Source organism: Mesoplodon densirostris, chromosome 6 (assembly GCF_025265405.1).
Source record: "Mesoplodon densirostris isolate mMesDen1 chromosome 6, mMesDen1 primary haplotype, whole genome shotgun sequence".
Lineage (NCBI taxonomy): Eukaryota > Metazoa > Chordata > Mammalia > Artiodactyla > Ziphiidae > Mesoplodon > Mesoplodon densirostris.
Genome location: NC_082666.1, coordinates 37460692 through 37604870, shown reverse-complemented (window position 1 = coordinate 37604870; position 144179 = coordinate 37460692). Strand labels below are relative to the sequence as shown.

At 44.4% G+C, this 144179-nt stretch overlaps 2 protein-coding genes and 1 long non-coding RNA gene across 4 annotated transcripts; 1 reads left to right on the top strand and 2 right to left on the bottom strand.

Annotated features, from left to right (window-relative positions):
- The first annotated feature begins 4911 nt into the window (after positions 1–4911).
- Positions 4912–15347, top strand: SLC46A2 (solute carrier family 46 member 2). Its single transcript, XM_060101134.1, has 4 exons — positions 4912–6149; positions 7501–7584; positions 7985–8141; positions 14574–15347. The coding sequence occupies exons 1-4, from the start codon at positions 5030–5032 to the stop codon at positions 14638–14640; spliced, it is 1428 nt and encodes a 475-aa protein (XP_059957117.1). The 5' UTR covers positions 4912–5029; the 3' UTR covers positions 14641–15347.
- Positions 9042–17425, bottom strand: LOC132492013 (uncharacterized). Its single transcript, XR_009532779.1, has 3 exons — positions 17284–17425; positions 12540–12729; positions 9042–9817 (listed from the first exon to the last, which is right to left on the bottom strand). It is a non-coding gene; the product is annotated as an uncharacterized LOC132492013 (long non-coding RNA).
- Positions 17426–24701: 7276 nt separating this feature from the next.
- Positions 24702–135754, bottom strand: SNX30 (sorting nexin family member 30). 2 transcript variants are annotated; one of them, XM_060101360.1, is made up of 9 exons: positions 135286–135754; positions 88367–88558; positions 76741–76851; positions 63268–63426; positions 52590–52785; positions 50996–51195; positions 38946–39032; positions 29547–29699; positions 24702–25968 (listed from the first exon to the last, which is right to left on the bottom strand). In XM_060101360.1, exons 1-9 carry the CDS (start codon positions 135439–135441, stop codon positions 25909–25911), a joined length of 1314 nt encoding a protein of 437 aa, XP_059957343.1. In that variant the 5' UTR covers positions 135442–135754; the 3' UTR covers positions 24702–25908. The 2 variants fall into 2 exon arrangements, with proteins under 2 accessions (XP_059957343.1, XP_059957344.1); XM_060101361.1 differs by lacking the exon at positions 76741–76851.
- Between the last annotated feature and the right edge of the window lie 8425 nt (positions 135755–144179).

Below are 144179 nucleotides of genomic sequence, written 5' to 3'. Positions count from 1 at the left end.
GCTAACACACATATATGGAATCCAAAAAAAAAAAAAAGTTCTGAAGAACCTAGGGGCAGAACAGGAATAAAGATGTAGAGAATGAACTTGAGGACACGGGGAGGGGAAAGGGTAAGCTGGGACGAAGTGAGAGAATAGCATTGATCTATATACACTACCAAATGTGAAACAGATAGCTAGTGGGAAGCAGCTGCATTTCACAGGGAGATCAGCTCCATGCTTTGTGACCACCTAGAGGGGTGGGATAGGGAGGGTGGGAAGGAGACACAAGAGGGAGGGGATATGGGGATATATGTATATGTATAGCTGACTCACTTTGTTATACAGCTGAAACTAACACACCATTATAAAGCAATTATACTCCAATAAGGATGTTAAAAAGAAAAATGTGAAGAGGTAGTTTAGCTTCAGGCAGAGCTTGTAGGATGTGATCAGGATCTGACTCTCCATCTTTCAGCTCTGCTGTCCTCTATATGGGCTCCAATCTCAGGCAAGCTCTGCTCTAGGGGGAGCAAAACGGCTGCCAGTAACTCCAGGCTTTCATCCTCACCAGTCTATGATGAGCAGAGAAGAATAAGTGTCTCCTCCCTAACTATTTAAGTCAGAGTCCTGGGCCTCATTCTTACTGGTTCAAATTTGGGTCACATTTCCATCTCCAAACCAATCACTGTCATCACAGGCACTCAGTGCTGTGATTGGCCAGACCTGAGTCTCATTTCCACTTGGAAGATGGTTCATCAGAGCAAAAATGGGGTGTTCTTACCAGAAAAAGAATCAATGTATCCTGGCCAGTAAAAACAGATGTCTTACTTCTTCTGCAGTGTTGCGCAGGTTGTTTATGAGGCCATTCATATTGGGAGAGAGCTTGGGGTAGACAGGAATCCCATTAAGCCAGAATCTTTGAAAGAGGAGGCATGGCCTGGTGTCAGTGACTACAGGTGTAAAACAGAACTTGGAGTGTTTGTACAGTGCCTCTTGATAAGTCTTCAGACTTGAAAGATCCTTGAGGGCAAAGGATTTTGTGTCCCTGGTACCAAGTAGTGAGCCTGATACTCAAAAAATGCTTGTAAATGATGGATGGATGGTAGATGAATGGATGATGAACGAACAAATGAATCACTCAGTTTGAAAACACCTTAGGAATAGGCTCACAGTATTTGACAAAGTTTTGAACACACAAATGCATTTTGAAAATGTATCTCTTCAATTATGTCAGAAATGGAGCATTGTGAAAATAGCATGGACTCTGAAGTCACACAAACCAAGATTTGAATTCTGGCTCTGTGTGACCTCATGCAAATGATTTAGCCACCCTAAGTCTGTTTCCTCATCTATAAAATTGGGCAATGTTAGGGCGCCACCCTGAGGGGGAGTAGCCAATGAAACAATTTCCCAAGAAGATCCATGGGTGGCATTCATTATTTTGATAACTTATTATAAATGAGGCCTAGCTCTCAGCCTGACAGAATAAAAAACTTCATCAGCAATCGGAGAGGGAAGTCATTTCCCAGACAGAGGCCCACATTAACCAAATTAGAAAGGCAGAGAAATCAGAATGCCAATGTATTAACTTACCATGAGAAATTATTTGGAGTATTCACATAACTAGCACATTTTCTTCCTGTGCTCAGCTCTATTGGGAAGTAAAATCACAACTAGAAGATTGCTTGTGCTCAGGCAAGGGAACTTGGGGTGGCCCCTGCATGTAGCGATGGACCAGCCATTGGGAAACCCTAGAAAGAAAGTTCTTGGATGGTCACTGACAAGGTTTATCTCTGTCTCCTAGGATGAGTTTGTACATCTTTGCTTTGTTCATTATATATTTATGTCTTGGAGGGCATCTTCTTTCCTTCACTTGTAATGTCTTGGGAAAAGGCTCACCTCAGCCCCTAAAATATCAACAATAGAGAAGAACACCTTTCCCATCAGTGCAGCCTGCATCAGCAGCGAGGTTCTCCCTGGCCCTCAGGATATGGGTCAGATGGCTTAACCACCCAAGTCCACAGCCTGGGTCATTCCCAAGCCCGTCAGATTTCAGCAAGTCCCTGGGAGACTGGTGTTCTTGTGGTCTCCTCTCCTTCTGCTTGCTCATGATCTCGGCCCAGAGTTACATCAATCCAGACATGAATCACAGATTCTTCACCGGCTTCCACGAAAATAAAAAATCCCACTTACACAAAACATTCATGAGTAGAATGAGTAGAACTTTTCTAAAGAACCAAGGAGGTAGGGTGAGGTCTCAGGAAGGATTCATATGCACACATGAGACAGCAAGCTGTTTAGAGCCCTATTAGACCTTCCTGTTCTTCTAAAGTTCCTCCGACCACACTGACACGGGGGTTCATGTTCTCACCAGCAGACCCGAGTCTCACTTCCCCATGCCTCTTTTCTCTCTCCCCTGCTCCCCACCCCAATGGAAAGTCAAAACAAATGCTCCACCTCTCTCCCTGTCTGCTGGACCCTGACACAGGCACGGCAGCCCTGGCGAGCAGGAACCTAAAGTCATACAAGGGAGACTCAAGTCAGAAGAAGGTCCTCTCTGCAGGAGTGTGTACTTAAGGAGGAAGCAAGCCAGCCAGGGAAACCGGTCTCCACCTAGTCCAAGGCAGTGAGCCCGTGAGACAGAAGAATAACTGCCAAGAAATAGAAAGGGTCCTGGGGACTTTATTCAGCAGCAAATGATCCTGGTGACTGTTCTTGTGGGATCTACTCCCTGCAAGAGTCCAATTTTAGCATCTGCAGGGACACACAGGGCTGGCAGGACCTCCCCCTCTCTCCCTTGGCGCTTTGGTTTAAGGACAAAGCCTCCACGCTGGGACCCACGCTGGCTTGGGTCCTGTGCTGGCTCCTGGCCCTTTAATTTAGGTGCTCAAAGAAGGACTCTTCTCCAAGAGGCCTTTGTCTTGGATGAAGGGCTGAGCCTAGCTGCTCCTGAGGGTTTTGTTTGGGGTTTTTGTTTGTTTTTTGTTGCTGCTGTTGTTTAATTGTGGTAAGAACACTTTAACATGACAGCTTCCCTCTTAACAATTTTTTAAGTGTATATAGTGTTACTGACTGTAAATTCAATGTTGTACAGATCTCTGGAGCTTCTTCATTTAGCTTGACTGAAACTTTATGCTACTTGACTAGTAGTTCCCCATTTCTCCCTCCCTCCGCCCCCAATCCCTGGCAACCACCATTCCACTCTCTGAATCTGACAATTTTAGATACCTCACATGGGAAATCATGTAGCATTTGTCTTTCTACAACAGGTTTATTTCACTTAGCATAATGTCCTCAAGGTTGATCCATGTTGACACAAATCTCAGGATTTCCTTCTTTTTAAAGGCTGAATAACGTTCAGGTGTATTTATATACCACGTGTTCTTTTTCCATTCATCCATCAGTGGACATTTAGGTTGCTTCCACATCTTGACTACTGTGAACAGTGCTGCAACGAACACAGGAGTACTAATCTCTCTTCAAGAACCTAAAAATAGGACTTCCCTGGTGGTGCAGTGGTTAAGAATCCACCTGCCAATGCAGGGGACATGGGTTTGAGCCCTGGTCCGGGAAGATCCCACATGCCGTGGAGCATGTGCCACGTGCTAAGCCCCTGTGCCACAACTACTGAGCCTGTGCTCTAGAGCCTGTGCTTTAGAGCCCGCAAGCCACAACTACTGAGCCCGCGTGCCACAACTACTGAAGCCCGTGTGCCACAACTACTGAAGCCCGCATGCCTAGAGCCCATGCTCTGCAACAAGAGAAGCCACCGCAATGAGAAGGCTGTGCACTGCAATGAAGAGTAGCCCCCGCTCGCCACTAGAGAAAGCCCATGTGCAGCAACAAAGACCTAATGCAGCCAAAAATAAATTTATATATTAAAAAAAAGAACCTAAAAATAAGTGGGACTACATCAAACTAAAAAGCTTCTGCACTGCAAAAGAAAAAAAAATCAACAGAGTGAAAAGGCAACCTACAGAGTGGGAGAAAATATTGCACATCATATCTCTGAAAGGGAGTTAATCTCCAACATATATAAGAATTCCTACAATTCAGTTGTAAAACAAACATGCGCTAAGGACTTGGACAGACATTTCTCCAAAGAAGATATACAAATGGCCAAGAAGCATATGAAAAAATAAGGTAATCATCAGGGAAATGCAATTCAAAACCACAGTGAGGTATCACCCCACACCTGTCAAGATGGCTATTTATCAGAATAGATAAGTGTTGGTGAGGATGTGAGACACTGGAACCCTTGCACACTGGTGCTGTGAAAGGAAAATGGGGCAGCTTCTATGGAAAACAACGAAGTTTCCTCAAAAAAATAAAAGCAGCACTATGATCTAGCAATCCCACTGCGGGGGTCTTTATCCAAAAGAATTGAAATCAGCACCTCAAAGAGATACTAGGACTCCTGAGTTTTTAAAATTTCTCTCAAAGTCTCTGCTACCCAGCTCCTCACAGCACATAGGTCCCCGTCACTTTTAAACCCCAAAATAAAACCTCACAGCCCCACCCCCACCCCCGCCGCCAACCCGCTGATCCCAGGCACCTCACTGCTTGCCCCAAACTGCCTTCCAGGTACAGAATTTTGCCCCCTGCCTTGGCGGGGCGGGACTGTCTCAGGCCAGGCCAAGTCCCAGGGGAAGGTGCCCAGCGACTTGTGGGAGGTCCAGGCACGCCTGGCCGTGCGGAAATCGGCCCTTCAGGCGGCCGCGCTGCCCGGAGCAGCGTGACGCGGGGGCGCAGCCAGACTCCAGACTCGCCGCGCGCTCCCCCACGCCTCGCTTCCCTGGGCCGCCGCCAGTCCTGCTCCGCCGCCGGGGGCGGAGCGTGGCCCTTTTTGGTCCGGGCAGGCGTGGCCTCGGTCCCGGAGGTCACTCTGCCTCCCGGCTGGCTGCTGTCACTTGCGCTCTGCGCCTGGCTCAGCTCAGCTCGCAGGTTTCCCCGCGCGCACCCGGCCTGCGCCCCCGCCCTCCGGAGCAGCTGCGGCAGCGGCAGCAGTGGGCAAGCCCCTCCCTCCATCCCCCATCAGAGAGACCACATGGGCCCGGGGACTATCTGCCCGTGCAGGGGCGCCCTGTCTCACCCCCAGGTGTGGACCTGGATCGAGCCCGTGGTGGTCTCCACCCAAATGGCCGCCTCCCTCTATGACGCGGGGCTGCTCCTCGTGGTGAAGGCGTCCTTCGGAATCGGGTTTTTTTCCAACGACAGCGCCAGCCCGTCGCCCCGGGGGTCTCTAGAGAACCAACAGCAGAGAGCCATCTCCAACTTCTACATCATCTACAACCTTGTGATAGGCCTGACACCCCTGCTGTCGGCCTATGGGCTGGGCTGGCTCAGTGACCACTACCACCGCAAGATCTCCATCTGCATGCCTCTGCTGGGCTTCATGCTCTGCCGCCTCGCGCTGCTGCTCAAGGTGCTGCTGGACTGGCCCGTGGAGATGCTCTACGGGGCGGCGGCGCTGAACGGGTTGTGCGGTGGCTTCTCGGCGTTCTGGTCGGGGGTCATGGCCCTGGGATCCCTCGGCTCCTCGGAGGGCCGCCGCTCCCTGCGCCTCATCGTGATCGACTTGATCCTGGGCTTGGCGGGCTTCTGCGGGAGCATGATCTCTGGGCACCTCTTCAAGCAGATAGTCGGGCACTCCAGCCAGGGCCTGGTGCTGACCGCCTTCAGCGTGAGCTGTGCTATCTGTGCCCTTTTCTACAGCCTCTTGGTGCTGAAGGTCCCTGAGTCCAAGGCCAAGCCCAGCAAGGCTGTGGATATGGTGTCTGCCACAGTCAGCACCTATAACACCCTGGATCCTGATCCGACAGACAAGCAGCGTGTGGTGAGGCACCCTTCATCTCCTGCAAAAGCAAAGCCAAAGAAAACCATTATTGCCCTGCTCTTTGTGGGTGCCATCATATATGACCTGGCAGTGGTGGGCACAGTGGACATGCTGCCCCTTTTTGTGCTGAGGGAGCCTCTGAGTTGGAACCAAGTGCAGCTGGGCTACGGTATGGCTTCAGGGTACACCATCTTCATCACCAGCTTCCTGGGCGTCCTGGTCTTCTCCCGTTACTTCCAGGACACCACCATGATCATGATTGGAATGGTCTCCTTTGCGTCTGGAGCCCTCCTCTTGGCTTTTGTGAAAGAGACATACATGTTCTACCTTGGTGAGTCTGGCATTCTTGGGGAGGCAGGACAAGGACACTGCACATCCCCCAAGTCATGGGGCTGACCCCAGGGATGCTGTGGTCTAGGTGTCCCAGCTCAGCACTGGAGATTATACCTGCTATCTAGGAGACACAAGGGAGACAGGATTATGTGCACTTGAGTTTGTCGGTATTGTTACTTGTGTGGCCCCCTGAAATGTTACCAGAGTGGTGCCCATAGCTCTAGGAAGTCAAGGGAGGGCTGGTCAGTGGTGCCTGGAGTCAACAGGAGAGCCTTCGGGATGCCCTCGAGTGGAGGAGATGGGGTTGAGTTTCTTCTCCCCAGTTTTAAAGGGATAAAACATTAAGTAATCCAACTGAAAAAGTCCTTTAATTAAAATCATTTCAATCATTTTGGGTCAAGCACAAGCTTTTTATAAAGAGAGAAAAATTCTCCATAAATGCCTTCCACAACCAATGTAATACATTCATTCCCTCAAGGAAGCAGAATGAAGTTCCTATCTGAGGACAAAGGCAACTGCAAGCCGAGCGTTCTGGCCATGCTCCAACAGACCTCTCTACAATGATAGAAATGTTCTGTATCTGTTCTGCCTAATACACTAGCCATTAGCCACGTGTGGCTATGAAGCCCTTGAAATGTGGCCAGTGCAACTTAAAGAACAGAATTTTTCATACTATTTTCATTTAAATTAATTTAAATAGTCACGTGGCTGGTTAGTGGCTAACATATTCGAACAACTGAAGATGGTTCCCAGAGACCATCCTTTGGCAGAGGTCACACAACTCAACAAAACCCCTCACAAAATGGCAAGATGACCTTTAGCCAGCTCCCAGTTCAACAGGCCGTGTGCAAGAGCCAGAGTCCCCCCTCCCCTTCCCTCCCCCCACCCCACACACACCCGCCAAGGGATAATGAACAGGGCTTGAGGGAAGGAGGGGTGTGTGGCTGGTGTGTTAGTGGCACACACTCTGCCAAAGCTCCTGCGACCATCTCCCAGAGGTGACGATGAACGGCGAGCACAGACACCTCTCTCCCGGGAGGCAAGGAGTTCTGAGTGACATCAGCTCCACTTCCCTAGAAACAACTTAACTCTACCAATAAAGACACCCTTCATCCTCTGTCACCACTGTGCTTGGCACCTTGCAGATGGGTCTGCAGCAATGTGCAGAGAATCAGCCTGGCTGGGGGAGGAGGTGGGGGGGGTCCTAGTCTGCCAGGAGAGAAACCATTTCTTCAAGGCCACATAGGATTGTGGGAGAGCGGGTAGGGGAGGCCTTTGCTCTATTCTAATTTACTCTTTGGCCAAGGCTGGGCTACAGTGAGGAGTGTTCTCCTGTGATTCCTTTCCAGCTCGGGCCATCATGCTGTTCGCTCTCATCCCCATCACAACCATCCGATCGGCAATGTCCAAGCTCATCAAGGGCTCCTCTTATGGTGAGTGAAAGGAATTTCTCAGAGGTTCTCTCTGGACGGTTTCAGAGCCAGTTGGCTTGAGGCACAGGGTTTGGACTGGCAGAAGGCACAGGAGAGAGTTCCAGCAGCAGCCTTGAAGACACTAGAAATACACTGCTGTCCATCCAGAGTGAGATCAGGAGGGTGGGAAAGACTCGGAAAGTCAGCCGCTGAGAAGCCACAGTCAAAGGGAGATACTACCATCCACTGGCCATGGGAAGAGCCAGCTGGGTGGAGGCAAGAATCCTGTAAAATGAGCCAGGAAGACAGAGGGAGTCTGGGGAGGGTGAAGGGGTCTCCTGAGAACCCCCACCGAGACTCAGCTCTCAGGGAACATGGAGGGACAGCTTAGTAACCTTGGTAACCTCGGTCCCTTCCACAGGAAAGGTGTTTGTCATCCTGCAGCTGTCCCTGGCTCTGACCGGGGTGGTGACATCCACGGTGTACAACAAGATCTATCAGCTCACCATGGAGAAGTTCGTTGGCACCTGCTTTGCACTCTCCTCCTTTCTCTCCTTCCTGGCCATCATCCCGATTGGGTAAGACAGAACCAACGTCTGCTCTTTGGGCTGGGGCCTGGGGCTTAGGTCAAGGACTGTTGGAGCATTTCCAGCCCATTATCATGAAGTATTATTTATTTTCAACAATTACACAATGGGTTCTGAGTAGGCTCTCTCACAGAGAAAAAGTTCTCCTGTTTCCCCAAACTAATAATCTGGTGATTTGGAAATTCCCTAAAGTTTATAAGTAATAAACAGAGGGCCCTAACAAGCTAGCTAGCTCACTTCCTGGCGGTTTTGTAATACAATTTATTTATAGGCACCTCCTATACTTCCTTGTCATCAGGGGCTGGGATTAGAAACCTTCTTGTACCACTCAGACCTCTTTTGTTTAGTCTCCTTTAGGTGAGAGTCAGCCGGCCTCATTTCCAGGTGCTCTTTCTTGTCTGTACCTTCCAAGGGCTTGGCAACTTCTGTGCTCAGTGCCCTTTAAATCTCATGGCCACCAGACCGTGTGAGCTCCCCTGTAGGACGTGGGCAATTCCTTTGACCTCTCTGGGGGAATTGTCTTGTTTGCAAAACAAGAGCGCTAAAGTCTGGAAGATAACAGGCAGGAGGAAGGCTAGAGAAGCAAAGGAGTGGTACTCCAGGCCCATGGGGAGACTGCCAGCCTAGATCATCACCAAAATGGACCACATGGAACAGTCTAGTCTTTGACCAGCCCCATCCAAGGGAAATATGGTACGAGCCACAAGTACAAGCCATATTATGTGATTTAAAATTTTCTAGTAGCCACGTTTAAAAACAATAAAAGTAACAGGTGAAATGATTTTAATAACACTTGATTTGGCCCAATAGATCCAAAATATCTTTGTAATCAATTTATAAAATCAATGAGTCTTTTAAACTAAATCTTCAAAATCTGGTATTTTATCCTGACAGCACACCTCAATTTGGACTCCATTTGAACACCTTTCAAGTGTTCAGTAGCCAATGTAACTAGTAGCTACATATTAGCTCAGTTTTGGTTTAGGCCCTTTTATCCTTTCCTAAGGTGTGGTTATCTCACACTTGTATCATTCCCACCAGAGGATTATTGATATCCACAGTAAAACACAAGGGACTTGACATAGATTTGCATTTTAAAGGGACCAGTAGCACACCAGAGCCCTACATTATCAGTAATGGTGGTGTTATAGGCAGCAGAGTAGACCAGAATTGAAGGCAGGTTGGAAGTGGGAAGTGGATGGTGGAATTCTCACCATCTTCTTTGAATCCTCACATTGCATTGCATAGGTCCCTGCCTGCACAGAAGGCTGAGCCTCCTGAGACAGGAGCCATCAATCATGAAGGCTCTTTGCTTTATTTCATAGTTGAGAAAATAATAAGATATGAGGATCAAACAGCTGAGAGAATTTGTACAAAACAGCAGACTTGATTACTAGTGCCTTCTTGGGCCAGTTCTCATTTTCTCCAGGTGTAGGACTGAGCCAGACCTGTCCTCAAGCTGCCCAGCCCTTAGGCCTTTTCATGTACCTTTGTTTTCATGAGAGTCTCAGCTGAATAGGTTGGGTTTAGCTAGAGCTGACCCACAATGCAAATTTCTCAGGAGTCCCAGCTCTTTGTCCATGTGAGTAATGGGTTAGTAGCTGTGCTGCTTGGAAGTTATCCAGTCCTGTTTGATTGGCAGTTGGTTGAAATATAGTCTCTTTGACCTAAACAAATCAACAAAAAAGAAAACAAGTCTGACTAGTTAATGTGTCATAGCTAGAGATATAAACAAATGAAAGCATTGAGAATATGCAATAATTGGTTCCTTTCTGCAGTTTCATTGCTTCATATGTGTGCTAAAGAGATGCTTTCCCTTTTTTAAGAGACTTTGGGGTGCATGAAACAGGTGTGCTGCCCTTGACACCTACCCCCCAATGTACTATGTAATATGCACCTGGACCCAGCCCTACACTGTGTGCATGGAATCTTGATTAAGATATGCATGATCTTCATGATCTTATATCACAGAAGCAGGGACAGAATCTTGAACCAATCATAAGTAACTGAATTCTTATGTGAATTGAGGCACTTAAGTAGTTGCTAATTGTTTCCCTCTGTTGTAGACATTTAGCTGTAGAGGGACCCATGTGCGACCGAAGCCTCCTTTGCTTGCTGTACATTGGAATCACCTGGAGAGATTTAAAAACTACTGATGTCTGGCTCCTACCCCCAGAGATTCTGACTCAGTTGATCTGGGATGTAGCCTGGGCACAGGAATTTTTTAAAGCTCTCCAGTTTATTCGGATATACAACCAAGGTTGAGAACCTCTGGTATAAAGGGAGTTTTTCTATTACCGTTTCCTTCCACGAAGTCACAAGTAAATAAGATCCTGAAAAATTATTACAAGAGGCCAAGGCTGCACTGTCAATCATTAAGTGCTATTAGCAGGAAAGACCAGAACTCTCTAACCACAGAAAGGAAAGCTACATTCCAATGACATAAAAGCTCAGGAAGACAAGTCACAGCGGGGAGTGGAGGAGGGCAGAAGGCTGGGAGGAGAGGTTCCTGGGCTGAGCTGCCAACAGCCCATCTGCAGGAAGGGAGTGTGGCCCCAGCTTTTCCTGGTGCCACAGTGAGTCAATTTCATGTCACTGTGAGAACCTGCTCTCTCCTGCTTGTTCTTCTTTACATGCGACAGGGAGACGCTGAGGGAATAACTGTCTGGCTCTGCCCATCCGCAACCCACTGGCCACCCAACACACATGCACTCGGCTGCTGCCTCGTGCTTCATAGAGAAAACAGACGCCATGAGAGGAGAGTGGGCTCATTTTCTCCAAAGTAAATCTACAAGCCTACATTCTTTTGCACCCATTCTGTTCTTCTTCTCCCCCCAGCCTCTCTCTGAAAGATAATAATAGCAAACACTTAAACAGCCCTTATTATGTGCCAGGCACTACTTTAAATATTTCATATATTTTAACCTTCTCAAACAGTCCCCTGAGACAATTACTATTTTATCCCCATTTTGCAGATGAAGAAACAGACTCTAAGATGTCATGTAACTTGCCAAAGATTACAGAGCTAATAAGTGGCAGAGACAGAGCTAGTAAGTGGCAGAGACAGAATTTGAACCCAGGCAGCTGGTTCTCAGCCACTCCTTGACTTGCTTCTTAGAAGAGTCCCTGGGTGCCACCTCTCCCCTTCTCCTTAGAGAGCTTACTTGCACTACTTAGCTGCTCCTTCTCCCGAATTCTTCCTATCAGAAGTGACACGTGATCTACCACCCTCTCTCCTCCTCCTTTTTATGGCCATGTTCTCCAGTGCTGGTCTGCACCTGCCGTCTCGTCCTCACCTCCCGTTGACTTTTCGACCCACTCTACAGGCTGATTTCCCCCTTCAGTGCCACCAGGGCTACGCTAAGATCTGACTTCCTCACAGCTGAATGCAGTGGACTCCCTACCATCCTCGTATTGCATGGATTCTCAGAGGGCCCCAGCACTGTTGGTCACTCTTTCCTTGGAAGGCACTTGTCCCTGTCACTTGACTTTCTTAACACCTTCCCTCCCAGGTTTCTCCTACCTCTCTGACTTCTCTAAACCTCCACGTGGAAGAATTCTTTGGGGCTCTGCTCTGGGTTGTCATCTCACGTCATGTCCTCTCTAAACAATCTAAAGTATGTTCAAAACTTTAAATAGTTTCCAAAATTGGGTCCTTGATGCCCTCCTAAAGTCTGCTCCCCTCCAGTCTTTCCCATCTCATTAAATGGCATCAGCACTCACCCAGGGTAGAAACCGGAGAGTCACCAATGTCCTCTCTCTCCTTCATCTTCCCACACCTCCCATTCATTAAGCCTCATTGATTCTCCCTCCAACTCATCCTTTTCTCTTTATCCCTACTGCTGCCACCCAAGCACTTGGGGGACCAAATTCGCCTCGGAGCCATTCTCCCCACATCCACCCATGTTCCCCTCTCACTCTCTCTCCACCAGCTGGCCAGAGCAATTTCCTTAGAGTGTACACCAGTTCACATCATCTCCTGCCCAAAGCTCTGCGCTTGGCTTTCACTGCTCTTAAGACCCAAATTTCTAACCATGGACCACAGGTCCTTCCTAATCCAGCCTCCCATTCCTGCCACTAACCACCCTCCCCATTCTATGCTTCAGCCCCAGGAGCCTACCCTCATGCTCTTCCCCCTTCCTTACCCACACATCCTTCTTAACACAACTTAGTTGTGGTCTTAACTTGAACACCGTTTTCTCAAAGAGGATTTGAGAAAATCCCCTTCTCAATCTAACTTCGATCCTGCTATTGGATGCTCCCCAAGCTTCCCATACTTTTCCTTCATAGCATGATAGTTGATGATTATTTAGTGATTATCATGTTTTACAAGCTTGCTTACTAGACTGTAGGCTCCCTGAGGGCAGGAACCACTCCTGTTTGACTCACCTCGTATCCAGTGTCCAGCAGAGAGCTTAGCGTGTACTCGAAGTATTTAATAAATGAACAATCTGTCAGAAGGGTGTGACACCTACTAGCCAGCACTGCTGACCATCCATATCCCAGAGCTGCCTGTTGACTGGCCATGAAGTCAGGGGTTGGCCATCACCATATCAATGAAAATTGATCAATAGTCAGTCTAAAAAAGAAATAGAAAATTTTAGTCATGCTATCCCAAGGATTATAACCCAGGAGACAGTATTTCAGAAAACTCTGAGGACTGTTCCACCTGTTAGAGGTCAAGGCACAGTTACATAAGTTGTTTTTTGGGTTTTTAAAAAATTAATTTTATTTTATTTATTTTTGGCTGCATTGGGTCTTTGTTGCTGCGCGTGGGCTTTCTCTAGTTGTGGCTCGTGGAGGCTACACTAGGTTGCGGTGCACAGGCTTCTCATTGCAGTGGCTACTCTTGTTGTGGAGCACGGGCTCTAGGTGCATGGGCTTCAGTAGTTGTGGCACACAGTCTCAGTAGTTGTGGCTCACGGGCTTAGTTGCTCCGTGGCATGTGGGATCTTCCTGGACCAGGGCTTGAACCCGTGTCCCCTGCAATGGCAGGCGGATTCTTAACCACTGTGCCACCAGGGAAGCCCTACATAAGTTTTTCAGACAATGGGTTATACATCAAAGTAACATATTGTCGGGGGGGGGGCGAGGGATAAATTAAGAGGTTGGGATTAACATATACACACTACCATATATAAAGTAGGTAAACAAGGACGTACTTTATAGCACAGGGAACTATACTCAGTATCTTGTAATACACTATAATGGAAAAGAATATATACATGAATCACTTTGCTGTACACTTGAAAATAACATGATGTTGTAAATTAACTATGCTCAATTTAAAAACATTTCCCAATATGGACCAGAAAAGAAAACCATAGTAACATATTGACAGTTTACATAGTCCAACAAGGTGAGCAGTCGGTTGTGACCCCTTACAGGATCGAGAAAGGAATGTTAACTCCTCGGGAGTTACCTTGCTGGTGCCAGGAGGAAATTGCTTTTTTTTTTTTTTTTTTTGGTGAGTAGGAATTCCTGTGTCTTCTAAGGGGATCTAGTTAGCATATAATGCAGGCACACAATGCACACTAAAGCAGAGGAGGTAGTTGCTCAAATGGGCTAAGAATCTTATGTTTACAAGTTTTCTTGTCCCGCCTTAATTTATCAACCACGTGGCTGTGCTGTCGTGGTCCACAGTAGGGAGGGGTGAGCTGTGGAGTCGGGCCTGCAACCGGAGTTCATGTGGTCCTGGGCTAGCAGTCTCTAAGTCTTGGCTTGCCTCTTACCGGCTGTCATACCATGAGCTCTAAGTACAGTAAGTGCTCTCCCCTGGAGAGCCCTGGGGCTCATGGAAGGTGAGGAATCAGTGTTTGGAAGTTTCCACAAAGCTTTTCCTTAGAAGGGTTTGGATTTATGCTCACACCCCATCCAGCAGCTCCAGATGTGGTCCACCCATCAGGAAGAACTGTGGTGTGCCAGCTTAGAACCTGAGGTTCCTAGAGCTCAAACAGTTGAGAAAACAGAGGACACCAGAGGTTGAAGGACATGCCAAAGATCCAAGACTCCAACTAGAGCTCCTCATTCCTGTGCATTCACTTATCTCCAAATATTTCTAAACAATGTAATGATTTATGGAAGAGAGAAAAGGGCTATGGAAAAGGCAAAAGAGGATGCAGCTAATTCTGCTTGGGATGAGCAAAACTTGGTCCACGTGGGAATTCATCATCGGGCAGAAGTGAGATGGAAAGAGACTCCAAGAAAAGGAAAATGTAGATGCAAAGGGCTCTTGATGTGATGGGACAGGAAGGAGGCTGGAGTGAGAGAAGTTCCCTCGGGCCCTCTCCCTTCATGCAGTACAGCATTCTGCTGCCATAATGGATAGAACCTCCTAGTCTACCAGTGCTAAAGAGGTGGCCAGAGACCTCCCTGCCCCATTCCAGCTGTTCTCTCATAATTCTCTATTGTAAATTCTTACAGCATGGTGGCCTATAAGCAAGCCTCGTGGTTGCAGCACGGAGACATCGCAGAGAAAGGAAGGTGCTGAACTGCAGGAGCTGGAACCACCAGCAATGGCTGGGGCCCTCTGAAGACCAAGGAAGGGAACAGGAACTGGTAACCAAAGTAACCCATTGCTCAAGAAACCTGAGTTCCAGCCAGAGTCAGCCTCAGAGCGACTTGCTCTGGCTCAAGGGTCCCTGGTGGGTAGGGAAAAGCCTTTTCCTGGTGATGGAGAAACTTTCTCAGCTTTCAGACATCGCAATCAGTCAGAGGTTAGGTTCTGCAGACAGTAGAGTGTGAACTTTCAAGGGTGATATGAAGGCCATACCAGACACTGAAGCCCCTTTTCTTCCAGGAATGGAAGGGCTTCAGTGTCTGGTATGAGGGCTCCAACATATGGTAACTAGTCACCCAGGAGTCCTGTGTGAGAACTCAAAGGGGAACAGGGAAGGGATGTTTTGTAAGAACTGCCAACAGTGAACGTCAGTCAATATTTTTTAAATTAAAATAGAAACTTGAAAAAAAGTTAGCTTTCTTCCCGGAAGCCTTGTTATTTGTGAACAACTCCAGAGAAATCTGGAGCTCAGGCATTTGACTTCAGGCTAGTTTTGCTGTTACTGTTGTTTTTAAAAAGGCTTTCTTCAGAGGAATATAATGGGATACTGTCAGTCAACAGTATTTCCCAAAGGGAGAGGTGTAAAGGGAGAGGGGTGATAGACTAAGAGCCATTTTATTTTGATGTACTTATTTTTATAGCCTATTTTAATTATGTGTATAAAAGACTTACCTCCTAATAAAATCAACATTCACAGCATGAGCGTGTGAATCATTCTTTCTTTGGTCAGGTTTCCCACTAGAACTCAGACGTAGCATTCTTAGACTAGGGTTAAACTTAAAGCTTGCAAATGATTAAAAGCTAGCATTTAAATCTCAGAGCAGTTGAGCTCAGAGTTGTATCACTGATCCCTTGCAGGGACTGGTCAAAACTTTATGGCACGGGGCTTCCCTGGTGGCGCAGTGGTTGAGAGTCCGCCTGCCGTTGCTGAGCCTGCGCTCCGCAATGGGAGAGACCACAACAGTGAGAGGCCCGCGTACCACAAAAACAAACAAACAAACAAACAACACTTTATGGCACATCTACTAAGGTCCCGGCACCATGCTAGGTGCTGAGATACAGCAAGAACACAACAGCTCCTGCCCTACCAGTGTATTATCGAATGGGTGGAGCAGACAGAACAGGAGGCAACAGTGTTGTATCCTATAATAAACGCTAAACTAAGGGAGCATATAATGCAGATACAAGAGCGCAGGGAGGGCTTCTCAGAAGAAGTGGCATAAGACTGGAAAGATAAGGAGTTACCAAGGTGGGACGTTGAGGGACATTCCAGGCAGAAAGAACACGCTGGAAGGCCTGAAGGTGAAAATACCCCAAAATATACAAAATCAATGTGAGGGGAGAAAAGAGGGATGGAGGGAGAGGTATCCAGGGCAATGGAATCAAGAGGTGAGATTGGAACAGTGAGGAAGAACAACATCAAGACAGAGCCTTTAAAAAGTCTCTTTATACCTAGAATAGTCAAATTCATAGAGTCAGAAAGTACACTGATAGGCCAGCAGGTGGGGAGGCGGAATGGGGAGTCAGTGTAAGGGGACAGAGTTTCAGTTTAGGAAGGTGAAATTTTCGGGAGGTGGATGATGGTGAGAGTTGCACAACAATGTGAATGTACTTAGTGCCACTGACCTGTACAGTTAGATATGGGTAAAATAGTATGTTTTATATTATGTGACTTTTACCACAATAAAAAAATTTTTTTTTAAGTTTCTCTTTAGAAGTGCAAATCAAAACTACAATGAGGTACCACCTCATGCCAGTCAGAATGGCCATCATTTAAAAGTCTACAAATAACACATGCTGGAGAGGGTGGGGAAACCCTCTTACACTGTTGGTGGGAATGTAAATTGGTGTAGCCACTATGGAGAACAGTATGGAGGTTCCTCAAAAACTAAAAACAGAGTCACCATATGATCCTGCAATCCCACTCCTGGGCATTTATGTGGAGAAAACCGTAATTCGAAAAGATACATGCACCCTAATGTTCACTGCAGCACTCCCTACAATAGCCATACATGGAAACAACCTAAATGTCCACTGACAGATGAATGGATAAAGAAGATGTGATACATATATACAATGGAATACTACTCAGCCATTGAAAAGCATGAAATAATGCCATTTGCAGCAACATGGATGGACCTAGACATTGTAACTCAGACAGAGAAAGACAAATACCACATGATATCACTTATATGTGGAATCTAAAATGCAAAACAAATCAACATATCTATGAAACAAAAACAGGCTCACGGATATAGAGAACAGACTTGAGGTTGCCAAGGGAAAGGCAGGGGAGGTAAGGAATGGTAGTTTGGGATTAGCAGATGCAAACTATTATATAGGATGGATAAACAACAAGGTCCTACAGCATAGTACAGCGAACTATATTCAACATCCTGTGACAAACCATAATGGAAAAGAACATGAAAAAGAATATATATAACAGAAGAAATTAACAACATGGTAAATCAACTCTACTTCAATAAAAAGTTTTTTTAAAAGGAAAAAATAGTTTCTCTTTAGAGTAATGGCATAGGTGTTGAAAGGTTTTAAGCAGGAACATGGAATGCTTACCTCTTTATCTTGGTAAGAGGACTCCGGCAGCACTGAGAATGAACTGGTGGAGCAAGGAGTGAGCAAGGCTTGCAGAAGGAAGACAAGCAGAGAGACCTCTGCATGAATCCAGGTGAAGGATGGTGGTGGACTGACACTGGGTAAGAAGCTATGAGGATGGAGAAAGGTTAGATGGACTTGGAGAAATATTTGCAAGCTAGAGGTCAACAGAAGTTGGTGATGGATGAACTGCAAAGCGTGAGGTAGACGGAGGCAAGAATGACTCAGGTCTGGGGTTCAGGCAGCCCCAAATCTCCTTCCTAAGGAGGCAGAGATCCTCGCTGAGACAGGCAACATCAGCAGAGAAGGTGGGATGGGAAAGATGAGTTCAAGGCCATGCTCTACCTCTCTAAACAAACTCTCACCAATATGCTCATTCCTCTGGACTCCTGGCCTCCCCAACCCTAGCCCCTGAACTGGTTCCCCAACCTAAATGAATCTAATCATTGGCTTCTCCATTCCTATCCTAAAAAACTTGCTCTCAACATCCAGAAAAATTTCCTTATTTGTCCACATTGACCCTGCCATAAACATGTGGGTTTTCACCTAAGCTGGGCTCTCAACACCCTAGTATTGACTCTTTTTCAACCCCACCTGTCACCAGGGTAGTAGTGTCAAACCTTTTCAGCTTTCTCCAGGTCTTCTAGCAGATGTTCTAACCCATTAGTTCTCAAAGTGTGGTTCCTGGATCGGCATCATCAGCATCCCATGGGAACCTGTTAGAAATGCAAATTCTCAGGCCCTACCCAAATCAAACTCTAGGGGTGGGGCCCCCAGATTGGTGTTTTCACAAGCTCTCAGGCCTAGGAACCACTGTTCTAATCTATGGGACTTTTTCTCCTTACGAACTTTTGCTGAGTCCCCCTCCTCCTCTCCCTGCATCCTTAATTCTTGAGGCCCCCAAAGCCCTGCCTTGGTCCCCTTCCCAGGTAATCTAGTCTACCAGAACTCTCTTTCCAACAATCTAGTCAACACCTCCCCCTGGGTTTCCTCAAACGGAAGTCCAAACCAAATTCTTCTCCTACCCCACCATCTAAGCCTTCTGTTTTTCTCTTGATTGATTTCGTATTTCAGTAAATGGCATCACCTCCCAACTCCCAGGCTGGAAATCTCCAAGTAATCTCTGACTCCTTCCCCTCACCACAGAAATCCATCTCCCTTTCTATCACTTCTTTTTTATGATCTAGTCCCATCTATTCCCCCAGACCTTCAGTCTGACTACAATCCTCCAGCATACTATTTTCATAATCTTCTTAAAAGGAAAACAGTTTAAAAAATGATATATCTCCCTTTTAAATTTTCAACTGGCAAAGCACACGGGAAGGACTGTTACGGGAACATCCTTGATATTTAAGTTGGCCATATTTGAACAATAGGACAAGTCTTTCCATAAGGGTTATCACATAATGAGGGCCCAGCAGACGCTTAGGTGCTTTGTATACATTATTGCTAGTCCTATTGGCAACCCTTCAGGAAAGGCATGTCTTCATTTCAAAGATCATAATACTGAATTTCAGAGAGATGTGACTTGCCCAAAGCCACATACCTAGAAAGTAGAAAAGCTGACATTTGGTCCCAAATCTCTCATCCCACACCTTGCTGCCTCATTTTGTATAACTGAAGTCTTATATTAATGGTGTCTACTATCAGTAAGCCAAGTTTAGCACCAGTTTAAGTCCATTTCTAGTGCATTGCCATCGTTAGGTAAGCTTAACTGAGCGTTCTGATCTCTAATTTACAACACACTTGAACGCTCTAATGAGCTACAGGCATTTCTTCTTTCTTTACAGATTTTTTTAAAACATAGGAATCAAAAAAAAAATCAGGAAATGACTGGCTCTGACTCAGCATATGACATTGTGCTTTGTTACGGGATAGAATAGGAAGAAATCCTTCATGTAATTACCTGGGCTGGCTGCCAGCCTTCCTGCCAATCACGGTTACAGATGGACACTGGGCGGTTTCTTCATGTCTTCAGATTGGTGTCACCTTGTAAGATGTAGGAGAGGGCAAACTGAGGATAAGTCCAAAAAGAAATGAAGAATAAAAACAGTTAAATGGGGCTTCCCTGGTGGCGCAGTGGTTGGGAGTCCGCCTGCCGACGCAGGGGGCGCAGGTTCGTGCCCCAGTCCGGGAGGGTACCACGTGCCGCGGAGCGGCTGGGCCCATGAGCCATGGCCGCTGAGCCTGCGCGTCCGGAGCCTGTGCTCCGCAACGGGAGAGGCCACAACAGTGAGAGGCCCGTGTACTGCAAAACAAACAAACAAACAAACAAAAAACAGTTAAATTATAGGTTTTTCTCCTGTCGTTATGCATATCCTGATTCTTGCAGGCAAATGGATACCTCTTCAGAGAAAATAAGAAAACAGAACAAGAGGCACGCGTGTTTTCCTGTCCTATAAAGCCGTACAAACGGAACATGACTCAAGGTAAAGAAAGCGTCTTTTATAGGTTTATTGGTCCATTACTTTAAGTTAATTGAGGTAAAGAAACCTGTTTTAAATTTACAAGCTAATAGTTTATCAAGCAATACAAAGTCTTTTGTTTACCTTGAAATGTAATACTAATCCCATAGTACACAATGGACAGAATTTTTTATACGCAGATATATGAAAAAAAGTGGACAAAAACCTCATGCCAGCATCAAAAATGCAACAAGAACTTTTTTCTCTTTATAATCTCTGGGTTCCATAACAAAGGAAACAAAAAAGGTGACGTTCTTTTTAAAGTTTGGTAGCTTCATGAAACAAAGACTTTGATCTGTAAATAAGTTGCCTTCTCATCTACGACACACATTCTCAAGCACATTTTTTTTTTTCCCCCACAGCTTTTGATTTGGCTTAACAGCAACATGGAGAGAAGAGCACACATTTACACGGAGGACTTGATCAATACCTCAGGGTTTTTCTTTTAAAATTTTAAGTGTAAAGAATGATTTCTAAAATAATAAACAGTCCATAATTTGGACATGACCTAAGCAAAAGGTTTTTTTTGCTTGTCTGTTTGTTTTTTCAACAGTTAAAATACAAGTTAGAAAGTTTGCTGGCAGTTTATTTCATGGGAATATATCAGATGTACATCATGTCTGAAAGCATTCCCGACACACAGACATCAAGGGAACAGGTACAAGAGTACAACGGACAGGGTGCTATAGGACAGGACCAAAACCTCAGGAGTGCCCAGGAGAACGGTGCTGACTGCTAAGAACTGCTGGTTTGTTATTCGATGGGGGCCCAGCTGACACGGGCCTTGTTTTATCCCGCTGAGTCACATTTTTGTTTGCAATGTACTTTCCCGCCGCCACTTCCCCACTGGGGAAAAAGCAATCCCCCATCCCTCCTTCGAGTATCATTTGTGACTGGAGGGATGGTCTGAGACTGTGAGCCAGCCTGTCACACAGGGGAGCTGGCAGGTGTTACCTGCTCACACCTGGCCTATAGGCTGCCCAGAATCACCTGGTGAGAGGGCAGCGCCGCCCAGAGAGGCGCATGTGCTGTACCCAGTCACTGGTTTTAATAGTAAAAGCTCTATGACAAAGGACTAAATTACGTGAGTCAACAGCACGTTTCGTGTTTTTGGCATTTCAACCTGCGGAGAATTTCTATGTAAAATATGCTGCTCTGAGGCCCCCACGGTATCTTTTAAGAAGCTGTTCTACAGAATCAGGGTAAACGTTTAATATTGTCATAATCGATAGAGTTCTCTGTATCTAAGTGATTTGTCAATGCTGACACCGTAATATCAAAAATGTGCCAAAAGGCACTAAATTAATCTTTCACACTTTAAAACAACAACGACAACAACAACAAAAAGGTTTTGTGGTCCCTGTGTTTCCTTACATTATCAAAAATATCATTTGGCAATAGCAATACTTAGCTTTCTCCTCCCAAAAGGCAGCCCTAATTATGAACCTCACTTTCTTGCTTGTTTCTTTAAGAGGAACAAAGACTGGCTATGTTAGGCCTCAAGTATTTAAACTGAACAACTGATTACATCTCTAAAAACTCTCTCTATCCAGAATCTAAAAAACAGTAGTTGAAGAATAAGGCATATTAGCAGGTGTTGACAACTTCTCAAAAAGTAGAGCTAGGCTTTTAACAGTCTGTGGCATTTCTAAAAGTCTGGATTTGTTGACTTTCAAGTGCTAAATACACAAAATGTTTATGAATGAGACAAATATCTTACTGGTTTGTTAACGTTATTTTTTCAAAGCACTTATTTACAGACTATCTACAGTAGTAAAAACTACCTTGATAACATATTTCTTTTGCCACACAGAAGGGGTCAGACAGTCACACTCAGAGAGCATTTCAAAGACATCTGATTAAGAAAAAACAGTCACACTCCCTGTAACTGCCCCCGACCCCAAACCTTTTCTAACGTAGACAGCCCTACGCATGCTCTGATCTGTGCAACTATGGAGAGACCAGATATCCTTAATACAGAAAGCAAAACCACCTATTGGGTGGGTTGATGAAAAATCAGGTTCCTGGTTTATTCACTGAATTAACAAACCACAAAGAGGCGAACAACTCCCAACACACCCAGCTCAATCTATAGGTCTGGCCCGGGGGATGGCAGGTAAATTGGAGGGAAATGTCATCTGAATAGAGAAAACACAGTAAGTGAGGGGGCGTGTTCAATCTGGTGGCACATGGAGGATTTTTGGAAGTGAGAAGGTACACCCAAATTCCCAAAACAATTCTGCAGACAGGGATGGCCAAAGCAGCGCTACCCCAGCCTTAGGATGAGATTACCCAGTTTCCACAGACCTTGAAAGTAGGTGTCTGGGAAGGTGGGGACCAGGACTGGTGTGGCGTACCCTGACACCAGGCAGACCTGTGTTGGGTCTTGGGATGGGTTAAAACTGGGCTCTACTCTGGCTGCTCTAAAGGGCCGTTTCCACTCAGAAGACAGGCTGCTCTGGCCCTGGCTCTCCCTCCACTCTCACCAGCTCAGGACACAGGGCAGAGAATGACGCTTGTGTGGCCCAACGAATGGCATCAAAACAGAGCCAGGTGCCCGTGATTTCAATGCTATCAACAGCAGGGCCAAGTCACACAACCTCTGGGTGCCTCTTGGGCTGATACCGTCCCAAGAGAAAGTCCCTGTGCACACTGCCACACGGCATCGTGCCCTTCTCTAAACAGAACAGCCCATCGTCCCAACACAAATGGCAGCCTCACAGGAAACGAGCAGCAGGAGTACATTTAATTCCCTCGTGTGGACAGCCACTGAGAAAACACATTCCAAGTCAATAACGTGAAGGACACACTCTGGGTGTGGCTGAAATTTGGCATGAAGACAAACTTAGGTTACATTCACCACCATCCCCAGAGTCATGCTGGGTTTTGTTATTTCAGCTAAAGAAAGGTGTGTGGTGGGTTCAATGAGCAGCACGGTGAAATAGGAGCCCATCACGTCCATAATCGCACTTTTCTGAGGTCAACAGGAATCACCGTTAAGTCTTAAAAAATGATAAAATCCAACCCCAAACCTGGCTCGAGCAGGAGCAGTGGTTCCTTGCTTTGAGCAGAGCAGCCTAGAGCCTTCTTGGAGATCCAGCATGCGGTGAGGACGAGCAGTGTCTATATCTGCTGCAAATCGCAACTGCTCTCTTCAACCTCATCTGCGTCTTTAAGATCTGCTCAGTTTCTAGGAATTCTCTGTTCTGCCCTAGCCTGGATTTCTAACCCAGATGAACTGAACCTTTCACTTCCCCGGCCCAGGGACAGCTGACAGGGATGACTTTCCACTCCACTGCCACGTGCTCAAGTCTCAACCTGTCCACGTGTGTCTGCCTGAAGTAAGACACATCCTCAAGCCAAAACCTCTTGGAAAATAAATACAAGAGAGGAGTCAGTGATCTCAGCACCCCGACTTTTGTGAAGCCAAGAAGGATGGGGTGATGAAGCCTCTACGAGGCAGTCTTTGGCACAGAAGTCTCTGGGTTACACTTCTCACAGGGACTCACCTTCGTGCTGATGGAGGTGGAGAGGTGAATGCTGGGGGCTGCTGACCCTCGGGGGCCCGAGGGAGCCGTAGCGGTGGGAAGGGCTGGAGGGCCTCCGCAGCCGCCTACTGTCCCTTGCCTTCTGGGCCAGCCTCCTCACCTCATCAGATGCCGGCCAGAAGTAAGGGACAAAGGTCCCTTTTCTGGAAAGACCATTTCTCCAAGGAAGGCTGCAAGACACCCTGGTCCTCCAAGCTCTGCTATCAACGTGAGGCACGCTGGAGGTCGGTTTGCCGGTTCCAGCTCTCTCTGGAGTCTTAAAGCACAGGCACATCACAGGGGGACCAAACAAACAGAGAAAGATAAAAGCCCAAGATGCCTGCATCCCTTCAGAACCAGTCTTCTGCCTCCAATAACGTAAGGGGATGACTGTGTACCCCAATCACTTCCCCATATGTCCTAGCAAGGAACCTGATGGTTTTGTTTGTTTTTTTTTGGTAGGGCTGCCTTCTTGCCCATCTAACCCTTCCACAGGAATGTGCCTGGGCTTTGGCAACTAGCAGCAGACTAGAGTCTAGTCTTCCTGTAACTCCTTCCACAGTTCTTTCCAAGCATTTGTCACACTGGACAACATTTTTAAAGCATACGTTCCACCAGGCAAGACTTCACATGTTCCCAAAGATGAGCATTCGCCTCTGGGTCAGTCTAGTGTTTTCTGCCAAATATCCATAGAAGGCCATCAACCCACTAACACATACATGCCCCGATTCTACCAGCAAGCTTTCAGGCTGGACCTGGACATCGACACCCACACCAACAGGATGGTTTAGAGGTAGAACGAAACACTGACTCACCACTCGGGGTCTATGGACTGTTCTTACCCTTCTGCTTCAATGAATCATCTCTAATTGTACCAAACAGAAAATTCACATCAAAGGATTTTAGAATGGCACAAATGGGGTCTGATAGTGTGCACAAGTACCAACTGATATACAAATTATCACTTAAACCACGACTTTTCCAGACATGACGAAGCAGAACCAAACTGTCCTGGGCTGTCCAACGGCTGCCCCACCAGCATCACAGCCGTGGCCGCCCCAAGATCTGCAGCTAGAAGCGGAATGCAGTGACCTCGGCAGTCTGCACGTTGACCAGTATTTGCAGGTTCACTTGCAAATGCAGCAGTGTCTCAGCACAGCTGTTTCATTAAAAAAATACTACTACCGCTTATTTGAGGCTCAGATTAGTAATTTTATAGAGATGAGCCACAGACGAGAGAACACAAACATGACATAGGTAGTTCTACTTCATGAGGGGAAAAAAACGAGCTGGAAGAGAGAGCCCCTTTTTCTGTTTTGTGTTGACACACTTGAAAAGGAAACCTGCTAATAGTTTGAAATGAAGACTTTAGATGCAGCCGTCCCCAGGAATGTGGCTGCAAACTGAGGAGGTTTCAGCTTTACCAGTAGCAAAGAGTTCGCTGTCACACTTGGCATCTTCGAGGCCCACCTGGCTACAGACTCGTCTTCCTGACTAGGAAAGAGTAAGGTTAAAGCACTTCACACAGAGCATTCAGACTGAGTTTACAAATCTTGACGGCATCATAAGAATATGCCAGCCTCTCCCCAAAAGGTTGCCCAATCATTCAGCGGACACAGCAGGACACATTAAACTAGGAGTTTTTGGTGAGGTAAAGGCAAATTGCACAAAGCAGACATGGGAGGTGGGGCTTGGTATATGCCCGCTGACCTCAACACCTCGGAGCTACTCCGACTTCAAGACAACAGATGACCCCTAACAGGCCTAACTCTCTACCCTGATGACATTTAACAAGCAAAAGAACATCGAAGAACGTCATAGAGAAAATGCACCTTTTTTCATTTTACACAAAACAGTTTCCAATCTACTACATTTTAGTGTCAGAAACAAGTTCGGGGAGCACTGCCCCCTCAGCTTCCCAAGGCATCGCATAAAGGACAAGGATGCTAGCTTGCTTGCTCTAGCACGGATGCACCTAGACACTGATTAAACGGTCCTAAGCGAACCGGAAACCATAACACAGGTGTCACTCATGACAGGCAGGCAGCAGGCCACACTCAGAGCTACACTGTACATTAAGGGCTTTCCACAGAGGCGCCGACACCTCCTTCTAGGCCGAGTCAAGGCCCATGGAGGTCAATTCCAGAGCCACTGTGCATCCACGGAAAGCAGGAGCTGCCTTCTGTTCATGCCTTCCTCACGGCCTTGCAAGGCAGGACCCGGGTTCTCTTCCATGCCAGGCAACTCTGCTGTCCCCAAAGAGGGGACTGTAACGAGATGTCAGAATGTCAGCTCAGGGCTGTCTTGTCCCTCGGTTTCAAATCCTCGTAGCGTCCCACCGAACAGGTTCCTTCACACCGCGGAGGTATGCTTCTTCTGTTGAGAGATGATGACAGCCTTACAGACGCCACCAAGGAATAAATACTCATTGAAAACAACTGTCGGACAAAGGTGGGGGGAAGGGAAAGAAATACACAAAAGAGAGATGTTTCTGCGGTTCTGTTCTTGGTGCTACCTCTCTAGCACTGCAGGGACATTCCGGTGTGGGTGCCATGCCCGGCATAGGTAGGAGAGTCTCTGTCCCAAGAAGGAGCTTACTTGGCCTCTTGCTTCTCCTGCAGTAGTGGGATAATCGACTCCCAAGCCATGAGGCACTGGAACGACAACACACACACACACAGCATCAGCGTGGAGTTTCAGATTTCATTCTGCTTTGATCTATACCCTCACACTGTCAATCCTGCTGGGTCACCTTTGTCTAATGACACCTACATGTATTATCCAGAGCTAGCAGAGGGAAGGGAGGCAACAGGTGTTTGACTACATCTCCCCCTGCCCCCATCTCTACGAAAGACTGCAGCATTTCTATGAGGCCTAAATGCACTGTCCATAAAGCTCATATCAGTGAGCGGAAATGTATTCACTGAAAGAAATTCCCTCCATTCCAAAAGCAGAAGAGAGGGCCGGCTGCAAACCCTTGGTGAGGCCCTAGGTTCTCAGCCAGGATGGAGACACTGCTCCAGGTGTGGGTGGTGCCTGCAGGAGTATATAAATTATCTTGGAACGGGCCAGCCACCTGAGTCAGAGGGGGCGGAAAACCCGCTCTTCTTCAGCCACCTCAGATCTGCTTGTATGGGCCACTCCTGGATCTCCCATAAAGGAAAACAGGGAGAGGGAACTCTATTTATTGAGTTTTGTCATGTCCAGACACTGTTATGTAATTTACATTCATTGTCACTAGTCCTCGGAACAACTCTAGGAAGTAGAATTATTATTATTACACAAACACACATTTCACAGGTGGGGAAAATGAGACCCAGAGAGGTTAAAAAAACCTTTCCCAAGACACACAGCTCGTAAGTGGCAGAGCTCGTGATTCCAAAGTGGATGTTCTTTCCACTACACACATGCCTTTCATTCCAGACCCTTCAGAAGAGCCAAGAACTTGGAAGACGCTGGCCCTCTTCTCTGAGAGCATGCTGCTCAGCAGAAAGGACCCTCCCTTTGAGCAGTCTCTTGCAAAAAGAGGAGAGAAGAACTACATAAGGGCTTTCTTAGGAGCAGCCCAAGGGTGAAGCAAGGCTTTGTGTTAAGTCATTTGGGGAGGAGACCTGAGGACGGGGGAGGAGAGACGCATCCCTAGGTCAAGCCGGGTGAAGGGAGTGGTGAAATAGCTCCTTGCTTCCTTCCTTGGTGACTCTGAGGTTGGAGAAGAAGCTGGACTCAGACCCTGCCCTACAGAAGGAAGCCCAGGAAAAAAAAAAAAAAAAAAAAAAAGAAGGAAGCCCAGGGAGCCTCAAGGAGCTTGCTGTCAGCAAGAGACCCAGTGTGGGGTCCGTGGCATCCTGGGTCCTGTTCTCTCCCTCGGCCATCATCTCTGATCTGGAAGGTTCTCCTATGTCATTGATGGGAACCAAGACCACACCAGCTTGCTTTTTCTTTCTTTTCTTTTGAGTGTTTTTAAAATGTATTTTATTATACAACTATGACATGGAAACATTTTCATTGTAAAAAACTTCAAAAACTACAAAGGAAGCAAAAGGTCCCCTTGACCACAGACCCAACTAAATACTAGCTTTCTTCACAAAGTTAACTATTGGACAAACACTCAAGCTTTTTCCCACCCCAGGACCCTTAAATATGTTGCTCCCTTTGCCTGGAATACTTGTTCTTTGTCTCCGAGACTCAGGTTAAATGTTACTTCCTCAGATTGGCCTTTCCTGCCCACTCTACTTGCCCCCTTCCATCCTGATCTGAATGATGCCCCCTAGTCTTTCCTCCCAGCTTCCTGTTCTTTTCTTGTAGGGCACGTATTTCTCTGAAGAGGTGGGATTCTTGGATTAACGTCTATCCTCCACTAGACAGACGGCTCCTTAATGGCAGGAGTCCTGCCTCTCTGTTTACCCATGTGTACCTGGTCCCTTGTACACAGACAGTACACAAAAAGCATCTGTTAAATATAAGTAGGAGCCAAGACGAGGCCCCAAGACAGTGGCCCTGTTTGCAGTATAGTGGCAAGACGTGGATAAAGGCCCTGGGTTTGAGTCCTGGGACCCGGGCCTTGGGAACACTGGAATTAATCACCAAGAGGAGGAATGAACATCCAACTGAGTCGGCACTGGTGCAGTGGGAAGCGGGGCTAGAGTGAGGGCATGAGGGAAGGAAGCACCATTCACTGAGTATCCACCATTTGCCAGGCACATTAGAGGTTCTCAGGTATCATTTCATTACCTCTTCACCATCATTCAATGGATAAGGATCACTCCCATTTTGCAGATGAAGAAACAAAGGCACAGAGAGGCACCCTGTCTAAGAGCACAGTCAGTAGAGGAATGAGGCCTTGGCTGCACATGGAATGATGTTTCCACCTTTGGGCAGTCAGGACTGTCCCCAAAGATCCGTGGTCTCTGTCTCCCTCACTGACAGTGTGTGGGAATTCTCAGACCTGTGGACCCGGAGAGCCAAGTCCGATCCTAGTTCAGTCATTCACAAGGTGAGTGACCTTGGGCAGAGTTTTAAAACCTTGCTGAGCTTCCATTTCTTCAGCTTTCAATTGAAAGCCCCTAAAACCCACTTCACAGTGTCACGGTGAGGGTTAAATTTAAACTTAATGAGATCATATATGCAAAGCACTCAGCCCAGTGCCAATGCAGACACACAGTGGGGGTCCCATGAGAAAGGTACTGAGGAAAGGCGTATGCCCCCTTCCCCCTTCCCTATGAAACAGCCCTTACTAAGGCCTGGCAAGTAAGGGCCATATTCCATGACTTTCTTCCTTAACCCTCCTCCCAATCAAGATGCAGACACACTGCCTCTGCACAGCAGCCAGAACCAGCAAAGCTTTTGAAAAAGATGGATTCTTCTAGTTTGAGATGAGGACATGTTTCTAGAACTGTGATGGGAGTACCTGAGGTAATGCGTGTTCAGCCTGATTTTAAGTCTACAGGTTACTTGTTGAATTACCACTGGGCCATTCTTCTTCGATAACTTTAAGCTTTAAGGAATATTAGAATTCGTTAGCAGAAATGATCTAGGGTTAGATATGCTAGGAGCAAACTTTGATTGAGGATACTCAGCTGCAGCTTGATGACAGCTGTATGTGTGTGAGGGTGGCGGGCGGGACGCTTACCTTGAAGTCCACTGATTCAGGGGACTCAGCAAAAAAATTGTTTTTAATGGTTTTCTTTTGTAATCCTACATCCCTTTGTTTTAGGTACTTAAAAACAGTATTTCAAAGTCTATTTTAAAAGAACAAACAGGATTTTGATAAGGGGTCTCTAGGCTTCACCAGATGACCAAAGGGATCCACGGCACAATGGAGGTAAGAACCCCTGTGTGAAGATCCACAGAACAGCTTAAAGGAACCCCAAAGCCTCTATCAACTGGGGACATCCCTGCGCTGCAGGCCTGACTGACTGGGAGGCAGCCGCTGGGAGAACTAAAGGGCTTGGAGGATAAAACTGCTGCTTCCATCAGCAGGGTGTGCAAGTGAAACCCCTGTGGGCACCCAGGGCCCCCCCGCCCCACCCCCCCGGCTTCCAAACCCAGCACCACATCTAGCACAGCAGGGTGAGGACGCACAGGGGTTGCTAAGACTAAACACATAAATTAAGGGAAGGAGATGGGCCCAGCAGGACCCTTCTGGACTTCTGGCAGGCCCTGACCAGAGGCTCTGGCTATTAGAAACACTTCCTCAAGGAGAGGGCTGTCATCCTGTCAGCCTGCTCGTTACCTTCTCGTAATACTGGATGTTCTTGTCGGCCATTCCCATGAGCAGCTGCCGGAAGTCCTGCCTCTTGCTGTTCTGCCACCTCTCCATGTCGGCTTTCAGATCAGCATTGAAACACTCCATCCGATCCTGACATCTCTCCACCTCTGCTGGTACCTGGAAGGGGGATGCATACGCAGGAGCTTTGTATGTGTAACGGGTACCTCGTGCCCCTATGCTCACACATTTGTGAGAGGCCAGATTTCTGCCTTAAAATGCCATGAGCACACTCCCTCCTCTGGAGGCATTTATTTGTAGGCACAGCCTTGGGTTTCCAGATGTAAGAAAGAATTCTGACAAGCGCTATCCTGACCCCAATTTTTAAACCCATCCAAGCCAAACAGTGACTTGTGGGGGAAACACCTGCCTGTTTACAAACAGGAAGAAGAAACGCTGTGATTCAGAGTCATATGTCTTTGGCTCCTTTTAGGAGTTACCCATCCAAAAGTGAAAATGTGTGCAGATTTTGCAAGTGTACAGCAGTATTTGGTATTGCGCTGCTATTCTCCTTCGTCCCATATTGAAACTAGAAAAGAGGGTTTTCCATATCACATGAACGGTTCCATTAACCATGACATTTTGATGATGCCTATCTCCATTAACCAGAGAATTCACTGCAATAAGACTACTGGCCCACTTTATAAATCAACTGGAGACTTGTCCACGCAACCCCCAGATAGCAGATAACCAAAAATAAAGAATTATAATTGGGTAGTTCTGGGGAAATGGAAAGAAAGTTGTTTATGCATGTCAAAAACCGTGAAATACAAAGAAGAAATATACAGCAGGCCATTTCTAGTTTTTCTTAAGGAAGTTTAGAAGGCTTTCTCAAAATGGAACTAGGTCCCCTGAATTTCACAACTTTCACTTTGCTTTGGTGAGTTTCATCCGTCCTACACAGCTAGAAAGAAAATACCCAATATTATAAGAAGGTAATGGGAAATGATCACCCTGGTACCCAAAGCACAAAGCTGGCTTCTCTCCTAACACAGGAGCTCCACTGGGCTTTGATGGTGTCCGGGAGGAGGGGGGGCGGTCAACATGCCCAAAGCTGGGTCACACACCCACCTGCCAAATGCTTTCCCAAAACAAGTGAGGCCTTGGACATTTTGTGTGCTGGGGCCTCTGATCCCAAATGTAACCATCAAGGTCAATCTCTACCAACCAGGGAAGTTTTATACCCAGAACTTATGGGCAGGAGCTGACCCAGAAACACCTCAGGCAAGGCCAAGCCTGAGGGAGCCAACCCCTTCAGGGCTTCCAAAGAGCTGAGGGCGCTTAGCCGTCTGCCACCCAGACCATTTGGCCATGGCTGCAGTACACAGGAGCAGGGAAAGTGGAGCCACCTAGGTGAGGGGATTCAAATGTGCCTGGCATGGGCACTAAACTTGGGAGAGACAAGGATGAGTCAGAGAGGAAGATATACAGTCAGGCATCCTGGGCGACTTGAAAGCAAGGAACTTTGGGGAATTCCCTGGCGTCCAGTGGTTAGGACTCGGTGCTTTCACTGCCATGGGCCCAGATTCTATCCCTGGTTGGGGAACTAAGATCCCACAAGCTGCTCAGCATGGCCAGAAAAAAACAAAACAAAACCAAAAACCAATAACAAGGAACCTTTTTTGGTGGCGGGGGAGCGTTCTCCAAAGCACTTAAACTTCTGGAAGAAATTTTAAAAAGGACTCGATTTTCCCTCCTGATCTAGGACTGAAGTCACTTTGCCTTTCCCTGCTGATTGACCTGTTACTGTTGGCCACCTTGGGGGAAACCAAAGTGTAAACAAGAGTGCCCTGGCTTTGCCTCTCCAGAGCCATTCCCTGACAAACATCCCAGGAACCAGCCTCAACAGGCACCCAGTGAACCAGTCTCTGGGCTGACCTCCCTCCCCTCCCTGCAGGCACAGTCCAGTTCCCTTATTCCTCTTCCTGGCCACTGCTCATTTTAGCATCTGGGGAAAAGTGCCCCCGATCAACTTCCTGTTTAGTTAACTACTGCAGCAAGGAGGAAAGCAAATCTCTGAAAGGAAAACCTCCTGGGACACGGTGAGAAGAGAGGAGCTAGGCTCTCTGATTCCAAGGAGTGCTCACCTGGCAAAGATTCCTGGGTCTGGTCTGGGGATGGAAACTCTGGACTGCATGACTGCCTGAGCCTCGACGTGGGAAGTACTTTTTTAGCTTATCGTTTTCCCAACACACTCTACGCTGGGCACAGAGGGGAAGTGCTTAGGTCTCAGCAGGCAAATCTTATCTCAAGTCACCCAGGCTAGTTGGGAAGAAAATGAACATGGCTGGACACTGCGGGGAGATGTTTAGGGCGCTTTCTCTTCACTTGGAGCCTGTGATACGCACAAGGAGGAGGAGCTGGAGGCTGAGGACAACTTGGGCGGGGGAGCCGGCTTCCTTGAAGAAATACCAAAGGGGCGACTCTTCAAAGATGATGGAAGTGGGGCCTGTGACTCCAGAGGGACGGTACATACAAGTGACAGAGATGAGACAACACCTGGACCCACGTCAGGAACAGCTAGCTCACAGGCCACAGAGCCCTCAAAGGCAGAGAGAGAGAGAGAGAGAGAGAGAGAGAGAGAGAGAGAGAGAGAGAGCGAGCGAGCGAGCGAGCCCCAGCTGACAGGGAGCAGCGAGAGAAACCTGGGGCTCTTCCTGAAGGCCAGGGGTTCTGAGACCCATTTAACTCAGGCGTCCTTTTTGGAAAATAGAAAAGCCTTGTGCTTCCTCTTACTATAGAGACAGTTCTAGAGCCAGACTTCCAGGGTGTGAATACAGCATCTACCACTTCCTAGATGGGTGACGTTAGGCCTCTCCACGCCTCAGTTTCTTTTTCTGGATAATACCCTCCACCTTATAAGGTTGGAATGAGGTTAGATGAGGCAGTATATGCATAAAACTCCTGGTACCTGGCATGTGTTAAGCGCCGAACCAATTATTTGTTAGTTCTGATCAGTATCAATATTGTAAAGCGCTGTTCACAAAAGATAATCTATCATTTGCATAACCCCTCAAGTCAAGAATATTTTACTGAACTTTAGTCCATGTCACATCAAAAGGTTTCCTTTTCATTTTCCAAATATAAAATATTATAATACTATTAAACATGCTCTCTCAAACTTCATGCCACCCTTCACCCGTGCTACGTCACCCCAAGATTTCACCAGAGATGAGAGATGAGTCAACAGCAAACTATACTGGCCTGTGATCACCCTCAGTACCCTGGAGCCAGGGTGACGGCTGAACTACCAGAAGGGACAGATCAGACCAACCTGGTGGAGACGGAACTGACAGGTCTGGCAACCAACCGCACACAAGAAACGAAACACAGCAAGTCAGAGAGGAGCCTCCAGTTTGGGTGTCAGTAGTCCACCGTGCGGCTCACGGTGAAGGACGGGCCCACAGACCAGAGAACGGAGGGAGCTGCAGCCATGGGAGGGTGAGACCCCCCTCCACAAGGGGGGCTGAGACAACAGCAACAACAACACACACAACCCATTTCCAAGGTGAGTAAAGGCCTCAAACAGACATCCTTAGGGGAAGGCAAATCAAAACCACAATAGGCTACCACCTCACATCCATTAGGACGGCTACTGTTAAGAAACCAACAAACCAGAAAACACAAGTCATGGCAAGGATGTAGAAAACTGGAACGTGTGCACATGTGGAAGGAAGTATGGCAGTTCACCAAAAAGTAAAAGTAGAATTACCATATGATCCAGCAATTCCACATCCAGGTATGTACCCAAAAGACTGAAAGCAGGGCCTCAAAGAGACATCTGTACACCCATGTTCACTGCAGCATTACTCGCAAAAGACAAAAGATGGAAGCTACTAAAGTGTTCATCCACAGATGAATGGATAAATAAAATGTGATATACACCTACAACGTAATATCATTCAGCCTTAAAGAGGAAGAAACTTCTGACACATGCTACAACATGGATGAACCTTGAGGGCATTATGCTAAGTGAAATAATCCAGTCACAAAAAAACAAATACTACTTCATTATAACTACCTATAAGAGATACCTAGAGTAGTCAAATTCATAGAAGCAGAAGGTAGGAGAATGGTGGTTGCCAGGGACCAGAGGGAGGGGAGACAGGGCTTTGTTGTTTAATGAATATGGAGTTTCAGTTCCATAAAATGAAAGGAATTCTAGAGATTGGTTGCAACAATAATGTGAATTTACTATAACACTACTGAACTGCACAGTTAACAATGGTTAAGACGGTAAATTTTACGTTTTGTGTATTTTGCCATGATTAAACAAATGTTTTAATATATGGGGGAATAAAAGAGGGGGCTAAGGAGGGGAGAGCCAAAGGGTAGAACTCATGGAAAAGCCTACATGTATAGGCTTAATAAAGGAGTCAGCAAAAGTTACTAAGAAATATGGGCACAGAAGCAGGAAGTGAGTCAGAGACAGCAGAGCCACAGAAGCACAAGGGTGGAGGGGGTTAGAAGAGGGAGGAGATGGGAGGGCTTACAAAGAAGAGAATAAGAAGGAATGCGTGAGCTGCCTGAAGTGACCAGCTGCTGAAGTTGCCCAACTCTACGGAGAGGAGGGCTGCTGGCAGCAGACGCTTGGGCTTGCATTCCTCTCTCACTTTTGTTTCTTTCTGGATGGTGTCTTTGTGACAATCAATTCACTGACTAGTAACACCCTGCATTCCTTCCTAACTCAATGCTCTGATTTTTTGACTGAGGTACTGTTATCGAGTTATGCTACCTTGTATTTGGAGCGGGTAGAGATGGGAATATCCAATGCTAACGGTCAGGTGTTGCTGATCACAAGATACCAAGAAGGGAAAAGAATCTCCAGACAAGACCTCAAAAGACAACAATTTCTAAACAGAGGACAAGACTGCATTCTTCACATTGGTTCCCCTACCTCTCGTGAGAAGTTCCATTACAGAATATTGGTTGTGGAGCGATGGGAGAAGGGTAACACGGGATGAGATTAAGCGTGTGTGTGCTGGAGAGCAGGGTGGTAATGTGAATTCACTCAACATTCACCAAAAAATGTATTAATGAACCCTTTCCACGTGCCAGGCGTCTCTCAGCCCTACGATATGAATCTCTACCTAAGTATCCTTCTTGGAGCTAGGCTGAAGGCATCACATTATCTGCTCCCATGAGGACAGTAGGTTAATAAAGCCCCCAAAGATTAGATAAGGCAGACATGATCCCAGCATCGGGGGACAGGTGCAAGGACCAATGACAGAACCAATTCAAGACGGTTGTCTTCTCGGCTATACGCCACTAAGTGAAAAGCAGGGCCCAGCTTCCTAACTGGTGCTGTGTGAACGACAGCAATATTATCCCACCCGGCCCTCTGGGAAGCCAGAGTTCCAGGCTGCTCACCTCCAGTTTCAAGCAACCTGGCCTTTGACCCCAGTGTGCCATACAAATATTTTCATTTTCTGTGGGAGCTGTGATATGAAGAGAAGTTGAGGAAACACTGCAGCAGGGTAAAGATTGAGAAGAGGCTACTGAATTTGGCAAATAGGAAGTCATTGGTGCCCTGAAAGAATGCTTTAAAAAAAATACATAAAAAGAAACAAGCTTCAGAGAATGGCAGCTGAGGAGGGAAAAGTAAGTGCCCAAGTGGAGAGCAGGTGCACTGAGAACAGGAGCCACGAGCTCCCCTGCACCCGCTGAATGGACTAGCAGACACAGACTGAAGAGCCAGCGGCAGGCCCAGGTTCTCTGCCCGGTCCCTCTAGCATCAGCCACGCATCTTACAAAAGCTGGAAGCCTCACCCCTCAGTGAAGCAAAGATTGCTGGGAGCCCTTGTAAAGGGGATAAAGGGCTCCCACTTTGGAACCAGACACACCCGTGGCCCAATTCCAGCTCCACCGTGTGTGAGCATTGGCGTGTAAGTCATGTAATTCCCCTGAGCGCTGGTTCCTCATCTGTAAGATGGGAACCGCATTGACAGAAGGCTGTTGTAGGAATCTAGTAAGGGAGGTGACAGAGTCCTGCCCTTCTGTGGCTGATGAGTCTGGTTTTCTAAGCTAGGCTGAGATCACAGCCGCCATGGACAGGACTGGGGATTATCAGGTGTGTGTCTCCTCACTTGTCAAAAGTATCTGGAAACAACAGATACCCCTGCAAAACTCTCAGGTCTGTCGAAGCTCCATATTAACGAGTCTCCCTGCTCCTATCTGCTACGTCACAGCTGGAGTTCTTGCTCTCTGCCACATCCTCCCCATTCCAGAATGTGCACCATTCTGGTGATTCTAAGAGACTTTGAAGGTCCACAGCCTTCAAGAGGCCTGTCCCACTGACCACAGGTGCTCCTTCCCCTCCTCACCTACTCTCACCCCGAGGAGCGGCACGTCAGCACCTCTCACTTTCCGTTCCGCCCGGCGCCGCACCACACACCTCAGCTCCACAATGACACTGCCCACTCCCAGCAGCCTCTTCACCTGGCCCGTAGCCAGTACAAGCTACCAGTGGGTCAGGGCCTGAAATACTCCCTCTCTTTCTTTCTTTTTTAACCTTGTATAAAGCATTCTCTCCTGGCATCCCTTCTTCTTTTAGTTTTTGAACCAGCAACATGTGAATATATTAGCATTTGAAAAGAGTCAAATGCAGAATAAAATGTGCAGGTTCCCCCCATGGTTTACCCTCATATGAGTCCACAATCGACTGTGCATGCTTCCCGTCCAGTTTTAAAGGCCATTCCTCAGCCCCCCCTGTGTTTCTAGTAATAGCTTTGTTTCAAGCTTCTAAGGAGGGGCAAATTCTCAGATTTCCCCAAGTCCTGACAGATGCAGCAGAAGGCAGCCAGCCCTGCCCTGCTGAGTGCCTGTAATTTCTCCAACCTTAAAATTCAAGTGAGGAAAGCCAAGCTGCAAAATCAAAGCTACATCTTCCTGAGAATAAGCCACCTCGGGGTCTGCTGAGTTTCGTCAACCTAAAAACAAAGCAAAACTTCAAATTCTGCGATACATTTTCCCTCAGCTCTAGAGGCCTCACCGCTGCCTGCCCTCAGCACACGCTGAGAAGCTGCAGCCACGGGGCTCTCCGTCCGGCAGCTGGAGCCATGGGGCTCAGTCCTCTGTCCTCAGATGTCCACTCCAGTGTGAAATCCCAGTGAGGGACACGGAGACCCAAGAGGCCATTTCCTTCTTCTGGGTTATGGAGAAGTGACCTCTCCATGGCTTCATATAAAATCAACTTTCCCTCACTCCTCAGAGCAACCTTTCAAGATTTCACCTCAAAACAGAATCAGCCCCGAGATTCCCTCAGATCTTCTGTTAACATGCCCAGACCCAGGGCCTCCCTGTGAAAACTCTCCATCTTTCGGTGGGAATCCTCTCCTTCCTGCAGCCCTGAGATGGACCTGTGGGCAATCTTGCTCCCATGACAGTTACCAACAGTACAACTCATTGAGTCCTGGGGGGAGAACCAGCCCTGACCCGCTTCCTGATACCCTGGCTTTTCTCTCACCAACAGCAGCTCTGGAAAGTGAAGCTCAAAACATAAAACAATAAACAAAGCACAGAAAAATCTTAAGCTACTCATTTCCTACAACAGGTCTCTCCCTGCTGATGGGTGGTCAGGGAGGAAAGACGCTCAGGAGGCGTGGAGAAGCAGGGGACACTTTGGGACACAAGGAAACAATGCCCCCAACAGTGCAGTGAGAAAAAACATTTTTAATAATTAAAAAAAAAAAAAGTGGCAACAAACCCAGAAAACGAAGCTCTCATTCAGCAGTCCTACTAGAGGCAACAGGAGCTAGTTTGGAAAACAGAGGATCTACCAATGCAGCACCTGTTGCTACATCAGACACTCGGCTGATCCTTCCATCTTCACAGCAACCACATGTACGAATCCCACAAAGGCTGATGAGCAAAGCAGTCCAAGCTGGGGGACAGAGCTGGGATTCAAAGCCAGGGCCATGTGATTCTAAATCCTGTGCTCTGTCTACCAAACCATGGTTGACTTGGACAGGCTGCCAACTGAGCCCTCCTTTGCCCACCAAAGTAGTGGCTGCTCCAGACCCCAAACTGGAGACACAATTTCTGCTGCCCCCACTGTTGGATCCCACTCACTGGTACACGGTCGGGACAGCCCCTGTTTTGTTAAGTATCACCATTGCTAAATAAGTAGCCAAGTTCACTCTGGTGTGACTCAGCATCCCACGAGAGAGAAGGAAGACAAATTCCACCTCCCCACGGTGTGCTGAGGATATAGGCGTGTTTGGGACCTACTGGTTGGTCTCCTTGGCTGGAAAGAAACCTTTCCCCATCTCGTAAGGACTCCTGTGGCTAAGAGAATGAGTCGTATGGGTAAGTGATGCTCCAGGGGGGTGAGAACAGCAGCAGCAGGAAGATTTCAACACTCCCTGGGAGGAGAAGGGAAGTCACCCAGGCCAGCAAGAAGGGTAGAGCACGAGGTGGGAGCTCTCCCAGGTGAAACGCGTGAGCCAGAAACAGCTGTTTCCTCTGCTCGGTCTGCTCCAGAGTGGGTGTGACCTGCAGGCAGCCGGCAATCCAGGGCACAGTCAACACATAATTCGGCCTATTACTCATAACCTTTAGCTCCTGTCTTTGGAAAGGAACTGTCCCCAATAGGGCTGAACATATACTAAATGCCAAAACCAGCCTCTGAGAAAGTTTGCCTTCGGTGCTGAGCAGGTACGAATGCTGACAGAACTATTTAAGTGACAACTTTTAAATACAGGATCTTCAGCTTCCAAACTAGGGTAGTGTCAGAACTTGCTGTCTCTCCTTCCCTCCCTAGCCAGGAAGAGTGACTTCTATACTTATATTTAGAAGCTAAATTGTTAAGAGTGAACTTTTTAAATACAGTATTCCACGTCATCCCTTTAAATGAGACTGAGACGTGGGCTCAGCAGGCCGTGTTCCACAATATCAGAGGGACAGCTAGGAATTAGTCGGCGGGACGGGCTGCTGAAGACGGAGGGCAGCTGTGCACACAGTGCTGGAAAAGTGCTCACTCTCGGCTTCTGGGCTTTTCTCCTCCTGGGTTGGTTACAGTTTGTGGACCAGTCCGCAAATCACACTTCTGAGAACACTGATCTAGACTGTTCTTCCCCAGTCTCCTCAGCCCCATTTCATAGACAGGAACTGCCTATGAATGGCAGAGCTGGAAACCTTAAAAAAAAAAAAACCACCCAGGAAACAGCAGGAGAGTCAACCGCCAATGTACATTAGACATAAAAGGGAGCAAAAAGAGGAAAAGAACAGCATCAACCCCGCCCAGCTAGCACTGACCATCTTGGTCATATGGATCTAGGGACACGAATTCACTCGTCATCCGGGGGGCATCACTGCCCGAAGCCCGGAGCAGCCCGCCCGCCCCGGGGGCTGGGGGGTTCCCCTGACCTTGGGCCGCTCTTCCTTCCTCAGAGCCACAGCTTCCAGTTTGGCTTCGTACTCGGCTTGTACTTGGTCCCTTTTCTTCAGCACGCTCTGTGGGAGGGAGAAAGGGCAGCGTGAACACAGCTGTTGCTTCTGTACCCCGTTCCTCCTTGAATCATGGCCCCAGCCAGCCAAGTGCTCCTAGGATGGTCTGGCTGCAGCATGACACAGTCTCTGGAGGCAGCAGGGGTGGAGGAGGGAGACAGGGAGAACCGTGCTCAGAGACGGAGCTTTCTAGCACGGGAACTCAGCCTGACGCTAAAAGCGACAGAGGCCCGGGAAAGGGCGAGGTAGGGGCAGCGGTGCCCACCAGCAGGCATATGCACGAGAGGACTCTCGGCCTCCCTGTGCACAGGGAGAACTCAGCTGTGCCAAGACGTGGAGCCTGGCAGGTGACAAGGTGGGACGTTCTCAGAACCGTTAATGAGAAAGTCTAAGTCACGAGAGTTCTTGTCTCTTTAATTCACTGAGCTGACCCCTGGTGGACTGATTTGCTCATTGATCATTATTAGCTACTCTGGGCCGGGTATGCAAAGAGCAAAGAGATAACTGAGGGGTTCCAGCTAAGGGAGAGGTTCAGACACGGCAGGAGGCTGCTTGAGCGCAAAGAGCCCCGGACGAGGCCAGAAGCCCTGCAACCATGCGGCGAGTCTGCCAGAGTGAGCGGTGACGGGGCTCAGGAGCCAGCCTGGGTGGAACAAGGCAGAGGCAGGCCAGGCACCCAGGATGCAAAATTTAAGGAGACACTCAGTCTTGGGCTCTGTGCAAGTTCAAGGTTGGCATCTGAGTGTGTTTCCCTAAATCTGTGCCCTGGGCGCCTCGCTCGCCTCATCTGCTCCTGGCTCTGCCGCTAAGACCTCACCAGGTGGAACAGAAAAGCTTTCGGTCGACCTTCTAGAAAAGTATCAGTTTCATCCCAGGGTTTCTTTTTTCTTCTTTTAATAGAACCACAAGTGACAAACCAAGAGTAATAAGAACTTTCTTTGCCACTAACTCAGAAGACACAAACTGCTATGAGAGCTTCGAATCTCACGTTCTCTGGCAGAGCATGGAGTCCGGGCAGGAAGGAGCCATTCCTTGGCTAAAGAAGTGGACACCTCATGTCCCTAGCACATGCTAAAAGGTGATGAGTGACTGAATCACTGAGAACGCTCTGGGGGCAACCTTCTAATGGAAGGCGTCAGCATGGGGAACCTCAAGTCTCCCCTAAGTAAGTATTTACTTGGAGAAGTGTTTCACCGCAAGAACGTGAAGTAAAACTTGCAATAGCTTCACTTTTCATTGTTTGTCACTCAGCATTCTCTTCGGTGCTCTGAAGTTACCTCCCCACACTCATCAGCCTCTGAGCAGGAACACTGATGGTGCTGTTCGCAGAACTTTGTGTTGTGATGGAAACGTTCCATGATCTGCACTATCCAGTACAGTGGCTGCTAGTCCCACATGCCGACTGAGCTCTTGAAATGTGGCTGGTGTGACTGAGGAACTGGATTTAAATTTTTATTAATTTTACCTAATTTGATTAAACTGAAATAACAGGACTTCCCTGGTGGTCCAGTGGTTAAGAATCCGCCTTCCAATGCAGGGGACGTGGGTTCGATCCCTGGTCGGAGGACTAAGATCCCACAGGCCGTGGGGCAACTAAGCCCACACGCCACAACTACTGAGCCCATGAGCCACAATGAGTGAGGCTGCATGCTGCAACTACCGAGCCCGTGCGCTCTCAAACCTGTGCGCCACAACTATGGAGCCCGCACGCTCTGGAGCCTGCATGCCACAACTAGAGAGAAGCCCGCACACCACAACTAAGACCCGACGCAGCCAAAAATAAAATTAAATAAATAAATAAATAGTTAAACTGAAATAGCCACCTATGGCAAGGGGCTGCCATACTGGACAGAACAAATCAATAAAGTAAAAAAAATAGAACAAAAAAACAGGGGTCCTTCCTGGATTTCATAGAGCCGAAAGCATTCTAAATCTACTGGTCTGGTATCAGCACTAGCTGCTCTCCATGGAGACACAAATATGGTTCCCTCGGGGCCAGGGGCGGGGGCACCTAGAATCCGTGCCATGGACTCCCTTCACAGGACGCCTCACATCTTACTGGGAAAAGCGCACATCCAGGGCTTCCCTGGTAGCGCAGTGGTTGAGAGTCTGCCTGCCGATGCAGGGGACACGGGTTCGTGCCCCGGTACGGGAAGATCCCACATGCCACGGAGCGGCTGGGCCCGTGAGCCATGGCCGCTGGGCCTGCGCGTCCGGAGCCTGTGCTCCACAACGGGAGAGGCCACAACGGTGAGAGGCCCGCGTACTGCACACACACACACACACAAAAGCGCACATCCTGGCTAGGAACAGGGTTCCAGGAACAAGGATGAGTTGTTCCAGTGACACACCCCTGTCAGTGTGGCAAGAACCTCACAACCAAAGCTAGAAATGCTCTTAAAACAATACCTTGGAACACAGCACAGCTGTGTGTGTATTGCTCTCTGCTGTATCCCCGGCACTTGGGTAAGTGAATGAAGGAATGTTAAGGCAAGGCAGAAACAGGGTGAGGATGGCTGTGTAGGGCGGGGCAGAGGCATGCAGAGTGGAACTGCAAGTATTTCCATGCCCTTCACCTTGTTGATTTCTGGTATCCACTAGAATCAGAGATCCCTGTAGATCTCTGTGAGAAGCTCAGATGGTAAATGTCTGTAGGGACTGGCCTCCCACCCAAAACAGCACAGATTTTGCCGGTAAACCTGGCCACACTAGCCTGTGGTTGAGGGGGCCTGAGCGTACAATGGAGTGAAAGGGCAAGATACTTGTCAGCATCTGCAGAGAAGTTCCTGGGGCCTCCTGTCCCCAGTTCTGCTCCAAGTCTCTCTGTAGAGGTTGCCCAGGCCCCCAGGCAGGGAGGGATGGTGAGAGGAGCCCTGTCAGCTCCACTCAGTTAAATGCATCTCCTCTCTCTACCCCCAAAGCAGGCGAGGGAGCCCCAAGAGTCGGCCACACTCCCCCCCGCCCCCACTACTGGGACCGTGCCTTCCTTGGCCCAGAGGAGAGGTAAGGGCTCTGTCTCCTCAGCCACTGCAATCCCAGCCTCACCTGGAGTAACCAGACACTGCCTTCTCATGAAGCCTGACTGGAGGATTTGGGCTAACATTCCTGCCTCAGTGGACAGCGGAAAAAACTCACAACAACAACAAAAGCTCACAACGACCCTGCGGAAGTGAAAGGATGCCACCCCCATTCTACAGGCAAGAACACTAAGGCACCATGGAGGGACCTGGTTGTGGGCCACAATGCTGGCTAAGAGCACAGTGGTGACTCACGCAGGCTTCCCCTGCTGCGTTCCAGGGCAGAGCGTGGTTTCCCAGCCTGACTGCAATCCAACCAGGCTAAAGGCTGAGAAACCTGTTTTGAATCAAGATAAACTGTTGAAGACTACCATCCTTGCTGGGAGCACCTTTGAACACCATGGTGGATGGTCTGTAGGGACTGGCCTCCCAGCTGAAACAGCACAGATTCTGCAGATAAACCTGGCCACACTAGCCTCTGGTTGAGGGGGCCTGAGCCTACAATGGAGTGAGAGGGTCAAGATACTGTGTCAGCATCTGCAGAGAGGTTCCTCTATCACTGAGTGACAAGCAAAAGACATTTACCGTCTGAGCTTCTCACAGAGATCTACAGGGATCTCTGATGCTAGTGGATACCAGAAATCAACAAGGTGAAGGGCATGGAAATACTTGGTTCCACTCTGCATGCCTCCGCCCCTGCTCTACACGGCCATCCTCACCCTGTTTCTGCCTTGCCTTAGCAAAACACACAAAACCCCTGCCTACCTGGAGCTTACATTCTAGAGGGGAGGCAAATAACACACAAGTAAAACATAACAACATAGCGCGTGTAAGGTAGTGCTAGGTGTCCAGGAGGAAAAATGAACTAGGAAAGGAGGATGTAAAGCACTGAGGGTTTGGGAGACAGCGAATTAATTGTACACTGGGTGGCCAGGGGGGACCGCAATGAGAGGTGCCTTTTTTTAAAATAAATTTATTTTCTTTTATTTATTTTTGGCTGAGTCGGGTCTTCGTTACTGCACGCGGGCTTTCCCCAGCTGCAGCGAGCGGGGGCTACTCCTCGTTGTGGTGCGCCAGCTTCTCACTGCGGTGGCCTCTCTTGCTGCAGAGCATGGGCTCTATGCCCGAGGGCTTCATTAGTTGTGGCACACGGGCTCTAGAGCTCAGGCTCAGCAGTTGTGGCACACGGGCTTAGCCACTCTGCGGCATGTGGGATCTTCCTGGACCAGGGCTCGAACCCAGTCCCCTGCATTGGCAGGTGGATTCTCAACCACTGCGTCACCAGGGAAGCCCGAGAGGTGACTTTTAAGTAGAGATACGGAATACATTTCTCTCAAACGCTATATATATATTTTTAATGTAGAGCATTTCATCACAATTTCAAAATGATCCTAGTAATCTGGAACTTCACTACCCTTCTTTTCAAATGCAGAGGAAAAAAAATGACTTGTTTCTTTAATAAATAAATTGCAAGGAAAAACAGAGGGGGAGGGATTCTTAAAATATTTTAAAAACATATCAAGCAATGTCTGGATTTTATTTATATCCCAATTTGGGAAAAAAACTATAAAAACAGTGTCTGAGACAACTGGGGAAATTGAACACTAACTGGATATTTGAGAAAATATTAAGGGAAAAAATCTGTTTAGGTGTGATAATAATGTGGCCCTTTTTCTTTTTTAAACGAATGTTTGCATTTCAGAGATATGTATTTTTGTATGAAGTGATGTGATGCCTGGGATTTGCTTTAAAATAACCCAGGGGCCGGGGGCTGGGAGCAGGGGGAGGAGAGCTAGAACAAGATGGAGCGTGAGTGGGCAACTGTTGCAGCCGGCTGATGGGTATGTGGGGGACGGTTATACTTCCACTCTACTTTTGGATATGTTTGAATTTTTCCATAATAAAAAAGTTAAGCAATGGAAACATAACACCTCTCATCCAAAATGTTTACTTTACAAACTAATAACAGCCATTAAACAAAAGTGTTTGGAAGTTCAATCATAGATACATTCTGTGTTTTGGCTCTCAACATCTGCACTGGGTTTTCTCCAAGAACATGCCACAGTGGTCAGTATCAATAGGAAAGCCCAACATCCAGGAAACGGGAAAGTCTCCACCCCCAGAGCTCATGCTCATGTCTCCCCCTGAGGAGGATGTCAGCTCACAAACATGGAGGAGGAGGAGAGAGCAGCCAAAAACAGCCCCAATGCAAATGGTCAGCAGCTACCAAAAAGCCTCCACAGGTCCGGAAGGTTTTTAAGCTTCAAATCATTTTGTAAGAGGGACATTAGGATGCAGGGTTGACAGTACAGAATGGCTTATATTCTGGTGCGCCAAGGGCTGACAGCCCAAAAGACCTAGGAGGAATTTGTATAGAATAATGAGTGTTCCGTAATAAAGAAGCTCAAATGAGAATAAAAATCAAACACCCAAAACCAAACAAAACCCAGACTCACAGATACAGAGAAAAGATCGGTGGTTACCAGAGGGAAGAAGGGTTAGGAGGGTTACAAAATGGGTGAAGGGTATCAAGAGGTACAAACTTCCAGGTATGAAATAAGTAAAGGGACTTCCCTGGTGGCACAGCAGTTAAGAATCCACCTGCCAATGCGGGGGACACAGGTTCAATACCTACCTGTCTGGGAAGATCCCACATGCTGTGGAGCCACTAAGCCCGTGCGCCACAACTACTGAGCCTGTGCTCTAGAGACCGCAAGCCACAACTACTGAAGCCTACGTGCTCTAAGGCCTGTGTGCCACAACTACTGAGCCCGCATGCTGCAACTACTGAAGCCCACACAACTAGAGCCCATGCTCCGCAACAAGAGAAGCCACCACAATGAGAAGCCCGCGCACCGCAACAAAGAGTAGCCCCTGCTCACAACTAGAGAAAGCCCATGCACAGCAACAAAGACCCAATGCAGCCAAAAATAAATAAAATTTTAAAAATAAAAATAAATAAAATAAGTAAGTCATGGGGATGTACTGTACAGCATGGAGAATATAGTCAATAACACTGTACTAACTTTGTAAGGTGACAGGGTAAATAAAGTTATTTTGGTGATTGTTTTGCAATGTATACAAATGTGGAATCATTATGTTGTACACATGAAACTAATATTATATGTCAAATATACTTCAATTTTTTAAATTTATAATAATTTAAAAAGAAATCTGACACCCGACAGAGCCCTATGGCCTGTCTTTGGGTGCCCCTCTAGGAGAGCATTTTCCTATGGGGAGGAAAATTAGTCTGAACTTGGTCCTGATGACATAATTTCTAATTAAATGACTGAACTTAGGTTGCCCCATTCAACATGATCTTTTTACATTTTCATTCTTTGATGACAGACAACCTGTGAGTTAAATTTTCTAGGGCAATGTTGGTAATACTAAAACCGCACATTTTGCCTTAGTTTTAAAAAATACTTGTTACAGAAAATTTGGAAAATACAGAAAAAGGCAGAGGAGGGGGGAAAAAGCACCCACAATCTCATCTTTCAGGCACAACCAGTAACACGTTTTGTCTTTACTTTTAGTCTTTTCTCTTGAATGACTCCTTTGATGCTCCCCATTTCTGTATGTCTCTTCCTGGCACTTCTGTTTTTCAGATGTTGGATATCTGAAATATTTGGTCTGGCCCTCTCATTTTTATATTCTTTTTCTCTCCAATCCTCCATCTGTCTTTTTGTTTCACTTTAAAGTGATTTCCTTAACTTTTTCTGCTAACTCTTCTATTGATTTTTTTCCCATTTCTATCATGATCTTCATTTCCATGAGCTCTTTGTTTATTCTCTGGATTTTAAAAAATGCTTGTTTTATGGCTGTGACATCTCTTCTCTTTCTGAAGATATTGTTTTTTTTTCCTGGAAATTTTCTTCTCCCTCAATGATGCTTTATGTTTTTCCTTCTTTGTATTTACTTGATACTTATATTAGAATCTTCCCTTAAATATTTGGCGACCCTTATCTGCACACTCACCTAAGAGGGAAACACTAAAAAACTGGTTGAAAGCTCTGTGACTTCGAGCTCTGGCTGACAGTTCTCTACAGGGACTCTGCTGGGCCATTTCACTGAAGATTCCCCCATCCCTCTCAATATCAGTATATTCTAGTCTCTTCTCCCAAAACCTGTTTAGATTTTTCTAAAAGGCTCTTTTAATGCTTGCAGGGAAGGTATAAGGCTGAGAGCCAAGCAGAGGAAGACGACTAAGAATCTCAAATTTCAGTAACCTTTTGCCTCAGATTTTAGGATCTTAGCCCCCACCTTTAACTGTGCCTGGAGTCTCTCGGTCCAGAGACCCTCTATTTTTTTTACCACCCTCCAGCTCTGCCCGAGTGGCGAAGCGACAGTAGCCCCTGTGTGAGGAGGGAGGGCAGAATCGGAAGCTCTAACTGCTTCTGAAACAGACCCCTGACTAATCCTTCTCTTTTGCTCCATCTTTCCCTCAGTCCCGAGGCACTTGGTGCTGCCAATTCCTGACCATTTTGAAGGAGTCCCAGGTGTAAACCAGGTGGCTTCTTAGTCTTTCCCCACCGTCAGCTTAGGCGGCTTGGAGTCACCTGAGTCCCTGTCACCTCTCAATTTGCTTTTAGTTCCTAACTGTACTGCTGTTGTTTCCCTTCCTGCTGCTCTTTGTCTTTGCGGAAGCATACCTTTAAAAAAAATCACTCTAGTGTCATTTTGGTTTCATGAAAAAGAGGAGGTTTCAATAAGTATCCAGTCTGCCCTAACTCAGAATCTCAGAGTTTTAATTTTTATACTTTTCTAATTTTTAAAAACATTTGAGATCATCATGTACATTTCTACATCCTGATTCTTCACATTTTCAAGAAATGAGGCCCTCAGTCCATAATCACTTTTGTTTAGGAAGGAGGACTTTTCTCCCCGAAATGAATCTTCCAGAAAATCTTTTTGGTTTTTGAAAGGCACCAGAAGTGGGCAACCTAAACCACTGACTAGTCACTTGACTCATTAGCTCCGCCTTGTGGCCTCTGAGGAGAAAAGGTGGGCAGGCTGAAGAAACCATCCGGTAATTAAATAATCAGAATTTGAAAACAGCAATCCTGGAACATTGCTCTAAGTATTTATCTCCAACTCAAACTGTCCTCAAACCCAAACTTCTACATCCACATCTTACACCTCTAATCGCGATCAGCAATGACTTCCATATTATTAAATCCGATGGCCACTGTTTATCATGCTCTTTCTAAAAACATTTCTCTTGGTTTCCCTAAGGTCATCCTCTACTCTTTTTCTCCTACTACACTGACCATTCCTTCTCAGGCTACTTTCCTACTTGTTCCACCCCCTAATTAGGTGCTAGCCCACTAAATACTGCCAATGCCTCAGGAAGCAGGACTGGACTATTTACCTCGATCTTATCTCACCAGATAATCTCCCCGTCTCGTAGATTTAAACGCCATCTATATAGAAATGACTCCCAAATTTCTATTCCCACTCTAAATTCATAACCAGCTGCCATGACATCACTACTTTAATGACTAACAGGTATTTTCTTAGCTGAATATGGCCAAAACAACCTGATTCCCAACTGCCCAATCTGTTCCACCCCAAACTTCCCCATCTCACTAAACAGGACCACTATCAACACAGCTGCTGAAGCCAAAAACCCAGGAGTCATCCTCAATTCCTCCATTTCTCACTGCACATTAATACAGCAGCAAGTCTACTTGGCCCTTCATACAAAATATACCCCAAATCCACCCACTTCTCCAAGCTCCACCACCTCAGTTATCTGCCACCTGGCTCCCTGCTACAGTCTCCTAATGGTCTCCCGACCTCCTCTCCCTGTCCCCCACCCAATAAACCATTTCCATACTGCAGCACTAGCTGTCTTCTTAAAGTAAAAACTGTATCCTGTCATTTCCCTGCAGGAAACTAACTGGCTTCTCTTTTATTCCTAAGAACAAAATCCAGACTCTTACCAACCATGGCCTTTAAGATATTACCATATGTCCTGGCCTTTACTTATCTCTTTGACCTCCCCACCTGCCACCTGCTCCCTTGCTCAACTGGCCCCACTCACACTGGCCTTTACCTTATCACCCACTCTTCTGACTCTCAGCTCACTAGTCATCACCAAGCCCTCTGAGATAAGCACGCTCTTTGACTTGCAGATGAAACTCTCTTAAAAATAACAAGATACATAACAATGAGCAGAGTTCCCTATGCTTTGAAAAAGAATAGATACAGGTATATGTATAACTGAATCACTTTGCTGTACACCTGAAACTATCACAACACTGTTAATCAACTATACTCCAATATAAAATAAAAAGTTAAAAAAAAGATACATGACATACAATAGTTATATATCTGTAAATGTTCTAAATGCACCACACTGCCAACTTCAATATCTGCCAACTACCTTCTATGAATGAGGCAGTGTGGGATATGAAGTATAGGGCCCTGCCCTAACCTTCTCAAATAAAAATTCTCCAACTCTTGGCCTGGTCATAGTGATACCAGTACTCAAAAGGCACTGCCAGAACTTTGCTAGAGACCCTAACGTGCTCTCTCTCAGCCCATTACTATCATAATTACATTTTACACACACATTGTGTATAGGATGTGAGCCCATGGAAGGGCTCACCTGCAGATGTCTACAGTGTGCTTAACTTGAGTCCTGAGCCTGAGGGTAACTTTGGTACCCCCCTCTCTCAAGCACTGTTCACTCGGTAGCAACCTTGGAATACACATCTTCAACCATCTTTCCAGTACAAGCTGTCCTCATTGTTCACTGAACATTATTCATCTGTTCCACATGGCCTGATAATGACCCTCCTTTTTCTGTGCTTTCTCTCTGCCTCCAAAGGGAACAGAATGTACCAAGCCACAATTATACTTAGAGAGAGATAATTTGAGCCTCAGCTTTGAAAAGCAGGAACTGATCCAGTTTCTCTCACCAACAGTAAAGACACAAATATAAGGTAGATGCTCATTAGAACTGGGGCCATGGAACAGAGAAAAGATCTACCCATGGGGCTCTGCTTCTTCATCGATAAATGAGTAAGCTAGACAAGATGAACCTTGTCTACAGTCGTAGTAGTCCCCAGAAGCTATGCTCTCCAACCAGTCTAAGTGCAGGCTGGGGCAGTCCCTAATGCAGACATTAAAGCATTTGATCCTTACCACTTTTGTTCTAAAATTTTACAATGATATGCTTTGCATTGGTTCTCTGTCCATTCCTTTTGCTGGGTAATTAACCTGTCACAGCCTTCAGCTTAGGGAGATTTTCTTGTATTATTTCTTTCATAATTTCCTTCCCTCAGTTTTCTCTGTTCTCTCAATCAGGAACTCCTATATCAGTTGGATGCTGAACTTCTGAGATTAACCCTCCATGTCTCTTATCATTCTTTCACATTTTCAGTATTTTTGCATTTTTGTTCTACTTTCCAACTACTTTTATTTTTTATTTTTTATACAGTAGGTTCTTATTAGTTATCTATTTTATACATAGTAGTGTATATATGTCAATCCCGATCTCCCAGTTCATCACACCACCACCACCACCCACCCCCACTTTCCCCCCATGGTGTCCATACAATTTTTTTAATATAAATTTATTTAATTTATTTACTTTTGGCTGCTTTGGGTCTTCGTTGCTATGCATGTGCTTTCTCTAGTTGCAGCGAGCAGGGGCTACTCTTTGTTGCAGTGTGCGGGCTTCTCATTGTGGTGGCTTCTCTTGTTGTGGAGCACAGGCTCTAGGCGCGTGGGCTTCAGTAGCTGTGGCACACGGGCTCAGTAGTTGTGGCTCGCGGGCTCTAGAGCACAGGTTCAGTAGTTGTGGTGCACAGGCTTAGCTGCTCCACAGCATGTGGAATCTTCCCAGACCAGGGCTCGAACCCGTGTCCCCTGCATTGGCAGGCAGATTCTTAGCCAGTGCACCACCAGGGAAGCCTGGTTGTCCATATGTTTGTTCTCTACATCTGTGTCTCTATCTCTGCCTTGCAAACCGGTTCATCTGTACTATTTTTCTAGATTCCACATACATGCATGCATTAATATACAGTATTTGTTTTTCTCTTTCTGACTTACTTCACTCTGTATGACAGTCTCTAGGTCCATCCACATATCTACAAATGACCCAATGGCTGAGTAATGTTCCATTGTATATATGTACCACATCTTTTTTATCCATTTGTCTGTCGATGGGCATTAAGGTTGATTCCATGACCTGGCTATTGTAAACAGTGCTGCAGTGAACACTGGGACGCATGTGTCTTTTTGAATTATGGTTTTTCTCTGGGTATATGCCCAGTAGCGGGATTGCTGGGTCATATGGTAATTCTATTTTTAGTTGTTGTTGTTTGTTTTTTGGTTTTTGGTTTTTTGTGGTACGTGGGCCTCTCACTGTTGTGGCCTCTCCCGCTGTGGAGCACAGGCTCCGGACGCGCAGGCTCAGCGGCCATGGCTCACAGGCCCAGCCGCTCCACGGCATGTGGACTGGGGCACGAACCCGTTTCCCCTGCATCAGCAGGCGGACTTTCAACCACTGCGCCGCCAGGGAAGCCCTCTCCAACTACTTTTAAAATTTGTTTTACTTTCCAAGATTTCCTCAACCTCATCTTCCAACTTTACTTTTCAATTTTATGTCAGCAATCATATTTTAACCTCCAAGAGCTCTAATTATCCAACTGTTCTTTTTCCACAACATACTGTTCTTAATCAGCAGATGCTATTCTCAAACTCTCAGAGAACACTAATAAGAATCTCTTCCAAACTTTTTTTCTTTCATTTAATTCACACGCTTGGTTCACCATGTGTTCTTTTTACATGTCCATGAGGTCAGTCCACATGTCTGATCCTGCCCACCCAGGAAGAAGGACATCTGTACCACATGCAAATAGGCAATGATCAATTACTTTTTGATTAACGACTACAACAAAGAAAGTACCTAAGTGCACAAGAAGTGAGTCAGCTTACCTTCATGGAGTCAGAGTATAAAATATATTCCCTGAGCACAGGTAGAAAGTCTTCTGTCATGTCCTCTGTCAGCTCTTCCAAGGCTGTAGAGCAGTTGCCAATGCAGGCTGACACACCCTCCAGGGGCTCGGCCAGCTCCCCCTCTAACGCACTCCACGTGGAGTACACAGGCCCATATTCTCTCAGCTCTACAAGGTACTCTAAAGGGGGGAGAGAAACCAATTAAGATCGGCTGGGTAGCAATCACTGGTATTACTGACTCAATAACCAATGCAGCCAAGAGCTCTCTGAGTCTGCTTTCCTTTAAATACAACACTGTGTATAACCAACTTTTTTAATCTCCGAAAGCTGATATTACAGCTGACACTATAACATCACTCAACTCCACTCCATAATAGGAATGCCATGCCTCTGGATAATGGGGACCACAGTGCCTTCGGGGAAAAGTGGTGGGAGCTACATCCACCAAGTATTTTCCTAGAAACCTACTCACCTACCCCTACAGTGAAGCCATATTTTAATAGGCAATGGAGGCAGAGTTTCATATAGGTTTAGGGGGGTGTTTTTAAAAATTAAAAAAAAATCAGTCACAATGGAAAAATAATGGAATTTTAGGAAACAGTTGATACAAGAAATGTGGCCTTACCTAAGCAGACTCAACCTCTCACTCAGGGGTCACCCCAACACCTTGGTCCCATCAGAATTTACCCCACATGATCTTTAGGTGTAGATGGTACCTAAAGCCATTTCCAAAACCTGCAGGCCCCACAGGATACCAGCAGCAGGTAAAGGAGAATTAAAGCACAGGGAACAAGGAAAAATGTTGTTTGATTTCCCCCACAAAAACACCTGGCCTATCATTTGCCACTAGGATTCTTCCCATTACAACAAAATGTTGTTGCCATTTTTTAGTAACCAATGAATGGCAACTACCAGAGAATCCTCCTCTATGTGTTTCACATCACATGCCAGCATGATCATTAACACTGTTCAGGTCTATTTGGCCTACATACATGTAAGAAAACAAAGGGCCCCAACATTCTGGGACACAAAAAAGCAAGTGGCCATGAGAGGGGTGGGGAGGAAGTGGTGGAAACAACCAGGAAGGTTAAAGAAAGGCCTTATAACTCCCTGGGTCAGGAAGAGTGGGTTTGAAATGAAGCAAGGATAGGCAGGTGAGTCAATTTCAAGCCTGAAGGCTCATGAGGATCCTAACTTTGGCAAACACTGCTCTCATCTTGAACCATCTTTCTGCCAGAAAAGATACTTAAGTTTATTTTTTAAATGATCATTGCTGTGGATGAAGGGAAGTTGAGCGAGAGAAAAGTGGAAAAGCCTAGAGGCTCAAAGTGGTTGTTTGCTATGGGAAAGCAAACACAAGGATGAAATGCAGGGCAAGGGACGGGGTGCAAAATTATACTCTGGTCACAACTACCTCCCCCACGTCTTGTATTTATTTATTAGTTTTATAAGCAAAATGTGGCCTGGTTCTGCTGCTCCAGCATTTCTGCATTTTGATTCTGCTTGGCGCAATGAATGCCATTTCTGCAAACGTGGTCCCTGGGCCTGATCAAGAACTCAACAGAGAGCTCACCTATTTCTTCCTTGATGATCCGCTGGGCTATTCGATCAATGGTTCCCAGCTTGAGCGCAAATGTGTCTAAGTACTCGCCTATGGCTGCAAACTCGAGAGGCCGACTCCTCAGCTTGTAGCCGCCAGTGACATGCTTGACCGACTCACCCACTCGAGTCAGCAACGCCATCCCTTGCTTCTTATGGGCATTCAGGTCCTAAGGATGACATGTGAACAAACAAACTCAAAGGGCTCGACTGCTCACATGGTCAGGACTCAGTAAGCCAATTCCTTTAGGCAGTTTCCTTTTGGAAATGGAAGACTCAGAAAATAGGGAGGTGAGTTAGGTTAAGGCGCTCAAAACACACACACACACACACACACACACACACACACACACACACACACACACACACACACACACTCTCTCTCTCTCTCTCTCTCTCTCCTCTCCTTGCCATCACAGCCACCACGCTCATACTCCTGCACCCAGGTCTCTTTATACAGAGCTGCACTCCTACCTTTCCAATCAGGTTCACTCACCCAGCACACCTTCCTTTAAACACAACTGTTTAAATACAAGTTTTTTTAAAAGTGTCCCTTTCTCCTACACAAAATATCCTAAATTGTCTTTAGGAGCAAAATTCAAGAGCTGAGATTCATTCCATTCATTTATTTATATCCTAACCAAAGCCATATAAGGGACGTGGAGGGTGGAAAGCAGGAGACAGTGACAGGAAAGGCGGTGCTACAAAACCCAGGCCAAGGATAGATGCTGCAAATGACAAAACATTTTACCCTGGATTTCTTGGTTGAGGCATAAATGGGAAATACGTTCAGCTGCATAATCCACTGAACTGAAACCTAAAAAGCGTTATTAGTCTGCCAGGTAAAATAAATTTCTTCCTATCATTAAACTCTAAGGGGAATCTTCAGTATCTTCCCGTTGTTCTATGTCACTTACTTTAATGGTGCCTTCAAAAGTGGTTTTACAGAAGATGCAGGTGTCTGTTCTTTATGTCTACCCTCGATACTAACAGAATGATAATCCCAGTCCTAGAGGGACAGGTCTACAGGGAGAGAAGGGAACACGGCACAAGGCCACTGCTCTCTGGTGGCCTCGCCTCATGGAGGGATAGAGCAGAGGTTAACACAGCTGTCTGACAGCCCCCTCCCACGTGACATACCATCCGAGGCTCAGGTCTCCAAAAGTGCCTGAAATGTAGATCCCTCCTGATTTCACGTCCTCCTCCTCCATGCAGCCAAGGCCTTCACTTCTGCTCTTGATTCTGCCCTCTCCTGCCCACACTTCCCCCACCAGCCAAGGCCCTTGCCCTCTCAACCATCCCTTCTCTCCTGTCTATAATTTCAACTTCTAATCCTTCAGCATATGAAATATATGCGAAGCTCACCAATCTTAAAAAAGGCAGCAACCTCCTCTAAGCTCCCTCCTCCATCTCTGTCCTTCCTTTCTATGCCACCTGCCTGAGACAATGTTCTAAAGATCCCATCTCGGGGAATTCCCTGGCGGTCCAGTGGTTAGGACGCTGCAATTCCACTGCAGGGGGCGAGGGTTCGACCCCTGGTTGGGGAGGTAAGATCCTGCATGCCACAGCCAAAGAAAAAAATTTTTAATAAAATAATGATCTTATCTCCCCTTCTAACCTCATACACTCTAGAAAAAAGCATCCCTGTAGGCACCAGGCTTTCACAAGACAATAACTGAAGCCCTGGAGTTCTAGGAATTGCTCCATAGACAATGTTTTTTTGGCTCAGGGTTCAATCCAAATGGACTCACTGGACTGCATAAACTCTACTTCAGGTAGCACTTTACAAAGAATCCCCAGTTAACCAAGTTCATTAACGTGTTGAGTACAGTTATTTAGTCGTACCTATCTGACTGCTGCACCCATTGTGCCAACGATGAAAACACTGACTTGAGCACAGCTGATACTAAGCATCCTCCACCTCCTCCAGCATCAGTGGTTTCTTCTTTTTTTTTTTTTTATTTTACAAATTTAATCAGTTATATATATACATATGTTCCCATATCCCCTCCCTTTTGCGTCTCCCTCCCACCCTCCCTATCCCACGCCTCCAGGCGGTCACAAAGAACCGAGCTGATCTCCCTGTGCTATGCGGCTGCTTCCCACTGGCTATCTACCTTACGTTTGGTAGTGTATATATGTCCACGCCGCTCTTTCACTTTGTCACAGCTTACCCTTCCCCCTCCCCATATCCTCAAGTCCATGCTCTAGTAGGTCTGTGTCTTTATTCCTGTCTTACCCCTATGTTCTTCATGACATTTTTTTTTCTTAAATTCCATATATATGTGTCAGCATACAGTATTTGTCTTTCTCTTTCTGACTTACTTCACTCTGTATGACAGACTCTAGGTCCATCCACCTCATTACAAATAGCTCAATTTCATTTCTTTTTATGGCTGAGCAATATTCCATTGTATATATGTGCCACATCTTCTTTACCCATTCATCCGATGATGGACACTTAGGTTGTTTCCATCTCCGGGCTATTGTAAATAGGGCTGCTATGAACATTTTGGTACATGTCTCTTTTTGAATTATGGTTTTCTCAGGGTATATGCCCAGTAGTGGGATTGCTGGGTCATATGGTAGTTCTATTTGTAGTTTTTTAAGGAACCTCCATACCGTTCTCCATAGTGGCTGTACCAATTCACATTCCCACCAGCAGTGCAAGAGTGTTCCCTTTTTTCCACACCCTCTCCAGCATTTATTGTTTCTAGATTTTTTGATGATGGCCATTCTGACTGGTGTGAGATGATATCTCATTGTAGTTTTGATTTGCATTTCTCTAATGAGTAAAGATGTTGAGCATCCTTTCATGTGTTTGTTGGCAGTCTGTATATCTTCTGTGGAGAAATGTCTATTTAGGTCTTCTGCCCATTTTTGGATTGGGTTGTTTGTTTTTTTGCTATTGAGCTGCATGAGCTGCTTATAAATTTTGGAGATTAATCCTTTGTCAGTTGCTTCATTTGCAAATATTTTCTCCCATTCTGAGGGTTGTCTTTTGGTCTTGTTTATGGTTTCCTTTGCTGTGCAAAAGCTTTGAAGTTTCATTAGGTCCCATGTGTTTATTTTTGTCTTTATTTCCATTTCTCTAGGAGGTGGGTCAAAAAAGATCTTGCTGTGATTTATGTCATAGAGTGTTCTGCCTATGTTTTCCTCTAGGAGTTTGATAGTGTCTGGCCTTACATTTAGGTCTTTAATCCATTTTGAGCTTATTTTTGTGTATGGTGTTAGGGAGTGATCTAATCTCATACTTTTACATGTCCCTGTCCAGTTTTCCCAGCACCACTTATTGAAGAGACTGTCCTTTCTCCACTGTACATTCCTGCCTCCTTTATCAAAGATAAGGTGACCATATGTCCGTGGGTTTATCTCTGGGCTTTCTATCCTGTTCCATTGATCTATATTTCTGTTTTTGTGCCAGTACCATACTGTCTTGATTACTGTAGCTTTGTAGTATAGTCTAAAGTCAGGGAGCCTGATTCCTCCAGCTCCGTTTTTCGTTCTCAAGATTGCTTTGGCTATTCGGGGTCTTTTGTGTTTCCATACAAATTGTGAAATTTTTTGTTCTAGTTCTGTGAAAAATGCCATTGGTAGTTTGATAGGGATTGCATTGAATCTGTAGATTGCTTTGGGTAGTAGAGTCATTTTCACAATGTTGATTCTTCCAATCCAAGAACATGGTACATCTCTCCATCTATTTGTATCATCTTTAATTTCTTTCATCAGTGTCTTATAATTTTCTGCATACAGGTCTTTTGTCTCCTTAGGTAGGTTTATTCCTAGATATTTTATTCTTTTTGTTGCAATGGTAAATGGGAGTGTTTCCTTGATTTCACTTTCAGATTTTTCATCATTAGTATATAGGAATGCCAGAGATTTCTGTGCATTAATTTTGTATCCTGTAACTTTACCAAATTCATTGATTAGCTCTAGTAGTTTTCTGGTAGCATCTTTAGGATTCTCTATGTATAGTATCATGTCATCTGCAAACAGTGACAGCTTTACTTCTTCTTTTCCCATTTGGATTCCTTTTATTTCCTTTTCTTCTCTCATTGCTGTTGCTAAAACTTCCAAAACTATGTTGAATAAGAGTGGTGAGAGTGGGCAACCTTGTCTTGTTCCTGATCTTAGTGGAAATGGTTTCAGTTTTTCACCATCGAGGACGATGCTGGCTGTGGGTTTGTCATATATGGCCTTTATTATGTTGAGGAAAGTTCCCTCTATGCCTACTTTCTGCAGGGTTTTTATCATAAATGGGTGTTGAATTTTGTCAAAAGCTTTCTCTGCATCTATTGAGATGATCATATGGTTTTTCTCCTTCAGTTTGTTAATATGGTGTATCACGTTGATTGATTTGCATATATTGAAGAATCCTTGCATTCCTGGAATAAACCCCACTTGATCATGCTGTATGATCCTTTTAATGTGCTGTTGGATTCTGTTTGCTAGTATTTTGTTGAGGATTTTTGCATCTATGTTCATCAGTGATATTGGCCTGTAGTTTTCTTTCTTTGTGACATCCTTGTCTGGTTTTGGTATCAAGGTGATGGTGGCCTCATAGAATGAGTTTGGGAGTGTTCCTCCCTCTGCTATATTTTGGAAGAGTTTCAGAAGGATAGGTGTTAGCTCTTCTCTAAATGCTTGATAGAATTCCCCTGTGAAACCATCTGGTCCTGGGCTTTTGTTTGTCGGAAGATTTTTGATCACAGTTTCAATTTCAGTGCTTGTGATTGGTCTGTTCATATTTTCTATTTCTTCCTGATTCAGTCTTGGCAGGTTGTGCATTTCTAAGAATTTGTCCATTTCTTCCAGGTTGTCCATTTTATTGGCATAGAGTTGCTTATAGTAATCTCTCATGATCTTTTGTATTTCTGCAGTGTCAGTTGTTACTTCTCCTTTTTCATTTCTAATTCTATTGATTTGAGTCTTCTCCCTTTTTTTCTTGATGAGTCTGGCTAATGGTTTATCAATTTTGTTTATCTTCTCAAAGAACCAGCTTTTAGTTTTATTGATCTTTGCTATCGTTTCCTTCATTTCTTTTTCATTTATTTCTGATCTGATTTTTATGATTTCTTTCCTTCTGCTAACTTTGGGATGTTTTTGTTCTTCTTTCTCTAATTGCTTTAGGTGCAAGGTTAGGTTGTTTATTCGAGATGTTTCCTGTTTCTTAAGGTGGGATTGTATTGCCATAAACTTCCCTCTTAGAACTGCTTTTGCTGCATCCCATAGGTTTTGGGTCGTCGTGTCTCCATTGTCATTTGTTTCTAGGTATTTTTTGATTTCCTCTTTGATTTCTTCAGTGATCACTTCGTTATTAAGTAGTGTATTGTTTAGCCTCCATGTGTTTGTATGTTTTACAGCTCTTTTCCTGTAATTGATATCTAGTCTCATAGCATTGTGGTCGGAAAAGATACTTGATACAATTTCAATTTTCTTAAATTTACCAAGGCTTGATTTGTGACCCAAGATATGATCTATCCTGGAGAATGTTCCATGAGCACTTGAGAAAAATGTGTATTCTGTTGTTTTTGGATGGAATGTCCTATAAATATCAATTAAGTCCATCTTGTTTAATGTATCATTTAAAGCTTGTGTTTCCTTATTTATTTTCATTTTGGATGACCTGTCCATTGGTGAAAGTGGGGTGTTAAAGTCCCCTACTATGATTGTGTTACTGTCGATTTCTCCTTTTATGGCTGTTAATATTTCCCTTATGTATTGGGGTGCTCCTATGTTTGGTGCATAAATATTTACAATTGTTATATCTTCTTCTTGGATCGATCCCTTGATCATTATGTAGTGTCCTTCTTTGTCTCTTCTAGTAGTCTTTATTTTAAAGTCTATTTTGTCTGATATGAGAATTGCTACTCCAGCTTTCTTTTGGTTTCCATTTGCATGGAATATCTTTTTCCATCCCCTTACTTTCAGTCTGTATGTGTCTCTAGGTCTGAAGTGGGTCTCTTGTAGACAGCATATATATGGGTCTTGTTTTTGTATCCATTCAGCCAGTCTGTGTCTTTTGGTGGGAGCATTTAGTCCATTTACATTTAAGGTAATTATTGATATGTATGTTCCTATTCCCATTTTCTTAATTGTTTTGGGCTCGTTATTGTAGTTCTTTTCCTTCTGTTGTGTTTCTTGCCTAGAGAAGTTCCTTTAGCATTTGTTGTAAAGCTGGTTTGGTGGTGCTGAATTCTCTCAGCTTTTGCTTGTCTGTAAACGTTTTAATTTCTCCATCAAATCTGAATGAGATCCTTGCTGGGTAGAGTAATCTTGGTTGCAGGTTTTTCTCCTTCATCACTTTAATTATGTCCTGCCACTCCCTTCTGGCTTGTAGAGTTTCTGCTGAGAGATCAGCTGTTATCCTGATGGGGATTCCCTTGTGTGTTATTTGTTGTTTTTGCCTTGCTGCTTTTAATATGATTTCTTTGTGTTTAATTTTTGACAGTTTGATTAATATGTGTCTTGGTGTATTTCTCCTTGGATTTATTCTGTATGGGACTCTCTGTGCCTCCTGGACTTGATTAACTATTTCCTTTCCCATATTAGGGAAGTTTTCAACTATAATCTCTTCAAATATTTTCTCAGTCCCTTTCTTTTTCTCTTCTTCTTCTGGAACCCCTATAATTCGAATGTTGGTGCGTTTAATGTTGTCCCAGAGGTCTCTGAGACTGTCCTCTGTTCTTTTCATTCTTTTTTCTTTATTTTGCTCTGCAGCAGTTATTTCCACTATTTTATCTTCCACCTCACTTATCCGTTCTTCTGCCTCAGTTATTCTGCTATTGATCCCATCTAGAGTATTTTTGATTTCATTTATTGTGTTTTTAATCGATGCTTGATTCATCTTTAGTTCTTCTAGGTCCTTGTTAACTGTTTCTTGCATTTTGTCTATTCTATTTCCAAGATTTTGGATCATCTTTACCATCATTATTCTGAATTCTTTTTCAGGTAGACTGCCTATTACCTCTTCATTTGTTAGGTCTGGTGGGTTTTTATCTTGCTCCTTCTCCTGCTGTGTGTTTTTCTGTCTTCTCATTTTGCTTATGTTACTGTGTTTGGGGTCTCCTTTTTGCAGGCTGCAGGTTCGTAGTTCCCGTTGTTTTTGGTGTCTGTCCCCAGTGGCTAAGGTTGGTTTAGTGGGTTGTGTAGGCTTCTTGGTGGAGGGGACTACTGCCTGTGTTCTGGTGGATGAGGCTGGATCTTGTCTTTCTGGTGGGCAGGTCCACGTCTGGTGGTGTGTTTTGGGGTGTCTGCGGACTTTTTATGATTTTAGGCCACCTGTCTGCTAATGCGTGGCGTTGTGTTCCTGTCTTGCTAGTTGTTTGGCATAGGGTGTCCAGCACTGTAGCTTGCTGGTCGTTGAGTGAAGCTGGGTGCTGGTGTTGAGATGGAGATCTCTGGAAGATTTTCGCCGTTTGATATTATGTGGAGCTGGGAGGTCTCTTGTGGACCAGTGTCCTGAAGTTGGCTCTCCCACCTCAGAGGCACAGCACTGACTCCTGGCTCCTCAATTTGGGATGATTTGTTGTCTATTCATGTATTCCACAGATGCAGGGTACATCAAGTTGATTGTGGAGCTTTAATCCGCTGCTTCTGAGGCTGCTGGGAGAGGTTTCCCTTTCTCTTCTTTGTTCTCACAGCTCCTGGGTCTCAGCTTTGGATTTGGCCCCGCCTCTGCATTTAGGTCGCCGGAGGGCGTCTGTTCTTCGCTCAGACAGGACAGGGTTAAAGGAGCAGCCTCTTCGGGGACTCTGGCTCACTCAGGCCCGGCGGGAGGGAGGGGCACGGAGTGCGGGGCGAGCCTGCAGCGGCAGAGGTCGGCGTGACGTTGCACCAGCCCGAGGCGCGCCGTGCGTTCTCTCAGGGAAGCCGCCCCTGGATCCCGGGACCCCGGCAGTGGCAGGCTGCACAGGCTCCCGGAAGGGCGGTGTGGACAGTGACCTGCGCTCGCACACAGGCTTCTTGGCGGCGGCAGCAGCAGCCCCAGCGTCCCACGCCCGTCTCTGGGTTCCGCGCTTTCAGCCGCGACTCGCGCCCGTCTCTGGAGCTCCTTTACGCGGCGCTCTTAATCCCCTCTCCTCGCGCACCAGGAAACCAAGAGGGAAGAAAAAGTCTCCTGCCTCTTCGGCAGCTCCAGAGTTTTCCCGGACTCCCTCCCGGCTAGCTGTGGCACATTAGCCCCCTTCAGGCTGAGTTCTCGCCGCCAGCCCCAGTCCTCTAGCTGCGCTCTGACCGAAGCCCGAGCCTCAGCTCCAGCGCCGCCCGCCCCGGCGGGGGAGCAGACAAGCCTCTCGGGCTGGTGAGTGCCGCTCGGCACCGCTCCTCTGTGCGGGAATCTCTCCGCTTTGCCCTACCCAGGTATGTGGGGAGTTTCTTGCCTTTTGGGAGGTCTGGGGTCTTCTGCCAGCGTTCAGTAGGTGTTCTGTAGGAGTTGTTCCACGTGTAGCTGTATTTCTGGTGTATCTGTGGGGAGGAAGGTGATCTCCGTGTCTTACTCTTCCGCCATCTTACCCGGAAGTCAGTGGTTTCTTCTTAAGGACACTTCTAATTTTTGGTAAGATCATGTCATCATGAAAGCTTCTGCATTCACTATGGCAGAGCATGTCAGTGGCCTATCTAAGGACAGGACCAAGTTATTCAAAGCGTTTTAAGAGAAAAGATGGGGGTACGGGCTGGGTGAGATGGGGGGAGTTATTGTTTAGTGGGTACAAAGTTTCAGTTTTGCAGGATGAAAAAGTTCTGGAGATTAGATGTACGACAGGGTGAATATACTTAACATTTCCCAACTGTACACTGTAAAATGGTTAAGATGGTAAATTTTATGTCATGTGTATTTTCGCACAATTAAAAAGAAATAAAAGAAAAGATGAGGTTATTTAGTGCATTTGCTTCAGCAAATAAAACTGAACTAAGGCAGGAGGCTGTTCTTTCTAAACAAGCCAACTCTCCCGTACTCACTCACATCAAGTTAGATTTTGATTAAGACTTTGAAGGGCTTTAAAAAAAATCAGTTATCTCTGATGATAGAAATCAGGATACTGTTTACCCTGGGGAGGAGGGGAGTGGTAGTGATTGGGAGCAGAGATGAGAGAGGCTTCCAGTGTGCTGGGGATTTTCTTTCTTGATTGGGTAGTGATTATAAAGGTATGTTCATTTTGTGATCATTTATTGAGCTGTGATTTGTATATTTTTCTCTATGTATGTTATACTTCAGTAACAAAATTGAGCAAATTAAAAATAAAATCAGTTCATATTGCTTGGTCCACAGATGAACACCACATATACCCCCCCCCCAAAAAAAAACCCACCTTTCCTACTTATTCTTTACACAAATTCCTAATGACCGGGGGTCCAAGCTTTCTCCTCCTCTGTCTCTTTATTCAATAAAAATGACGAAACTTGAGGGCCTGCCTGGACAACAAAGCACTAATCTGGGTGAAACACTGAGCTGCACTTTTGGAGAACAGAGTGGATTTTACTTTGTGTAGTCACTGGAAGAACTACATCCGAGGAGCAGTTCACCACGAAATACTTATTTTTAAAAAGAACACAAGTTTGACCTGTGTGGGAAAGGTTTCCAGGAAAAAAAGAAGAGAAACAGGAATGTCATCAAGGAGGCTAAGTGCCAACTGAGGTCTAGGAAAAAGTAAAAAAGAAAACCCACAACACTGGAGGACTTTGCCAGGTGGCTCTTATGTCCGGAGAATGGCATCCCCTCCAACGCCTTTACGGCAACTGATGTTGTCTGTAAATATTTCTCCATTTTGCCAGTTTGAAAAAGAAAACTGCAAAGTACCTGGGCCTTGATACCCTTGCCAACATGGAATGAATTACCTATGGCCTGAATGTGAGAATAGGATACGTGAAAATAAACAGATGGGGCTGGAGGGAAGCTGGCACAAGAGTCTGAACACGAGCTCCCATATCTGCAGACAATCAGAGTCGAGCACCTCAGGCTGCCAGTCAGTTGCCAGTCAGTTCTGCCAACAGGGAAGTTCAGAGGAAAGTGGGGGGCGCCAGCGTGAGTTTGAATACATAGAATCTGGCAGCCGTGTAGGCCCCAACTATTTCCCTGGCAAGTGCTTGGAAAATGCCCACTGGCTAGGAACTTGGCTGTGGGCAAGTAATGCTGAACTACTCTTGGTCAGGCAGTCTGTGCAAACTGTGGCCTCAGGAGCCACAATGACCCTATTTCACATCCTAGTGACACCAGCTGAACTAGTACACATGCCCTGAACTTTAGTTTCCTTGCCTGTGAAATGAGGCTATGAGCATACTCACAGGGTGCCTGTGAAAATGTCCTTACCAAACACTCAATAAACATTCTTTCCCTTTCATGCCCACCATTGGTCAGAATGGCCTCACCCAGTAATTCCGCCGGTAAGTGTGTAGGTAAACACTTATCCCTGCTTTTGGTAAGTGAAACTATTCTAACTTCCTTGACTGCTGCAGGGGGATATTTCTCCTAAATTCTAACATGGAAACGGTACCAGGGCAGATGAGCACCAGAAACAAATACAGAAAAAACAAACCCAGAGCAATTCTATGACACCCACTACAGGGGTGGCTTGTGAGAGATCAAAACAGCTTTTAAGAAAGAGTCCAAAGAATGCTAATCTGGGAGAGGAACATGAAAAATTCTGCCTTACCTTAGCAGTAAGGAAAACATTAAAGTGTTCATTGAAAGAAAGCACAGGATGATCCGTAATTCTTTTCAGGAATTTATCCAAAGCTTTTCTTCTGGTCTCCACAAACTCTTCTGAAAAACGATCCACAACACCTTTCACCACAAACTTCTCAGGAAGTGGCTACGATGACATGAACAAAAATATTCAGAGTAACTGATAAGAAAGTGCAAAGAAAAACCAGGCTAGCAAATAAGTCCTAGGACCCATCTGTCAAGAACAGTCTTTCTTCATAGGTCAGATCTTTATGTAGTCATCAGTAAAAATATTTCTGAAAAAATACCAATGGAGTAAATCACAACTACCCAGTCAATTTTATAATACAAGAAATGAAACAGTAGAACATGGTCCCTGGAAAACAGAAAACAGTCAGTTAACATCTACCGGTAAATCCGATAATATAGTTATCTTTACGTTGCTTGATGCACAGGTGATATAATGGGAAAGTTAAGGCAAGATAAGAAAGAAAGGAAAGGAGTCAGACAACATCAGCCACACAAAAATTTGTTTAAATATCTTAAGATCCTACTCCCAGTTCAAGGGTAAAAGAATTTGGTGAATGAAAAAATAAGTACATTAGGGAAACCCACGTATCTAAAAAAATACCTTTTCTAAGGCAATTTTTTTGTTTAGGTTTATGCTTAAAGGTTCTTAATAATATAACTTCCTTTACTCCTCACTCAAATAAATCTCTCCATCGTATTTACTCTGAGCCAATATTGTCGGCAATTTAAAACGACCTGGCTTCCAAGGGATCTTTGAGCTTTAACCTATTTCCATAGCAGCTTGATTAAAAGGCCTTCCTCATTACTGCCACCACAGGAAAAGAGAGTATCTGCTAATGCACAATTTGAAAATGTTTTGGTTATGAAATATTAAAAGAACATTTATATTTAAAAATGACCCAGTAGACATTTCTCCAAAGAAGATGTACAAGTGGCCAAAACGCACACGAAAAGATGCTCAACGTCATTAGGGAAATACAAACCAAAACCACAGTGAGATAATCATTAGAGAAATGCAAATCAAAACTACAATGAGGTATCACCTCACACCAGTCAGAATGGCCATCATCAAAAAATCTACAAACAATAAATGCTGGAGAGGGTGTAGAGAAAAGGGAACCCTCTTGCACTGTTGGTGGGAATGTAAACTGATACAGCCACTATGGAGAACAGTATGGAGGTTTCTTAAAAAAGTAAAAATAGAACTACCATACGACCCAGCAATCCCACTATTGGGCATATATCCTGAGAAAACCATAATTAAAAGAGACATGTACCACAATGTTCACTGCAGCTCTATTTACAGTAGCCAGGACATGGAAGCAACCTAAGTGTCCATCAACCGATGATGGATAAAGAAGATGTGGTACATATATACAATGGAATATTAGCCATAAAAAGAAATGAAATTATTTGTAGTGAGGTGGATGGACCTAGAGTCTGTCATACAGAGTGAAGTAAGTCAGAAAGAGAAAAACAAATACCGTATGCTAACACATATATGGAATCTAAAAAAAAAAAAAAAAAAAAAGGGTTCTGAAGAACCTAGGGGCAGGACAGGAATAAAGACGTAGAGAATGGACTTGAGGACATGGGTGGGGAAGGGTAAGCTGGGATGAAGTGAGAGAGAGGCATGGACATATATACACACTACCAAATGTAAAATAGATAGTTGGAAGCAGCCACATAGCACAGGGAGATCAGCTCGGTGCTTTGTGACCACTTAGAGGGGTGGGATAGGGAGGGTGGGAGGGAGACGCAAGAGGGAGGAGATATGGGGATATACGTATATGTATAGCTGATTTACTTTGTTATAAAGCAGAAACTAACATACCACTGTAAAGCAATTATACTCCAACGAAGATGTTAAAAAAAAAAAAAAAAACCAGTGAGATACCACTTCACACCCACTAGGATGACCATAATAGACAGAGACAGAGAAACACAGGAAAGGAAAGAACAAGTGTTGATGAGGAGATGGAAAAACTGGAACAAGCATTTAAGTCTGCAACCTCCTTAAACTTCTGTAATATGTCGAAACAGATTTTTTTTTCTTTTAAGTTATAGACCCCCCAAGCACTCACACACACACAGACACACACACACACACACGCTGAAATAAGATACAGGAACAAGGACTTAGGCAATGTGGTATCCTAAGGACTTAGAGTGAGAAAGCCAAGAAGCAACCCAATTTATAACACAGAAGTTTTCAAATATTTAGGAATTGGCAACACCAGCACTGCTGGAGAGGAAGCACTTGGGTGTGAGAGAAGTCAACAGCCTCGACTTGAAGAGCTTTGGAAAGCCCGTATGTTTTAGATCTCAAGAGTAAAGACTCTTCTGGGTGCCACCTTTGCCTCCGTGCCTCAAGTGGCTGTAGAACAGCCCCCTCCCCAAAGCTAAATATTCCATCTGTGTCCTTGACCCATTAGTTCACTATCATGCACCTGTCACCATCAATTAATTATACCTTCTCTACTGTTTATCTTCAACATCTCCTCATCCAGCTCTATTCTGAGTCTACAAAAACATGGTCGGTTCTCTTTCTACCTGAAAAAAAAAAATCTATCTCTTGACCTTACATCGTCTCCACTCTCCTTCCTGCCTCATTCAACCTTTTTGAAAAGAATCATTTACCTTTACTTCCACTCTTCCCCTTGATTTCTCAACCCCCAACCTTTCTTCACCCCAAAACGAAGCCATCGTTGGTACTGCCTTCAATTCTGTATTTCTCTGTCCTATCCCTGCTTCATACAGAAACCACTCTTTTAAAGATGATCAGTGACTTTGTAATTACCAAACCCAGTGGATATTTTTATCTCATGAGTCCTGTTGAGCATACTCTCATTTGCCTATGCTGAATAGAACTTAGGAAAAAGGCCTAATGAGCAAATAAGTAGTTAGGTATGCCTCATTTCACGTAACAGATAACCTTCTGAAAAGAGTTATCCATTCTTCAGATTTACTACATTGAACTTTGTTTAATGAATCAGGGAAGCTTGCTATTTAAAGGAACCCTGGGGTGAATCCTTCTGCAAACAGAATTTCCTTCTGTAATAAGCATCATTATTGCCAATGTACATGGCTTCATAAATTTGTTTCTTCCTATTTCAAGCTTCCTTAAAGCGATATACCTACTCTCTGCCTCACCCTTATAATTACCTTCTGGGTTGTTTATGCATAGGAATCTGGATTGCTGGTAAAATCAAGGGCATCTACACTCTGTAAATGAAATAACACAAGTGAAGAAAGAGTTCAACACAGCTCCCAGCACATGGTAGATATCAAATGAATGCCAACTATTTGTATTAATTGGTAATACTGAGAACAGAAAGCAAAAAAGGGAAGTGGACTAAACATAAAACTTCCATATATGTTTTAAGCCCAAAAAAATTTTTTTAATCACTTGGGATACCATTTTGAACCCACCAGGATGGCTATAAAAGAAAAAAAAGGAAAATCACAAGTGTTGGCAAATATATAGAGAAATTGGAACCCTCATACCTTGCTGGCGGGGATGTAAAATGGCACAGTCACTGGGGAAAACAGTTTGGCAGTTCCTCGAAAACTTAAACATAGAATTACCATTTAATTCCATTCCCTGGTATATAGCCAAAACAATTGAAAGCAAGTGTTCACAGAAAAACTTGTACAACAAATGTTCAAACGACATTATTCATAATATTTGGGCTGGGGAAAAGAGGGGGTGGGAAGTGATGGGTATGGGGTTTCTTTTTGGGGTGATGAAAATGTCCTGAAATTAGATGGTGGTGACTGTAAAACATTGTGAATATAATAAAAGCCACTGACTTATACACTTCGGTGAATTTTATGTTATGTGAATTTTATCCCAATTTTAAAAAAAATACAAGGATGGAAGCGGATATCAGAGAGGAGAGGAGATGCAATGCTGCTGGTTTTGAAGAAAGAGGAAGGGGCCTGAGCCAAGGAATGCAGACGGCCTCTAGAGACTGGAAAGGGAAGGAACAAATTCTCCCCTAGAGCCTTCAGAAAGGACACAGCCTTGCCTACCTGCCCACCCCCCTTTTTTTAACATCTTTATTGGAGTACAATTGCTTTACAATGGTGTGTTAGTTTCTGCTTTATAACAAAGTGAATCAGCCATACATATACATATATCCCCATATCTCCTCCCTCTTGCATCTCCCTCCCTCCCACCCTCCCTATCCCACCCCTCTAGGTGGTCACAAAGCACCCAGCTGATCTCCCTGTGCTATGCGGCTGCTTCCCACTAGCTATCTATTTTACGTTTGGTAGTGTATATATGTCCATGCCACTCTCTCACTTTGTCACAGCTTACCCTTCCCCCTCCCCATATCCTCAAGTCCATTCTCTAGTAGGTCTGTGCCTTTATTCCCATCTTGCCCCTAGGTTCTTCATGACCTTTTCTTTTCTTTTCTTAGATTCCATATATATGTGTTAGCATACGGTACTTGTTTTTCTCTTTCTGACTTACTTCACTCTGTATGACAGACTCTAGGTCCATCCACCTCACTACAAATAACTCAATTTCATTTCTTTTTATGGCTGAGTAATATTCCATTGTATATATGTGCCACATCTTCTTTATCCATTCATCTGTCGATGGACACTTACCTCACTACAGCTCATATTAAGCTGCATGAGTTTCTTGTAAATTTCAGAGATTAATCCTTTATCAGTTGCTTCATTTGCAAATATTTTCTCCCATTCTGAGGGTTGCCTTTTCATCCTGTATATGATTTCCTTTGCTGTGCAAAAGCTTTTAAGTTTCATTAGGTCCCATGTGTTTATTTTTGTTTTTATTTCCATTTCTCTAGGAGGTGGGTCAAAAAGGATCTTGCTGTGATTTATGTCAGAGAGTGTTCTGCCTATGTTTTCCTCTAAGAGTTTTATAGTGTCTGGCCTTACATGTAGGTCTTTAATCCATTTTGAGTTTATTTTTGTGTATGGTGTTAGGGAGTGTTCTAATTTCATTCTTTTGCATGTAGCTGTCCAGTTTTCCCAGCACCACTTATTGAAGAGGCTGTCTTTTCTCCACTGTATATTCTTGCCTCCTTTATCAAAGATAAGGTGACCATATGTGCGTGGGTTTATCTCTGGGTTTTTTATCCTGTTCCATTGACACCTTGATATTAATCCAATGAGACTGATTTTGGACTTCTGACTTCCAGAACTACAAGCTAAAAAATTTTTGCTGTTTATGTCACTTAAAAAAAAAAAAAAAACCTGGGTTTCCCTGGTGGCGCAGTGGTTGAGAATCTGCCTGCTAATGCAGGGGACACAGGTTCGAGCCCTGGTCTGGGAGGATCCCACATGCCACGGAGCAACTAGGCCCGTGAGCCACAACTACTGAGCCTGCATGCTTGGAGCCTGTGCTCCGCAACGGGAGAGGCCGCGACGGTGAGAGGCCCGCGCACCGCGATGAAGAGTGGCCCCCGCTTGCCACAACTAGAGAAAGCCCTCGCACAGAAACGAAGATCCAACACAGCAAAAATAAATTAATTAATAAACTCCTACCCCCAACATCTAAAAAAAAATAAATAAGCTGAATGTTTAAAAAAAATGTTAAAAAATAATAACCTGGTGTGAGGATGAGGGAGTGGGTAAGGACAGAGATGAAACATAAGTGCTGAAACTAGGTGATGAGAACATGAGGGTTCACTGCACTGAATCTCTCTGCTTTGGTATGCTTGATATTTTCCATAATGAAAAGTTTTTTTGAAACTATATATGCATATATATGTTGGAACCTTCAAAAAATCCTATCTGCAAAGCATTACAATAACCCATTAAATATTTCAAGGTTTAATCTTAAAATATTTACATTTTATAGCACTTGATACTTTGGTAAAGCACTTTCACATGTATCATATTTTATATTAGTTTGTAAGGAAGTATTTTACAATCTATGAAACAAAAGTATAGTAGATTGTCCCAGAAAAGCTACTATTTCTGGGTGGGAAATCTGGACAAAGATTTCATTTGCTCAGTCTTGATATGTCCCATTTCCTCTTGTCAGCTTTTAAATTGCTTCTTCTATGCAATTCAACAAATATTTACTGCATACCCACTACATGACAGAAAACTATTTTTCCTATTTATATCAAACTAACAGAAAATATTGCTCCTAACCAAAAATAAGTAACAAATAAATTAAAGAGCATCAAGGTTAAAAGGAAATCTTGCCATCTGCAACGACATGATGGACTTGGAGGGTGTTATGCTAAGGTAAATAAGTCATACAGAGAAAGACAAATACTGTTATGATATCACTTATATGTGGAATCTAAAAAATACAACAAACTAGTGGCTGTAACAAAAAAAGAAACAGACTCATAGATATAGAGAAACTAGTAGTTACCGGGGGGAGAGGAAAGAGGGGAGAGGTAATGTAGGGGTAGGGGATTAAGAGGTACAAACTATTATGTATAAGATAAGCTACAGGGATATATTGCACAATACAGGGAACATAGCCAATATTCTATAATAACTATAATGAAGTGTAACCTTTAAAAATTGTGATCACTAGATTGTACACCTGTAATTTACATAATATTATACATTAACTATACTTCAATAAAATTATAGGGACAAAATTTTTTTTTTAAAGAACAGTCACAAAGCCTGATTTAATTCAGGTACTGGAAAGTTGAACTAATGATTCACTATTTATTAACTTATCTACTTGGGAAGCTAAAAACATATATATTTAACAGTACAAGAAAAAGGAGCCAACTAGAAAGTGAAGTTAGACTTCTTACTGATTATTTCATATTAAGAAAAACAAATGCTGCATTACAAATTTCTTCCTATTAATTCCCATGAGTTTACCACTACCCAAAACAAAACTGGGTCCATGATAAATACAAATGCATCCTTCCAGCAAAGCTCCCTTCATGAAAATTGAAGCAAACATTAAATTTCTAAGTGAAATTAAAAACTAAAGACTTGGGCTTCCCTGGTGGCGCAGTGGTTGAGAGTCCACCTGCCGATGCAGGGGACACGGGTTCGTGCCCCGGTCCGGGAAGATCCCACATGCCGCAGAGTAGCTAGGCCCGTGTGCCATGGCCACTGAGCTTGCGCGTCCGGAGCCTGTGCTCGGCAACGGGAGAGGCCACAACAGTGAGAAGCCCGCGTACCACAAAAAAAAAAAAAAAAAAAAAAAGAAAGACTTTAGTAAATGTATTTGCTTCATCTTCAAAATGTGCATCCATCGAGTCATGAAATCTCTCTGCTGTGTAATTATTTGTGCCCCAGTAAATGAAGCGGTGTTAAAACCAACTTCTGAGACGAAAAATAAATTAAAAAGCAAAAACCACGTCACAATGAAGACTCTCTGGTGGCTCCAACTATTAGATTACAAAGAAAAACAAAGTGAATTGCCATTATGAGATGACAAACATAACACATCCAGCACAGGTCTAGTTTTAGGTTGGCATTTGAAAAACATACGATTATTTCTTTCTGCTTTTAAAATTCCAGAAAAACAAAGCAATATAAAAAGAGAAAAACCTGGGCTTCCCTGGTGGCACAGTGGTTGAGAGTCCGCCTGCCGACGCAGGGGACGCGGGTTCGTGCCCCGGTCCGGAAGGATCCCACGTGCCGCAGAGTGGCGGGGCCCGTGAGCCATGGCCGCTGAGCCCGCGCGTCCGGAGCCTGTGCTCCGCAACGGGAGAGACCACAACAGTGAGAGGCCCGCGTACCGAAAAAAAAAAAAAAAGAGAAAAATCTGTTGCAGCACCAAAAAATGTAAAGGTACTGTTAACAGGACAGAATTTGTTAAAGACACAAAGCAGAAAAGATTGGATTAAGAGAAAAATCAATCAGTATCAACTGTCTTGTGACACTACTCAGGCAAAGGAACAGTCGGCTTAGGAAATAAGGGGTTGGATTTCCCCAGTAGAGCCCCAGAAGCTGCCAAGTTCAGAGCCATAGGGGCTGGAAACAGGGCAGGTCTCAGGACAGCCAATGGGGAGAGGCAAATGAAAGAACTTGGGGCCTCCCCCAGAACCACAGGCTGGCTGGCTGTTCACCTACAATTTCACATGGCTCCAGTGAAGCTCAAAAAAAGTGGGAACTTTATCTCCATGCTCATAACGTAAGCAATAGACTCTGAAAGCTTAGGAACTCTCACATATTTTTAACCATAGCTAACTAAAACTGGCAAAAAGAAAAACCCACAAAAAAAACCCCAAGAACCCACCACCACCCGCCATTTTCCAACTGATTCAAAAGATTCTAAAATTCACCAGAAAAACAAAACGTGCAAATAGCCAGAAAAACTCAGAAAACAAAGACTACTGTGGGCATAGATGGGGACCTAACCAACCAGATGATGAAACATTCTGTAAAGTTATAATAATTCAGTAGTGTAGCAGGGACACCACACGAAAGAGAAAAGAGATCGATGAACCAAAATGTTCAGAAATAGCCCCAAAACGTACAAATCTAATGCATGACATAGTCTAATACACAAACTATTACACTGGTGATTGAGTACTCCTAAATGGTTCTGGAAAAACCCACCATCTGAAAAAAATAAGATCCTCCCATCTCACATCAGAAAAAATTCTAGATTTAAATATAAAACACGAGGACATAAAAGTAATAGAAGAAAATACAGAACATTTTTTTTAACATCCTAGGTTAGAAACAAGCTTCAAAGCCAGAAACTGTAAGGGAAAAATTAACTTGGTTGGGAGGGAAGGGATGTTATCTTTTATGGAGTCAAGTTGAAGACAAAAGACAACTAGAGAAAGAAATAGATATTCTCAACTGGGTTAATTTCCTTCACAGATATGGAGTGTTTACAAACCACTAAGAAAAAAAATACAAAAATAAAGAGGCAATTCATTAAAGAAATGCCAACATTCAGTAAAGTCATAAGAAGATATGTAGCTTCACTGGTTAAAGAAATGAAAAATAACTGTATAAAAACAAACTCAAAACGGATTAAAGACCTACGTTTTCTAAAAGCTAAAATCATAAAAATTTTAGAAGGGAGCTTCCCTGGTGGCGCAGTGGTTGAGAGTCCGCCTGCCGATGCAGGGGACACGAGTTCGTGCCCCGGTCCGGGAAGATCCCACATGCCGCGGAGCGGCTGGGCCCGTGAGCCATGGCCACTGAGCCTGCGCATCCGGAGCCTGTGCTCCGCAACGGGAGAGGCCACAACAGTGAGAGGCCCGCGTACCGCAAAAAAAAAAAAAAAAAAAATTTTAGAAGGGACTTCCCTGGTGGTGCAGTGGTTAAGAGTCCGCCTGCCGATGCAGGGGACACGGGTTCGAGCCCTGGTCCAGGAAGATCCCACATGCCACAGAGCAACTAAGCCTGTGTGCCACAACTACTGAGCCCATGAGCCACAACTACTGGACCCGCGTGCTTAGGGCCCATGCTCCACAACAAAGAGAAGTCACCGCAATGAGAAGCCCGCGCACCACAACGAAGAGTAGCCCCCGCTCGCCGCAACTAGAGAAAAACCCGCGTTCAGCAACGAAGACCCATCGCAGACAAAAATAAATTATTTTAAAAAAGATTTTTAGAAGACAACATAGGTGTAAATCTTTATGACCTAGGATTAAGCAATGGTTTCTTAGCTAAAACACCAAAAGCACAAGCAAACAAAGAAAACATAGGTAAAGTGGACTTCATCAAGATTTTAAAACTTTGTACTCCACAGGACACCATCAAGAAAACAGACAACCCATTAAATGGGAGAAAGTTTTTGCAAATCAGATATCTGAGAAGAGATTAGTATCTAGATTATATAAAGAACCATTTTAACTCAACAATAAAAAGACACAGCCCAATTTTAAAATGGGCAAAGGATCTGAACAGATATTTCTCCAAGGAAGATAATAAAGGTACTTTTAAAAAAAAATTCAACATCGTTAGCTGTCAGGGAAATGCAAATCAAAACCACAAAGAGATACCATTTCATACCCACTAGGGTGATTATCAAAAAGAAAGATAATATTATCAAAAGAAAGATAATATCAAAAAGAAAGATAATAATGGGTGTTGATGCAGACGTGGAGAAAATGGAACCCTCATACACAGCTGGTGCGTACGTAAAATGATGCAGCCACTTTGGAAAACAGTCCGGCAGTTCCTCAAAAGGTTAAATATAGAGTTATACATGATTCAGCAATTATACTCCTAGGTATACACCCAAGAAAAATGAAAACATATGTCCACACAAAAACTTGCACATGGATGTTCATAGCAGCATTACTCATAACAGCCAAAAAGTGGAAACAACCCAAATGTCCATCAAAGGTGAATGGACAGGGCCTCCCTGGTGGCGCAAGTGGTTGAGAGTCCGCCTGCCGATGCAGGGGATACGGGTTCGTGCCCCGGTCTGGGAGGATCCCATATGCCGCGGAGCGGCTGGGCCCGTGAGCCATGGCCGCTGAGCCTGCGCGTCCGGAGCCTGCGCGTCCGGAGCCTGTGCTCCGCAACGGGGGAGGCCACAACAGTGAGAGGCCCGCATACCGCAAAAAAAAAAAAAAAAAAAAAAGGTGAATGGACAAAATATGATATATCCATAGAATGGAATGTTACTTGACAAAAAAAACAAAGCACTGACACGTGCTACGACATGAATGAATCTTGAAAACATTATGCTACAAAAAAAAAACCCAGTCACAGAAGGCCATTGTGTATGATTCTACTTACATGAAATGTCCAGAATAGGCACACCTATAAAGACACGTAGGGTAGTGGTTGCCAGGCAATGGGGAAGATAGAGGATTTGGAAGCAACAGGCAAGAAGTAAGAGGTTGCTTTTGGGGGTGATGAAAGGTTCTAAAACTGATTGTGCTGATGGTTACACCGCTCTATGAATAAACCAAAAGCCCTTGACTTGTACATTTCACATGGGTGAATTGTATGGTATACTGAATTATACCTCAATAAAACTTTTTAAAAAAAGAAATGAAAATTTAAACAATAATTATGTTACATGTTTACTGGGTCTCCATCTGACAGTTAACTCCCTTGGGCAGGAGTCCCTTATCTATCTTATTACCCTTCACCTTCCCAAGGGCAGTAAAAAGGCCTAGTAAAAGGACCAAAGTCGATTATTAATAACAGACACCTCCCAGCAAAGCTGCTGTAAGACGAATTTCTTTGGGGGGAAAAAAAGAGTTTGTTTGCAGTCTGACTTTCATGTTTAAGTCAGAGATGCTCTCCTACATTAAATCTCTCTCCACCGCAGATATGCACTACAAATTTATGAAGAAATTTAATTCTCTAGATGCTTCTACTCACTGCTTTTACCCAGACCATAGGAAACCAGACTTAAAGATACTCTGGATCCACCTTGGGCATTCTGGAGACTTCCATTCTCTCAGTTCTGGCTTCAGTGTCTATGCATGAGTCTACTATGTTTCACCAGCAGGTGTCGCTGTCTAACCTTTGCTCTTTAAGTACCGAACTTCATACACTCCTAGTTGCCAGGAAGTGCTGCATAATTCCCCTTATGCATAGTGTGGTCTACACATAGAGAGCAACTTCCTTCCAATACAGTACAGAGAGGGAGAGAAAAAAGAGTAACTGTACAGTGGAATAACCTGATAAGCACTATCTCAAGTCAGGTGATCAAGGTTAACATCAACAGTAATAAATACTGTCAATGATAGTATACACCCCTTATATGATGTAATGAGAAAGGTACTTTACCCCTGTGCTTTTCCTCCTCAAAACACATCACCCCAGGCTAACTATGAGAAAAACATCAGACAAATCTCAACGAAGGGACATTCTACAAAATGCCTGCCTGGTACTCCTCAAAACTGTCAAGGTCATCAAAAACAAAGAAAGCCTCAGAAACTGTCACAATCAAGAGGAGCCTGGGACCAAGGAGACACGACAACTAAATGTAATGTGTTACCCTGGATGGGATCCTGGAACAGGAAAAGGGCATTAGGCAAAAAACGAGGAAATCTGAATAAAGGACTTTTAGTCAATAATAATGTATCATTACTGGTTCATTATTTGTGACAAATGCGCCATACTAATAAGCAAAACTGGGTGTGGGGTCTATGAGAATTTGCTGTACTATCTTTGCAATAATTCTGTAAATCTAATACCGTTCTAAAATAAAAGTCTGTTTTTAAAAACTTCACTAGCTGCCAATGTTGCCAAATTAAGATTTTAAGTAATAGTTCCAACTGTTTAAAACTATAGTTTCTTTTTCGGCATGTTTTTAAGTGATTAGAAGACAGAAAAGCAAAACTTCAGGCCTGGAGAGCAAAGGGAATAGATGGGGGGTGCGGTTTCCTGAGAAAGAATGGAGCCCCAGGCAAAACCCATCATCCCCATCACAGCACTAGCAACGTGGCCACTTCTGCCTTGAAAACTAAGAAAACTTCTAGTGCGTTCACAGCATATTCAGCCTTTTCTAACCAGGAGGGGAAGCCTGGAAGATGCAGTGGTAGCAGGAAAACTGGCAGTGCTAAGAAGTTATCCAGCCAAGGTTTTTACTGAAAGATAAAGCCCTGCTGAAGAGTTTTATGACCCAAATTGCCCTAAAGCCCCAAAGCCCAAGAAACATCTGAGGTCTAAACAGTTATTTATACTAAAAAAAAAAAAGTAGAGAAGTACTCAATACATATGTTGCTTTTAAGTAGTCTTTTAAATTTTATTTGCTCTAGTTTTGTTTTTTAAAATGTGCAGCTAAGGGCTTCCCTGGTGGCACAGTGGTTGAGAGTCCGCCTGCCAATGCAAGGGACACGGGTTCGTGCCCCAGTCCGGGAACATCCCACATGCCGCGGAGCGGCTGGGCCCGTGAGCCATGGCCGCTGAGCCTGCGCATCCAGAGCCTGTGCTCTGCAACGGGAGAGGCCACAACAGTGAGAGGCCCGCGTACCACACACACACACACAAAAAGTGCAGCTATAATAACAAATAAATAGTATGTTTCTTCAATAAATAGTTAACTGGCTTTTGGTTTGTTTTCTTAAAGGAAAAACTGTGGTTGAGTGGATTGTGTGCTAGATTCCTGCTCTCAGAATTACCCATGTCTAAAGAAAGCCCAACCAGCTGTAATCTGAGACATCTTTCTCCACCTGGGGGCAGCTATCCAAACCGCAAGAATGGAGTCTAGGAAGGGTGAAACAGACAGTCTTTAAGGAGGCAGCAAATGAGAATTAGGATTCTCCATACCTCAAAAAATTGTTATAATAAAAGTGAAAATCTAACCCAACCCACCCAAGAAACCAGCATACTGTATAGCGCATCAGAAATCAAAACCCAAAAGGTGAACTGTATTATATAGCATCCATAAAATGTACATTTGATGGGTGAATCTGGTATGAAATGTAAGGTAGAGTTCGTCCATAGTTTAAAGGGTGAGAGCTGAGTGAACACCGTCAGGAAAGAGAATGCAGGAAAAGTGAGTAACAAGCTGTACTGACTTAGTACCTACGGGAATGAGATGAGTGGGCTGGGATTCTTCCAGTTTGTTCCTCAACCAGTCAAAATCCTGGTATCTTCGACGAACAGAATATTCTGGCAGGTCAAACTCCACCCGAGTACTCTGCAAATGAGGACAGTGGAACAAAATCAGGGTAAGGGAAGAGTAGCATACCTTGGCAGAATGGAAGGAAAAAAAAGCTCTCTTTGAATAACCTGGGCAAGAACACACTTTTCTTCCACCAAACGCACCAGCCAAATGGCAGGGCTTACCAACACGGAATGACAAGTCCGGGCCACGGGGTCCAGTTAAAAATTTCAAGGATCTAGAATGAAAATGCTGAGGTTTCATTTCCCCCTATCTCAGGAAATGGAACCATCCCTCAGAATTGTGCTTGGAAACATTTGATTCATTTCCTCCAAGTTTAACTCTGAGAATTTCTTTTAGCAGAATAATTCCACTGAGGATATTGCTACTGAATCCAAATCTGTGAATCTGTTAAAAAAAAAAAAGTTTCCACTTTCTGCTAAATATGCTGACAAGTTTTGCCAAAGGCAGAGGGGAAACAAACAAAAAGTAGAGATAACAGATCACCTGCTCATTTAGGAACCAGACTAGATGAAAACAGAAAAGGTTTTGCCCAATCTTCCATATTCTGCCAGGACCATAAGCTTGAAACTATATTGTATTTTAGATGATTTTTTAAATCTAGAAGGAAATAATTGTAAAATATCATTGTATTGCAAAAAAAAAATTCCCTGAATTTAAGTTTTCTGAAATGTGATTGCAACACTTTGATAACAAAAACCAATATTAAATAAAATTAATTTATACCAAAGCAGGATTTTTATACATTAATTTGCCCAAACCAAAATTATGCCTCAGATAAGCCATTTTTCCCTGTGAGGGTACCAACTATATGACGGTCACAGTTCTCAGAGGTTAAAGCACAAGATAAAAATGGTTCAAACTACATTTTATAAATTTATTGAAATCTTTCAAGCCAAAAGTCTGTTTAAATCCATGGAACCAAGAAAATCTTAAAAACACATGAACAAGGGACTTCCCTGGTGGTGCAGTGGTTAAGAATCTGCCTGCCAATGCAGGGGACATGAGTTCAATCCCTAGTCCAGGAAGATCCCACATGCTGCGGAACAACTAAGCCCGTGCGCCACAACTGCTGAGCCTGCACTCTAGAGCCCACGTGACACAACTACTGAAGCCCACATGCCACAACGACTGAAGCCTGCGTGCCTAGAGCCTGTGCTCCACAACAAAAGAAGCTACAGCAACGAGAAGCCCGCGCACCACATGAAGAGTGGCCCCCACTCGCCACAACTAGAGAAAGCCCGGGCACAGCAACAGAGACCCAACACAGCCAAAAAAAAATTTTTTTAAAGGACAGTAACTTAAAAAACAAAAAAACTGGGGCTTCCCTGGTGGCACAGTGGTTGAGAATCTGCCTGCTAATGCAGGGGACAGGGGTTCGAGCCCTGGTCTGGGAAGATCCCACATGCCTCAGAGCAACTAGACCCATGAGCCACAACTACTGAGCCTGAGCGTCTGGAGCCTGTGCTCCGCAACAAGAGAGGCCACGATAGTGAGAGGCCCGCGCACCGCGATGAAGAGTGGCCCCCGCTTGCCACAACTAGAGAAAGCCCTCGCACAGAAACAAAGACCCAACACAGCCAAAAGTAAATAAATAAAATTTAAAACAAAAAGTAACAAATGTTCAAGTACAATTGGCGTCTTTAAAAAACAAACAAACAAACAAAACACATGAACAAGAGTCATCCATCAAAGCAGCAGCCAGTGAACAGCTTTGGTATCAAAAATTATTTCATCCTTCCCAGAAGCCAGGCTCACGGTCTGAGCAAAACTGTGAAGTTAAAGGACTCAGTCTTGGACTAAACCCCAACTAACTCTTTCTGCCTCTTCTCCCCTTTTCAAAGTTTCACACACCGGCATACGCCCATGAAACACAACCTTCCCGTATGATGCAGGGGTAGGGGTGGGAAGACATGGGGAAATTTGTTTAATTTAGGCATTTGTGATTTAATGAGAAGACTCCCCAAAGGAATTAGCATTTTAGAACTAGAGAGAGAGAGAGACAGAGAGAGAGAGAAAGAGAGAGAGAGGCAGAGAGAGGGAAAAAATAAATAGAATAGTTAAATCCAAATCACTACTGATGAATCTTTAGGCATAAGGGTGACAGAAATATTGGCAGCAGTAGCCCGGCACTCCTCCTGAGGCAGGGGCATGAGCAGTCCTAGCATCCCTGAGATGCCACCAAGCCTCCCGGAGCCTCAGTTTCCTCAACAGTAAGGAGGCAGTTTGGAAGGGACATTCTTCCAGAACGCATGGAGTCCCCCAGCAGATTCTGTCTGGGGACTTGTTGATGATTATGGGCTCAAGAAAGGTCGATTTTGAAGGGTGACAAACGAATGCAACTCATTTTCATTGTAAACAGAACTAAAAGAGGGCTCTACTTTCTGTCCTCTTCTGTCACATGATATCCACTGGTTGCTCCTCTTTATTATGGCTTGCAAAACCACTTCATTAAATTATAGTCTATGTAACATTTCTACTCTAACTTTGAAATCAATCTGTGGTAACTACAAAAAGCAGTATGTATGATAAAACACAAGTTTTGTTTCTGCTGTAACCAATTTTACTTTGGAGCAACTGCTTTTTTTTTTTCCTTCTATTTATTTAGGTTCGACACATTTATTTTAAAACTTCAGGAAAATTAAAGAAATAAAAAATAAAAGATCAGCCATAATCCCTCTAAATGGAGATAAATACAATTAATATTATGGTTTATATCTTTCCATGTTTTTTTCTATGCACAGTCCCTCATATTTTCCTATGTCTCTTTAATACATCTTAGACATCTTTCTGTGTCAGTAAGTTCAGATCTACATAATCATCGTTAACACACATGGAGATACCATAATTAAACCAAATCCCCATTTAGGTTGTTACCAATTTTTCAATCAATAAACCATACTATGGTAAACATCACTGATAATTCTCTTGAAATTACCAAAGAATATACATGAAAGATGAAAGAGTATACGTATCTTTAATCGACAAATTGTTTCCAGTTATAGACTGATTTATATTCTTAGCATATAGTCTCAATACTGGTTATCTTTGATGGAAGTATAACTGAAAAATAACATGTCATCTTTGTTTTACTTTTGTTTCTTTAATGACTGTCGTGGTTGAACATCCTTTCAAGTGTTTGGTGGCTGTATATTTTTCTTCTTTTGTGAGAAGTCTTTTTTTATATTTGTGAGTCTAGACTTTTCCATTTGTGAAAGCTCTTTATAGTGACCTACCTATCATAATTGCCAAATGGCTTTTATTATACAGAATTTAAAAATTTTTATATAGTCAAATTCATCCATTTTTTCCCTTTATGGTTGCTACTTTTAGTGTCATTGATAAGAAGTCTGTCTTCATTGCAAGCTTTTGAAAATATTCACCTGAATTATCTCCTTTATTTATGGCATACATGTATACATATATATAAAATTGCTGCCATGCTACTTCTAGGAATCTATCATTAGAAAATAATTTTTAAACTGTGGCAAAGATACCTGTATAATGATGTTCACTGCAATATTATTTAAAATAACAAATTCAGGGCTTCCCTGGTGGCACAGTGGTTGAGAGTCTGCCTGCCGATGCAGGGGACACGGGTTCATGCTCCGGTCCGGGAAGATCGCACATGCCGTGGAGCGGCTGGGCCCGTGAGCCATGGCCGCTGAGCCTGTGCGTCCGGAGCCTGTGCTCCGCAATGGGAGAGACCACAACAGTGAGACGCCAGCGTACCGCAAAAAAAAAAAAAAAAAAAAAAAAAAAAAAATTCAAAGCAACCTAAATGTCCAAAGATAAAAAACAGGGAAATCATGGTATATTTATTCTATGTTTATCAGTAATCATGTCTGTAAAATATTTTTAATGACAAAAATGCTTCAGTATTAATTTTAAGAAAAAACAGTAGGATACAAAATTAATTATACATATTTTATGAATTCATTGGTATTGAAATTTTCAACATAAAAAGTTAGAAGAAAAATCTAGCACTTATGACGACAACTTTACATTCAACTTTATTTCCAAACTTTCTAACATTCTTATACAATACTTATATTCACACACAAAAAAACCTCATTTTTTAAAACAGCTCCTTTGGGCTTCCCTGGTGGTGCAGTGGTTGAGAGTCCGCCTGCCGATGCAGGGGACATGGGTTCGTGCCCCGGTCTGGGAGGATCCCACATGCTGCGGAGCGGCTGGGCCGTGAGCCACAGCCGCTGAGCCTGCGTGTCTGGAGACTGTGCTCCGGGGCAGGAGAGCCCACAACAGTGAGAGGCCCGCGTACCGCAAAGTGGGGGAAAAAAAAAACAGCTCCTTTAAGGACAGGGGATTTAATAAATTAGTAAAATTTGTTTGATGCTTTGGAAAGCAATAACATAAAAAAAAAAATCATGAAAGAGAAGGATGCTCACACTCTCTGACCTGATAATTATTTTACTTATTTTTACCACCACTTGTTCTAGAAAAGATAGAGTGATATGTGGAATATGATCAAATGACATAAATTAGAAGCAGGTGAGCAAGATAAAGAAAAACAAGGACAGAGAGAAAAAGTAGAGCTGGGAACGAGGCTAGCAAAACACACTCACCTTGGAATTCTGCACACTTGTTAAAATTGGGCCACAGACATTACTGTGAATTTCTGGAAAGAAATCTAGTCCGTTATAGGACATACAGTGCTCATAAAATATGCAGGCCAATAAAACCCCAATTATGAATCTGTAGTAAAATTTTCCTCTGTGAAATTCAGGGTCTGACTTAGAAAAATAAAGTACTAATAAGTGTTTATCTCTATTTTCTAGTATCTGTGGTAAACAAAACAATAAAAAAGAAAGTGCACACCCACAAGTCCATAATCAGAGGCGACCACTTTACAGTTTTGTTCTGTGTCCTTCCTTACTGTGTCCCATACTCTAGAATGCCCCACAAAGATCATAAGGTCATTCGTACGCACCTAAAGTCAGATCTACAAACAGGTAACTGAGCACAAGAGTTGTAATGAAGAATATTCATTCTCACCATTGCACCCTGTGAATATCTCCTTGGTCATCTCTAGGCATCGCTGCCAAATTTTGTTAAGTTTAATACTTTGGAAGACCCAGCACAGAGCCACAATAAAATCAGTCCCCCAGGAGCACATCCAGTTCCCTGGGACTCACCGTCCCACAAAAAAACTCCTCTTTATTCCCTAGGAGCTGATGGGCCCAGTGACTATGGCCTGGAGCCTTTCCCAAGAATTTTCAGTCAACTGAAAAGTTGGTTTTACAGTCAACTCACTCTAGAGAGGCTTTGTCTCTGTCAAAAATGCCATCTGTCCAGGCCACAGCTGGATCCTAACAAGTCTGAGTTACCCCCTCCCCCCAGAAAAGAACCTCTTCCCTTATCAAATATTAGCCAGCTAATCCCATTCTGTTTCAAAGCCCTGTAGCTCTAAGAGCACCTGAGAATGATGCTGAAGAGGTTTCTGGCCTCCTGCTTCTCAAACGAGCTTCCATTTATTTCCTCCTCCTCAGATCTTCCCACCCAGCTCTCTGGAAAACCCGTCCCGTAAGTAATAAAGTCCTGTAGTTCCTCAACCTGCTCAAATTCTGAAAGCTGGCTCTCCCCTGAGAATACAGCCCCCTTGCTGTCCCATCAAGTGGAAAGCTGCTGGTGTCCTTACATTTCACAAACCTCTAAGACCAAGACCAAGAGTTGCTGTTGAAGAAAAAAAAAAAAAAGAGTTGCTGTTGACATCCTGCTCCCTCCACACCACTCCTCCCACCCCGGAAAATCCTTTCAAGGCTCATGCCATCAGGTTATAGACACCTCTACCTCTCCTCACACCTGTCATCTGCTGACACCTCTGGCCTTTCTCCTGATTCCCCTGAGAGCACTTTGTTCTCGGGCTTCATAATCTGGGTGCCCTCAAGACGCAGGTGGCTCCCACACACAACACCCACCTTTAAGCCAACTACACCTCACTCCATTGCCACGGCCTCTCCACAGACTTTGTCATCACACAGAAATTCAGACGTCTCCCTCTCTAACTGGCACTTCCTATATTTCAGACTCTTCCATCTCCCAGTACCCCTTGTTTTTCAGCCTCGGGACCTACAGTTCTTGACAATCCATCCACTCCTGTCTTTACTTTCTTCCTTACTCAGTATCAATTCCACCAACCATCACTTCAGCATCTTACTTGCCCACATCCTAAATGCCCCTTCCACACTGTCATTCATACAACTCTGGCAAAAATGCAATCACCTACTGCCTGCTTTTCTAGACTTAGGCACAGTCTGGAAGAAAAACAAAATCAGGGAAACACACTGACTGAAGCAATAAATTCTACAACGGGACCCTCAACACTGTCAAGCAATCTCTTGATACTTCCTTAGTCAACTCTCTTCCCCATTTTCCCCATACTTCCTTAGTCGACTCTCCGTGAGTTAACGCAAAGCCTGTAGAAGTTTTGAAAGCTTCTACGCCCCACTTCAAAACCTCCCTCTTCACTCTTCACGAAGACCTCATCATCTATTCATAGAGAAAACTGCAGATATAAGCAAAGAACCCCTCAACGCCTGCCACAAAACAAAAACAAAAACAAACCACTTCCCTTCTTCTTCCAGAAACAATGGAAAAAGTATGCTTCCCCCATCAGAGGCCACTCTCTCCCTCCACTTCTGCCGGGGACACTCTCCGCCCACCTCCTCAGAGGCTTCCATCCTGCTCTCCAACCTTCAACCCACAGTCTCCTTCTCCACCAATAGCCACGTGGCACTTAAACAAGTCTCTTTCACCCTTAAAAAACAAACAAAATGCCTCTCCCCCTCAAAGCCACATCCCCCCTCCAGCTACTGTTCTCTCACTCACTTTCATCGCCAAAATACCAACACTCACCACGTCTTTTCCTTCTTACTTCCCACTCATCCTAACCCACTGCACACTGCTGCACCCCCCCATGACGCTGCTCTCACCGTAGTCATCGATAATCTTCTCATCATTAAATCTGACGTTCACTTTGTAATTCTTACATATAACTTGACCTCAGCAGCATTTAGCCTGCGTTGACCACTGAGACCTCTGAAAAGAGGAATTAATTAGGGCATAAGCCTTGGAGATGACTATCTGGCGATGGGATAAAAGACCAGGATGGCTTCCAAAGGGAGCTGGAGGCTGCTCTCTGCTTCCCCAACCTCCAGTCTATCTGCACATCATCATCAATTTCAACAGTCAGGCCATGGTAGTAGATGACAGTGCTGGTGGGGGGGATGGGAGGGGCGGTGCGGGTTACTTTCTTTTTTTTCTTTTCTTTTTTTTTTTTTTTTTTAACGCGGGCCTCTCTCTGTTATGGCCTCTCCCGTTGCAGAGCACAGGCTCCAGATGCGCAGGCTCAGCGGCCATGGCTCACGGGCCTAGCCGCTCTGCAGCATGTAGGATCTTCCCGGACCGGGGCACGAACCCGTGTCCCCTGCATCGGCAGGCGGATTCTCAACCACTGTGCCACCAGGGAAGCCCAGCGGGTTACTTTCTTGAAAACCATGTCTTCTGAAAGCACAGCACAAGACAGATCTGGGTTCAAGACAGATCTGGGTTCAAGTTTTAACATGTATTAGTTGCATGTCTTTGAGCAATTTTCTTAATATCGCTGTGTCTTAGTTTCCTCATTTGCTAAAGTAAGAATCCTACCAGTACCTACTTCACTGAGTGTGAGGATTAACTGAGGATATATTTAACGCACTCAGCGCAAAATAAACGACAGCTCATCCACACGGCGGAGCACTGCTGCAGTCCTGGAAACGATGGCGTAACAGTGTGCTCACTGGCATTTACTAGCAGAGAAAGACACTTGCTTTGTATTAAGTGAATTGGCCGCAAGTAAAATACTCACTTTTGTGAATGGAGAGAGACAAATAGTTCAGAGAATTATAAATGATTATTTCTGGCTGGTGAGCTTGTAAGTGTTCTTTTATTTTATTGTTTTAGCTTACTTGAGTTTTCTAATTTCTCTACAATGAGCACATATTTACTTACATAAAATAAAATTTAAAGGGTTTCTACTGCAAAAAAAAAAAAGTACAGCATATGGTAAAGGCTCAATAATTAGCTATTATGATGATGTTACTTTCTAGACGCCTACAGAGAAAACTGCCAGGATCTGCCAGCCCTGAGAAGGCCTCTCTCCACCACTGGAGAGAGAAGACAGCCGCGACTTAAGACCTCGGTGGGGAACACGTTCCCCGCATTGGCTCTCAGCCCTAGGCTCATTTTAGCTCAGGCAAAATCAGCTCTGTACTTTGTCCAGCTTTTGTCATCAGGAATCTGAATCAGGCCTGGGAGTCAAAGCTCAAAGTCATAAAGTAAGTATTTGTACAACCTCACCCTCTGACCATTAACTTTGCTTGAGAAGCTCAGCAGGAGTGGGGTGCTGGGACAAGATCAGGAGTTTGGGACCCTGTGTTCCCATCTGTCCTCTCTCTCATCCCCATGCATCCCTACTCGGCCTTTAATACAACACTCAGAAAAAAGGTTCCAGATGCATCACCAACGTATTAAACCTGGTGTCACTATTTGAAACAGGAAAAGAAAAGGACTCTGGTTTGAGATCAGAAGTGGAATTCACAGTAAGAAGTAAAACTGAATCCTGCAACAAGTTCACCCTTAAGGTGTTGTCCTCGGAGCCAAGTGAAAATGTGGGATTGGAACTTGGAAAAATTATCCTAAGACATTATCTGACTTAGAGGAAAAGAGATAGAAATAAGAGCACAATGGAGAAAGGGGAAGGAAGGACAGAGAGACAGCAGAGGAGAGAGTGGCGAGCTGCAGCACCGGCATCAGCCTGAGAATCCGCTGACAGGGAGAGAAACTGCAGGGTGGAGGACAAGCAGGGCTGGGGAAGCATCAAGACAGGTGAGCACTGCTGTGCCAGGCGGTCACCTTGACATTCAGCTGTTTAGAGCACAAATTCAAGAAAAACGTGTTTTGCATTTCACTGACTACAGGGTACAAAATAAGTTGACCCTAGGGAGAAAAAAAATAAGTAACTGGAAATGATTCATGGGAGTATGTATATCATCCTAGGACCTCTGAGGATATAATACACATCTAAGCACCTAGCAATGTTGAGAAATACTACCCAGTGGCAAAAGAGACAGGGGCAGACTGTGTGAGCGCATATGCCTGTGCACACATATAAATTTTCAAATGTGAACCAGGTGTGGAAAAGACAAGGCAGTAATATAGTGGTACAAGGCAGAAAATTAATAAATATTAGTTCCCACTCTTCTCTTACTCCTCCTCTCCCTGACATTAAGACTAACTACCTGTATGCAGAAAACTATAAGACACTGATGAAAGAAATTAAAGATGATACAAACGGAGAGAGATACCATGTTCTTGGATTGGAAGAATCAACATTGTGAAAATGACTATATGACCCAAAGCAATCTACAGATTCAATGCAACCCCTATCAAGCTACCAATGGCATTTTTCACAGAACTAGAGCAAAAAATTTCACAATTTGTATGAAAACACAAAAGACCCTGAATAGCCAAAGCAATCCTGAGAAAGAAAAACGGAGCTGGAGGAATCAGGCTCCCAGACTTCAGACCATACTACAAAGCTACAGTAATCAAGACACTATGGTACTGGCACAAAAACAGAAATATAGATCAACAGAACAGGATAGAAAGCCCAGAGATAAACCCAAACACATATGGTCACCTTATTTCTGATAAAGGAGGCAAGAATATACAATGGAGAAAAGACAGCCTCTTCAGTAAGTGGTGCTGGGAAAACTGGACAGCTACATGCAAAAGAATGAAATTAGAACACTCCCTAACACCATACACAAAAATAAGCTCAAAATGGATTAAAGACCTAAATGTAAGGCTAGACAATATCAAATTCTTAGAGGAAAACATAGGCAGAACACTCCATGACATAAATCACAGCAAGATCCTTTTTGACCCACCTCCTAGAGAAATGGAAATAAAAACAAAAATAAACAAATGGGACCTAATGAAACTTAAAAGCTTTTGCACAGCAAAGGAAACCATAAACAAGACCAAAAGACAACCCTCAGAATGGGAGAAAATATTTGCAAATGAAGCAACTGACAAAGGATTAATCTCCAAAATTTACAAGCAGCTCATGCAGCTCAATAGCAAAAAAACAAACAACCCAATCCAAAAATGGGCAGAAGACCTAAATAGACATTTCTCCAAAGAAGATATACAGATTGCCAACAAACACACGAAAGGATGCTCAACATCACTAATCATTAGAGAAACGCAAATCAAAACTACAATGAGGTATCACCTCACACCAGTCAGAATGGACATCATGGAAAAATCTACAAACAATAAATGCTGGAGGGGGTGTGTAGAAAAGTGAACCCTCTTGCACTGTTGGTGGGAATGTAAATTGATACAGCCACTATGGAGAACAGCACGGAGGTTCCTTAAAAAACTAAAAATAGAACCACCATACAACCCAGCAATCCCACTACTGGGCATATACCCTGAGAAAACCATAATTCAAAAAGAGTCATGTACCACAATGTTCACTGCAGCTCTACTTACAATAGCCAGGACATGGAAGCAACCTAAGTGTCTATGGCCAGATGAATGGATAAAAATGATGTGGCACATATATACAATGGAATACTACTCGGCCATAAAAAGAAAGGAAATTGAGTTATCTGTAGTGAGGTGAATGAACCTAGAGTGTATCATACAGAGTGAAGTAAGTCAGAAAGAAAAAAATACTGTATGCTAACACATATATATGGAATCTGAAAAAAAAAAAAGGTTCTGCAGAACCTAGGGGCAGGACTGGAATAAAGACGCAGACGTAGAGAATGGACTTGAGGACATGGGGAGGGGGATGCATAAGCTGGGACGAAGTGAGAGAGTGGCATGGACATATATACACACTACCAAATGTAAAATAGATAGTTGGAAGCAGTCGTATAGCACAGGGAGGTCAGCTCGGTGCTTTGGGACCACCTAGAGGAGTGGGAGGGGAGGGTGGGAGGGAGATGCAAGAGGGAGGAGATATGGGGATATATGTATATGGATATCTGATTCACTTTGTTATAAAAAACTAACACACCACTGTAAAGCAATTATACTCCAATAAAGATGTTAAAAAAGGACTAATTACACCAGATTATAATCATGTTCTCATCACAGAGCTTCAGGTTGATACAATGGATGATACAATGATTAATAAATTTCAAGAGTAATGAGATATTAACATGTTAAACAATATCATGATAGAAAATAAGTGAAAGTACGGGGTTTAAAAGTTTCATTTGAAAGACTGTAGTCACAATTTCTCCTTAATTTTAAGGTTAAAAGAAAAAAAAACTTATGCATAATCCTTTTAAATCTGAATATATCCACTCTCCCAAAAAGCTATACTCAAAATTGTCATAAAGGTGAACAGAGTTGCACAAAGGAAAGGAAAAAGGAAAGGCAGGAATCATGGCGGTAGGACTTCAATTCTCCAAGACACTCCAGACAGGTGGAAGATAATAAAAAGACCTACTTTGGTGGTGATCCTGTAAGTGATGTAGGTCTCCATCGTACAGACATGCTTCTTGGGATCATCAACCGTGACAAAGAGGTCTCTGGTCTCACCATCGATGTCATCATCAAGTTGTAGTCTGTTGAGAAGGGAAGATGAAGAAGCTGGACTTGCAGGGCCTGCTGGAGTACCGCCGTTGGGCAAAATGAGATCCTGAAAGAAGAAAAGAATCGTCTTACAAAGTAGCTAAAAACACACACCTGGAGAACACCAGCAACAGCGGCTGGTTTAGCCAAACCAAGAAACACCTCTAAATACAAAAATAATTTTCAAAGAATCTGATCCTCTCCTTACCTACCATTTCTTAAGTAAACGAGTCTTTTACAACCAAGAGAAACACGACGGGCAATGCTCTGCACCAAATCCTGTTGACTCATGTGTCAGCAAGCGCTGCAGGAACCAACAGTTCAGGGACAGAGAACATGACAGCCACCACCATCGTCAGACTTCGACAGAGAAAGAACTCCTGAGCACACCACATTGTCTCTTTTTCCCACTTTCTCAAGACCGCCACTTGGGCCCAGGTAAACATTAAGGGGCCAGAACCCTCTTAAATATCCAACACATTTAAAAACCTAATCAACCATCACAAAGAGACAGCTAAACATTACGTGCCTCCTGGAGTAAGTTCACACCACCACCTAGGAAGTATGCTTGCCAAAAAACTGGATGTGAGTCCTGAACAAAGTTCTAGACACAACACCAATTTATAGGCGATACAGAAGAGTGAGGAACATGTTAAACAAATACTGCGAGGACGCAATCAGCGGCATCTACACAATGTGAAGCTAAAGAGAACCGAAGACCCAGTTTCTTCAATAAATAAATAAATAGTAAGGAAAAAAGAAAGACAGAGTTGGAAAGAGCACCTATAGATGTAATGAAACTTAAGAGACCTATCAACAACTGCAGTGGGTCCTGATTAAAACACGGGGTTAAAAGATTTCGAGACATTCAGGAAATTTTGAATATTGATCAATTATTTGATGACATGAAGGAATTATTAGGTGTGATAATGGAAGTATTATGATTTTACAAAGTCTTCATCTTTTAGTAACACATAACTAAAGTATTCATAGATGAAATGATAGGATGTGTGGTATTTGCTTCAAAATAACTAAGGTCAGGTAGTTGGGATATAGATGACACAAGATGCCCCAAAGTTGATCACTGTTGAAGCTGGTACTTGCAGGTTCACTATAAATTCTCACCTCTTCTGTACGTGTTTAAAATTTTCCGCAATAAAAAAGTTTAAAAGGGGTGGGGGGAGCAAGTACCAGAAAAGAAAGGGAAGGAAAGATTAAAAATTTACGGACTTCTTTCTTCTTCTTAGGCCTCAGTAGGAAACCACTTGAATCAATTATGTCCCTACAATATCCAAAAACAATGCAGTCTTCCAGTTACCCTTTCTGGCTTTAAGATTTGATAAGAGAACCCCTGTCTAGCAGTAGATGTGAAAGCCTCTGAGTGTCACCTTGGAATCATTAGAAGGCAAAGACTAAGGAATATGGCAAGAAAGTGACATGATACTAAGCAAACAGCCTTGGTCAGGAATGTTTTCTGCATTCCTGACCTGCGGGTAATCAGATCACAGGCTGGGCGTGGGTCTTTCCCCAGAATGATCTCTTCTTGTGTGCAGGCTGGATATGACTTAGCCCCCAGAGAAGAGAACATACAGGAAATGAGAAGTCAATCTAGCAGTCATGTCCATAAGCTCCAGATGAAGATGGCACAGCTGGAAAGAGAGTATGGAACAAGGCAGAGGGAAGCATGGTCTGGGGTCAAGGGCAATGTCACCCAACTCAGTGGGTGATGGAAACTAAACAAAAAAGGTACCCTCCTTTGTCTCCCTGACCACAGATAATTTAATCACATCCTTATTTATGCAATGTCAAAAATACTTTTGTAATTACTGAAAGGGTACCATTTCACAGAAGGTACTCATGGGAATGGACCCCACCCCTCCACTTCTCAGACCAGGGTCTTGTCAGCTGGGAAGGCAAGCCCCTCAGCAGCTGCTCTCCGTGTGGACCACAGAACCTAGCTACAGCAGTATGCCACGACCTGCTTCCTCAGCACACTGATGTCACTGAGGGCATGCAGTGTCCAAATCCCAGGGTCTAAGGATCAGCAGGGGGACATCTTCTCTGGAGCTCTGAGACAACCATCACGTCTTCATCGTTTCAGTAAATATTTAAGCACTGACCTCAGGCAAGGCACCATGCTAGGCATTGAGGGGCCCACCCTTACATTTTAACGACACTAGCTCACTGGGCCTCAGAAAGGCTCCATCACCTATGGCTAAACATTGCACAAAAGAAAGAATGAATTCAGAACCTTTAGTCAGATAAGCCAACATCAGCTCAGACAGCAATTTTCCACAATCTAGCCTGAACTGATCCTGGAACCCACTATGCTGTTTCATATTTCTCATCGTTGCTTACATAGCACACACAGACACACACACACACACACCCCTCTATTTTATGTAGAGGGCTCCAAGGATCTCGCAGAAATCTTCTCAAATGCCCCCTCCTCTTAGAATCCTTCCTGGATCCAGCCCCTGACAAAATTAGTCACTCCTTTCTCAATACCTTGAAGATACTTCCACTGAAGCAATTTTCACAGCTTTAATCATTTATTTACATATATAACTTATCCATAAGCACTGTGCATCCAACAACTGTAACTGTGCCTTGTTCACCTTTGTGTGTGTGTGTGTGTGTGTGTGTGTGTGTGTGTGTGTGTGTGTGTGTAATTATCCATCCATCTGTTTGCCCGTCTCCCAGTGACTCCAGGCCAACTCCCCTAACCTCAACTCCCCTAACCTTTGCTCTGGGGACCTCAGCCAATAACCCTCCAGGAACGGCCCACATAAAGGTCTAAAAGATCTTGGCCAGACAGTGGGAACTGAACTAATTCTCAAATCAGTTAACGGGGGTTGGGGAGGAGAGAGTCACTCAGACCTTGTCACACAGCAGATTCTTTCCTTTAGGACTACACAACCAGGGAAGATACCCACACCCTTACTACAGGGTGCTTCCCGTAATATTATTTGAGCATATATGAATAGCAAATGAGCTACGGATGCCTGGACTTTCCTATAAAGGGATGCTACCATCTCTGACTTCCATGGCACGTCTGTGTGCAGGGCTTCCACATTCTTATTTCGCTGCCCTCTACGTCAACCTCAACCTCGTGAGGTTAGCAGACAGATACTATCTCTACTGATGAGGAAGCCGACTAAAAAAGGTGAAGAACTTCTGCATCCAAATGTATGGAAGCCAGTTATCACTCTACTGAGTCGAGCTCAGGTATCTGGTTCCTAGTTCAAGGGTGTTATCAAGCTGGATCCCCTTTGTGCGGCTTTCCCCAACCCAACACAGTCCCTTATCTCCACTCTCTGGCCATAAATCCTTCTGGGTAAACATGAAGCTTCTGTTTTTAAAGCCAGTTGAGGAATGCTTACATTTTCCCTTAGGGTCTTAATACAAGTTATCCCCCAGATAACTCCCCTCAAGATATGGTCCCCATGAGAAACAAATGTGGAGGGAAAAGACAAAACTCTTAGGAGGAAAGGGCAGGGGCTTAGGTGGACTCAGTGACCCAGGCTCCTCTACCCTCAGAGTCCTCCGGTAGCGGGTTTGCTTCACTGAGACCTGAGTTCTAGAGCACGTATTGTGGGAGGGCAGCACCTTTACAACTAACTCGAATTACAGGATGCGAGAAGTGAGGGAATCCCTTGGCTCAACACAAAAGCCTCCTGTTTCATTGTTGCTGCCCTACAGTCAGTCCTCCTTACTGCAGCCAGAATGCTCCCTGGAAAAGGTCAATCAAAACATGTTCCCCCGCTGCTCAGAACTCTGAAAGACATCCATCCAAACACATTCAAAATAAAATCCAGACTCCCTCCCATAACCTACAAGGGCCAACATGATCTTACCACAGTCTCTGACCTCATCCCAGACATTCTCCCCTCTGCCCTCCAGCTCATCCTGCTCTACACACCTGGCCTTGGCTTATCTGGACCTCAGGGCCTTCATACTTGCTGCTCACTCTGCCTGGAACACTGCTCTCCCCTCCGATTGCCACTGGCCTGGCTCTTCTCCTCAAACAGGTTTCTGCTCAAATGACACCTACTCAGAGAGGCATTCTCAGCCCACAAAAATTTAAAAATATCCCTGCACCCTCCATCATCTTCCAGTCCCTTCCCTGGCTTTATTTTCATCATAGGACTTACCACTGTCTAAAAATGTGTTATATATTAATTATCTGTCTGTCTGACTTCCCACCAGTCTGTAAATTCCACAGAAGCAGAGACTGTGTCTTCTGGAACATAGTAGGTACTCAGTAAGTATTTGATGAATGAATGAATTTTAGAAGTGACTCAACTCAATCTCTTGCCAATATAAGGTATTCAATAAACGTCTGTTGAATGACAACAAAACTGAGGCTAACCTGGACAGACTGCCGAGTTTTGAATCCCGGTTCTACTCTTTACTAGCAGCATGACTTCAGTAAATTCCTTAATCTCTCTATTGCGCCAGCTTCGTCATTTATAAAATGGGTATAATGGGATTGAGCTAGTTAGCATATGGAGCAATTGGAACAGTGCCTGGAACACGGTAGGCGCTATATCACTATTAAAACACTCAAAAAAAAAAAAGTCAACTTGTCTGCAAGTATTCCTGCATCCCCTTTAGACTATGGGGCTGGGTTCACAGTAGACCATAAGTGCTGCTGAAAATTAAAATTGCACCTAGAGTCACAGTTGGTGCCTTAACCACATCTTCCTTAATGACTTCCCTGTAGCAATAGATATATATCTACAGTTGCCTTTGTGAGAGTTACAACTACATAGTTGATAAATACATGAAAACTCCTCAATGCTCCAAAATATCAATTCTTGCTATGCGGTTTCAGTTATAAGAGAATTTCTTCTCCCCACCACCCCTTTTTACTTAGGAAGAGGAATACATAACCAGGCCACTTTGGAAACTGCCCTCGTTCAAAGAATTTCAGTTATAAGATCCACCATTGTGGTCAGCCAGCCGCAAGAGAGATTATTAAAATAACGTTAGTCACCAGCAAAATTCTATATTACATTAAACATAGGATTTATGAAAGAAAGTGGTATACCTTACCTTAAGGGCCAATATGGACTTAATAAAAACAAGTCACGCTAAAACACTCTAATTTCTCTTTTTGATACTATCAGAGGAGTGTGGGCGACATGATGATCTCGTTTCAGAAGAGCTTGCCAAAGCCTCTCAGGGCATCCTGACCGCCACAGGAGAATGAGAGCTCTCTGAACGCACAGACTGTACCTGACTTGTCTTAATTGACCTCCCTCCTGCCAGGCACACAGGAGATGCCTGAAGAATGAACGTGCCCTGCACAAACTGAACAGAACACTCCTGCCTGCTGACTTTGCTGTAAAGTTAAATTTAGGCCAACTATGGGCAATAACTTCAAAGGGAAAACCTCAAAATTGTTCTGTTCAAAGATGTTCATAACAGATCAAAGAACACAGAGTGAACCCTGGAAAAGCTCTAAAGGCTCACTAACCAGGAAATGATTGTGTTTACATTAATAACAATGTTACACACTCATTGAAAAATTATAAATCTAGACTTCTAGATAAATGCAGCAAATTAATAAGCTCAGGTCTTTGCTTTCTCCCTCTTTCCCCCTTCCAGATAACAACCACCTGAAGAATGGGATAGAAAGAGCAGTGCGGGGGTGGGGTGGGGGGGCAGACAGTGACTGGAATGAGTACCAGATTAGAAACTAGGAAAGGGCATCATCCAAATGCCAAAAGTTTTGAAGATTTCCTACTGGAGATAATTGGGACTCAACTGAGAAAAGAACTAAGAGGTATCTTTAACCCATGTCAATGAGGTTACTTAGGGTTATCAAGGTTACCTAAGAAGTAGAAAATGTCCTGAACCCTCACAGACACTCTAATTTGAATTTGCAATTGTCTGGAGGGATGAGGGTATGGAAGGGCCCACAGTGGGGCAAAGGAGGACCCCCAGAGTGTCTGGCTGCTGTGAGCAAGGGGGTGCCAGCACAGGCAGATATACCATGTGAGGCCCACCAGCAGAGAGTGCCTTGCCCCCAGGGCTTCGTCTAGCCAGGAGGGGTAGAGATGCAACAGAAAGGTCAGGGGAACGTGAAGGCGCCTGCTTGCACCTTCATGAAGTCAGCTGCCCTGGGTAGGTCCACCAAGCACAAAGCAGGCAAGACCGCAAATTCTGAAAAGGCTGGCCTCTACCAAGATGGGGAGAGCGCCTAAAACAAGACGGAAGCCAGGCTATACTGGATCCAGACACAGAGAGGAACTAGGCCAAGTCTTCCTGACCGACTGTCCCTGACCCTGGTTTTCTTTCTTCTGATTCCTTTTCCCAAGGAGAGACCAGTCAACTGATTTGTCAACTATTATTCCACTCAACCTAAGATCCAAGAAGACAATTCTAACATCAAGTAGAAACAGGGGGATCCAGGGAATTCCCTGGCAGTACAGTGGTTAGAACTAGGTGCTCTCACTGCCGGGGCCCTAGGCTCAATCCCTGCTCGGGGAACTAAGATCCCACAAGCCGTGCAGTGAGGCAAAAAAAAAGAAAGAAAGAAAAAGAAAAAAAAGAAAAAAGAAAGAAAGAGAGAAAAAGAAAAAAGAAACAGGGGATCCAATAATTCACTTCTTCTGGTGAGAGGCAAATAGCAGGCCTGTATTACCTCATCAGACACAAGAAAACCGAAAAATATACCAGCCTATATTAACTCTTCATTCAGACCCAAGAAAACCAATACATGAGGAAAAGCAGCACGGTCCTTAAGAGCAGATAAATATATACATTTGAAAAGATTTATCCCACAAAACACTACACTTTAGTCCACATATACCTTGTGCTCCCATTTAAAAAAAAAAGTCAAAGCGGAAGAGAACTGTACTTTTACTTCACTGTACAGTAGAAACTAACACAACATTGTAAAACAACTATACCCCAATAAAAAAAAAGAAAGAAAGAAAGAAAGTGGAAGAGGAGGACTTCTCTGATGGCACAGTGGTTAAGACTCCGTGCTCCCAATGCAGGGGGCCCGGGTTCGATCCCTGGTCAAGGAACTAGATCCCACGTGCATGCCACAACTAAGAGTTCACGTGCCACTGCTAAGGGGCGCTTGATCTGAAACTAAAGGAGCCTGGCTGCCGCAACTAAGACTCGGTGCAGCCAAATAAATAAATAAATATCTAAAACAAAAAGAAAGTGGAAGAGGGAATTAAAAAATTAAAGCATAAATTGAAAACAGAAAAGAAAGAGTAAAAGTTATAAATAAAACCAAAATTTAATTCTTCTAAAAGAATTAAATATAGAATTATATTAATATAAATACAGAATTAAATATAGAAAGAAGGAGGGGAAAAATGAGCAGGCAATAATGATTTAAATCTTACCTCTGTGTATGATTATAAATTACAAGGATGTGCTATGAATAGCTATGCTAATAAACCTGGAAGTCTCTTTGGCCATACATTGCAGGAAAATGTACAGCCAAAGAGAAATTAAATTGATGTAGAAAACCTAAACAAATAAATAACCTCAGAACTGATGTCAGAGAACTTTTACTGAAAGGGGAGCTAAGCCCCAATGGTTTTGCAGCTGAGCTCTAATGAACCTCAAGGAGCAAGTCCTGTTTTATTCAAACACTCTATAACACGTTTAAAAATGAAAAAACTTTCAAATCAGTTTATAAGGGTTACCTATATCTGATATCAAAATAGTATGACAAAAAGGGAAATTAGATGTAAGTGTAAACTTCATCAGTAAAGTAACAGCAAATGGTACATTATAAGAATTTTTTTAAAAAGAAAGAAAGAAAAATAATATACCAGGATTGAGTCAAACATAATCGAAGAAATCAAAAGTGATTTAACATTAAGAAATTTATTAATGCTATTTATTACATTAACTGATAATAAGATCACTGTCCAATATAATCATGCCCACAACTACCAAAATGCTTATTGGTATCATACACTGGTAAATATCAGCCATTCTATTAAAATCTCTAAGTAAAATTAAGAAATAAAAGGAAGGTTCCTAAATACATTAAAGAGTATATATCGGAAAACATCAGCAATGAACCTTGAAAACACTGCTCTAAGTGAAAGAAGCCAGACATGAAAGGCCACATTTATAATTCCATTTATATGAAGAATCCAGACAGGCAAATCCACAAAGATAGAAAGAAGACTTTTGGTTGCCAGGGGCTGAAGGGAAGGGGAAAATAGGAGTGAACACTTAATAAACACGAGGTTTCTTTTTTGGGTAACAAAATATTCTGGAATTAGATAGTAATGATGTTTGCACAATGTTGTGAGTATACTAAAAACCACTCAACTGTAATATAGTTTGAAATGGTGACTTTTAGGGTAGGTGAATTAGATCTCAATAATATATTTCTTAAGCAGGAAACAATATAAAACACTGGAGGCATGTCTACAAAATTCAGAAACAAGACTCTGATACCTAATCACCCCATTATTCAAATTGTTCTGGAGCCTTGAGTTAGCACAACGGTGTACCACAGAGCTCCACGCATTGCAATCATTCAAGAAGAAACATGCAGTGATCTACCACATCACTTCCTTGCAAAAGGTTGGTTTCTTCAAAAATTAATCTAAAACCATAATACACATAATAGGGAGAAAATGTATTTAAAACTTTTTAAAGTGATAAATCTAAACTGATGTCAGGTATTTACTAAATAACATTCAGTGACAAAAGGAGAAGACACAAACCACATGGTAGATTGTAGTATCGTTTGCAATGATTAACTCTGTACCTTTAAGAGGATTATACACAATCACTATTGCCAAGTGACTGCCGACCAAAGGGCACATCTCCACTCGAGTCCAGTGACTGTTGGCTTGGCTACGTAACGGGCTCTGGCCAATGGCACATGAGCAAATGTGACCTACACCAGATTGGAGCAGACACTTTAAGAGCCACTGCATGTTTCCATCAGCTCTCATGTGCTCTCTCCTCTGCCCTGAAACTAGCATGTCCCAAACAGGGGCTGTGCCTTCAGAAGGGAAGACTTGTGGAAAAGAGCCATAGCAATGGACTCCCAGCCACCGACACATAACTCGATCTAGAAATTAATGTTTGCTGCAAACCTCTGTATTTTTGGAATTTGTGGTTCATTAACCACAGCAAGACTAATACATATAATTATTAAAATGTCTATGTAATTTAAAAAATCTAGGTAAGAGATAGTGTGTAAACAATATGGAATTTTAAGATGTAGGGATTTATCTTTTTTTTTTTTTAGTAACTGTAGAATTATTCAAAATGCATCTTAACCATATGACTTAAGTCCTAGGACCCTACTTGATTATCAGTAGAAGTTCAGTATTCCTTCTTTCCCACCCCTGCCCCAGAATCCCATCTCCAATATTCTCCAAAACCTCCAAGGTTGCTTGCACAAGTTTCTCCAAGTTCCCAAGGCCCAGCAGTCTGTGGTTTCTAGGTTAGCATCTTCTCTGAACAGTCTTACATTTTCCCACTTTGGATTCTGGATCATCACATACGAGGGAAAGACTCTTCTTCTTCAGACATAGGTTAAGAGATCACCTTTAATTATTTGTAGATTAATAAAGTCATTTCAAAACTGAAAATGTTTCCCCAGCTTTTCTATTAGAAACTCTCCCTTCAAGTAAAAATCCACCCATTGGCCTGATGCAAAAGACGACCTCCAACAAGATCACGAACGAAGTCAAAATGCAAAAGCCCAGGTCCACATTCCTTGGCTCAGTTTCCAATGTCTATTACTAGCTTTTTCTAAGGATCTCCAGACTAGCAATCAGCTCTCCAGATATTCTTGTGATGGTTGGGAGCAAAGATTTTTCTCCCACTCTCAGATGAATTTAAACATGATCTCTTTTCATTCCTTCTAAACAGGATACACTGTTTCAACCACAGAGTGAAACACCTAACACACATTGGACAAAGTGCTGACACAGAGCTGCCAGGCTGTGTTTCAATGACTCAGTCTGGCTGGGCATGTGTACACAAAAACCTCTACTTATGATGCAATGCAATATGGGTTATAACGGAGGTTCATGCAAAAGGAAGGAGGGGCACAAAGGATACTGGGGCAACTGGAGAAGAACAAGAAAATTCGCCAAATGGAAAAACAAGATGGTGGGAGAGCTTGGCATGGACATTCCGTGCTGAGAAATCACGACCTCTGAAGGAGGAGAGGTATTTCCAAAAGCTTGTCCCTAACTGAATGATAACTAGGACCCACCACACAAAGGTTCTGCCTCTGTTGCCGGTCAAGCACGTGCATGATCCGGAGGACTCAAACGCCCAAGCAGACAGCTTCCTAAAGACACGAATTAAACCTCCCCCGAAAGTACACAACAAAGAGAACGTGACTCTAACTAAACACCTGCTCTCTTTCCTTCCCACCTTGATGCATTCTGCCAACTGAAAGCTAAGTGATAAAGGCACTCCCCTCTGACATTTCTGCACCAAAATCACGCAAGGGCCTGGGGCGGAGAACCCCTCAGATCATCCAAGTTGTCTGTGTCACTTATAAGAAAAGACTTGGAAGTAGCATGCATGAGGCCACTCAGGTGGTAACGTGACCACCAGGTCTTTGGTCACTCACCTAGGGCTGTGGTACCACACAAACTGGATGCTCCACAGAAGAAGCAGAGTGATGCACACAAGCAGATAAACAGCTCTAAAGACCAAGTGAGAAACAGTTACATGATGGGTGGTAATTAACAGAGGAGAAATAATGTTTCATAAAGGCCATGAAGTTAACCTACTGGGGATACTCAGTCTAAGGGTCTCATTTCTACGCTCTCCCAACACTAACCCACTCCATCCACCTCTGGTCTTTAGCAGAAGAGGCATGGAAGGAAGGGAGGGAGGGAGGGAGGAAAGAAGATAGATAGATAGATCTGGGCTTAGAGTCCACATGACTGGGCTTGAATTCTGGCTTTGCTCCTCAGAGGCCTGGAGTAAGGTACTCAATCTCTCTGAGACCCAGTTTCTCCATCTATGATATGGAGGGTGTAAGGATTAAAGAAAACACAAATACTGTGCTACTTAATCCCTTAATATATGTTAGTTCTTTCCCACCCTTCATACAACACTCCTTAACTGTACCATCTGTTCATCTTTCAAAGCTGGTCCTAATTGACATGTTTTTGTGCTCCCATCTGACACAGCCCTGCATATGTGGAATGCCCTCAGTGTCTGATGAAACAAGTCCGATGCCTATGGGAAGTTAAAGGAAAGAGCATTTTCAAAACAGGGACCAGGATGAAACAATATACTGTACAGAGCTGAACATCTACTAGGTGATCAAATACTTGTTGATTAATCATCACCTCAGACCAAACCTTTTCAAGGGCAAAAACCATTCAAGTGAGGAACAGACCAGGGCAGGACTCCACTACCAATTCACGTGAAGTGGTTACTGTTAAGTCCACGCTTACAGCCACACCACTCAGCTGTGCTTTAAAAAGCCTTGAGCACTGAGCAAGACTAAAAGTGTCCTTGCCTCAAAAACTACCTGAAGCTCACCATTCCTCTATAATAGGGACTCTTTCTCTAGAATCTAAAGACACCTCATGCCAAAAATTATGTGCAAGATTTTGCACGTGCACTTGTGAATTTGAATTTTCCTTTGGGGAGAACCTATCATTTTTAGAGTCCCAAAAATACCTATGGGGGAAAAAAGTTAAGCACTCCTGATTCTAAACTGTCTCTCTCAAAAAAGGAAGTAGAAGTATATTTGAACTTCCACGAGCTCTCCAAGTTCAAACTGCCCCTCAGCAGAGTACTCTCACGTTCAATGATTTGTGACGCTCAGACCCTACCATTAGGGGTAGGGAAGTCCTTAAACCCTCAACCCAAACCTGAAACTAACCTGAGATGAGAACTTGTTAAATTAGAAGGAAATATGACTATATGACTATACTCAAATAGGTCACACTAGCTTGAAACAAGTTTTCACCTAAAAGGATTCTCTCAATACTGGTCTTGTGGCATTAAACACTGTTGTGTTGATTCAGGAGCTAAAAGAGATGTTTTTTCTGTGAAACTCTTCAAAGCCTGAGACACGGGTCCCCCCATGGCATCCTTTTTAGAAGGCTGAAGCATGCCCGCCTCCCCCCAAAAGTGCAGATGGATTTCCAGGCTTGAGATTCACCTGGCTACCTGGCTGCTCCAGCTCTAATTCCCACATTCCTACTGACATGACTCAGACTGGACATAGGGGATTTCTTTTTATTTCCACGGTGAATAGATTTATTGGGAAAGAAGAAGGAACTCAACAACCAAGAGTCTGATCATAGTCTAAACAATAAGGAGTGAAAGAAAAAGCAGGAATAGGACATTCTAAACCAAAACAGCTCAAAAGAGTTTCACAACTAAGTAACCAGACAAGAAAAGTGGGGAAAAGGCAGGAAGGAAGGACATGCAAGAAAAGGGCCCTACACTTCATACTGGTCGGTGTGGCCCTCTCATATGGGCATTCTGAGCTCAGAGGCAGAAACGAGCCCTGTGAATAAGGGTCAGTGGAAGCAGGGTACAAATGGCAAGGGGGCAGAAACAGATAAAGGAAGTCAAGGAATGAAGGAGGGAAAAAACTACGACCTTATTTTCCTATAAATCATGAGGATAAAACAAAGTCAGAAAGGAGGCAGCTCCCACATGGTGGTGCAGGGATCCATCCCCATGGGGAGGCGGGGAGGCTTGTCTTGAAGCCAATACATGAGAGATCAATAAACAGCAAGGATTTCTCAAGATGCTTTCATTTACACTTTACGTACGACAGGGAGAAACGTCAACTGTCCAAAGTGAAGATGACTATTATTTTTCAGTTAAGGTTGTTGCCGTGGGGTGGGTAGAGGCTGATAGATTAAAGGAGAGTCAGCTTTCCTCAAAGCCACTCCTAGGTATAGATTGTTTGACAAAATTTCGCTAAAAGATTACATTCCTACAATATATATAATTAAATATGTTTTCAGCATCTTTCTCCAAGGAATCTGTGTGAGAGGGAATGGGACAAAATAATGATCACTTTCTATTTCTTCTATAGACCAAAAGAGAGATGTTTTCCAACACACGGGAGTTTTAAGTAGCCTAATTACCAGGGTACTATCCTCCCTCAAACCACAAATTAGAGGATATGGAAAGAAAAAGCTACTCATCCATGTATTCATCCAAAAAAAACATTTATCAAGTTCCCACTGAGTACCAGGTACTATTCCAGATGCACGGGAAAGCAAGCTGATAAGGGATTTATTTGAGGAATCAAGTTTTGGGGTGGAGTATGGGGTGTGGCACAGACCCAGGACAAACAGCAACGTGATGTGATGAGATAAATACGTGAATAAGGAAAAACTGCTGTGCTGGAGTCCAGAGCAGCCAAGAGTAACTCTGCCCTCCGAGAAGGGCTCCAGAGAGGCAGCCTGACCTCACATTCCAGCTCTCCTACCAGCTATGCGGCAGTAAGAAAACCACTTAAATTCACCAACGCTCGCTGGAAAATGGCAAGGTCACCCCACCCAGGGGGCCAGGCCGCACGGAGAGTATGGAGAATGTCTGTGAAAGCCCCTGTACACAGCGACTAGCCACTCGGCAGGGATAAGGTGTTCCTGACGTGGAGTGCGGCCTCAGCAGAACTGCCACAGGGTGAGGTGCAGAGGGCACAGCTGGGGACCATCACTGTGGACAGAACATGAGCCGCCCATGGGCGGTGGCTGGAAGCAAGGCCTGGAGGTCCAATGAGCTCCAGACTCTTGAGGGATCTTAAATAACAGGCTTAAGAATTTGAGGCGCACCCCACAGGAAGTGGCTAAGCTTTTAAGCAGGAAAGTGGCACTCGTACGTAACTTTTTCAAAAAGACTTCAGAAAAAACACACAGATCAGATAGAAAGGGGAAGAAATAGGAGACAAGAGAGGGCTCACTTAGGGAGCTCTTGTAATTGTCCAGGCACACCTCCCCCCGCCCCGAATGGTACCTGAGCCAGGTGGTAGATGCCATGGAGAGGAAAGGACAGGTGAGAAGTGTCCTCAACAATAAGGTCGGGTGCGCTGGGGGAGACTCTGATGAATGTCTCCTCAGCAGAAAAAAACAGAGTCTGGCCACACCAGGGGGATCATGTTTCAAACACAGGTAAATTACAGAGGATTAGAAATTCCTGCAGTTCTAGCAAAATCGAGTAAACCAAGTTCAACTACCCTTTGTGCTGTGGTTAAATCCACAAAGCCCATCCTTAGGACAAGAGGGCAAGTCCTGCCAAAATGACCGTGCTCAGCAAAGGCTTACACCAAGGTCCACCAAGGTCACCAGGCACTTGACATTCTTACCTAGGTGGGAGCTGCCTCCCAGAGGAGACTCCTCCCACTCACCTTCCATCACCTGCTTCAGGGATACCTGACTCAAGCCACTTTTCCACTGTCACAGCCAGCACGCTCACGGCAGGAACTCACGCGGGGAATCTCGCACCGCCATCCACTTAAGGCCAGATGAACAAACAGCTCACAGGCTGTTAGCGCCGCCTGGCTCCAACACCTGGCCAGAGGGTTCTCTCTGTCACCTGAACCCAACTTTGGCAGAGAGCAGAAGGTGGCCAGCTGAGCACTCTGGGAGCCTGGGCTCTGAAGTGACACACGACACAACAAAATTCCAAAACAGAAAGCAGACTCTTGGGGCTCAGAAAGATGACAGGACTTGCAGACAAAAATCCATACTTTTTCACAGTGATCTACACACCACACCTCTAAGTCAAGGGAAAATAAAGAAATTAAATATTGTAAGTTCATACTATCTTCTGAGCACGGTGCAAGCTTTACACAGTATTCTCAACCCTTCAAATAACACAAGGGTGGGGATGGGGGTGGGGGTGGAGGGTGGGCTTTATTATCCGTGTTCCTACTAGGAGAGCAGGTCCAGGGAGGTTAGAGGACGGGCCCAAGGTCACTCAGTCAGTAACAAGCAGAGGCACAACTGGAGCCCAGCCCTGAGAGGCCAGAGCAGAGGCTGGTGGCTGGTCACCGCCTGCCCCCTGGTCGCAAGAGACTTCATGGAACAAGCACCTACCTGACAAGAGACCCCATACTCACTGCCACCACATTCACCTTTGCATCTGCAGTAGGGCCTGGTGGTGAGCAATCCTTCACATGTGTCCCTTCAAACAATTAAATTCCTGATCCACCAGTGCCAGAGAAATAAACCAAGTCACCTGGCCTCTCAAAGGATTTTTAAGAGCCAGCCAGCTCCAGAGAAGATCCAACATAAAGGACCAGAAACCATTAACAAACAGCTCCATTTGCCCATCAGCAATCCCCCATGGACTCCAGAAAAATAAAGCTAGACCCCACCACAGTGTCTGCACGTGGAAATACACGTGAGTGGTTAGACACCATGGTGCACGGGCACATCTGGCTTGAACACTCAGTGTTAATGCAGGGGGTGAGGGCTTCTCATCCCCAGAGAACTCTTGGGTAATATATATCCTCTCACATAGCTTGATGATTCACCCTGTCATTCCCTAAACTGATGGGACAGATTTAGTATACGATAACTATGGAACTTCAAATAGTGAGGAGAGGAGATTAGTCAATAAATGCTGATGGAGAACTTGGTTAACCAGTTAGGGAACAGTTAAGTTATATCCTTTTCTAATGCCAAATGCAAAAATAAATATCAGGTCATGTAAAGAAATAAATGCAATACATCAACTATACCTCGATTTAAAAAAAAGAATGAAATGCAAGATTAAAAAAGAAAACTAGATGATGATTTATATCAGGGGTTGGCAAGCTTTTCTGGTAAAGGACCATATAGTAAATATTTCTGGCTTTTCAGGTCACAGTCTCTGTTGCAACAACTCCAGTCTGCTGTTGTGGTGCAGAAGCAGCCTCATACAGTAGGTGGACAAATGGGTGTGGTTACATTCCAACAAAATTATGGAATGGACACAGTTATGTCTGAATTATGGACATAACTGTTATGGACACAGAAGTCTGAATTTCGCTAATTTTCACATGGCATGAAATAAACATCTTTCTTTTTTCCAGTCATTTAAAAATGCCATTAAAAAACTCTTAGGGGCTTCCCTGGTGGCGCAGTGGTTGACAGTCTGCCTGCAGATGCAGGGGACACGGGTTCGTGGCCTGGTCCGGGAAGATCCCACATGCCGCGGAGCAGCTGGGCCCATGAGCCATGGCCGCTGAGCCTGCGCGTCCGGAGCCTATGCTCCGAAACGGGAGAGGCCACAACAGTGAGGGGCCCGCATACCGCAAAAAAAAAAAAAAAAACCTCTTAGGACTGAAGGTGTCCACGGGTTGGGGATGGAGGACGGGATTGGCATGGCTATAAAAGGGAAGCAGGAAGGAGCCTTGCTGTGGTGGAACTGTCTGTATGTTGACGGTGGTGGTGCTGGTTACAGAAATTTATACACCTGATAGAACTGCACAGAACAAACTACACACATGCACGCACTCACAAATGCGTGCTTGTAAAATGGGTGAAATCTGCATGAGTTCTGTAGATTTTACCAACGTCAATTTGCTGGTATTGTTATGCAAGATGTTATCATTGGAGGAAACTGGATAAAGAGCACCTGGGACCTTCCTATACACATCTTTGGTAACTCCCTGTGAATCTATAATTATTGGGGGCTTCCCTGGTGGTGCAGTGGTTAAGAATCTACCTGCCAATTCAGGGGACAAGGAAGGGTTCGAGCCCTGGTCCGGGAAGATCCCACATGCTGCGGAGCAACTAAGCCTGCGTGGCACAACTACTGAGCCTGAGCTCTGCAGCCTGCAAGCCACAACTACTGAGCCTGCGTGCCACAACTACTGAGCCCACATGCCACAACTACTGAAACCCACGCACCTAGAGCCCGTGCTCAGCAACAAGAGAAGCCACCGCAATGAGAAGCCCGCGCACCGCAACCAAGAGTAGCCCCCACTCGCTGCAACTAGAGAAAGCCACCCACAGCAACGAAGACCCAACGCAGCCAAATGTAAAATAAATAAAATAAATTTTAAAAACCAAAAGCAGAATCCATAAAGGAAGAGTAACAGATTTAACAAATTTTCCTCTATGTCAAGGAAACAATAAATGGGAAAAGATAAACAGCAAACTGGGAAAAGGATTTGAACATCTATGACCATAGGTTGTTTGCTTCAACGTATTAAGGATTTTGAAAATCAGCATTAAAGACATACTATGTGGGCTTCCCTGGTGGTGCAGTGGTTGAGAGTCCACCTGCCGATGCAGGGGACACGGGTTTGTGCCCCGCTCCGGGAAGATCCCACATGCCGCGGAGTGGTTAGGCCTGTGAGCCATGGCCGCTGAGCCTGCGCTTCCAGAGCCTGTGCTCCACAACGGGAGAGACCAGAACAGTGAGAGGCCCGTGTACCGCAAAAAAAAAAAGACATACTATGTAAAAAATAGACAACTGATGGGAACATATTGTATAGCACAGGGAACCCTACCTTATGCACTGAGGTAACCTAAATGGGAGGGAAGTCCAAAAGTGGGGGGAGGGACTTCCCTGGTGGCACAGTGGTTAAGAATCTGCCTGCCAATGCAGGGGACATGGGTTCGAGCCCTGGTCCAGGAAGATCCCATATTCTGCAGAGCAAATAAGCCTGTCCACCACAACTACTGAGCCCAAGTGCCACAACTACTGAAGTCCACACGCCTAGAGCCCATGCTCAGCAACAGAAGAAGCCACTGCAATGAGAAGCCCACACACCGCAACAAAGAGCAGCCTCTGCTCTCCGCAACTAGAGAAAGCCCACGCTCAGCAATGAAGACCCAATGCAGCCAAAAATAAATAAAATAAATTAAAAAAAAAAAAGGCAGGGGACGTCTGTATGTGTATGGCTGATTCATTTTGTTGTGCAGTGGAGGCTAACACAACACTGTAAAGCAACTGTACTCCAATAAAAATTAATTAAAAAACATTAAAGACAAACAGAGCTGGATATAAAAATGGACAAATATAGTAAATATGGCCAATAAATATTAATTGTTCTGGAATATTACTCAGCCATAAATAAAGAATGAAATAATGTCATTTGCAGCAACATGGATCTACCTAGAGATTATCATAGATGTGAAGTAAGCCAGACAAAAACAAATATCATATGATATCACTTATATGTAGAATCTAAAAAAAATGATACAAATGAACTTATATACAAAACAAAAATAGACTCACAGACATAGAAAACACACTTATGGTTACCAAAGGGGAAACTGGGGGGGAGGGATAAATTAGGAGTTTGGGATTAACTGTACATATTACTGGACTTCCCTGGTGGTGCAGTGTTTAAGAATCAGCCTGCCAATACAGGGGACACAGGTTCGAGCCCTGGTCTGGGAAGATCCCACATGCCGCGGAGCAACTAAGCCCATGCACCACAACTACTGAGCCTGCACTCTTGAGCCCATGCTCTGCAGCAAGAGAAGCCACCACAATGAGAAGCCCACACACTGCAACGAAGAGTAGCCCCGCTTGCCGCAACTAGAGAAAGCCCACACACGGCAACGAAGACCCAACACGGCCATAAATAAATAAATTAATTAATTAATTAACTAAAAACATATACACACTACTTTATCTAAAATAGATAACAGGGGAATTCCCTGGAGATCCAGTGGTTAGGATTTGGCACTTTCACTGCTGTGGGCCCAGGTTTGATCCCTGGTTGGGGAACTAGGATACCACAAGCCACATGGCACAGCAAAAAAAATTTTTTTTAATTAAAAAAAATGAATAACAAAGACCTATTGTATAGCACACGGAACTACACTCAATATTTTGTAATAACCTATAAGGGAATAGAATCTGAAAAAGGATATATATATTATGTATATAATATATATATATATATATTTATGACTGAATCACTTTGCTGTAAACCTGAAACTAAGACAACACTGTAAATCAACTATTTCAATAAAAAATAATAATTGTTCAACTTCAATAGCAAACAACAAAATGAAAATGAAAACAAGATATTTCTCCTATCAAACTGGTAAAGATTAAAAACATTACCTCTGGTTCTAAAGCCACACAGTTTCTACTACATCACACTAAAAAAATTTTAGGACAACAACAAAATAAAATGGCTTTTTCAAAGCTCTGTTCAGAGCCAGAACAGCAAGGAAGGACTCTGTAAACAAGAAGAGAGACTGTGGGACAATACTATGGTTCAGGGACTCTGTGACTGGCTGAACTACCTTTATCAGCTTCGAGAAAATGTTGGTGATAGAAGTGGTGTCCCCTCCTCCATCTTCAGCCACGCCTAGGTGTCATCAATGCCTCTGGCAAGAACAAAAATGCAGGAGACATGACCCGCCAAGTATTTGTCTTCAGTGATCAAGTGCTTGTCCTCTGTCAGTTGGGACTAATGGCAGATGGTAATATTTATATCCAGTGAATTTCATCTTCCTATGAAATTCAAGCCCCAGGAAAGCAGACAGTCCTCAAAATCACCCAAAGAAGCAAAGGACACAAACAGCAGCCAGCCAAATGCTGTGCTAAAACTCAATGTAAGGAACATGTTTGATTCTATGCACGACGGTGTTACTCACCAAGGGAGGAGTCCACGTAAAGAAGGCAGGAAACCCATTCTTTTTGGGTTCTGGTGCAAAGACAAGTTTCCAAAAGTACATGTGAAAGGCTTAGAGATCTCACCTCCTTCCAGCTGCCATAAGCAAGCCCACACGTCAAGTGTTTTCAGGACTCTAGAATGATTTCCTTAGGCTGTGCCAAACGGGTATTACCACATTTGCTCTTTTTTTTTTTTTTTTGACTGTGGTAAAATACACATAACATAAAACTTACGTCTTAGTGATCTTTAAGTATACAGTTCAAATAAGTCCATTCATACGGCTGTCCAATTGCTCTCCAGAACTCTTTTCAGAACCTTCTCTTTCTAACCAAAGGAGTTTGGGGTTATGATTGGACGTGCCCCCTCGCCCAAGTCTGCCTGCTTGTGCACACGTGCACATGTTTATACACCCCCCCAGGTGGCACAAGAACAAGTCTCACTGCCTGGGGGCAACAGCATGTGCCTCCCCAAGAAGGGAGAAGCAGCAGCCCACAGGTGCAGACCAGAAGGTCAGTGCACTCCCGTCTAAAGGTGGCCAGCTCCTGCCCTAAGCCAGGATCACCATCTTGGACACACAGGCTGGAGATAAGCACGTCTGAAGGCACGGGGGGTACAGTGACAAGTAACCCTGTCCCATGTCCACTCCTCACAAGCTGAGAGTCCAGCCTTAAAACAGAGATAATATTTTTATTATTTGCCTGTCTTGGAGAGCATCAAATGAGAGAGAATCTAAAATACTCAGCCAAGGGACTTACCCGGCAGTCCACTTATTGGAAGCATAAGACTCTGCTTCCAATGCAGGGGGTGTGGGTTCAATCCCTGGTCGGGGAACTAAGATCCCACATGCGTCACGGCCAAAAAAATAAAATAAAATAAAATGCTCAGCCAAGCACCTAGGTGCTCCAGCTCCAGCTCCCATCCTCCTCTTCCCATGTCTGCCCTTAGCCTTCAACAGCAAACATAGTCCTTATCTACATGCTCACTTAAGCTACAGATTGAGAAGGGAAGCATAGTGTAAGGAACAAGGGGAACTGAATGATGAAGAATGGAGAGGATCCAAGGGAGGATCCCCAAAGTGGAGCTGATGAGGCTTGCTCTTCCACCATCCTCAGCAGCCCATCCATCACCCCTAATATACTTTGGATACCGAACCAACCGAGGGCTCATAGGCCAGGCCGAGGATGCACAGGATCTGAAGGTAGAACATACCTACTTTTGCTACAGTTTCACCTCCCATCACATGTGCCAGCAGCACCCAATTACTTGCCAATCCTCAGTCTACCAGCAATTCCCCCAGAGTGCCATGAGCTCTCACACACCCTACCACATCTCAAAGAGGGATGCTTCCTCTCCCCGGGATGCCTCCTTGTTCACCTAGCTAATGTCCCCTTGTGCTCCAAGACTCAGCTCCAAAGATATCCCCGCTAAGATGCCTTCTTTCTCCACTGACTTCCCATCCATGCCAGCACTTGCCCAGTCTGGGTTAGATATCCCCCACCCTGTTCTCATCATGCCCCCGTGCCTGGTCCTCTCAAAACACTCATCATCTGCGCTGTTACTGTCTGTTTATGTACCTGCCTCTGCCCCGTAAGGTCTGAGGATCTGTGGTTCTGGGATCGGTTATCGTTGTATCTGCAGCATGGCATCTGTGTCAGTTCATATATTTTAAAGGATGGCCATAACGGTATCTCCCATCCCACATGTTTATCTGAAATGTGCCCTGGCTGCTTCCGCCATCAGGAGATGGAGTCTATCAGTCCCCCCTTTTGAATCTGGGCAGGCCCTATGAATGCTTTGAACAAAAGAATATGGCAGGGCTTCCCTGGTGGCGCAGTGGTTGAGAGTCCACCTGCTGATGCAGGGGACACGGATTCGTGCCCCAGTCTGGGAAGATCCCACATGCCGCGGAGCAGCTCGGCCCGTGAGCCATGGCTGCTGGGCCTGCGTGTCCGGAGCCTGTGCTCTGCAACAGGAGAGGCCACAACAGTGAGAGGCCCGCGTACCGCAAAAAAAAAAAAAAAGAATATGGCAAAACGGATGCTGTGCCTTTTCTGAGCTCAGCCCTCACATGGCCCAGTAGCTTCCACTTCCTGTCTCTTGGGATACGCATTCTTGGGATGTGTCCTCCAGGAGCCCATCCAGCCTGCCTTGAGCAGCCCAAGCCACATGGAGATGTCACTCGAGTCAACTGCCAGCCACAAGTCAACTTAGGCACTCAGTGCAGTTGAGCCTTTAGATGACCACATGAGAGACTCCAGGCAAGAACCATATAGCTGAGGCCAGGCAACTCATAGAGCCACGAGGGATAAGAATAAATGTGTATTTTAACCTACTTCACTTTGGAGTGGTTTGTTAAGCAGCAGTGCATAACCAAAACAATGTCCACCTGGTACACAGCAGGTACAAAGAGAAAGAACAATTAAATCAGCTCTGACATGAGATCGGCACATAGCACTCAATTTAATAGCTGCTGCTCTTATTGAAATTATGTGGAAGGGGAACAAAGAAACTGGTGGAAGAGGCCATTACATCCCTGCCAGTGAAAAATAATGAAATCCACTACGTCCACAGTGGGCATGGGCTGAGCCCTGGGCTTGACTCTCATGTTCCTCCAAATTCCACAGAAATGACAAAGGAAACATAAAATTAAGAATAAATCTATTTTTAGGGACTTCCCTGGTGGTCCAGTGGCTAAGACTCCGTGTTCCCAATGCAGGGGGCCCGGGTTCAATCCCTGGTCAGGAAACTAGACTCTACATGCCACATTAAAGATCCTGCATGTCGCCACTAAAGATCCCGCAGGTGACAATGAAGATCCTGAGTGCCACAAGTAAGACCCAGCACAGCCAAATATATATATATATATTTTTAAATGATAATCTATTTTTAAAATCTGGAAAATGGGGATGGATGTCATCAGTCAAAAAAAAATTTTTTTTTTTCAGAATTTCTGGAAGAGATGTGACAGGATCAAATTTACAGAAAAATCAAATTTAGCCAGAGTTGAGAAACCAAATGGGAAATGCTGGACACGGGAAGGGTCTGACAAAACCCCCAATTCAGAAGTGAGTGACTGAAAACAGAAGCAGGTACTGACTGAGCTGGCGGGTTGGGTGAGGAAAGGGTTGTGGAATGCTGAGTTTCTAGTGCAGCTTGAAGAAAGAAAAGAGGAAGGGTATTTTGGGATCAGCTGTGAAGTTCTCCAACTGCAGGGCAACTCTTTCCCCACTTCCTCAATTAAGAAGGGTCCACCCAGCCTACTGTCCCGTTATCAGCCAAGCACACACACAGGAAGCCTGCCCAAGAGCAATTCCAAGGATCTACTCTCCATTCTCTTCTTACTGCATCCCATTCCAACCCTAACCACTCAGCCAGGCAAAGGCTGACTGCAGAGTCTGTGCGCTGCTTATGTGCACATATGTACATGTTTATACGCAAACACAGGTATGCATGGCCAGGCAAATACATGTCCCAGAGGAAGCCAAAGAGCAAGTCTCATTACTTGGGGGTGGGCAACAGCATGTGCCTCCCCAAGAGGGCAGAAGCAGAAGCCCACTTGTGCAGACCAGAAGGTCAGTGCACTCCCGTCTGAAGGTGGTCAGCTCCTGCCCTAAGCCAGGATCACCATCTTGGACATCACAATCTGAAAGCAGGTCCAAAAACATGATTGCTAAAACAAACATAAGTGAGATTAAATTTAAATTGAATAGAAAAGTAGAAATAGTGGAATGGAATGAAATTTAAAATAAATCCATCATTCAGAAGATCAAATCAAGGAATTCCCTCAACATAAAGAATGAAAATATAACCTGATAAAATGAGCCCAGAAAAAGTGAAGACCCAAAAAGGAGAGATTAAAATCCAAATATCCACAAGTCCTTCTCCTAAAAAAGAGAATCAAGAATAAAAAAGGATGTAGACAAAGCGGTAAAATTGAAAGGGTTTAAAGCAGAAATACCTAAGAAAAATATATACCTAAATACAAGCAGGCTGGTAGATTTCTCAATTTAAGAAGAAAACTCTAGGGATATGTGGAAGATTGGGTATAAAAGAAAAAGAATCACTGGCACAGACTTCTCATCTGGGACTGTAGGCACTGAACTAACAGAAACAAAGGAATACTAGAGGGTCATTAAAAAAAAAGGAAGGGAGTGGAGGGAAAGGGAGGGGAGAGGGAGGAAGAGCTTTATGTACCATATGGAATGATCTCCAAGATCTATGACTAAGTGTACAGCAAGGTACAAGACTCTGTGTATGGTATGCTGACATTTGACTTTTAAAAGAATTACATGTATGCACTTTCATATTTATGCATAACATCTACCTCTAGAAAGTTTCTCCAGAAACTGGTAACACTGGTTGCTTCTGGGGAGGGAAACCTGCTGCCAGAGGAAGGGAAATGATGGGGCCTGGGCAAATGGGAGACTTTTCACCAGATAAAATTTTGTATCTTCTGAATTTTGTGCCATGTGAATGCACTGGCCACACCAAACACCAAAAAATTTTCAACCTCTCTCTCTCTCTCGTGCGCGCACACACACACACACAAATTTAAGTAAAAAAGACAAGCCACAGAATGGGAGAAAATACAATACATATATCTGATGAGCACTTGTATCCAGAATATATCAAAAACTCTTAATAAGGATATATGTGGTATATACATACAGTGGAATGTTATTCGGCCTTAAAATAGAAAATTATGCCGTTTGCAACAACATGGATGAACGTGGAGGACATTATGCGAAGTGAAATAAGCCAGTCACAAAAGGACAAATACTGCATGATTCCACTTATCTGAAGAATCTAAAATAGTCCATTTCATAGAAGCAAAGCATACAAAGGTGATTGCCAGGGGATGGGGAAGGGGAAGATGGTTTGGGGGCAGGGGTATTAGTCAAAGGGTACAAAGTTTCAACTGTGCAAAATGAGTAGGTCCTAGAGATCTAATGTATTTAGCACAGGGTCCATAGTTAACAATACTGTATCGTATACAGTACTTTAAGTTTTGCTAAGAGGGTACATCTTATCACAAATTGTAACGATATTAGTAATAATAATATAAAGAAGGTAGGGGGAAACTTTTGGACGTGATGGATATGTTTATGGCACAGACTGTGGTGATGGTTTCAACAGATGTATACTTATCTCCAAACTCATCAAGTTGTATACATTAAACATATACAGCTTTTTGTATGTCAATCATACCTAAATAAAGTGATTTTTTTCACCTTACTGAAGAATATTTAAGTAATTCAGTATAGATATTACATTCAATATATAGATAGATATGTATATATCTCAGTAAGAAAAACAACCCAATAAAAATAGGCAAACGATTTGAAGATACTTCACAAAAGATACAGAAATGGGCAATTAGCATGCGAATATAGGTTCAACATCATTAGTAACCATGTAAAAGAAAATTAAAACCACAATGAGATACTACTACACATCCACTAGAATTGATCAAACAATACCAAGTCTTGGCAAAGATATGGAGCTACTAGAACACTCGTATACTGCAACTCCACTATTAGGTATTTACCCAAGAGAAATGAAAATATGTCAACTAAAGACATGTACATGGGGCCTCCCTGGTGGCGCAAGTGGTTGAGAGTCCGCCTGCCGATGCAGGGGATACGGGTTCGTGCCCCGGTCTGGGAGGATCCCATATGCCGCGGAGCGGCTGGGCCCGTGAGCCATGGCCGCTGAGCCTGCGCGTCCGGAGCCTGCGCGTCCGGAGCCTGTGCTCCGCAACGGGGGAGGCCACAACAGTGAGAAGCCCTCATACCGCAAAAAAAAAAAAAAAAAAAAAAAAAAAAAGACATGTACATGAATGCTCACAGCAGCTTTATTCGTGTCTAAGAATTTGTCCATTCCATCTAAGTCATACAATTTACTGACAGAATTGTTTGCAGTATTCCTTTATAACCCTTCATTATTTCTGTAAGGTCAGTAATGTCTACTCTTTCATTTCTGATTTTAGTAATTCCAATCTTCTCTTTTCTTGGTCGATTCAGCTAAAGGTCTGTCAATTTTGATTTTTTCAAAGAACGAAATTTTGGTCCTATTAATTTTCTCTATTGTTTTTCTATCCTCTATTCCATTAATTTCCACTCTAATCTTTAGTTCCTTCCTTCTGCTCACTTTAAGTTTAGTTTACTCTCCTTTGTTCAGTGTAGTAGCTTAATTTGTAATAGCCCAAAGCTGGGAACAACCTACATGCTCATTAATGAGTGAACAGACAAACAAAGAGTGATATATTCATTCAATGAATGAATGAATATATTCAATATTTTTTTAAAAAGAACAAACTATGGATATAACAACAATAAAAATGTTGAGTGAAAGAAACTAGACACAAAGAATATATATTTTATGATTCCAATTATACAAAATTCTAGAAAATGCAAACTAACATAGTGACAGAAAGTAGATTAGTGATTGCCTAGGCCAACGGTGGAGGAAAGTATGGACTACAAAAGTGCATGAAGACTTTTGCAGGTGATGCTCTGTATCTGGATTGTGAGAGTGGTTTCACAGGTGTATACAACCTCTCTCTTGTTGCTGAAATTCACTGAATCACACACTTAAATGACACAGTTATTTTATATAAATTACACCCCAATAAGTTAATTTTCAACAATGCTTTAAACTTCTTAAATGTTTTTAAAGTGGAAAAGAAGGCAATGGGGCAATCTCCATATATGTCTCAAGGGGAGATACCTCAGCCAAATTACCAGACAAGAAAAGAATAATATATACTTTATACACTCACACAATAATATATACACTCAGGTATTGTTATATAATGTGTATCATCCAGGGTGGTTTTGTTTTTTTTCCTTAAGTTACTCTCAGACATAACGCAGCACGCTGAAAAATAAACCAGAATAAAGATTTGTTCCAGAAAGAAAACATTAGTTTAAGGGATAGTTGATGTTACTGTGAAATTTGACTCAACTGTTTAAAAAAAAGAATTCATAAAATAGAAGGGGCATTAATTAAAAAAAAAAAAAAGACTGATCAAAATCAGGAACTCAAAACTCAATAATTTCACTAAAACCTAGAAGGGGAAGTAAAAGCAAGCCCAAGGTCTCTCCTGGTTCTGGAGAAAGTTACAGATACTAATTAAATCTTGACTATGGTAGAAAAATATAATTATAAACATTAGTCAAACAGAAACAGGAAATAGAAATTGGAGGAAAATAAAATTGAACAAAGCACATCTGATCAACGTAACCAGTCAGGAAATGGAGAAAATGAGGGAAAAAAAAAAAAAGCATAATAAACAGAAAATAAAGACTAAAACTAAAATTCCACAAAAAACATCAGCAAACTGAACCCAAGACTAAGTAGGACTTATCCTAAGTATAAATGTAAGTAATTTCAGTATTAAGAAATTAATTTAATTAAATGATAATTTCCATAGATGCTGAGAAGGCATTTTATTAAACCTGAACTCCATTCCTAAATTTTTTTAAATTAGTAAGCTATAAATAAAAAAAAAAAACTTTCTTGACAAGAAAACAACAGCAAACATATCTAATAAGAAAATATTCAATATATTCCCTTCAACAAGGAACAAGAATGCTCTCAATATTTTAAGAATTTCCATAGGTCTTGGCTAATGCAATAAAATGAAAAAAAACATACATTTTTGAAAAGAAGCAGTGAGTTGCAAAATATATGATTCTCTAGATTTCTAAGTAGAAAATAACTGAAAAATTATTCAAAACGTGTTAGGAATTCAGTAAGGTGGCTAATGCATGACAACATTACAAAAATAAATAGCTTCCCTATATACTGGCAGTAAGAAACTGCAAACAACAGTAGTTTTTATTTTAGAACTTTATCTTTTAATCTTGGGGCAGAGGAAGAGAAACTGGAACCTGAAAAGTCCCGAAATGCAATGGTCTGTCCAAAGGGGATTTAGCTAGAAGCACCTAGAACAGTGCCGGGCACTTGATAAATATTTGATGAATAAATGAGTGGAATATGAGCTTCCTGATTAGGTCTGGTTCCTCTTATCTACTTCCTTTGGGAGGGAATTCTATTTTCTTGCCAGTTGAAACAGACCTTTGTTTTCAAGGTATATAGCTCACATATCAGAAAGATTCCTCTTTTCCTTTTTTAGCATCATGTTGAATGAGCCAAGGGTAATTTACTCTTACTCAAATAAAATGAAAATCCAATAAAGGAGAGAAAGTGAAAATATCTACCATAATCAAATCACAGTAATAATCAGATCAACGGTAACGTAAATTTAACATGATTGTGAATGTTTATTGTGGCCTGTTTATTTTTGTTAAAGCTATCCATAATCTGGCCTTGAACTGTAGAAAATAAGCCTAGAGCTGACTCAAGATTTTCTTTCCCACAATTTATGGATTCTTTCTGCAGAACTGAGTCTGTTTCCTCTTCCTTTTTCTGTTCAGTCTTATAAAAATCCTTAACTATACAACCTTGCTATACTCTAGGAAGCATTTTTTCCTTTCTTTCATCTACTATGTTCTGAATGTTAACACACCACATGATGCAGCTATGCCTACCATCGGTACCTATCAAAAACAGGCAAGGGGGCCTCCCTGGTGGCGCAGTGGTTGAGAGTCCGCCTGCCGATGCAGGGGATGCGGGTTCGTGCCCCGGTCTGGGAGGATCCCGTGTGCCGCGGAGCGGCTGGGCCCGTGAGCCGTGGCCGCTGGGCCTGCGCGTCCGGAGCCTGTGCTCCGCAACAGGAGAGGCCACAACAGTGAGAGGCCCGCATACCGCAAAAAGAAAAAAAAAAAAAAACAGGCAAGGAATCTTCGTAGTCATCTAAAATATGCTGTTCAGATCAGTTATGAGAATCAGTTATGAGAACAGCTTTTGGGGCCTACTATGCATAATCTCATTAAGTTATCAGAACAACCTTATTAGGTAGGTACTACTAGAATTCCCATTTTATTGACAGGATAACAGAGGTTCAGGGCAGGTAAGTGACTGCCCAGCCAGTAAGTGACTGTATTAGGACTCCCTTGGCTGAGTCTGAGAGCTCCATTTTTTCCTACTCAGCTGTGTCTGCTTCAAACCTACAACATTAACCTCTCTAAGGTAGCAGTTCTAAATTACTTTACATAGTATACTTCCTTGATTTGGAACCAGAGGGAGCAAATAAACTTTATTCCTTCTGCTGCTGGCAACATTGTTTCTCATGATGGACAGATCCTCTACCCATTTCCTGCAATATCATAAACCTATATAATACATGAAGTTTCCTTGATTCATGAATAAGTCAACAGCAAGACTTTTCTATAAGTTTCATCATAATTTAACCACAAAGAGAGTTTAAAATGGACAGTGTCGTAATTTTGTTTGCTTTAAATAAGTAGCCAACCTGCCAAGGTCAACACTTGAAAACATACTCACCTGTGTGATACCAAAACTGGTTTGTGTAAAATGCAACCACTGCTTCTACAACTTATAATCTTGGAACACTGCGAAGTGTCTTTAATAAATGTTACCCTTTTCCACTCACATGTCCAAGAGAAGAATGATTTGAGGAAAAACAAAAAACAGTGGCTACCTTCTTCTTCAGAGTCAAGTTGAAAGTGGAGAGGTGACCATTTTGCTCAAACCTCGGCACTTGAGATTTGCTTAGAAATCTATAGATGCACATGTTAGCCCCAAATTTGGATCTCATTCAATCTAAAAGTTTGAACAGTCTGGTCTAAAATACTATATAAAAGACTACCTAGGTTACTCAAAAAGCTCCACAGATACCTACAATAATGTGCCAAGCCTCCCAGTAGACCAGGGGAGGAGAAGTTGTTTACATCGAAAGACTCAAGTCAACTGCACCGTCTTAGAAAGAGGTGTCAGTCTATCCCTAACAAAACCACCTCCTAACACCATGTCTTCCATGTCCACGTGTTTGAAAGTTGGCCACCTCTCTCTCTAAGAAGCTGCAATGAAGCCCAGAACCCCTCACCAGGATAAGGATTGCCATGAAGAAGACTGGGAGGAAGAAGAGCTGATGTCACTAGGCTGAAAACACTTCATTCTCTTTCATGGAGACAGGCAAGGTCCACGGCAGCCCTTTGGTCAGGGAGGGCAGAGGCAAGAGCATGAAATGAGGGTTGGACGAAGTCTGGCCAACTGGTCAAACAAGGGAAGGTCTTGCCCCTCCTCAGTGACTCGAACCAGGAAAGAAACGAATTTCTTAATTCTTAGGGGAAAAACAGATAGTTCAAAATATTGACTGACCATCAGGAGAAAAGGGTAAAAGCTCCCTCTGAGCCAGTATTCACCTGTATTTGATCAGAGCAGATTAAAGACTACGGAAGAGCATTCTCTCTTCTAGCCCCTCAGTAACAGTTTAGCTCTGTCCTCTTTCGGTTTTGAGTGGTTATGACTCAGTTTCCAGGCAGGGACAACATACACATCCCACCCCACAGGACTACAAGTGACAGCCCCATTTTTCTTGTTTGCCTATTTGAAAGTTAACTGGAGTTAGGGGTTAGTTAGTCAACTTTTTCCTTTTTAATCAATATCAACTATTACTAACCAAATTAGGGAGAGAGGAGGAGGGCTCTTTCTCTCTAATTTGGTCAGAGTCTCCAAGGAAGGAAGACTACATTCTCAGAGGGTCAGAAAATTACCCTTTTGAGAGGAAATGGTTCATCCTTCCAAGGCTAGTGTACACATTCACACCTGTACTCTTACACACATACACTTATAAATGATAGCAGACTACACATGGCTTGTACTTTTTCTTTTTTTACTTACTATATCTCTCCATTATTTCGTATCAGTATATATAGGGGCTCCATATTCTTTTTTTTTTTTTTAAGAAGATGTTGGGGGTAGGAGTTTATTAATTTATTTATATTTATTTTTGCTGTGTTGGGTCTTCGTTTCTGTGCGAGGGCTTTCTCTAATTGTGACAAGTGGGGGCCACTCTTCATCGCGGTGTGTGGGCCTCTCACTTTCGCGGCCTCTCTTGCTGTGGAACAGGCTCCAGACGCGCAGGCTCAGTAGTTGTGGCTCACGGGCCTAGTTGCTCCGCGGCATGTGGGATCCTCCCAGACCAGCGCTCGAACCCGTGTCCCCTGCATCGGCAGGCGGACTCTCAAACACTACGCCACCAGGGAAGCCCCTGCCATATTCTTTTTTTTTTTTTTTGCGGTACGCGGGCCTCTCACTGTTGTGGCCTCTCCCGTTGCGGAGCACAGGCTCCAGACGCGCAGGCCCAGCGGCCATGGCTCACGGGCCCAGCCGCTCCGCGGCATGTGGGATCTTCCCGGACCGGGGCACGAACCCGTGTCCCCTGCATCGGCAGGTGGACTCTCAACCACTGCGCCACCAGGGAAGCCCCACCATATTCTTTTTAATGCTACATTTTTTAAATGACCCTAGTTATAAAAGTAGCTCCCCACTGATAGATATTTAGGCTCCTTCTTATCTTTTGCCATTAAAACTAATATTGCAACAAATACTCTTGTACATGTCATTTAGCTCATGTCCATTTACTGACTCAGCAAATATTTGGGTACTCACCCCATCCTAGGCTTTGTTCGTACACTGACATTACAGCAATAAGCAATCAGATAGAGCCCCTGCCCACAAGGAGTTTACAGCAGAGTGTAGGAGATATACATGTCTGATGGCACATTCCCCCTGAGTGAATCAGAAAATTCTTCTAAGGCAATTGATCTCAACCTTGGCTGCACATTAGAATTACCTGGAAAAGACTTTTTACAAAATACTGCTCCCTGGGCCATCCTAGATTCATTATATCCAAACTTCTTGAGGTGGGCCCAGGCATCAGCATCCTCTAATAGGTCCTCAGATGATGTGAGTGCCTAGCTAAGCTCAATAACCTTGTTCTAAAACAGTGCTTCTCTATTTTTAATGTGCATACAATGACTTAGGGATCACGTCAAAATGCATATTCTGATTCAGTAGGTCTGGAATTAGGCCTGAGATTCTGTATTTCCAACAAGCTCCCAGGTGATGCTAATGCCACTGGTCCATGGACCACACCTTGAATAGCAAAGGTCTATGGCAATAGCAGGGGGCAGCTGGAAAGGCACACAGAGGACAAAAGCTCAGCAAAGGTGGGCAAGCAAGAATTCACATGACATGCCAGGCAGCTCATGAGTAAAATCCTTTGGCAGGGACATAACTTCCTAGGAGAGGATCAGAGAGGTAAATAGGTACCTGAGCACAGAAGGCCAGACTAAGGACTCAGACCATTACTGTGTAAGCAGTGGAAAGGTCTCCAAAGAGGGGAATGACACATACAATATTTTAGGAAGGTGAATTCTGGCTACAGTGTTCAGAATAAAATAGATTGGGGAGGAGGGACCTGACTGACTCAAAGCAGGAAAACCAGTTAGATAATCACACATCTTGATTAGGATATTCACAATGACAATGGAAATGAAGACAGACATTAAAGAACAGTGATGTTATATACAAAAGTGGGATATTTAAAAGGGGAGGTGAAGAAAGGCATGGTTTTTAAATACTCTCACCATGGAGTGATTATAAGGTGCTAAAAACAAGAATCACAGAAATACTTGGAAAGATGGGTTTAAAGCTAGAAATGAAGATGTGGGAATCCTAAGCCCTGCTGCAGCAGTAAAGTCCATCCAGAGATGGTACATAAGGAACTAGCAGAGGCCAGGAACCACGGCTGGGTGGGCTCACAGTTAGAGATCAGGAAAAAAAAAAAAAAGAGGAGGGTCCAGAGAAGCAGGGGCAGACCAGGGGAGGGCCAAGAGAGGAGAGAATCAATTCATTCAGTGAATGAAGCATCTGCTATGTGCCAGGCACTGGGCTGGGGAATATAGCAGTGAACAGAGTAAGACCCTGAGAAAAAAGATGGGGAAAAAAGCATTGAGGGGAAGTTGGCTAATGATGTCAGTCAAGGAAAATGAGCACTGAACCAAAGGTCTGGAAACCTGGGTCCTAACCTCAGCTCTGCCACAAACTAGCTTGGTTACCCTGATCTGATAAATCACTTCTCTCCCTGGGCCACAGTTTCCTCCATTGTAAAAAGAGGGTATTGGAGGGAGTGACCACCAAGCCCTCTGCAGCTCTAAAGGCCTGGGATGCTACAGCATAAAAACAGCCACTGCAGTTCTCCGTGAGCTGTGAGTGGTAGAGGCAGGACCTGGCCCACGGGGCTCGAGGCTGAGGCAAGAGGAGGCAGATGGCGAGGCAGATGGAAGCGGTGCACAAAGACCGCTCATCCAAGGAGCCTGGCAGTGACGGGAGAGTGAGCAGGCAGAAGGCAGCAAGCCTTGGGAAACTTCTCTCACAAGGGAGACTGCTTACAGTGAGGAGTAAGAGGCTGAAAAAACCAGAAACTGAGAGGAGGGAAGAAACACAGCCTAAGATACAGAAGGGGCTGGTTTCATTTCCCTTGGCCTGAAACTGTGCTTTGCATAAGAAATGCAACCTACAGTGTCTAATGCATGTAAGCACTCGAAAGAGTGGGAAGCAGGTTTGGAAAAGGATGCCAATTTGTAGCAGTGGTGGTGGTGAAGAGAGTGGGCTCTAAAGTTGAACAAAACCAAGTTCAAATCCCAGCCCCACGCTCATCTAGCTCTGTGACTTTGAACAAGTTACTTCACCTTTCAAAGCCTACATTTCCCCAGCTGTCAAAGGGGAAGGAGACAGTAACTTGGGGAGTGCTTCAAGATGATGCAGTACAGCTCCCAACCAAAGGAAGTGCTCCCCAAAGGTTCACAAGGACCTTGTGAACACACGTTACTATTATCTCTGGGTAAAGGTGAGGATAACTGAGGGGGCATATGCTGGACACCCTCGATGGGGAAGAAATCAGAACAAAAGGAAAAGAGAAGAGAAGCAACTGTTAGGGAAATGACAACAGCCCCAAGTGTATGTTAAACATGAAAGGCTGGGCATACAGGAGACCGTGTTAAGATGCTAGAATGCTGACAGTGGATGGAGTGTTCCAGGCAAGCTCCACAGTCAACCCAGACTGGAGAAGCAAGCCTTGGGGACCCCAACTCACTGCAACACACCCTCAGGATGGTAGCAGTCCTGACCCAGAACACCAAGATGGGTAAGAGGTGATTTTAACAGGACCTGGAAACCAGTACCTCCAAAGGATATACTCAGGGCCAGCTTCACGAGGATCCTATACTCAGAAGGGTTCCATACTGGGTTTAATGCTCTGCTGTCACTATCATGAAATTCTTAATAATGTTTTTTAACAGGGGGATAAGAATTTTAATTTTGCACTGGGTCCCACAAATTACATGGCCAATCTTGGATTCAAATTCAAATTCTCACTCATATCCCAACATTGACCATTGTTACCTATAACAGGTGACCCAAGACCTCCTTCCAACGTGCTTCACTCAAAAATGTCTTTAACACTAACAAATCACTCAGATTACCCCCATGGCATTCTGCACATACCCCTGTCATCATGTTAAACAGCAATGACTCACTTATATTTCTTTGTCTCCCTTCCTGGACCTTGGGTAGCTAAAAGGTAAGGCCATCTGTTCATCTGTGTATCTCCTGAGCATGGCACAGAGAGGCTTATATAAATCTTTGAGAAACGAAAAAAAAAGTCCAAGTGTCCTTCACAATTGCTGATGCAAGTCATGAAATAAACAAGATTTACTGGACCAGACAGTGCAGAAAAAGCCTGCTATATTACATTTTTGCAGCACAGATGCTGATACAGCAAGATGATAATAAGCCCAGTTCCTTAGAACATACCTCTGCTCGAATTAAATAGCCCAAAAGAAGGTCTAGGTTTCCATTTTTGCAATAAAACAACTATTCCACAACCATTTTTATTCTAATTACAGTAGGACATCTTTCACCTGGAATGTCTGAGACCTGACCTGTCCCAGGCTAATGTTATTTCCAAAATGTAGATATCTTAACTCCCAAGGAACATAATGCCTCACACAGCACATAGTACAGAGAAGTCACTCAAACACATGTACAAAATTCATGTTAGCACTTCAAGTATTAATATGGTTTATCGATTCTAGTTAGAAATTAGATTTAAAAGTATACACACCCTCAAAGGGTAAAGAACAGTCTTTTCAGCAAGTAATACTGGGAAAATTGGATATCCACACGCAAAAGAATGAAACTGGACCCTCATCTTACACCATATACAAAAATTAACTCAAAATGGATTAAAGACCTAAACCTAAGACCCCAAACTATAAAACTTCTAGAAGAAAACATAGGGTGAAAAGCTTCATGACACTGGACTTGGCAGTGATTTCTTGGATATGACACTAAAAACAGGCAACGAAAGCAAAAATAGACAAATGGGACTATATCAAACTTAAAAACTTTTGTGCAAAGGACACAATCAAGAGAGTTAAAAGGTAAACTATGGAATAGGACAAAACATTTGCAAATCATATATCTGATAAGGGGTTAATATTCAGAATATAAAAAGAACTCCTACAACTCAACAATAAAAAAATCAAATAATCTGATTTTAAAATGAGCAAAGGACTTGAATAGACATTTCTCCAAAGACGATATACAAATAGCCAACAAGCATATGAAAAGATGCTCAGCATCCCTAATCATCAGAGAAACACAAATCAAAACCACAGTGAGATATAACCTCCTACCCATTAGGATGGCCACTATCAAAAGAATAGAAAATAACAAGCGTTGGTGAGGAGGCAGAGAAATTGGAATCCTTGTGCGCTGTTAGTGCAACTGTAAAATGGTGCAGTCACTATAGAAAACAGTATGGAAGTTCCTCAAAATTTAAAAATAGAATTACCATATGGTCCAGTTTTTATCTATAAACATTTGAGTTTATATGTCCAAAAGAATTGAAAACAGGATCTCGGAGAGATATTTGCACATCCATGTCCACTGCAGCATTAGTCACAAGAGCCAAGAGGTAGAAGCAACCTAAATGTCCATCAATAGATAACTGATTAAAAAAAAAAAGGTATATACATAAAACGGAATATTTTTCAGTTTTAAAAAAGAATATCCTGGGGGGCTTCCCTGGTGGCGCAGTGGTTGAGAATCTGCCTGCCAATGCAGGGGACGCAGGTTCGAGCCCTGGTCTGGGAAGATCCCACATGCCGTGGAGCAACTGGGCCTGTGAGCCACAACTACTGAGCCTGCACGTCTGGAGCCTGTGCTCCGCAACAAGAGAGGCTGCGATAGTGAGAGGCCCGCACACCACGATGAAGAGTGGCCCCCGCTCGCCGCAACTAGAGAAAGCCCTCGCACAGAAACGAAGACCCAACACAGCCATAAATAAATAAATAAATTTTTTTTAAAAAAAAGAATATCCTGGGACTTCCCTGGTGGCATAGTGGTTAAGAATCAGCCTGCCAATGCAGGGGACACGGGTTCAGTCCCAGGTCCAGGAAGATCCCACGTGCTGCAGAGCAACTAAGCCCGTGCACCACAACTACTGATCCTGCACTTGAGAGCCCATGAGCCACAACTATTGAAGCCTGCGTGCCTAGAGCCTGTGCTCTGCAACAAGAGAAGCCACCGCAATGAGAAGCCAGAGCACCACAATGAAGAGTAGCCCCCACTCGCCACAACTAGAGAAAGCCCACGCGCAGCAACGAAAACCCAACACAGCCAAAAATAAATTAATTAATTAAAAAAATTAGGTTAAGTGCAAGGAGCCAGACACAAAAGGCCACATATTCTATGATCCCATTTTTATGAAATATCCAGAATAGGCAAATTCAGAGAGCAAAAGCAGATTAGTGACTGCCAGGGGTTGAGAGTGGGGAAAATGGAGCGTCTGCTACTGAGTATGAAGTGTCTTTTTGGGCTGACAAAAACCCTCTGGAATTAGAAAATGGTGGCAGTTGTAAAATCTTGTGAATATACTAAAAATCACTACATTGTATATTTTTAAAAGGTGGATTTTATGGTATGTGCGTATGGTATTGCTTAAAGTAGTGTGAGTAAGATTCCTACTGTTTGCAAACAAGACTCCTGACCAGTACACCCCTGAATCCAGGAGGTCGCAGCCCCTGTGAAACTGCCTCCCTCGCCCTCCACACCTGCAGACTGACATGCCGAGCTTTGGCCCAGGCTGGGTCTTCTGCTCCAGCTACTCCTCCTGCCTCTGTCCATTTGGGAAATATCTACTTCTTCACTCTCCGGCTCAAATACCATCTCCTTTGGAAAAGCCACCACCCTCCTGAGCACAGTCACTCCTTGCCCCACTCCCTACACGTTATTTCCATAATAACCGTGCACATGTCATGGGTGTCCACCTATCCCCTCTCACTGGCCAGTTCAGTGCCCACTGGCCTGACTTCCACACCAGCGCCCGCACTTCTTGGCCCGACTGCTCCCCCGGCTGCTCAACTTGCTTCGCCCACCCATGGGGCAGGCTGGAAAGTGCTTGGGCATTAATGCCCAAACACCCCATCCATGGGGCGCTCAACCAATGACTGCCAAGGGCTGCTGTTTGAAGACCCCAGGTCCCTCACTGGGGTGGGGATGACCGAGGTACGTGTTCTGTACAGGCTCCCAGAGGTCCCAGTTATTGCTTCTAAGGCAATAACAACACCTAGCGTTTTCATAGTACTTACTGTGTGCCAGACACTATTCTAAACACTCATTTAAGGGACTTCCCTGGTGGTCCAGGGACTAAGACTCCGTGCTCCCAATGCAGGGGGCCCAGGTTCAATCCCTGGTCAAGGAACTAGATCCCGCATGCCACAACTGAAAGATCCCACACATGGCAATGAAGATCCCATGTGCCACAACTAAGACCCGGCGCAGCCAAATAAATAAACATTAAAAAAAAAACCCACAAAAAACCCCCATTCATTTAATCTTCAGAACACCACCACAAAATAATCCAAAATTTAACTAGGGAGACACTGAGGCGTTACCAGGTCAAGAAACTTGCCCAAGGCCTCAGAACTAGTAAATATATCTAGCATTTTTCATATTCTATTGCAACCATCTGGATATATGTCTCTCTTCTGCACTGGACGATGACCTGCTCAAGAGAGAGTACTTTTTTTTTATCTTTCTCAACGTCCCCAACATCCAGCACAGAGCCAGGCATGCAGCAGACACTCAAGAGATTCAAGTTTTGGAAAGTGCCTGCACTCTGCTGCCCAAACATGCCGTGTGCTTTTCCCGCCTCTGTGCCTTTTCTCAAACAGGACCCCTGAAACATCTTTTCTGCATGTGCCTCTTGCCCTTGTCTCCTCCTACCCCCAACACACACACACACACACTCACACACGACAATAATTCCTGATCCCTGCTCTGTGGCAGCCAAAATGAGGAATTCTGCTGGGCAAGGCAAACAGGAGAGAGCATATGACCCCCTCTAGAATCTAGTAAACAAACCCAATTGCTCATACATGAACTACTGCACCTTCGCCAAGCTGTTATTTATGTATTTATTTTGAGAGACTCTTATCTGCCTTCTTCCCCGTAACCTCCACTAACCCCCAACTCTCCCCTGTCCTAAAGACCTTCCCTCAACCCTGCTTTTTCCCCAAGCTACCACTCTTCTCACTACAAACTGCTACGACCTCCCGCCTCACGTTTGATTGCTAATATTCACTTTGTTTAAATTCTGACCTCAACCTGTACATCTTCCACTCCCATCTCTCTTTGGATCTGCTGGGGTTACACATTTATATAATACAGAAGAGCTGCCCGGAGGCAGCATGTGCGCTAAGCCTTGAAGTCTGAGTGGGCTTTCAAAGGCACTGTTCAGACAAACTCTGACCCAGCTCCTGACTTCACACTGCATTCTAGTCATCTTTACACTTGCTCACACTTGCTTCGCAATCTGTGTTCCCCCTCTCAGTGAGGGCACCAGTCAGCACCAGTCTCCTAGACTAGAAAACAACCAGTCATCCCCACTGTACCGTAACTAGTCATCTTTACATTTTCTGTTCTTTGTTCTTCCAGGCGACAACTCCAACCTAAACCAAACGGACACATTTCTAACTTACCTCTTTCACTGCCAGTCTCTCCCCGTCCCAAGCACTGATCACACATTCCCCTGCTCAAAAACCCTCTACGGCTGGCTCCTGCCTAAAGAGTAAAAGCTAACCTCCACATCAGAGCATTCGGAGCAGTCACAGCCTCCTCCTGCTGTGTCTTCCCACCTCCTCTCTCACTAATCCCCACCTCTAGACTCTCCAAACCCACTCCCAACACAGGACCCGACACAGTGCAACCCCAGCAGGCACAAGTCTTTTCCATCTCAGGAGCTTTGCTCAAGCTGCTCCCCTGGCCCATGACGCCTTCTGCACCCAAAAGCCTCCTCAAACTTCAAGGACCTGGTGAAAACACACCTCTGCCACCAAAGCTGATCTGCAGATAATACACTCTGAGAGTGGGGCTGACCAATAGGAACTAAGCAACCTCCTCTTAACGATCCCAAAGTAAAACTTAATTTTCACTTAACATTTTAAGGTCGACGTATTTGGTCTTTTTTTTTTTTTTAAGTTTCAAGTGACAAATCAAATCAAATTGAATAGTATAAACAAAAGGGCATTCATGACCTCCTGTAACCAGGATGCCTGCGGAGCAGTGCCAGCTTCAGGCACAGCTGGCACAGGTGGATCCGGGATTCCAGGGAGCTTCAGGGCCTGTCGCCCTCTTTTTCTCCAGCTCCACATTCCTCTCTGGCTTCATTCTTAAGCAGGCACTCTCCACATCACAAGAAACAAAGGCTCACAATCCAACGAAAAGAGAGATTCTTTCCCCCAGCAGCCATCTGAGCAAATCTCTGTTTGGCTATTTGACTCTGCTAGGGTCACATGTCCACCAAGGAAGCTATCTGGGCCATGGATGATACAGGTGAAAGACCAAAAGCAGGAGGAGGAGAGAAGCCAGGGAGCTTCTCCCCTACGCCAACCCCTCCTCTCTGGTTCAGACAGCATCCCTGGCCTTAGCTGCTTCCTCTCCAGGGCTCCCTCCGCCTGCGGTCCCTGCTCTTGTTGAGCAGCCCTGCCATGGTCTAGTTCCCACAGAAGCTCCAGGATTCTTCTAATGTCACCTCCTCCCATTGACTCCCCCCCAGCCCTGAGGGTGACTGCAGTTTCCTGCTATCGCTACTCTCTGGATTACCTCCCTGCCCTCTGCTTGACTTCACATGTTTCCCAACACCTATGTAGCTAATTCCCTGTATTAAGTCTCTCAGTTTGAAAAACCTACAGTGGTTTTTATTTCCTGACCAGACCACAACCGATACTGAAACTGACAAAGAATAGGCAAAAATGTACAAAGAAAATGTGGAGAGGTCAGTATCGGGGAATCACCACCACCACCGGCTCACAGTTACTAAAGGCTCACTATGCATCAGGCACTCCTCTAAGTATGAACGCAATGGATCTTCATATCAACCCTGTGATGCAGGTACTTGTTAGCCCCTTTCACAGAGGAGGAAACTGAGGCTCAGAGAGGTTAAATAATTTACTGTCACAAAGACTGTAAGTAGTGGAGCTGGGATTAAAATCCAGACAACCTGGCTCCAGAGTGCACGCGCTCTAAAACACAAATCCCAGTGAGGAGAGTTTCAAGCAGCGGGTTACTCAACAGGATCAAGTGCTACCTACCAAGAGGTCAGGGAAGACAAGGATGTGAAGCGTCTACTGGATTTAGCAATAAGGAAGTCACGAGGGACCTTGAGTAGTAAAGCCAGAAACCAGACAGCAGTCGGCTGAGAAGTAAGCCAGAGGTTAGGAAGTAGAGACAAGAGGAGCAAACCTAGAGACAAGAGGAGCAAATCTCTAGGACATGAGATGGAGGAGAAGGAAGCATCCCAACAGTTTTCTTTACTTGGTTTGTTTTAGAAATGAGAGCAACTTGAGCATGTTGAAACATTAATGGGAACGCAGAAACAGACCCACAGACATAGAAAACAAACTTATGGTTATCAAAGGGGAAAGGGGCAGGGGGAGGGATAAATGAGGTTGGGATCGAAATACACACTAGTATATATATAAAGTAGATAACCAACAAGGACCTATTGTATAGCACAGGTGACTATACTGAGTATTTTGTAATAACTTACAAGGGAAAAGAATCTGAAATATTTATATATATCATATATATATATCAGGTGTACAGCAAAGTGATTCAGTTTTATACTGATATATATATATATATAACTGAATCACTTTGCTGTACACCTGAAACTAACACATTGTTAATCAACTATACTTCAATTTAAAAATTAAAAAAAAATTTTTTTGATGGGAATGAGCCAGTTGATAGTCTGAAGACACAGGAGTGACAGCAGGGTCTCTAAGAGGCCAGAGGCGGCGGGCCATACACTCCAGGATCAGCCTTAGCAACTGGGGGCAAAGAAAGGGCGGCCACAGATTCTGATCATTTTGAGTTTGGTGAAAGGAAGTTCTTTTACAGTGGCTTCTGTCTTCTCTAAGGTAGAAAGTGAGGCTATCAGTAGAACAGGAGGGTGGGGTAGGGGCGTGGAAGGTGTGAGGAGCAGAGAAAAGCTTCAGATCAGCCACAGTACAGAGTGGGAGCCTCTGTGGAAAGGAAGGATGGCCCATGGGACCTCCCTGGCAGTCCAGTGGTTAAGACTCTGCACTTCCAATGCAGGGGGCGCGGGCAACTGGTCGGGGAACTAGAATCCCACATTAAAAAAAAAAAAAGAAAAGAAAGAAAGAAAGGATGGCTCAGCACCACCGAGGCCCCAACTGTGCTTGGAAGCTGTGAGGTCACACTGGCAGCAACTCTCAAGGTACCTCGCACCTGAGGTGCAGGCAAGACAGGAACAAATGGAATGACCCAAGTTGGATGTAAAAGGAGAGCAAAGGAACTGCGTTAAGGACAGGGGCAGGAGCAACTGACAAGTTAAGCTGTGGAATCTAAAGGAGGCAGGTGAAATCAAGGGGTCAGGGAACAGGTGTAGGCAGTTCTCACTGACTGGGAGGAGGGCACGGCAAGATAAGAGCTTTGTAATGGCATTATTTCAGGGCAGGAACAGTTGTAGGTATTATAATGCAGGGATGTGGCCGGGGGAGAGGGCAAATGAACTGGAAAAAAGGGGAAGGTGACTAGATAAAAGGTCAAGAAACTGATAGTTTTAGGGCTTCCCTGGTGGTGCAGTGGTTGAGAGTCCACCTGCCGATGCAGGGGACACGGGTTTGTGCCCCGGTCCGGGAGGATCCCACATGCCGCGGAGCCGCTGGGCCCGTCAACCATGGCCGCTGAGCCTGCGCGTCCGGAGCCCGTGCTCCGCAAGGAGAGAGGCCACAACAGTGAGAGGCCCGCGTACCGCAAAAAAACAAACAAACAAACAAAAAAAGAAACTGATAGTTTTAGAGATCTGGACAGAGCCCCCTGAAGTAAAGGCATGATTTGTGAAGACAGTTAGTTGGGGGGTTTCAAGATTTTAATGAACAAGAGAAACAGGGAAGTTACAAAGTGACAGCAAAGAAGGCAGTGGAAGGTCTGTAGTGGACATCTGTGAAACAACAGACGCTGGGCCAACATTCATTCGTTCCTCCTCCTTCTAGGAGGAGCAGCCTGACTTTGCTTTGGAAACCACCTCCTTCCTCCCCAGGCACAGAGAGGGCTTCCAAAGTACTGGTAAGAGTCTATGCCTTAACTTTATGTCTGTGTTCATTTTATTATTCTTTAAACTGTATAGATACATTTTATTAATACAGATGCATTTCTGTACTTCACATATTTATATTTCACAGTTAAAACATACACACAAAAACTTCCCTTCTCCACCCTCCAAAGATAAGGACCTGGTCCAGGCCTTGGGCAGTCAGAGTTACAAAGACTGGCTTCAGCACCTGACCCAATTTAGGCCCAGGAGACACTAGCCCAGAGCTTTTGCTGGAGTTATCAAGAAAGAGGTGCTCTCTTTCTGCTGGAGTTGCAAAGCTCTATCCCTTTACCGGCTTGAGAACAGAGCTAACACAGAAAGGAGAAAGCAGAGCCAAGAGATGACAAGTGACAGCCTCCCGACATCATTTGAACACCTAGTTCCAGCCATTCCGGAAACCAAAATACCTGGGGCTTTTCAACATGAGCCAATAGATTTTTTTCTTTTCTTCAGCCAGGTTGCATTTGGTTTATGTCCTTTTGACGGAAAAGAAACCTAATTCAGTGGAATAGTCAAATAAAGGATTCTCAATTCAACAGCCTGTGTGATCCTTTCAACACATAAATCAAATCACACCCTCCTTCTGCTCAAGTCCCTGCAATGGCACTCAAAGTCAAGGCCAAAGTTCCCAGAGTGGCCTACTGGGCCCTAGACCATCTGGCCCCCTTCCTCCCTGCCCCTGGCCAAGGACTCCCCATTGCTCACTCTGCTCCAACCACACTGGCTTCTAGGGTAGTCCCCATCACAGCGGGCAGGAGCTGCCAGGCCTCTGCTTTGGCCATTTCTTCCACCAGGACACTCCTCCAGACATCCACTCACCAACTGCCTCACCTCCTTCAAGTCTTTGCTCAAATCTCAAGTTCTCAGTAGGGTCTAACTGAAGCCGCCTCCCTTCAGCCAGTGATCCTGAACACTCCCTCCCCACCCCCAACTTTTTCTTCCTTTCACAGCATTTATTACATAAAATAGTACGTACTCACTAAATTATACCCAATGAGGGCAGGGGTTTTCAACTGGTGGATTTGAGTTCCTAAAACAGTGCCTGGCTCGTAGGACGCCCTCAAATATTTGCTGAGTGAGCAAATACAATGACATGAGCATCAAAGGGGCAGTACTTGATTGTTAAAAGGCAGTGGAGAGGACTTCCCTGGTGGTGCGGTGGTTCAGAATCCGCCTGCCAATGCAGGGGACACGGGTTCGAGCCCTGGTCCGGGAAGATCCCACATGCCGCAGAGCAACTAAGCCCATGCGCCACAACTACTGAGCCTGTGCTCTAGAGCCCACGTGCCACAACTACTGAAGCCTGTGCGCCTAGAGCCCATGCTCTGCAACAAGAGAAACCACCGGAATGAGAAGCACGTGCACCACAACGAAGAGCAGCCCCCACTTGCCGCAAATGCAAATAGAGAAAGCCCGCGCACAGCAACAGACCTAACACGGCCAAAAATAAAGGCAGTGGAGAGAAAGGACACTACTGACCCGCATCTCCTGACCTGAAATAAGTGGAGTGTAGGAGGAAAAGACACCTCCATTTTGAAGACTTCAGGGGAAGCAGTGACTTACGGGGGCTGGAAGTAGGTGGAAGAGTTCAGTGAAGAGACTGAGGATGTGGGTAGGGGTGTTAACCACAGGTGGGGCTTGAGAGGGCTTGGTGTTAAGTTTTGGGAGGTACACAGGTGTTAGAGGTTGAGTCAGGGGAGAAGCAAGCCCAAAGTGGTTTGCAGATGAAAGTAAAAGAGACAGAAAGGGCCAAGTGGTTTATTTACATTTCAGGTGGAGATGAAAGATACAGGGCTAGAAGGTCTGGGGAGTTTAGCCAGCATCAAAAGAATTCCTAGCAACCCTTGGTAGATGGAAAAGATTCTTCCCTTCACACCATGGTTTGAATGATTTTCAATTTTGTGGATGAAGAGGCCATCACATTTGGTCTTTTCCTCCTTCCCAGAACCCCAGAGGCCACTGAGAAGTGTCCGCTGGCCGAGAAGGCAGGCTTTCCTGTTCGTGGCACCTCAGCAATTCCCCTCTGCATAATAGAATAACCCTGCACTATGAGCAGCCTGTCAAACCCTCATTCTCCAGAACTGACTGAATCAGGCATCCAGGATCACAACCCCAAGGTCCATTAAAAAAGGCAAGAAGACACAGGCTTCTTTTCAAAGACAGACCATAGCACTCAACGCTCCTACCTCCCCTCTGGTGAACCCCGCACTTCCTAGGCAAGAGAAAGCAGAGCAAAGGGAAGGCTTCCTTCCACTGGTCCTGACTCACCTCTGTTGCTTGGTAGCTTCTCTCTGCAGAAATTTCTCCAGAGTTATGAGAACATATGTGTATGCCAAGATTCAAGGAAAATGTTACTCCCAGTCAGAGGAAGAAATTATACTGCTAAGGAAAAGAGGCTAACTATAAATCAGGCCTTTGGGAGTGATGTCATTTTGATGCTCCTCGCAGCTCTAAGGAGACTTATTAAATATTCAATAATTAATAATAATGCCTTCAAGACCATCTCTCTCATGGAACTGTCCCTGTAAAGGAAGCCAGAAGTAATTAGACTTAGGCTTGACTTCCTGTCCACCAACTAGATCTCAGGGATACAGGGCATTTGTCTTCCCAGTACTTAGTAGCAAAATGCCCACACTTCTGCATCAGGTGTCCTCCAAGAATGGATCATTAAGCAGATATTTAAAAGAGCCACCTGGAGCAGGCAGCTTCCAAGATACCCTAATGATTCCTGCTTCCTGGTATTCATACCTTCTTCCCAGGTTGTACCAGTGATGGCCAGTGTGACCAATAGAATAAGGCAGAGATATGTCGCTTCCGAGACCAGATTACACAGGACTGTGGTTTGAGTCTTGGGATCTCTCAATCTCTTGGATCACTTGCTCTGGGGGAAAGCAGGTGCCACATCAAGAAGCCCTATGGAGAGGAACTAAGGCCTGCCAACAGCCAAGAGAGTGAGCTTGGAAGAGGACCTACCCCCAATCCAGTCTTCAGTGACTGCAGCCCTAGTCAAAGTTTGAATGCAAACTCATGAAACACCTGAGTCAGAACCACCCAGATTTAAGCTGCTTGCAGATTTCTGGCCCACAGACACTATTTTCAGATGCTAAATGTTGCAGTAATTGGTTACACAGCCATATATAATTAATTCACTATCCTACACAGACCTGAGAAAAAAATCATAAGTTTAACCTCAATTCCTATCCTACATGCACATAGGACCAAGTTCTCTGTACATAAGAAAGCAAATTATTCGTTCAACAATTACTTATTGAGTGGCAAATATGGGCAAGGTATTTCCAAGCGACTCAAGCCTTCATATAGTCCATAATCTTCTATAAAATAAAGAGAAATACTTACAAAGACAGACAGACAGACACACACACACACACACACACACACACACACACACACATCCAGCTGCTCAATCCATTGGTTTTATTAGCTTTTTAAAGTTTACTTGCTACTAATGCTTTGCCTCCTCACCCCCCAACTTGCCCCACTCTTTGCTTTCAAAAACCCTCTTGGCAAGGTACATCAAGTCCCACTTCCTGGCTAACTTGACTGCTCAGTGCACTCACACTCATTTTTACTGTACCACATGCCCTCCCATCTAAGGGGAAAGAAATTTGGATCCCCTGATTCCATTCAGTATTGGGACAAGGAGGCCTTCACTTAGTATTTTACTAAGAGGCATTCACTTAGAATTGTTCTTCACACCTGTGATCAGGTGTAAATACTAATTTCTGCAATTAGTGACTAAGTGGCAACAGCAGCGTTGATACAATCACAGCTCAAGTCCTGATCACAGCTGAAGTGGCAACGGGGGGAAGGGAGGTGCCGCCCCTAACCCCTCACTGTCTCTCAAAGCAGCAGGAGGGTCATATGCTGCTCTAAGAAAATGAGGAGCCCCCCTCTACGCAAAAAAGGTCAAAGGGCGACCTTTCTTCCCTTCAGCCACAAAACCAGCCTCTGCCAAACATAAACAGCGTGGGGAGACAGTGAGAGGTAAATAGAGCCCCAGACAGAAAACCCCAGGGCCACTCTCCTCCCGCTGCCGGCTGGGGTCGGAGTCAGGTGACTCCTCAGGGCACAAAGCAAACCTAAACAAAGATCACTGCCCCCATGACAGACGGGGGTAAGAAGCCTCTGGCATTAAGACCACGGAAAACCATTAACTCTTGCTTCTTTGCAGTCGCAGCAAACTAGAGGAGCTACAAGTGACTCGGCAGCTCAGCCTTCAGAGATGCATCTGGAGGAACCGGGACCCCATCCCAGAACACAGGCTCTGAGCACTGCACGCACGCCTCCAGCCACAACGGGCAGGCGGGACCCCTCCCCACCAGCTGTCACTGGCCTCGCGACCAGTCATAGTCGGGCAAGCCCGTCCCCTCTGGCCGCTCCGCCAGAGGCTGGGACCCCGCGGGGGCGGCAGGGAGGAGACGCTTTTTCCCAAGGCTCTGGGGCGAGGGCACGCCTGTCCCCAGGAAAGGGGCGCCAGGGTGGGCGCGGCCCGGTGCCCAGCGGGGCTCCAGATCCCTCATCCCGCTCGGGAGCGAAACGAGCCTCCCAGTCCCCAGCCCCGCGCACCCACCTTGTCGCCGAAGCTGCGGGCCGTCAGCAGGTCCGGGCTGGGCGTGCTGTCGCCGCCCACGGCCTCCTCGCTGCTGGAGCCGGCCAGCGGGTGCGGCATGTCGCGCAGGGAGTGGGGCCCAGTGGACGGCAGGGCCTTGGGGGGCCCGGCCGACATGGCGCGCACGGCTCGGGACGCGCCGCCGCCGCTTCCTCCTGCAGCCCGCCGCCGCGGGCTTCCCCAGAGCCCGGGCCGAGGCCCCGCTCGGCCGCGGCTCGGTCGGAGGCCCAGCACCAGCCGGGCTGGGAGCCACTGCCACCGCCACCGCCACCCGCCGGCTCGCGTCTGCCCGCGCCGCGCTGCGCTGGGCTGCGCTGGGCTGGGCCGGACTGCTCCGCTCCGTTCCACTCCACTCCGCGCCGGAGCCCGTGGCGGACCCGCTCACACCTTAGCCAGGGCGCCCAGCCCGCCCCGCCACGCCGCCCAGCCCGTTCGCCGCCCCGCCCCCGCGGCCCCCGGCAGCCCACGGAGGGGGAGGGGGCGGGGAGAGCGGGGGAGGGGGAGGGCGAGGCGGGCAGCTCCGCCCTCTCCCGCCGTCCCGCAGGAAGTGCGCCCTGGGCCCTCCGCCGCTACCCACCGAGAGTCTAAGCTCGCCTCCTGGCCCGTTGCGGGGGTGCGCGCAGACCCCGGAGCTAATGTTTAATGGAAATCAGAGGTGGAAAAAGATGTTGGAGGATCCTGTTCCATTCCACCCGCGTTTACTGCTGCGCCCAGGGGCAGCCACGCTTGGGGCTGGGGGCTTTAGGACACGCACGTGAGTCGGGATCTTCTGAAATAACCCAGGATAGGAGGAATTATGACACATTTTATAAGAATGGCGTAAAAGGTTATGAGGCTCCCAGGAGATAGAGACATCAGGCGGGGAACCTAGAAGGAAATTCAAAGACGCAGTGTGGAGTTTCTTCAAATGCCCGCTGAGATCCCATGCCATCTTGCTTCTGCAGGTTTATGTAAGGTTAAACCTCAGAAGAGTGAGCATCAGTAAATAAAGAGGGAGTGCTACACATGATCTAAGACTCTTTAACTCACACCTTGACCAAACTGCCGTTTGAAAGAATCGTGAGGTTCCCGTTTTTATTTTTCATGCTTCTGTGCTTCCTTTCCAGGTCTTTGGCTGGGCTGGATTCTGAGCTTTATTTGCTAGCAGAATGGAGATAGTCAAGGCGTTACTTGGCTATTTGACGGTGGAAGTTCACCTCTTTTTTCCACCTTACCTGGCTTCACAGCTTCTGTGCTCAGGGCCAAGTCAGTAGAGGCCATCAGCCCATGTAAGAACAAGTTGATAATAGAAGAGTAATGGGGAGGAGGCCCGCTGTAAGGGAGCACATTTTCCCGATCCATTCCCAAACTCTTTAGGTTCGTCCAGTTTTACCTGACTAATCTTGAAGTCGGGATTCACTGTGGTCTCCACCACCCTTTTCTTCTAAAGAAACAAGTGATACTTCAGCAGGAGGAGAATGCCGAGAGTTGAAGCTGACCCAAAATATCATCCAGGGATTCACTGAGCTTCAGAGACCTTCCTTTATTTCCCCTGGTCTAAGTCATCCGGCCTCAGTCCTCAAGTTATCTTTTCTCTCCCCCATGTGGGTCTGCCCTGGTTGGGGAAAATAGAACTCAGAGGACACTGGGAACAATTTTTTAAATGCTGCATCTACCTCACAGGAATGCCAGTGTCCGGTCCTCTTGGAGTTGAGTAAAATTAATACTTTTAAATTCAAGGGCTGCTTACAACTACAACAGACCCTATTATCTGTTCTTCTGATTAAAACAAATAGCATGAATATAACTAGAAATGAGTGTTCTATAGATGTATAACAGGTATTTTTTTTATTGAATGATGTTGTTTAACAGCCAGGCCACCTTCCCACAATTGAGATCTCATTTTATTAAGACTCCACACAGCTTTCTCCTCAAGATGCCAGGGAAGAGTGAAAAGAGCCACATTTGAATTCCTGATTGTTAACTATAAGTGGGTGATCATGAGCAAGTTACCTAAACGAACCTGCTTCCTGACCCAAAAAGAAGGACAGAGAGCAGGTAATAATATTTACCTTACTTGGTGGTTGTGAGCACGAAACAGCCTTCGGTATGTAATATTCCCAGCCAAATGCTGCCATGGAATAGATGCTCCCTGAATGTTAATTCCCTTCCTTTCCCTCTCTCTCATGCTTTCTCTACTATTCTTATGAAATGATAATCATAAAGTTTTCATAAATAAACATGCTGTCTCCAAACTCCTCTATTTGCTCATTTTGGGTCAGAGTATCATTTTTCTACGGTCCCACCGTTTAAAAAACAAAAACAAAACAGAGTTCCTGAAAGGCCATATGAAACAGTTTATTTTCCAGTTTCCTCGTTGGTCAATGGCATGTGGCCACAACGATCCAGTGGGTAGTCATCAAAACTAAAGAAAGTGAATTTCTATGGAAAACATTTTTGGGATAAAGTTTCCACCAGTCAAATTTAGCCCAGGACTGCCTATTCATATTCACTATTTCCTGTTTTATTTCAGTGTTCCTTGTGGTGGGAAATTGTCACTGAAACAGAGCAAGTGTCCCAGACTATGTGACTGTGCTTTTACTAAAAGTTTTCAAAGCAACACGGTGGTGAGGAGGAAACGTGAAGTTTCTGTATCAGAGCAAAAGGTTGTAGTGTTTATTGGAATGTATGGAGGGAAGCTTGGGTTTCTAGGGCTCAGCTCTGAGGAAAACGCACTGGATGTGTGTGCATGGGGTACGGGGAGATGCCACCAGAACCCAGGAACACAGCATGGGCCCTTCCCCCACCTCCCAACCCCCCATTGCTGTCCACAAGGAACCTTAGGCACTTAGGCTGGAACCTTTCAGAAGACAGGGCCTTGGGCCCCAGAATTCAGTAAGTATGCCAAGCCAGAATCCCAAAGCCTCACAGCGAGTCTATCAGGGCTTTACATGAGACCCAGACCTTAAAAACAAAGCACAGTCACAACGAAGCATTCTTTCTTTCTCTCTCCTGGTACAGCATGTGTCTAGGCCTTATTCATGTTTGTGTTAGCTGCTTATCCTCTTCTGGTTTTTAATACAATCATAGCTTTATTTTATGTGGCATCCCAAACCCTGCCTCAAAATAACACCACCACTTCTGAAGTGGACGGCTGATGAGGACAAAGGAGGTTTTCAAAGAGCATTCAGAGTGACGTGTAGAAGGCCACAGAGGGCTGCCTCAAACAGGAGGGGCAACTGAGATGGCACTATCGCCAACAGAGGCAAAATTGTATGCACAGTTTAGTTCAGCCAGTGACGTTCCAGGAAAAAGCAAAAGCCAGCAGTTCCACTTGAGGCCAGGATCTGAGAAGTTTTGCAAGCAAGAAATTAGAATTTGCCCCAGAACCAGCAGAGCGGCTTGTGGGTAAGCGATAGGATCGTTTTACCTTTCCATGTAGAAGCTCCTCCACTGAAAGCATAGAGACCCTCTAAGGCGGGGAATGCAATACAGATCATGGAGTCGGTGCCTAAGAACCAACTGTGTGCTTGTTAAAATGCAAATTTCTAGGCCCACCTAAGAGATTCTGATTCAGGGATGGGAATCTGGAATCTGCCTTTTCTTAAACAATGTCCTAGCTGATGCTCATGCTGATTCTGGTCTACAGACTATAAGAAATACTGCTCTCCACTCTACGACATAAATCACAGCAAGATCCTTTTTGACCCAGCTCCTAGAGAAATGGAAATAAAAACAAAAATAAACAAATGGGACCTAATGAAACTTCAAAGCTTTTGCACAGCAAAGGAAACCATAAACAAGACCAAAAGACAACCCTCAGAATGGGAGAAAATATTTGCAAATGAAGCAACTGACAAAGGATTAATCTCCAAAATTTACAAGCAGCTCATGCAGCTCAATAGCAAAAAAACAAACAACCCAATTCAAAAATGGGCAGAAGACCTAAATAGACATTTCTCCAAAGAAGATATACAGATTGCCAACAAACACATGAAAGAATGCACAACATCACTAATCATTAGAGAAATGCAAATCAAAACTACAATGCGATATCATCTCACACCGGTCAGAATGGCCATCATCAAAAAATCTACAAACAATAAATGCTGGAGAGGGTGGGGAGAAGAGGGAACCCTCTTGCACTGTTGGTGGGAATGTAAATTGATACAGCCACTATGGAGAACAGTATGGAGGTTCCTTAAAAAACTAAAAACAACTACCACACAACCCAGCAATCCCACTACTGGGCATATACCCTGAGAAAACCATAATTCAAAAAGAGTCATGTACCACAATGTTCATTGCAGCTCTATTTACAATAGCCAGGACATGGAAGCAACCTAAGTGTCCATCGACCGATGAATGGATAACGAAGATGTGGCACATATATACAATGGAATATTACTCGGCCATAAAAAGAAACGAAATTGAGTTATTTGTAGTGAGGTGGATGGACCTAGAGTCTGTCATACAAAATTAAGTCAGAAAGAGAAAAACAAATGCCGTATGCTAACACATATATATGCAATCTAAAAAAAAAAAAAAGGAAAAACCTAGGGGCAAGACAGGAATAAAGATGCAGACCTACTAGAGAATGGACTTGAGGACATGGGGAGGGGGAAGGGTAAGCTGGGACAAAGTGAGAGAGTGGTAGTGTATATATGAACATATATACACTACCAAATGTAAAATAGATAGCTAGTGGGAAGCAGTCGTATAGCACAAGGAGATCAGCTTGGTGCTTTGTGACCAGCTAGAAGGGTGGGATAGGGAGGGTGGGAGGGAGACTAAAGGGGGAAGCGATATGGGAACATATGTATATGTATAACTGATGCACTTTGTTATAAAGCAGAAACTAACACACCATTGTAAAGCAATTATACTGCAATAAAAATGTTTAAAAAATGACTAAACCTTAAAAAAAAAAGAAATACTGTACTCATACCTCCACCCATTTCTCTAAATCATAAATTGACATGCCCCTTATTGTCAATAGCACTTTTAAGTTCTTTCTTTGGAAAATTTTCCTGTTTGCTGAAAAGTTGCTTAGATAGGCAGATTTCTCTTACAAAATTCTATTACTGGGTCCTTTTGCTCTAAACTTTTAGTGTTATTTTTATTGAACAGTTACCAGGTGCTTAAAATTTGGGAGAAGATCTCAGATGAACTAAACTATCTGTTGACAGATTCACGTCATAGGTCTGGCTGTAAAGAGCCTCACAGTGGAGTAGATATTTTCCAAAGTCCCCCAAACTTCTTTGGCTGGCCCTGCAGGCTCCTAGGAGCTGGGCCTCACCTGGCCACAGAAATATAATTTACTGCCAGCACAGAGGGCTACCTGTTAACGTGGCTTTCTTCACAAGCCAGCTCTGGAGTGTGTGGCTGTGTGTATACTCCTTTGTGGTCACTATCCATTACAGAGGTTGGGCTGGAGAAAGTACTGAGCTGACAAGTACTGGAAGCCTTGGCACTGAGTCTTATTAGTGAATCTTTGGATAGGATGGAAAGCCTGTTTATTGGCTATGTGCCCCATGAGCGTGTTTAGTTCCATCACTAGGAATGATCTTTAAAGGCATCTAGAAGATGAACATTCAGACATCATATGACCCAACAGTTCCCACTCCCAGAACACAACAGAAATGCATATGTATATTCATCAAAAGATGGATTCAAGAATCTCCACAGTGGGCTTCCCTGGTGGCTCAGTGGTTAAGAATCTGCCTGCCAATGCAGGGGGCACCGGGTTGGAGCCCTGGTCCAGGAAGATCCCATATGCCGCACAGCAACTAAGCCCGGGAGCCACAACTACTGAGCCTGTGCTCTAGAGCCCATGAGTCACAACTACTGGGCCCACGTGCCACAGCTACTGAAGCCCGTGTGCCTAGAGCCCATGCTCTGCAACAAGAGAAGCCACTGTGATGAGAAGCCCGCACACCACAATGAAGAGTAGCCCCTGCTCGCCATGACTAGAGAAAGCCTGCATGCAGCAACGAAGACCCAACACAGCCAAAAATAAATGAAATAAATTTTAAAAAAATCTCCACAGCAGCAGAGATTTATAGTAACCAAAACTAGAAAAAACTCACACGACTGTCAACAGTGGTGTAGTCACACAATAGAACATTATACCACAAGACGAATGAAGAAACAACGTGCTGGGGAGTTCCCTGGTGGTCCAGTGGTTAGGATTCTGGGTTTTCACGGCTGTGACCCCGGTTCATTCCCTGGTTGGGGAACTGAGATCCCACAAGCTGCGTGTTGCCGCCAAAACAAAACAAAATAAAAACAAAACGTGGTGAATGAATTACACAAATATAGTGTTGAGTGAAAAAACCTAGATACGACAAAAGAATGTCTCCTGCTGATTCCATTTGTATAAAATTCAAAAACAGGCAAAACTAATATATTGAGCTAAAAGTCGACTAATGTCACCTTTGTGGGCGTTTCTAGGGTACTGATAATATTCTGTTTCTTAATGTGGGGCTGGTTCTTTGTAAAAATTCAGCAAGCAGTACATTTCTGATCTGTGAGCCTTTATGTGATACTTCAATAAGAAGTTTACGTACATAAGGCATCTAGTCTGCAACCCTCACTTCATAAGTGAGGAAGCTGAGGCCCAGCTGTGTTAAGTAACTTGCTCGAGGTTGGCCAGTCAGTTCTAATGCTTGTGCTCCCTCCCACTTGGATGCGTACTGATGCAATGTGGGTTTGGGGAACGCTGGTCTGGGGGAAGCCAAAAGGTAAAGAAGTGATTAAATAATCAAGAGAGAGAGAAAGATGTGTGAGCAACTGTTAGTTGCCACCAGTCCTTTGCCCCTCATGACTGCTAGTTGTCCCGTCTCTCTTCCTCCCTCACCCTTCAAATGCAGCTTTGCGAGGCCCTGATGCCTGGGGCTGCTACAGCCATCTTGTGGCCACAAGCGAGACATTCCCAACTCCCTGAGTATAGCTGAACGCATAAATGGAATGTGACCATTGTCACTGATGGCGTCATTGAGCCACTACACCTGACTCCAGATTTCTTAAATAAAAAATACACATCCCAGGCTTCCCTGGTGGCGCAGTGATTGAGAGTCCGCCTGCCGATGCAGGGGACACGGGTTCGTGCCCCGGTCCGGGAAGATCCCACATGCGGCTAGGCCCGTGAACCATGGCCGCTGAGCCTGCGCGTTCCGAGCCTGCGCTCCGCGATGACAGTGAGAGGCCCGCGTACCGCAAAAAAAAAAAAAAAAAAAGTCCAGTCTCACTAGAGATCTATGAAATGTGAACAAAAACAAAAAGATGCAATCTTTGCTCAACCTACTGGCAAACATTTCAAGATCAATAAATTATAATCAGGTGAAGATCATGTGTTACAGGGCCTGAAATTTAAACAATTTAGGGGGCCCTTTTCAAGAAAAAGAATTCAAAATTTCAAATACAAAATTTTGTACAAAGGTGAATATTTATTTAGGATGATAATGTAAAACACCACAATTATAAATTTTATAAAACTGATAAATATCCCAAGCCTCACAGAAATTTTTTTAATTATTTATTTTCTGCCTGACAAACCTCTACAATATTATTTTCCATAGTCTTTGGATGCAAGTTCTTTAATACCTTCTTCTATAATATTTTATAATATTTTCTATAGAGAGAGTAGAAAGATAATGAAGTCTTCTAGAATGGTTGATTGAAATTTGCTTTAAAAATTTTTTTAAATTGAAGTATAGTTGATTTACAATGTTGTGTTAGTTTCAGGTATACAGCAAAATGATTCAGTTATATATATATATATATATTCTTTTTCAGATTCTTTTCCATTATAGGTTATTATAAGATATTGAATATAGTTCCCTGTGCTATATAGTAGGTCTTTGTTGTTTATCTATTTTATATATAGTAATATGTATATTTTAATCCCAAACTCCTAATTTATCAAAACCCCCCCGAAATTTGCTTTTTTATTATTGATAGTTTAAAGTGTTTCTTTCAGCTTTATATTTGTTGTTGGTAATGTGCTAAGATCCAATCTGATACATTAGCAGGCATAAAATATGTGGCTTACAGTAGTGACAGTGAACCTCATAAATACATCCCACTAAACTCAAATAGATGCACCCCCAACTCAACTTTCAAAAATGCCTGCAGACACTCTAAGGTCATCCAACCCAAGGGGAAGTGTGAGTGGAGCAGAAAGGCACAATTGTCTTAACTTTTTGCCAATAAAATGACTTACTTTTTCAAATATTACAAGAATATTATACATGACCCTGTGAGCAAATTGCTAAGGCTTCTCCCTGGGCCTTGGGAGGTAAGGGTTTGGGGGGAAAGAGATATATGTTCAAGTAAAGGACTCTGAAACTGAAACTTCATCCCTTCGCAGGAAATTGGCCTCTGCATCCACTGATACTGAGGACTTAAGGAGAGGACGCTCTCAAAGAGTGTGGGCAGAAACATACGGTGCTGTCAAAATAAAAGCGCTCCTATCTAAGGATATATGTGCAAAGATGTTCATTGCAACCTTGTTTGTATAAAAAAAGGAAAGTGGAAACATACGTGTACATCCCAAAGGAAAAGGTTGAACAAATTATAGTACATCCACACTATATTATCCAGCAATAACAAATGAATTAGAGCTCTATATGTTGGGAGGTCTATGGTACATTAAATTTAAAAAGGCAAGTTGTATACATCAGAAATTAACACAACATTGTAAATCAACTATACTTCAATAAAATAAATTTTAAAAATAAAAAAGGCAAGTGGTAAAGTAATCTGTATAGTGGGATCACTACCTATGAACATATATATGTGTAAATGTATATGTGTATATGTTTATATGAGAGTAGGAAAATGCATGATAGTATATGAACCAGACAATTTAGGTT

Bases quoted from the DNA above. Each gene is read 5' to 3' on its own strand.
- SLC46A2 (XM_060101134.1), top strand. From the start codon at position 5,030: ATGGGCCCGGGGACTATCTGCCCGTGCAGGGGCGCCCTGTCTCACCCC. The intron at 6,150-7,500 runs GTGAGTCTGGCA...ATTCCTTTCCAG, and splicing joins GACATACATGTTCTACCTTG to CTCGGGCCATCATGCTGTTC. The intron at 8,142-14,573 runs GTAAGACAGAAC...AAATTCTTACAG, and splicing joins CTGGCCATCATCCCGATTGG to CATGGTGGCCTATAAGCAAG.
- SNX30 (XM_060101360.1), bottom strand. From the start codon at position 135,441: ATGTCGGCCGGGCCCCCCAAGGCCCTGCCGTCCACTGGGCCCCACTCC. The intron at 63,427-76,740 runs GTAGGTACTAAG...ATGTCATCGTAG, and splicing joins AGCCCACTCATCTCATTCCC to CCACTTCCTGAGAAGTTTGT. The intron at 52,786-63,267 runs GTAAGGCAGAAT...TGTCATCCTTAG, and splicing joins ATGTTTTCCTTACTGCTAAG to GACCTGAATGCCCATAAGAA.